General features: G+C 52.3%; 1 protein-coding gene across 1 annotated transcript; it reads right to left on the reverse strand.

Annotated features, from left to right (window-relative positions):
• Nucleotides 1-83: 83 nt before the first annotated feature.
• Nucleotides 84-75,299, reverse strand: LOC100905348 (protein turtle-like; the record flags this gene model as incomplete). The annotated part of the gene is made up of 13 exons (XM_029112363.1): nucleotides 75,134-75,299; nucleotides 73,872-74,210; nucleotides 73,440-73,556; nucleotides 73,038-73,238; nucleotides 70,945-71,220; nucleotides 70,539-70,670; nucleotides 69,819-69,977; nucleotides 67,746-68,033; nucleotides 67,193-67,498; nucleotides 66,276-66,401; nucleotides 65,898-66,014; nucleotides 65,487-65,740; nucleotides 84-777 (listed from the first exon to the last, which is right to left on the reverse strand). Coding segments are annotated over exons 1-13 (3,175 nt in total), but the record flags the coding sequence as incomplete, so codon positions are not given.
• Nucleotides 75,300-144,179: the final 68,880 nt, after the last annotated feature.

Below are 144,179 nucleotides of genomic sequence, written 5' to 3' on the forward strand. Positions count from 1 at the left end.
CTTGGGATTGTTCCAGAAGATAACCGTTTCGTCAGAAGTCTTGCTGAGTCGGAGAGAGGTCACAGAAACGATAAATAGATTACCGTCCGAAAGAGAATCACACAAGGACGCCTGTTTGTACTCCGAGTGTCCAGACGATCCATCGCAACCCCATTTTGACAAGAAAGTCAAGTGCTCCTCCAACAGGTTGAATTCTGGCTCCGGTAGCGAGCTTAGTAATCGCTTCACAGAGTGCTCAAGGAGATCCTTCAGCGGGACGGAAGCGTGCTTCTCTGTTGCCTCGATGTTGGTCGGATAGCATTGTTTCTTCTCAGTCAACACCTTGTTGTATGCAGGGAAAGCATCAAAACCAAGCTCTCTCCTCAATTCAAGTCTCAGATCTATGTATAGTTCCTTCGCTATGTTCAGATCGAGCAAGAGTTGTAGAGCCTTCAGGGGATTGACGCTGGGTATAAGTTTTGCTCGTCGCAGTAGCTCGGGGTCGATATCCTCTCTTGTTTCTAGGATCTTCCTGCGTTGGCCCCGATCGCTAGATTCACTGAAACTCTTCCGAGGACGACCGCGAACAGATTCTGGGGTAGATGGTTGCGAGAGGTTATATCCGGCATCAGATGAGCCTTCGCCACGATTTCCCGCCTCACGAGTCACTTTGAAGGTATTTGCTAACCACTCCTGATTACTCCCTGCGTCGAAAAAACGTTTCGCGTGCCTGTTTGCGGCCGCCCATTTTCCAGCGAGCTTCCTCAAGAAGAACTGGTCCATGTAATCCCAGAGGGCCTGCGATTGGTCTCCATTCAGGGTTGGGAATCGCGCTCCGAGAGCTTGCCGTATCCTCGCCCTATCTCTGCTGTGTTCTAATGCGAACTCGGCGAGCTCACGGTTTGAGATTTCTCGAACATCCATCACTCCTTGGGGACGAATCCTCCTCGTATCACCAAACCTGCGACCACGGTGGTCAGGGACACAGTCCGTGATTCCAGAGCATGAGAGTCTCGCCCGGAAGGGAAACCGATCCTGGGCGGAGACTCGTACCGCTCAAGAATGGTGGAAGACTTGGAGGCTGGAACCCCTGATCACAGTTTCTGGGGATAATCGGCTCGAAACTAGCTCGAAGGCTTTGATCACGTAGCAAAAAGCAGAGTAGTAGTAGGGAGTTCCGCACACAGAGCTCGTAGCGCATCCATGTCCAAGCGTTGGTTGCTGAAATACGGCTCCGGTGGAGAGACAGAGAGCGTTCTTCAGAGAGGATGCTCGATTGAGTCGGTGATTTGACTTACAACCCCGAAATGCAAGTACCCAAATGGAGCCACATGTCGCATCAAACTCTTCAAACAGATGTAGAAGTTTTCTTTGGACTTGACGGATCATGTGGTGCCGAAATGACGGGGTGCAGACATCAAAGGCTAATCGCCTTTGTTGTTCGGGTGAGTTCAAAGCTTCAGCGCTTCAATATAGATCTCTTTCAGAGTCGCGAAATCGGAAATGATTTCTCTAGTGGAGACTCAGCCCGAGATGGCCGATCTAATCTCTAGCGTCCAAAGAGGACCGATCAGGGCTCCCCAGGACGCCTAGCTCGGGAAATCCATTTTTTTTCTTCTTTTCTTTCCTTTTTCTTTCTTCTTTTCTTTCTTTTTTCTTTGTTTTTTCTTCCTTTTTCTTTCCTTTTCACTTCGGGGAGTGATTCTCCTTTCATTCGGACAACCATATTCTGGGATGAATTCCCGTCAGAGAACATCGCCATTAGAATGCTCCGCGCACAAAACGCGCAGCCTCCGAGACCCAAAATGGAGTCCGGGCATCGAGACCTATGCTGAGAAATCGTTTTGGAAGCATTCGGTGGCGAACTTTTTTTTTGCCGATTCTGGACCACTGTGAGGCGTTAGTGAATTTTGCGAATTTCAGATTTTTCAATTTTTTTCCGAGTTTTCGTATTTTCGTGGGTGGAGCACTCAAATAATTTTTTTAAGGTAGAAGGACTCATTGCATCGAAGAACTGACCCCCCTATAACCACCGGGGGATCGCCCAGAACACGCTCCTAAATTTTCACGACGATCGGTTCAGCCGTTTTCGAGTCTATAGGTGACACCAGACAAACAGACATACGTTTTTATATATATAGATCTGTAGTAACTTTCGATGGGAAGGATCCTCCACTCAGGTGACAGCAGCTCTAATCCTCTGGGAGCCTCAGTTGAGTAGAAACAGAGGCTACACCTTCCTGTTTAAGCGTTGAGGAATCAACCCGTGCCTGCATACACAGTGATCGGCTTCAAGTGACAAGAGCCTTACCGGCTTCTCCGCTCCTCCTCCGACTCCATTTTGAGCGCCTCCGTTTCCCTAGAAATACACCGGGATTATTCTCCAAGACTAAATTTTAAGCCTCCGAATTAAGTATCCAGCATCAGAGGTCTCAAGGGGAGACATTGTCTAGCTCTCCACTCCCACTCGACTCGAGTAAAATTCCGCAAACGTCCGGAAGCTCCGAACCACTGAGGACTTCTGAGTTCGCCGCTCCAAAATTTGCGGAAGTCTGAAATAACAATACGACATACTTCCGGCGAGAGTCTCGCTGGAATCTTGAGCCATCGTCGCAGAGGTCCGGGTATCTCTCGATGCGCCGGACTCTGGGAACGGGGACGCGAAGCCGAATATCCGACTCGGATTTACGTCGGATGCCACACACCTGGAGGTATGTGTCGAGGTAGGCGCATCCGTCCAGATAAATCTCGGCCTCGGACAGGTTGTAATCAAAATGGATTCGCAAAACATATTCCGGGTATGAATTACTCATTTCGGTGTCGTAAGTTATTACATTACGCAATCCCGCTCGAAACCGTTCCTCTGGAATGAGATTCATTCGCTCAGAGTCTATCCGCAGACCGAGAAGCGATTTCGCCGAGAGAATCATTCTTTTGCAACTCGGAGCTCTCGCTCTACTTAGCACTATCCTCGGAAGCTTCCTCTCATTTCACTTTGAGAGCGAGCGCCTCTCACTCCGAACGAGTTTCACCACCTTCTCTATGGACTTAGTTGTCAATTCGTCGGCGAGTCTCGTTTTCAGCTGTAGCCTCCGAAAGTCTCTCGTAGTCGAGCGGATTCGGGGAGTGCTTAGCCAGCGAAAACTCCTTCGTCGGTGGATTCCCCGCTCGGTTGGCGTGTGCTTGGCTCGCTTCGCCTCCTCGCACTCGAACAAATTACGCTGCTGATACGTCGTTGCCGCAGGACTACGTTCCCAGGTCGGAACTCGCAACGAGCAGAATCGGTTGAAACGCGTAGGGATAAGAGAAGCACACGTAAGGAGAGCGGATGAGGGGACGCAGCCCCCAGCGAAACAGACCTGCCGCGGTGGATTCCGCCTCTTTCCCCATTTGATATCGTGGCTCTGACGCAGCAGCGTGTCCAACGCTCAAGCGCTCTAGGAGAATTCTCATCTCTGGCTCATTCCGTCTTTAATTCACGGAGGGAGGCGGAGGGAAGCGAGGGGGCACTCCCTCCTCCTGAAAATGCATGGGCGGGAATTCCTATTCAGGATTCGCAGAAACTCATAGGAGGTACCCAGAAACAGGTCGTTCAGCATATTGTCAGCAATTTTAGCCCTGATTCTGTCCTGATCTTTGAATAAGGAGAATTCTAATGATTTGCAACCTCTTCGCTAGCAGTCCGCATATAATCAGGGAAAGTTTACAGGGACGATCAACTAGATGCAAGTCAAACAAAAGTTTACAGCGCCCTCAAAGCTGCGTTTAGGGAGAGAACCCAACGAAATGATTGTCACACAGTGTATTCATTCACTTTGCGAAGAATCTAATGGATAGTCTTGCCAGTCTGACAGTCGAGCGACCGGGCGGCACTCGCTCGCGCTGATTGTTCCAGCATCGTCGCTGCGCCGTAATGAAGCACGATAGCCGAGTGATGCTACCAGTCGACGTAAAAATTCGTTCGCCCGCTTTCCATCTAAAGTTTAATTCGCGAATTCCGGGAGGACCTTGGGAACGTAAACTCGAGCTCTCTGCCGGGGATACGCGAATGTATGAGCTCGTCCCCTGAGCATTCTGGCAGCCTGATCGTCGTAGAGGCCTTACCGGACTGCTAGAACGGACGATTCCGAAGGTAGGGACTGAGATACTCGCTACGGGTCTTCATCGGCTTGATATCGTTCCTCAACAATGATGATTGGATCCGGAGATCCCTCACGAACTCCTCCCCGGTGAGCCTCAGAGACCAACGCCTTTGGACGTTTAGATTTCTTCTTGCGATAACTGGTTCGGGAGCATCTTGATTCTCGAGTCTACTAATGATCACGATTGTCACTAGTATGCCATCCAAACCGAGCACGACCCTAGATTTTCGGTTCCACGGCAGTAGTCTCCGCGTTTATCGGCTTCAATTTTAGGGAGCGCAATGCTCGTGATCGGATGATGTCCCCGGGTGAAGTTGTAAACTCCCTTCGAACGACGGTCAAGGGTCGTGAATTTTCGCCTCCGAGCTGACGTCGCTCTTGGATTGCCTCAGGCTCTCGAGCGATTCCCCTTACACTGGCCGCAACTGGACCGGCACTGGAAGCTCAAGAGAAGTGTTGGAATGGGTGTCCTGAGGGTGATGGGAAAGTTCTGCCGCAGGGCACGTGCGAATCAGCTGTCAATTCGTATCAGGAAGCTCACTCATGGCATACAACATGGGCGGATTTGAATTCCCCGGCTCGTTCCAGCAGAGTGCTCGCTCATGGACGGCCCGGCGGAATCGTCTTTCTTCTCAGCTCATCAGTATCGGGATTTTTCCCTTCAGCGGTGGTTTTCTGAATTCGCGTATGATTATCTCATCATCCGGATAGATTTGTCTACAATGATAGATACCTACTTAGTCGTCGGCGGACATCGGCTCGCGATAATGAGCTCCGCTAAGAGAGTGAGACTGATTACCCCGATCAAAGCCGCGAAGAGGATCAGGTTGGGGCAGACAATCACCCGGAGTGACTCGACGGAGCATCGAGAGGTTCTCTGCACACTCTATTCGAGGGGGGTCGAAAAAGTTTGTTTGGAGTGAACTCCAAACACGTTGTTTCTAGAAATTGCCCGTTTCGGCGTGGCGAGCCATAAAAAGTTTCATGGCTGTCTTGCAAGAAGACCTCGGAAAAATGATAAGAATGCCGCCCGAACGTTTTGCACTGCGGCTCGCTGTTTTTCCCTGTCCCTGTCATTTTCCTAATGCAGGAGTTTGGGAGCGTAATGGTCGCTATCGTTCAAGCGGTACCGGATGTGTTTGCGGGTGTGGACCGCAGATGAAAACATCCGTCGTCGTTATAATGTCATAAAATCGAAAAGGTATCAGGAGAAGGTTCTCCGAAACATTGAATGAAAAACCTGGATGACTCGTGAGCTTGTGCGACCCCGAGAGAGCCATGGGTAGCGAATCCGCCACGTTTCGGATGCTCCCCCAATATTTTACGTGGGCTTCGTTCCTGAGCATGAGAGGGCACGAGAATCGAATGCGATGATTGAATGTCTCCGATTCATCCGAGGAACGTTCCTGATAAGACAGGGTATTAGAGGGATATACACGAGAGGACGAGGTCAGCAAAGATATCCTTCTCTCGATTATGCGAAGCCCGCTCTGGTATACACTCGCTGAAAAGTCGTCGAGAGAATCGCGTCCAAGTTGATACGCGTCAGAACAACTTCTGAACGGACTCGGACCCTCCGTGATCGGAATGGGAATCCATCGTCTCCTGAGGAAAACTCGACTTGGGAGTCGCATCCTCTACAGATGATTCCACCTTAAGGAAAGATCTAGAGCGCAAGAAAACGTCACCGTCATTAATCATACGTAGTTTCTCTGCGGATATCCGCGGCCGACTCCTTAATCGATCGATAATGAGTGATAACCGGCGCCCGATGAATTCGGACTCGAGCGTCTCGAGGCTACAGCGACGAGCCGCTCCGATGGCCCCCATTTCCGAGCTCCATGGTGGCTAGCGCGGAGCTGCGGTTCCAGAAGACGAGAGCATCAACGAGATTTGAGCATGCATTCGCGAGGTTCTTACGGATGATGTTGCCGTCGGTGAGAGGCAACGTGGTGGACAGATGACGCGTGCGCGAGGGGAAGAACGCGACGGATAACCCAATCGATTTCCGTTCATTGGCTTTACGCGCGCTTCATGCGTCGAATCCCGACCATTCCACTTATTCCTCCTAAATCGCTGCGAGCCCGAGTATCGGGATGACGCGCTCTCAACTCGGGGGAAATTATTCCCTCCCGAGCACTTTCCAGCAGCGACTATCGCCTCGGTGCTCGCTTCGGCCGATGATTCCGATCTCCAGATTCTCCGATCTCAATCACGTACATCTGAGGCGATTTCCAATTCCAGAAGCCTTCCGTCTGAGCCCATAACTCATGAAGACAAAGAAAATTTCTCGAGCTCGACTCCTCCCACAGAGGCGGTTGCTCCCCTCGCTGCCCTCACTGGAACTTCTGAATCGCACAATTAGTTTTCCGGCCAGGGGATCTCGAGCACTTTGCTCTCGAAGGGAGCAGAGTTCTTTGTCCTCTCCCCTGAAGAGCAAGCTCGGGGTTGTTCGAAGCTCTGCATCGGGAACTCCTCGAGGATGTTGTATCCATTTCGTATCCTCGATTAGATGCAGCAGAACGTCGATCCGCAAGCTCTCCAAATGTACATGAGCAGGTCGCAGGTGAGCTCTGCTGAATGATGAGTATCATACTCGAAGCGCGCCTCTTCCGAACCAAGGGACGTCGGTCAGAACGTCGCGCCGTCTCTAAACGGGAGGATGTGCGCTCACACCCACGAAACCATCACATGTGCGAGAGTGCAAGAGATGTGTTTTATTCGGATAAGTCATAAATCTTCGCTCATCTCCCATCACTCGTTAGGGAGCACCGACGTACGATTGCAATTGTTGTTTTCGCTCGGCATAAGGGAACGGCTCCGGCCGAGTATGGGGTAGTCGGCCGAACACCAGCCGAAGTAATACCGTCCGTGAGCGGAGCCTTAATCAGTTCCGGGAAGGCAACACTGATGGATGACGTCTGGCTCAAGGTGAGCTTACCCGAATCGCGTACCAGCATCACGCGCCCCTTCCCTGCTCGCCCTCCCCCCTTACACCGCGTCAGGAGCCGGAGTCTTGCTCGCTTGACTCGCCAGGTGACTGACTCTCTGTCTCACTAGTCAGCTATTCGGCTCACGACCGTCCAAGGCCGAATCGCCTAATCGACATCGGAAGCTTCTTCTCGGTGGAAATTTATCATGAGAAACAATAAGAGACATCAATAATATCGAGAAGCTCAAGGAGCCTGAGAACCCATGCAGCGGTCGATCACGCATGAGAATCTCCTGGCCAGCGAGCACACCCGATCGGGGTACGGCGAGCTCGATTGCAGCGTCGGCGTCGTCGACATGCGACAGTATCAGAAGTATTCACACGGTTTGAAAAAGCTCTTCTCCGAGGACATACATACATATGTATGGTACGGAATTCCAGAGAGCGCTATTTCAGACCGGATCCCAGCAAAAGCGAACGGATGCTCTCGTCTGGCTCCCCTTCAGCGTTTGCGTCGGCTGAAAGCCGACGGAAACTCCGCCCACGTTAGGCTCAGGTCGTAATTGCTCGAGCTGGGACGCATTTTGAGCACGTCGCATTTTATCGGACGGGAAATAAGAAGCAAAGGGCGAACTTAACATTGATTTTCGTCCCAGGGGACTTCACGCGCTAAACGCCTCAAGTTGTCGTTTGCTGAGCTTGCGAAAAATTCCGATGACTGCGCTCTGGTCGTCTGAGTGCCGGTGCTCTGTTACGGAAAAAGACGGATCCCTCTGAGGCCTCTCCCGAGTCCTTCTCTTTCGGTGGGAGCTCTGCGTTCATCCCAGCGTCGTCGTCGTGTCGCTGAAACACTTAAATCCCAACAAAGTTGCTTTCTGCTTTTCCCATATGGATCGTTCGGGTCGTTTTCCTCGCTCTCCACAATCACTCGATGACATCAAGCACTCTTGGACCCACTCTGATCGGAGGAGAGGAAAACAGACAGCGGAAGAATCAGGCGCAGAGGGACCAAGAGACGAATCGAGTTTAATTGAAACGCTGCTTCAAATTTTGATGAGGAGCTCCTCCCGAACACGGGATCGTGTCAAGTGGAAAATGTACGACCTTGTATCGAGCGGGCAACTTCTTCCCAGGACAGCCGGGGTTACTCAAGACCGTCGGACGGAATTCGTCTATCTCCTCTCGACAAGTATCGGTATCCGGAATTTCGCGGATGATCGAATTCTCATTGCGGGGAGTCGAGCCAGTCCTCGAAGTTCCTCGAATTCTTCCCAAAACTAGATATACTTCGGAAGTTCCGCTCTCTCGATAGAACCGACGAGCGAATCCAGAGCCTGTCGTCCACCTTCATTCCATCCTCTCTCTGTCTCTGATTCCACTCTGTTCCAGCGCCTCCTTCTTCAGAAGCGACGTCACACAGCAAACTTTCCCAAAACAAAAAGGTCGACTCGACGTCGTCCTTGTGTGTTCCCGCGACAGCCGACGACGCAGGGTCACCTCTGTTGTGATGCATTATTATAATGAGCTCTGCGACCGGTACCCTCATCGTCCTCGGGGCTCTTCTGTTTCCCCGCAGGTTTTGCAGTAAGTTCCGCAGAAGTTCTCGCAGTCTCTCACAAGTTCATTGGCTGTCGCACAGAAGTCGTCCTCGCCGAGGAATTTCCGAGGAAAAACAGGTCGGAGAGGTAGCCTCAGGACTATGCTCTCGCTAACGGCGATGACCCGGTACCGCTCGACGCGCTTTGTTCTGGGCAGAGCTCACGCTCCTCCGGTTGGGGCGCGTCTTCCGCTTCCCTGTACCCGGAAAACGAATGAAGAAACTTTGTCGCTAAAAACGAGTGGGAGTCGGCTTGCATACTTGATTCGCCAGTGAACTGATTGAGCACCCAATCGACGAACTTCCGCGGAGCTGTTGCTCGACTCTTGTCTTGTCATCCGGCGTAGAACGCCATCCGGAGGAATCTCCACTGCCGGAGAGGGAAGACGACCGCCCATCGGGGAGGCAAAGGGAACTCGGGCAAGATCAACCCTCATTTCGATAAATCGGAGCTCTCTAAATCCAATAATTTTTCGTAAATGCTCTCGATAAGTCGGAACAAGGAAGAGGGGGCTTGAAGGCGGCGGACGTCTCGTATGTCAGAGTGCTTTCTCACACGAACAACCTATCTAATTGTATACTGTACACATGTAGCAACACGCCGAAATTCGCTCTTCATACACGCAGCCACGAACACGCTCACAACACACAAGCGTGACAGCGGGTTCTTGCATAGGCAACCGCGAACGAAAGAACGAACGAATGAACGAGTGAACGAGCCGGTGAGCGGGCGCGTCGACGTACACGAACATGCTTGAACTGTAAGTGGTGAACCTTTGGTGTCCGTGATAAATATTGAGGTGCGGTCGGTCGCCGGATTTTAAAGAGCGTCGCGTTGATCATAGGCCAAGCGTGAACTTCCACCGAAACTACGGAGATGTGGACACGACAGAAAGCGCATGTTCGCTCGAAGCCGAGGAGCGCCCTGTGACATGATTAATATGACGTTTAGTATTGCGTGCAGTAGACGATGCAGCTATTATGAAATGAATTATTCACTCAGTATGTATGCTCTTGGTCGACTTGGCTACCGCAGACGTGAAAGCCATGCGATACGACCGACCTGCTTATCAATCGACAGGCGAGGGGAGGCATTGGTCGTGGTCGATGACTCTGACTGAGTCTACATACAAACAAAGTCAGAGTCGGGACATGATTTCTGTCTCGGAGCCGGATTTCGAGAAAGGGCTCACCAATTGAGGTCAACGTCGACGGGGGACAGTCGGCCGACTTCCGACCAGAGCCACGCTTGAAATCGCAGGCATAGCCCTCTCCGAATGAGCTCTGCTGCAGTGGCTACCTAGAATCTGGGTCACCATGTTGCGATGTCTTGAATGAGTCCCATGAAATCGGAAGGGCGGAATCGAAAGAGAAAAAGAGTTGAAAACCGACGGAATTCCTCTCGGAGGCTTGGAGTCTGACGAGGTCTAGTCGGATTGTCGGAAAGCGAACCTCTTTTGCAGCAAAACAAGAATTGACCATACAATGCGGATCGCACCCTAAAACACGACGATCTGGCGAGCCTCTCTCACTTTTTCTCTCCGAAGTAGCTTCTCATGCAGAACAATTTTCGTCTCCGCTGGTCTCTCCGACAATACGCGACACAATCCTGCCCGCGGAGACTCCCGATCCCAGCGGTGACGATGGTGTCGAATGATGATGACCTTGAACTATATTCTTCTAACCTTCCTATTTCGAAACGGAATTCGAACTTCAGATCTCCGTCGTCAATCTTCGCTCAACAAAAACCGCGTGCCGACTCGGCTCGTTCCTGGTCCAATGGAGGATTTCCCGCTTATTCTCCTTCCATTTCCGTTCTCCTATGGATTCCCCGCAGGCTCCGCGTCGGAATATCTCCCCGAAGTTTTTCCTTGGTTCATTCAAGCATTGTAGTATGAGCAACAGTCGTAAATAATGGTTGCGGGGGGAATAGCATCAATGACCTTGACGCGGACCATCATGCGACAGCAGGGCTTGGTGGAACCTGAGAATCTGCATGTTTCGATTCAGCAAGAACGTCCGCTGTAGTCCCGATTTCGTCACCGTGCCGGGCGAGAATGATTTTCTGTCAAGAAGTAAGCTCTCCTCTGGCTCGCGCGCAGGGCATCCGAGGAGAAGGTCTGGGTAGTCGGAGCTGAGGTAGGTGAATGCGCGATAACGGGGAGGGGAGAGAACTCAATTGTCCAGGGCCATGTTGCCTCAAAATCAGACGATCACGCAACCCTAATGGCGTTTGCGTCGGCACAACATATTCGATCATAGTATGCGAGGCTCGGCATCGCTCCGCAGGCTCGCGAGCCCTTATTGGCCAGAGTCGGCGGAAATGGATGCGACTACATGATACCCACTCAAGTCGAGAGACACGGGTGACCTTCGTTGACTCAGAGCACATTCGAAATTCAAACCCCTTGTATCCCAACTCTAGAGTGATCTCATGTGATGGCAACTCGTGATTACTATCGACGCTTTCCAAAGGTCATCATTATTATCAAGACATTATAATTCAGACAAATATATTCCCCAAGCCAGAGCGAGACGGTTCTCCCTAGCGGGATTCCGACGATTTCCCGGGACATGGATTGCAACGAGAAGGTGTCATACAATATATTGTTCGCTGCACTCCGAATGAGTTGTCGGGTCGTTTCCTGCTGCGTCGTGGTCGTCGTGGTCGTCGTCAAGCCAGGTGTCGCGATGAAAGAGCGAGTATTCGTATGTGGAATGTTCGTCCATGTGAATTATGTGTAGATACGTGCGAATGGCTGTGATTATGGCCATGATGAGCCCGGACGATACTGGAAAGCCGGCTGCCGCTAAGCAAGTATTCATTGACGCTCATTCGTTGCATCTGTTTAATGGGCTGTGATAACGCATCATCCCCTTCACTGGTCCTTCACGCCAGGGTCACGTCTAAGTCACGTCTGACCTCCGACCCTAGATCTCGACGACCCAGTTTCAGCTTTCGTCTGTGGCGGCGTTCGACTGAGATCCGAGTCAGACTCTACTCGACGTGTTTTTCATGCGCTTCACACCACAATAGACTCTTATCGTTCGGCCACGAGAAGAAGCGATTTTAAGTCGTGCGAGGAAGCTGTTCGAGTCGAGGACTTCGCCGAAGGCAAGCCAGCGCATCAGAACCCGAAATTTTCCGCGCGAAACGCATGCGACTCCCGTATTCATTCTGCAGATAGGCAAACTTGAGGCGTGAAGGAGAAACAGACTGCATTGCTATCGTCGCCAAGGACCTCAGACGACATCGCTACGTGGTGCTGCATGATACGCTTCGCTCGCCTTTAAATTTCATTCTTTCCCTATCTAGAATAAATTTTGCTGCCGAGAGGCTGCGGGAGGTCGAAGCCCTTTCCCTCCCTATCGATTTCGTCGAGGTTTTGGTTGGCAGCGAGTTTGGCGTTCCGCTGGATTTTGCTTGAGACGAGGAGGAGAACGAGGCTACTGCATACAGAAAAACCGTCAAAAAGTTGAGCCCGAGGGGACTTCGATATGATGGGAGGCGAGTAGAGGACCACCGGGAGAATCTCCCAAAACCTCATGCAAGCCCGAGAACATGTGGGATAAGCACTAAATCACCGGCCTGACTGGGAATACGGCAGGGTCCATCTCTGATCAGTGTCTGAAGAAGTCTGCATGGCAGAGCATTGTCGTCGACCTCTGCTCGTACGCTTGTACAATGAGCGGAGAAACTTTCCAAAGGTTTGACGCTTCGCGTCAGCGGTCTCCGGTGCTATGATTGTCCCTAATGACCGCGCGAGCTCCCGCTCTGACCCTTATTCTCAGCGTTGCCAGCTAACCTTGCAGCTGTGACGTTCGCTCGTTCACCTTCCAGTAGCTCGGTCCTCGTGAGTCCCCGTTTTTCCCTGCCAGAACACCATTCGACAAATTTCGGAGCTTAGCAATTACGGAGGTCGCCACGGCGCCTCGAGGAGCCTAAACCTTAATCACTTTCATGCAAGACCACCAGAGTCATTCAGAAAGCTCGGACGGAATTCATAGTGGATTTTCGCCGAAAATTTCGGAATAGGAAAAGACCGTCCCACCGTTTCCCTCAACTCTTGTTCCGCCTCATTGCTTTTCGCGCTTCCACCATGGGCAGAGATACAAAATAGCGAACCGAAGCTGCTCGTCGTGTCCCTCAGAACTTTCGATCTCTTTGCTAGATTTTATTCCGATCGTTTTTGATACGGGCATGAGCTCCGATCTGAACACTCCGAAACGATCGCCGTGGAAGTATCTGGAAACCGCGCAGCCGTCAGAGCACAAGGTTCAGACACAGACAGGCAGCGGATTCGACGGAGGAACCTCCGTAGTTTTCGTTCAGGGCGCCGATCCTCCCGTGGGAAACATGCTCGCTCCTTCCGATTACATTTCCGCGGAACAGCGACGACGCTGATTTTTCTGAGAAAACCCAAGCTAGAAAAACACACAGTAACCGGTATGAGTTCTTCCCCCCGATGAATCGTTATCAATATCAGCTTGATTCATCAGTCGCCAATGTCAGAGTCAGACCGCGCAATCGACCACCTGTCGATACGACGTTTTATAGCGGCGGGTAGGAACACGACCGGAGAACAGCGGGAAAAAATGGAGCCAATCAGACTTTGATGATGACAACCTTGACCGCCCGCTCTTATTGACAAGGCAGGGAACGAGACGACTCTCTCTTCAGCTCTCCGCGGGGAACTCCTCGCTGTTGAGCTCGGTCGGGGGGACCTTGCGGATCTCTGACTCCTCCGAAGATCAGAGTAGCCAAGACCTGTGAAAGGGAGATCTCTCAAAGTTTCTCGAATATGACAGAAGATAGAAAAATCGGAGATTGGAGGGATGAAACGGGTGCAGCGATGTAGCCCTTTGAAGTCTCCGGAACCTTGACGGAATCCGGGAGAACCTCGTCCAGATCTGGGTTGCTCCGCGCAAAGATCAAAGCCCTTGGCTACCTCGCGCCAAGTGTACCATCGTCGTATAATCTAGCTATTCAAAATCCAGCTACTAGGTACGACATACGGTCCGCTCGTCTCGGACCTCCGACTTAATCAATACTTGCGTCCGGGACACCTTCGACCCTCAGTCAGCCGATTTGCCCTCAGAGACGTGGGTGAATGATCGGTTTCTATGAGCAACGGGTTTTCTTGATTGGCAGCGCTCCCTTTTTGTCGTGATCCGAAATAAGAGAGAAAATGTAATATGCCTTGGAATATCCATCCTAATTGGACAGATATTGTAGCACTTTTCGTTTTGCTTTCTCGAGTTTTCTTTGAGCGACACCATCGTCCGCCCAGTCAGGCGAAGAGCAACCTCAGGGGAAGTCTGTACTGCTCCCTTCCGTGAGGTCGCAGGTCATTCGTTCACGGATAGCGATCGAGACCGGTCCTGGTGGCTCTTCCTCTCGAACTCCCTGGCATCCGTGACGGAGGACCGAAATATTGGATCGGATTTCCAGGGAAATGATTGAGTGAATGGACACGAGGAAAAATGCGCCACGAAACGATCATGAGGAATGAGGATCGAGATGAAATCGAGGAAATCGATTCAGAAGATCTGTTCTCCAGACGGAATTGACAAGACGTCGAGCTCTGTCTCTGAATGAAGGATCACGATGAGAGAAAAATGGACCCGCTCCGCGTCACAAGACCATGGAGGCGAGTGTACTAGCTTGGTTACGATCTCGTTCGGATCGGCAATCGTTCCCGCTCCGGATCGTCTGGAGACGATTTGGTTCAAGTGTTTTTATCGAAAGTCTCCCAACCGACTCTCGTGCCTGTCTCCCTTTCTGTCTGATCCGAGGAGTCCTCTTTGATCCCATTTGAGAGCACGAAACAACCTGTTGGCGAGTCTTGGCCGCGGAGAATTCTGCTCTGGAGACACCGCTCTTTATCGAAGCGAGCACCAGGAGGCGCCACTGACGCCGCGAATCTCCCGCTTATTCCATCATCGACTCAAGGTCCTTGAATGAACGCGCGCAGCAATCGAATGAATTCGAGATTTTTCTGTTCCTAATCCCTCGGAATTTCCTCATTGGCGCAGATGCGCACAAGAGGGCCGAGCGTCGTTGAATGACCAATGCTGGACGATCCCTCAAGCAGCGACCACTTTCTGCGACGAGTTTACATTTCTCGTCGGTCGGCATAGTGTCGATCTAGTGCAGATTGCTCGTGAGATTTAGAGCCGATATCGGTCCGGACTAAATTCGTGTGTTACGGGTGGGTTGCAAATAAGAGGCGATGGATCCTCGAAGCTGGTGGGGCGGAATGAGGCAAAGATCTCGGCTCCCGCCCTCGCCTACCGTAGCTGGGCATTTGAGCAAAATCGCAGAGTGTCCTCCACACGATGGTTTCCAGGGGCGTAATGCCAGAATTTCATTGCTCGAGCCTTTATTCGAAGCAGTCTCTTGAGCATGGGTCAGCGATCTCTTCTCGTCCGCGGCCTGATTTCGGGCCCTCGAGACTCCCGCATTCCCATAGATTGGACCGCGGCTGTGCGATGAGACCCCTTCTGGTAGACCGGCAATCCAGTCACTGGAAGGAAGGTCTGCGGCCCCTCTGGGGCCCAGACCGGGAGGTTACCAGCTTTCGCTGTTGGGAACTATAGATTGGGGGAAGGCTGCAAGGACACGGACCGAGGCAATTCAAGGGCGAAGACGAGGAGCGTTCGATCTCCTGGCTCCTAATATCGGAACCCACTCGATCAAGTCGACGCGTGACTCCTTGGAATTCTTTCCAAGGCAACTCTATAGTGTCCGGATGATAATTGCCACGCGGAGATTAAGTTCTTGCTCACCTGAAGACCGGATCCTTGGAAGTAATTTGACTTTCTTGGATCGAGTCGAATGGAACCCGAGTGAGAGAAGAAGTCTACTCCATCGAAGTGCTCCCAGGATACGCTGAATTCCCTTACCTCCCGAGTACTTCAGCCCTCAGATACCTCTCTTAGTCGATCGCAAGGAATTCAAGTAGTGAAATATAGGACGCCAAGCCGAGACCTAGCAGGCTACTCCACCAGGAGTGCACTTGGCAAGGCGACGAGTATCTATCAGCTCATCAGAGTCTCCCCGGAGCTTCCGACATAGGAATACCTTCCGCGTAGGCATCTGCTAGATTGCATTCCGTCGTTCAGCTCCGAAGATCTCGGGGATCCCGAACCCAATCGAACCGGAAGCAGGTGCGTACACTTCGCTCTCCGAAACACCATAACTTCTCGCGGGAGAGGGAACGAGCGGATACGGCTTCAGTCCCGTCCCGTTATATTCGTCTTGAAATAAGCCCCGAATAGTTTCTCATGCTTCTGACTGATTCCCGCATCCTCGCTTCCCCAAACTCGAGGTTCAGGTATATTCGACTTCCCGGTGAGGATAGGATGGCGGGGCCAAGGAGGCGGCGCCGGCGCTGGATCCCCGGAGGATCGAGGACAGTGGTTAGCACCTAATGCCCTGATGTCGATAATTGGTGCCCGGTAGAATAGGCGCCCAGCTCAACGAGTATAGGAGGCCATCGAAGCAGTCGGGCCTGTGCTAGGGCTTGACTACAAATGAACGTCGAGTCATCGTTGGAGGTCGACCGCGGCGCAAATACCCGTCATTTTTTTCAGGGACGACGGCGCAACGCTGGCGCTGATCGGTTTCCTCCCCGGTGGGAACGTTCGGGATGTTCCGCGTCATCATCTTTCCCCTATCAAAATTTATTCTATTCGGATACCAACCCAGATGCGCACCGGAAAAACGGGAGTAGGTATGAAGATCATGTCGTGCTCAATGGAACTCAGCTCCGTCTTCGTAAACCAATCCCTGAGCAATTAGCGGGAGGAACAAGGGGTCACCTCGCAAGAAAGTTCGGATCCTCGAGCCTGGATAGTCATGGATCAGCAAGGCAATCCATCAGGCTCCGAGGTCCCAGGAGGGGGCAAATCTGCGCCCTCGTCGCCTGAAAAGAGGATATTCCGGAGCAGATTAAATAATTTGAATAATTAATCGATGGAATAGCACAGCCACTGGCCCGTCCGCACAAAAATGCTCTAATGCGTCGAACCTCAATAGCTTTTCCGTCTGGAGAAATCTAAGTCTGACATCCGATAGACGGAGCGCTCGATTAAACGACGTTTCGAGGATTTTCGCCGTGGACCACGAGACATCCCGGCGAGCATACGGGTTCAACAGTCATTCTTTCGGACGGCATAGAGTACCTATATCCGAACTCTATCGGAGTCTCGATGGAGATTCGCGTTCAATCACTCCACATGCGGAGAGACGGAGCGACATTTGCTCCTACGACGAAGAAAATCGACTATTTCGCAGGTTCCGCAGGCTCGAGTGGGTGTTGCGATAATTTGATCGAGAGGAGGCCGGTCTCGGTCGCTTCATACGGCATTTTCGCCTCCACGAGAATCTGGTGAAGGAGCAGACAGGATTTTTCGCGTGTCTCTTACAACTCTGCGCACACGGGCCACAAGGGCCTAGCTGCGAGGACTCGATACCGAAATTCGACCGCCCGCGAGACATGGAACCTTCAACTGTATTAGCTCGAGGGCGAAGGAAGCCATGCCGACAAGCCCCGGCGTACTACTTAGTACGCGACCAGCTGCCGGATTCGGAGCAGCGATTTTCGGCGCGGGGTAGTCTCTGTGTTGCCCATGCAAATCTGCGAGCGACGTTCAGATTGGCTATCCGTCTCCGAATTACGCAGAATCTCTACTTTGTGCTAACATTTCCACACAACCGCTCCTCGCTCGCTCCGTATAAAATACGGAGGATGGTGGCGTAGGACGTTTCACCTCGATTGCTCCGAGAGCATCGGAGGGAGAGCCGCGGAGGTGGCTTCGGTCTGCAGCGGTGACTTTCGTGCGCTAATTCATCTGTGATGACCATCTCCTTCCCTTCTGATGAAGATGACCGTCTGCTACATAATGTATGCTAATGTCACTTAGATAACTCTAATAGGATTGACTCCTGTATCTGCCCTTCTTTGTTCCTCGGGGCGCTGGACGCCCAAGTTCGTAGTTCGTCCGGTAGAAACCGGTGGTTCACGAGAGCTCCGGAGCAGTAGTTCGATGAACAAATGATGCCCGCTGCATCGACCATCAATCGAGGCCGTGGGACATCGATTCCCGGGCCGTGGGGGAGAACTTCTCAAGTTTTTGCGGAAACGGAAATTCCGTGCTCATATGTGATCTGAACTCTGGACTTGGAGAATTCGGATCGTGAGCTCCATGTAGCCTCTTGCGCAGTCGGAAGTCGCAGAGAGTTCAACGGATTCTCTGCAAGGGGGAGGATCCCAAGAGGAATCCGACGGAACTTGTTGACGCCAGAAGGGAGGACCAGATTGGCGGAAAGCGTGACTTAATACCGACTCGTTTTGTCGGACGGCTCCGAATGTGTCCGAGCCCGGAGGCGAAGCCGATATTGAATGGAGCTATTGTGTCGAGTATTCGCCGGGGAACACTGAGACACAGTCAATAAAGGAGTTTCTTCGGCTTTCGTAAGACTCGTATTCCGGAGAGCCCGGAGTCATGGTCGATAGGCATTGGAAGCGACTCCGGCGGATCAGAGAATATCGGATTCAAGCGGAGGAATCCGCGATGCAGATTCCATGGTTGTCGACTCATTCATTCCAGGCGGAAAAAAAACGAGATCGGAGAGCTATGAGCAATCGGAGCAAATGTTTGGCACACTGATATTCTGACGCGGCCGGGCGAGGTGTTTTCGATCCCTCAGCTCGGCGGATCGAGATGCGAAGACGACTCCAGTTCAGCCGGGCATGTCTCGCGAGAACCGTAATTCGTTGATTGCTTTTGCTCCGGATCCATTTCCGAGAGAGGAACAAGAAGCAAAAACATCCACCTACACATCTCTGCAGCGAGATAGAAAACGACCTTCCTAGCCGGAGGTCGATTGATGTGCCTTAGTGGAGCTCCACCTGAACGAGATACTGCTGATCATTGGAGCAAGTAGTTCCCGGATCACCAAGCGATGGAAACGTCCCAGGTCAGAACGCGCAGAGAGGTTCTGCAACATAGCTTCCCAATGGCAGCAAGCCGTCGCGGAGCACGTGCGAGCTATTAAATTAACTGTTTCAGCATCAGAAACCCTCTGCTGTATTTCCGTCCATATAGGCCCCGAGCAGGATTCGGGCATTTCAGCCCTGACGCGGATCGTCCCGGTGAGCTCCGTCGGGGTTTCGGGTAGTCGGTGGATTTATCACCGGGCCATACAGTATTTCTCGCCTGAGCTCCCGAGTGATCATTGGCGTGTTGGCGGCCTGTTCCGATTCCTACTCCCCGGTCATTGAATGGAACACACCTAGGTATAAACGATTTCTCCGCCGTTCTTGACTTTCGGCACGACGGCCCCCTCCCCCTCTCCCTATTCGTGGTGATGTCGCTTGTGTTCGCCTCGCCGTATGTTTGGCAACAACCCGTGGAGCGCTTCATGAAGTCGAAACTGTTCCCGACACGTCGTATCCGCGATGTAGTTAATGAAGCAAAAAACTTGACTCTTGACAGCTCTCAACAACTGGATACGCACCAGCAAAAACTCGCCTCGACCGGCCAGTCGACCGTTCATTCGTCCTTCCGTTAGTTCGCTCTCTCACTCTGTCCCGAGCGTGGCCGCAGCGGGGTTCGAACACCGCTGCAATGTTGTTACATTGCGCCGCGTAAAATGTCCGCCATGATGTTCCGGGGGTCATCGTGGAAGACTTGAGGTACCTAGGCGGACGAAGATTTCTCGCACTCGTCCCCTCAAAATGGCTCCCAAAGCCGATTTCCCGCCCATCCCAGATGAACTGTTCCCAATCGTTTTGGAAGAATCGACGCACTAGCTCTTGATGGAGTTTGTACCGGAGAAGCTTCTCTCCTAGTAGGGCCGATGTTTCCCAAGAAGATCTACACCGTCTCCAGAGAAATGGGAGAAACATTTCAGCAGACAGCCCTCAGAACCATCATACAGAAGAGAGCACGTTCAACGTTAGTGGGAGCTCATTCGGAAAGTAGTCGTCGATCATTCTGGCTGGAGTGGCTTGCTTCGAAGTAGCTGAGACAGCGGCTCTGTGGGGACGATGTCCGAGTTCCTACATCTGTCCTCGGCACCTGCCAAAAACCCATGGAGCCGCAGCCTAGTTCCAGCTCGATAATCGCCGAAACTCTATTGTCGACCGAGTCATCACGTATTAGAAGCTTAGAGGGCTGGGTCTTTGCCGAGCCCTCTCTCGATCGTGGAGTACGTGAGTATAATTGTCTCGGCACTATGGTCAGCGTCTGGGGAAAACAAGTGAGTTGAGGCTTCTTGAAGAAAAATAGATTACGTATGTGCGTCCGACTGGAGTGCGATTGCCCACTGCTCGGGAGACGTCTTGCCCCAGTCCCAAGGAGTCTGGGGATTTTCAGCACCGAATCACCTTGTCTTAACCCAACAGACAGAATACATCACCGGATACGGAAATCAATCGGAATCGCACGATAACCGGAGCACTGTTGATGGGGGCAAGAGCTGAGAACAGGGGAAGGGCCTGAGCTTGGAATCTGTGCCCTTAACACGGCTGGTTTCCATTCCATCTTAATTGAATTTTTTGTCGGATAAAGTTTGGAAAAGATTTTTTTCCCGTTTCCGACCGAGGCTGTGGAGTCAAAAAGCCGAGTTTGACAAGAAACACTCTTAAAGGGACGTTGGCGGAAAACTTTGCTCGCCCGCATGAGCGAATGCCTCGTTGAATATTCCATTATGTTCCAACTCGCCATTCCGAAAGCGCAGAATCAACTCGGGGGAGAGCGGAAAGAGCCGGCTAGAACCGAGAAAAATCAAAAGAAGGAGAACGCCAACACGGCGTCGACTCGTCGATGTAATCAAGCAGAAAGCTAGCTCGGCCTGTTCCTTCAGATCCTGTTTGCCGCCCCGGGGTTCCCCTCTTCCCCCCGCCACGTCACTCCTCCTCCTGCTTGTTCTCCCCTGCTGATTCCCGAAAGTTTTTGCTCTCCCGAATATCCTCACTGGATCCTCGTTCCGGTTCCGCAAACGTTCTCTTTCTATACTCATCTTGTTCGTAGTTTCCGGTAGTCTCCAGTCAATTCCAGTCACTCCTATCTGTCTTCCCTTTTGATCCTTCTGGAGTTCCCGTTTGCTTAGTGGATCCTCTCGCTAGTTCTGTTCGACGCGACGTCTGGAAAATCTTATGCGTAGCTCCGAATCGCTTATCAGGTGCTGCTCTCCGAGCGTCCTCAACGAACCCGCTCGCTCCGATTGCGTACACTCTCCCTCCTCCCGACTCGGGACATCCAAGCGGCGTGCTTGCTCTCGGGGTTCTCTATACGTGGAACATGCTTTCTTCCCGACTGTCCGACTCCTTCCATCCTCTTGGGAAGATTCCCCGTCTGACGTCGCACCGGAAAATATTGCTCCGTGTTCCTCAGGCCACAGCTCGTACCTTAATCGTTCTCATGAAGTTCTGGCCCGGCTCCATTAGAGCTCTAGAGGGGAATTCATTTATAGACGCTCCGCGATCTGGAGAGTCTACGGCGCCGGCGGGAACTTACTCTGCTCCATATCCGTCCGCATCTATTTATGATAATTCTTCCGGGCTCCGAACAGGTCGGTATCACTTCTCCGTCCGAGAAACAAGTCGCGCTTCTATCATCGTTGTCGATGTCTCCGCGGAACAGCGAGTCGCTGCGTAAGTCGCTCAGAACGAGGCGACATAGGAGTTCGGTACGAAAGGCGCCGTCAACGGAAAATCGTTGTCTACGGGATGACATGCGCATTGACAAGCGCTCTGAATCGAGGAGAGCTTTTTCTCGAGTTTATTTTTTTCTTCTTTATTTTCTGCTTGTCGTATCCGTCGTCGCGAATTCAGCCAAGCAGACAGGGACTCCCACACAGTTAATCCGCCTCTCGCCCAGACACACGTGTGGTCTTCAACACGGTGTGATGATGTATTCGATCGAAAGAGAAAAGAAAAAAACGAGACTGGGAGAGCCGACCTCACGATTGAGTTCTACTGAACACGGCCATAAATCGTCATCAAACATGACGAGTCAATTTATGAGTTTTAAAAAATTCCGCTGGCGTCCCTACTCCATGCTCTTCTCTCTCGCCTACCGCTTCAGGCGCGTCGCGAACTTCACTTTTTCTCCGCTTCATCGCGAATTCTCGATGTATAATATTTCCCATGGAGTCAGACAAAGAGCCTCCTCAAGACTCAAAATGGATCGAGTCCGATATCGACGCGAGATTCCATGATTCTGCAAGCGAAGGACTGAGGAGCCGATACCCGGAAACTCGTCGCAGCCCCGGGTCCAAAACCTGGAGCACCGGAACTCCGATTTTCCAGATCTCTCCAGTAGGAGCTGCCGCTCGGAGGTCAGGAGGACGAGCATCCTTATGCGGTCACGGTTTATCGAACAGAGCATCGGATTGTGGGTTGAGGTACCCAGCGGGAGAACAAGTGTTTGAGAACGAGCGCGCGTAGAAGTTCTTCCAAGCGAGCCGGGCAGGCGCCGGGCGGGGAGCCGTACCGACTGCGGTAAGAGAAAAAAGTTTACGATTCGGGAGTCTGCGGCTCGGACGCTAGAGAGTAATCGGTCACGCAGCGGCTTGTGGTAGTGACCAGTATCAAGTGGGAGGCAACACAATCCTGAATATACCGCAGCTCACAGTTACTTACCCAGCTCGCCGCGAACTGAACGCCCGCTGCCGCGCCGCGAGCCTAATTGTGAGTGATCCGTTTTCTTGTGAGAGCTCAGCTGCAACCGTCGACGGTGTTTTGCGTAGCCCTCCTGCCTGCTTATAGCCGAAACGAATTCTCTGCGATCCGGCCAGTTAGCAGGCCTACCTGACTCCTTTTAATGTAGCCGGCTGCAGGCTCTCCATAATCTTCTCCCTTCTCGTACTTTCTTGAGTTGAGGCAATCGCTCATGCTCGCTCGAACCGGGACGGGAAGCATAAAGACGAGAATCATTATTATTATTATGTTCATACCAGGCCAAGTTTTATGCTTCCTCGTGCATTCCCAGTCTCCGGTATTCGTGATGAGTTGGGCCCCTCCGGAAGATCATACGGCCGATTTGGCGGAAAAAATCATCATTTTTTTCTTGGGCCGGCTCCACGAGGACGTTCGGTCCGAAATACGCAGTCTGGAATCCGGTTCCGCCGGGGAACCGACCTGATTGTCGTCCTGGTGCTCTCATCTTTCCCTACGGGAACAACTCATGCTATCGTCGTTGTATATCTGTGCATCCCGATATTCATCTCCCGCCATTCCCGAATAAGGAGCCTAGATCCTTCTCGTGAGTCCGCCGACAAAGGATTCTTCCCCCATGTACTTCCCTCACTCAGAGCGGAGATGGGCATGAATCCATGGGTAAATATAAAATCTGAAAATATCCAATCGTTTCGACGATTCAGCAGATTTGCAGCGCCTCCATGCCAATTGAATAGCGCGGGTTCTCCTTGTCGATCCATCGCGTTTGCAGCGTTTGAATAGATCAGGATTAGGGGACTCCAATAGCGATCGGGAAGGTTTAGAGTCGACGCAATCGCTCACGGGCCCCATCAGATGGGCTCATTGAACGCTCTCAGACTTTGAGGGATATCGTCAGAAACCGGCCGAATGTCCGACAGAACGAATTCAAAGCGTGCAATAGTCTCTGAAGCGGACTTGAATGTGCCTTGGGAGAGCATTGGAGGTTCTGCTCGCAGAGGCGTTCTCGGACGAGACGCGTACCGCAGCTTGTTGCTTCGCCGTCGGAATCCTTCTGAGGAGCTCGCATCTCTCGCCCAAATCAACCCGGCGCATCCTTTTCATTGTTTCCTCTTCCTTCTCCAACGTTCATGCGCCCCCTCGCCGGGAGAAGCGTTCTGGCTCAGCCGGAGCACGGGTCTTCGCTCCCGAATGGGACGGAAGGCTGCTGACGTCGGTCACTCAGTCGGCCGACTGACCATCTGTTCCGTGCCAGTCAGGGAACGAGAAGCAGAGGCTCAATGAAAGGCGGGCGGCAAGGAGGAGAACGGAACGGTGCAGAGTCGGAGTGCCTCCGCCGGGGGGAAATGAAAGAGACCCGACACCGGGACTGGAAAATGAAGCATGGGACATGAGGAATGGATTGAGTGGTCTGAATCTCCCAAGCGGCCGGTTGGGAAGAGCAGCGGGCTCGTAGAATAAGTGTGCGAGAACCGGGAAACCGAAACGCGATTCCCACCGTGGACGAAAACCGAGTGATGAGCTTTGACGAGGTCGGGATTGAGCGGGATAGGGTTCGATCATCGCCTCGTCAGAAGAGGGAAATGTTTGCTCAGAGCATGGGAGGATCAAGGTCAAGCAAAGGAGAAAAGGAATGATTGCCTGGACGGAGGATAGCGTGAGGTTGAAGGAAAGATGAACGAGACTGGATGATGATCGACCGGGGACAAGAGAAGAAAGGATGGATATATAGACTCGATATGAGAAGATAAGAGGAAGGAGGGGCTCCTCTCCGAAGGTGGACGTTAGCACAGAGTTCACCGGGAGAGGAAGGAACTAGCGGGAGGACATGGATCAATTAGAAGCGGCAGACAGGGGGATCGGTCTTGACTTGACCGGGCTGGTAGAGAGCGCTCAGCCTCGCTAATAAGTTACGGGTCATATATCCGGAGGAGAGACATCTCTTGGAAGCATCGAGAGATCCCGATACCCTTCCCCGCTTTTTTCCAGAGTCTCCGCATCCACCTATGTTCGTATCCGTCACTTGTCCTTTGGGGCGTCGTCGTAGTTCTCCGTCTTCCCTAAATCGAAAGTGAACGTGACAACCTTGCTGATAGCTCTGCTTGCTTTGCTACTCCTACCACGGTTTCTCTGTTTGCCTGACTGCTCACGGCGAACTCTGGAGCAAGCGCTCACCGCGATCGCATCTGGAAGGAAGTGAGGCCGGCAGAGAGGAGAAAAAAAGATACGGAGCCTAGGAAGGAAGCGGAGACTGCTGAAGATGCTGCCTGTCCGCTCGCTTGCCGTTCCGGAGAGGAGAGCGCATCAATTGCCCCTATCAGCGTCTCTAATGGTATGCAGCGAGCTAGTCGTGCGATCGGTCAGACCGAGCAGGTCTTGTTTGGAGGCGGCAAAAAGTTTGGCACTGTTGTTGCCTCGCATTTTAGATCGAGAGCTGCGAGTACCGGTTGCATTCGAGTCGGCCGCATTCGCATCGGTCGGGAATACACCCGGGAACATCCCAAGCCAGAGAACTTCAGCTGAAGTGACTCACGATCGGCAGGAAATTACGGGAGCCACTCGCACTGCAATGGATTCGACGGCATCACCGCCGATGCCAGGTACCGGATCGGAGATTTTTTTCTTCTAGGGACTCCGTCGCGAAATTTAGAGACTTCACAGTACCTAGTCCAAGTCGGCGAAATTCTCGAGTGATCAGTCAAAGTCTCACCTCGTGACTGAATGCTCCCTGAATTCTTTCCCCGCTTCGCGTCGACCTTGGCTCGATCGATTTCCACGACTCTCACGACGCATTCATTATGACAGCCTCAGATCGACAAAGGAGAAGGCCCTGAACGATTGTGAAAGGTCCTTGGAACACTACGATAAGACGCCACGAGGCACTTTCTCAAAAGTCGACGATGCGGGGCCGCTTATTCCTAGCCTCGATTCAAGAAGCAGTCGGGTCATTAATTCGTTCGACCAGCTGATGAATTCGACCAGCTGATGTCCCCAAGTCCCGACTGTCTCATGTTCCGAATGCAGCAGCGTATTCTCCAAGAATCCCCGCCGCGCAGCGCGAGACATTGCGTCTTCCGGATATTTCTTGGAGGAAATCCCCGCAAGCCAGGAATAAGCACCGAGTTGCGAAAGCACGTTCTTCTTCCAGGGAAACATTCCTCGACATTCCGATGGGTTGTGACAGTTTCATAACACGAGCGCGCAATACAAAATCGGAGAAGTCAAACGCCTCCGGCGATCGCTCCCCGGAATCGCTTGCAGAATTTCAAGACGATGCGGCGCGCGGGATCGGTGAATCGAAGCGCTATTAGAGAGCAGCACCGTGAACAAATTGCAAGGCAAGAACTTGTCTCAGCAAAAGTCAAGGCCGTAGATCCGCTTCAATGGAATAAAGCCTGATCGTAGTCCGATCTCGTAGCTAGGACAAGCGTCAGAACGAATTGCGAATTGAGTTCATGGTTGTGTCGTCGCTGAGGCTGCCCTTGCGTCCTTCACCGCAAAGATTTTTGCTCTCATTGCCGTCACTTCCGCATGGGCATTTACCGAATCACATCGTTCTGCAACTGTCTTGCCTGTACATAGCAGGTGGTGACAGCGCCGCAACGCCCATCGCCGCTTCCACAAACACCTGCACGGCCTTTCTTCGTCGCAGCCGCTCATTCAGTCATTCATTCAGTTCGCGACGATGTAAACAACAACCGAACAAGCAACGCCTTTTGGTGGAGGCTCCGGTGTTTGTGCGAGTAACTGTCGCGTTCATCAGAGCGAGGTGGTTGTACAACATAGCAACGTCATCAACCACAACCCTTTCATGCGCTGGCATTCTGTCATTCGACGTGACCCCGCTCCCCGAAGCTAGGACGACCGGGTAGATTTGATTCTATTGATTCAGAGCTACCCCGCTCAGCCCTTCCCCTCCGAATGCCCTGCCCCCCTCACAGCGTTGCAGCAGCTCTCCGCACTTTGCTCGACTGTGGTATGTGTCTAAGTGATGGCTACTAACCCGGCTCACTGCTTCGCTCGTACCTGACAACTCGATGAAGGTTGCCATTCACGGTGAGCCGACCCTTCTTGTCCTCCATCGACCCCCCCCCCCTCCCCAACCCTCCCCAATGCGCTCCGCACCCCATCCTCCTCTGCACTCTCTCCACCACTCGTACTGCTCTCCACCCCATCACGATAGTTCTGAGAACGCTCCCACATCTCGCCCCTTTGCCCGTCCTCTCGTCGCCGTCTCACCCCTTTCCCTGCGTCTCCCCGATGTTTCGTCGATTCTCGCGTTCTCCCGCTTGCTCGTTTGTGGCTGGCTGTGTTCGCATGGTGAGAGTCGCGATACAAAAGAAACCGAGCATTCAAGGGAGAACCCTATTCACACATCCGCGGCACCACTCCTAATTCTTCTTCGTTCTACGCCATCTGTGTTGGGCGATTTCCTTCGTTTGAAACTCCTCAGACAAGCCACCCCCGACTCCTGGTTTTCTCGCTTGCTGCCCCGTTCGACACTCCAGCCGATCCATGCAGCCATGGTACTTCGTGTTTAGGTAGGAGGAGGAGCGCGTTAGCTGTGACGAAGAAATGATGAAATCAGAGGGGTGGCAGGGGGAGGAGGCAGAGGGGCTAGGGTGCTCGAGGAAGGGCAGGAAGCTGACAATTACCGAAGCGTCCACCTCTCGACTCCAATTAATGCTCTGGCTTCGTAAATACTGACGAGATGACTCCTCTCCTCTGCCTGCTCTCGAATTTTCATTCGTGGAGCAGCAGCTTGCTGCGAAGACTCATTTAGTTTTTTCTCTGTCTGAATACTTCAAACGTCTGGATGCTGGTTTGACTCCGGATTTCCCCGAAATCCAGATCCCGGGAAGTCGAGCCTATTTTATACCGCCTGATGGAATAATTATGGCCCGGGAGATTATTCTTGGCAGATGCTTCAGTGTTTCCGATGAGCGACAGGATACAATCACTTTTCGGCCTATGAAAAGAGACGCGACGAGCGTCCTACACGGGAACACGGAGTACGCTGTTCTGACATTCTTGAGAAGGGCCTATATTGATCCTTTCATCGCTTCTATGTCAAGTTTCTTCCATCGAAGAAACATAGAATTAGCGAGAGATCGATCCCTAATCATAGAGTTGGTCGCGGAGAAAGCGGAGGATCTGACGTTGAGAATCGGTTTTGCGTCGCTGCGATTTCTCAGCTGTCACTGTTCGGATCCGGATTCTGATTCTTTACTTGGCGGGCTCATTTCAATGCATTTGCCTCGAGCTACCAGACGGCCGGCCGTCTTCTTCCGCCCGATGTCAATGATTGTGGCCTCCCACGACTGAAGCTAAAATTGTCCCAGCGAAGTGCTCGTCACCACCCACAAAGGTTCGTTAATGAACGAATAATTGCTGTCAACCGAGAGACAGACCGAGCATCCGTCCATTGGCGACTCGAGCTGCGAGTCTCGAGAGAAAAAACGTCTTTCCGAGTGAATTGTTCATCGTGGCTGACGAATTTGACTTGTCAGCTGAATATCCTCAGCTGACTCGATGGAAAAAACTCTCCTCGCAAAGCGAGGAACGGGTGTACCAAGATTCTAATTGTTCATCGGACCGATAACATCCATGCCAGGTGAGCAGCCGAGCAAACGGACAGCCGCGCTCCCCTCGCTGAAATGGTTGAGTCCAAAACATGCCTCGTCATCGCAGCGCGAGCCTTGACATTTCAGATTCCGACAAGCTCGACCCAGCACATCGTCTTCTCGAGCGTTGGTCCGTGTCCTCGCGTGGGAATTCACTGCGGATGTCTGAGCCGAAACCTTGCTTTGTTGATCTATCGGTATCAGGTATCAGCTAACACTCGGTGATTTACGGCACGTGTCCGATACCCGGCGATCGATATCCCTCAAAAATTCTATCGAATTTCAAAACTCGTCCGGAAGGTGTCCACCTCTTGGTTTTGCACCTCCGGGAACAATGCCGCCCGACATTTGGCTCTGAAATCAATATTGCGGATAACCCGAGCTGATAGGACGCAGCGCGGCGCCGTTGACGTACCGACCGGAGACGTCGCTACCGGTCTGGACCAGTCCGGTCCTAATGGATTCCAATTATTCGTGGGTCGCGATCTGACGGATCATTTCTGAGGTCGGCTCAAGATGCAAATCGCTGATTGCCAAGATGAATTTGCTCAGTGCGGCTGGCAGCCTCTCCTGAAACGCGGGAGAAAGGGATCGCCGCTCGCGACATGAGAACGATCCGATTGATTCGCGATACGGAATCGGCCTTGGAACAATATACCGCAAATCACACATGTCGAGGATTTCCAGGCGCGATCAAGACAAATTACGCGAGGTAGCGAAATTGCAGAACATGTGAGGGGGAAAATCCGATTCCCTCCCGTCATGAATTTTTTCCAGAGCCACTCGTCGTATCACAGATCTCACTCAGTAATTCCCCTCACTCTACGACCCGGATGGAAACTTGACGGGAGTGAGGTCCGCTTTCGACAAGCTCCGTGCTCTACATATACATACATAAGTCGGATCCTGCATGGATATACCGGCTAATAAGTTTTTCTCGCGCGACGCGAGCTCATTACTCTATCTCTATCAGGATCCGGTTTCTGCGACCCCATTCAACGTGTCAGTTAGGTTCTCCTCTGCTTTTTTCCATAATGAAAGATATTGCCTCCATCGCTGTCGCTGCTTTCATAACTTGGGATGAGATGTTGTACGGAACTCTTCGCGGGCGTGCATATCACCGACTAGCCACGCAGAGGTAAGAGGCTTGCTCGTAGACCGTCCGCCTGCCTGCCTGACTGCTTGCCTGCCTACCCAACCGGGCTATTATGATCTTATCGAAGTATTGCGCCTTCGGCGAACAACCGACAACAACAACTCGGCAGCGGGCACTGAGGTGAACAGCGAGGCTGGCGGGAGGACGAGGTGCTTAAGATACGGATTAGGGGAAAACATCGCATTCAGGAGCGATTTGGCTGTAGGCGGAAGATTCCCTCTGGAGTGGAGCTCGTCCCGAAAACATTGTGTGCTTTCGTCGCCGTCGTCGTCTTTTACCCGGGAGCTTCTCTTTCAGTATGCCCGGTCTCCGTGCATTCGCCATCACTACCGGAAAGTGCAGATCTACTCTTGCGACCGCATCAAATGACATACTGAGTACCGAGCGCGAGAGTGACTCGACAGGCAATGGAAGGAGCCGCCGCGATAGAAGATGCCCTATCTCACGGTCATGATCGGATTCCTCCCCCGGAAGAGCCTCGTCTCAGATCTGGAATCGCAGTCCACCCAAGAGTGATAAGGGAACGCTGCGAGAATCTCGCAGCGGTATTCTCACCTCGAGCAGATCTGCGGCATTTATGGAATTTCCGCATGCTGGACGAGCTACATTGATGTTTCCTGGAGAACGCGCTCAAAAATGAATGGAATCAACCGACGGGAGGCGACGCATCGGAACGCTTACACTGACGGTGATCGGGTCGTCGTCGAATCCGAAAGATGAGACTCCGCTGTTCGACGATGATCAGATCAGTGACGCGACGTCCCCGCGGAAGTGAGCTACACCAACCGGCTCTAGAACGTGGGATATGATGCAGCTCTGGGTGAATCGCGGACCAGCGACGAAGATGCGCACAATGAACATACCAAAAACTTCTGACTTCAGAGAATGCGGCGCTATATCTGGGATGCCTCCCCTTGGATTGTGATTCTTGGAATTGTTGGATGTTGACATCGGCTTGTTGACGACTGAACAATGAAATTCGTACGTCTCTTGACATCGAAAAACGCTATACGAATCGGATGTCATTGTAAAGTACATTGACCGAATGCCATGAAGTCACGGGAGTTGTCTCTGCGTATCGATGTACCGAGCTAACTAAGTAGGCGCCGCCGCTCCGTTCAGGTCGACGCTTACAGGCGTAAGCGTGGCTGCGCTGTGGCCGCAACAGCCACAGCAACGACACTCATCAAACGTCGACTTCACGAGGCGGTTCCTTTGGAGGCACTTATTTATTTCCTTGTAAACAATCGGGGGTGTACCACAAAGTCCAACGAAATAGGGTCATGCGCTCCAATAAGTTCCTGTGCCACCGAAATTGACAGGAAAAAATAGATCCGGCCACCTGAGCAGCTGAATGAGTGAGTCTCGGGGAAAATCGCTTGAATCGCCTCCTCGTTCACATGAAATTTATCGACAACAGCTTGTTGAGGGGCGGAATCGGGAGGGCAATCCGGACGCGAGGGGGCAGCACACCGAGATGGGCTGTCGTTGGTGGGAAGAGAGCAAGATGAAGCGCACGAGACAAGGAATCCTAGGGGGGAAACGATCCCTGCCGGAATTACGTGCGGCAATGGTCCCGCGCGCGGACATTTTTGAGTTCATCGATGACAAGGAGATTTCTTGCCCGAAAATACTCACAAGCACAGCGGTAGATCACGGAGTCTTTGTCTTGCGGAGAGCCATCATCGGATCCTGGCGCCAGTGCTTGAGCCCGGTCGAGCAGCCGAACATGTGCCGTCGTCGACCGATCGTTCAATCTAAGTCGACGTCCTCGGGAGCGGAATTTTGACCCGGGTCGAAGAACCGCGCTTCCTTTGATCACTTTTCATATCGCTTTCCAAGGCCGAGTCCATCGGTGTTGCCGACTGCAACATACTCGACCGCGACCAAGTCACATTAGACGGAGGCCGAGATTGAATGCGCGGACGGTCGCGATCGATTATTGGATTTGATCAGAGATTTGGAACTACTCTCCCGCATGCCAGAGCGTCGATATGACGGTGCTCGGGAGTTCTATCGGGGAAGCTCTCCTGGATCCTCGCCATCCGATGCATGGGAAATCAAATCCGAGCGTCCAAGCATTGGGGCGCTCAGTTTCAGAGCAGATGGCAGATGAGGCTCCTGCGACCTCATTCTACTGATCGCGAATGGTGGTTTTCGGTCCGTGGTCGCATGCGGCTTAAGTCCTCACGAGCGGGCATCGATCGGTGATTGTCATCAAAGAGGAAAAATCCAGGAGAATGGATGGCAGAGATTTTCCTCCAGCTCGCCCCGTCGTCCGGTATCGTCGTTGAGGAATGTATATTCCTCTGCGCAATATGTTCCCTGATTCTCTCAAGGCACAGTTCTGGGGTCTCGGAGGATGTCGGGAAAAGTTCGCGAAACCGACTGTGAGATCGACTTGGTCTCCCACGAAGAAATCCGAAGCTAGAGTATTTTCGTACTTATCCATCTGAGCTGCTGTTTTCTTAAGAAGTCCGGATGTATCGAGTAATCCTGTCCTCGACATAGCTATGCGATTGACCCCAGCACTTTCTGTATCCTCCCACGAGCTCCGAAGATAGCCTGCCTCGCGATTGCCTCGACGTATCTGGCGGCCGATCTCAGGGGCGACACGGGACAGTTCCAGTTTCCTGTTGACCAGAGTCGACGAGTTCAACTGCGAGGCTTTTGCTCCCTGACCGCCCACGCAGCATCGACGATGAATGACACAGACTATGGCTCAGCAATTCTTCGAATAGCTCGGCCACTAAGCCGCGCGGACGATGCCATTGATTTCTCATTTTCTATCATTATCACGGCTCGGGGTCCAGCCATTCGCCTTATTGACCTGACGCGAGAGCCGGCGATGACAGAAAAAGGCAAATGACGCTCGGGAATACGTAACATCCATAGAGCTCCGCCGTGGATCCCGTAGAACAGGAATGCGGAACAATCCGGCAGCCTATCTGACTGAGAGCCCTCGGAAAAATCTTGACTGCATAGCGCTTCTACATCGTGGCTGGGAAATCCGGCTTTTCCCCGGATGCGTGACGTTGTCTCCGGGAGTCGGGATTGATTTTGCATTGTTCCCCAGGAAGGGAGACGACAGAGGGGTGCGAGGGACGAACAGCAGGCACCCAGACAATGTGTGGTGGCATGGCAAATGCGGCGAACAACCGTTCGCCGAGAGCCTTCATCTGCGAGAGAATTCCTCGCTGCGGGTTTCGCATTTGCGAGTGCGCCATCATGGATTTTGCATTGAGGATAATGTCGATGTCGCTAATACCGCCGGCGGGCAACGGTCGTAGTTTTGATAGTTGTGCAGGATACCGAATGCGTCGCTCGAAGACAGAAAGACGATGGTTTTACTTCACGGATCACAGAGCAAATGGCCAATCGCAGGGCTTTATTTCCAGAGATGGAGCCCCCACCGCCGACGACACCGCGGCCGCACCGCGAGTATGAGGCCACGGGATTTAACGTATTGCAATTCTGATCACGTCACAAGCTCAACTAAATTAGATTGCTAGAGACGGAGAGGGGGAGGCTAGGAAACGAGAGATGACACGAGCTCTCATCGCGGATGCCGTATTTCGGAGAATCATCGCCTCGGCACCTGTTCCCTGCTCGTTGAAGCCGAATGAGCACTCAACTTCCATGTATGTAGGAGCAGTCTTCAGAATAAATCCCAGAGCTTGCTCGGCACAGCGCGGAATCCCCGACACGACGTGAATGTAACTCCGAGAATGTTGTCATACGGTCGACGGTAAACGTGCGCGAGTCTTCTCATAATATGGATGGGATCGAGTTCCTTCTGGTCCGAGTTTTTGCGGTTGACAAGCATCTGCAGCGTCCAAACAAAAGTTTTTGCTGGGAATGAGGCTCTCGCTATCATGCGACTGCGGAAAGAGGAAAAAAACAGCGAATGTAATTCATGTGGACGACAAGACGGCGCGGCGTAGTACTCTTTCCGACTGTAGTCCGTGGAATCGTATCGCTGCTGTTTCTGCGACCAGCAATATAATCTAGCTCTTGGCTAGCGCTTCTAATTACGATAATGGAAACTGCTCTGCATTTCTCTTTCTCTCTCCACCTCTCACTCAATCAGCTGATTTCTCCTCCCGCGGTCTTCCTCGATCTCGCGATCCTCTCGGCGAAGCTTCCATGGCCTTTCGAAGATTCCACTCCTCCGTCTTACGCTCCAATTATCATCTCCTCCGTGCTCTCCCTCCTCTTATCTTTCTGCTAGCCTCAGGAAAATATTACTATCCTGGCTCCCTTTTCCAGATATTCCTCAATCTATCCGATTACTCCGTGACCACTTCTCACAGCCCATCGATCCAATTCCTCGAGGTTCGCGTTTCATCGATAATATCGGGGAATCTGTCGAGTCCAGGAGAACTCATGACTTCGGCCCGCATTAATTATGTGGGGAGCCTGGAAAAAGTTCATCCAGAGTTCCTTAAAATGAATTAAAATGACCAATTACCAGTATGATGAGGCTCGCTTCATTTCTAACGGGATGGTTCTTTCCTTCTTGTGGTCGGCTCCGCGCTTGGGTCAGAGGGTCCCGCGCCGTTCATAGCTCCACGATGCACTTCGAGGACTGAAAGAAGAGCAAAGGGACGTCTGCTTAGAGCCCGAAGCCCGGGGGTAGGTAATGTCTTTCCATTCAGGTACATTTCGTTGCCTCGCTTTCCCATTTATACTTCTCGTCCTCCGTATATTACGAACATATATCTACGGAGAGACAAGCGGAAAGGCACTATAGACAGTTTCGACCTCGTTAGTGATGTCCTTCAATAAGTGTTGTTTCGGCTAAGCGGGTCGGCTGGCTGAGCGCCTACCGATCAGGTGGCTTCTACTGACTGACTGAGTAAGCGAGTTGGCAGCAGTCAGCGCCGCATATGTGTATGGGTGTCATCTGATCTGATGCTCGGGGTGGAGCGTCCGAACGTCGCACCCTTTCTCTGAATGACGTCGTTAATTATCGTAGCGGGTGTTGCGTTACAGCCTACCGAAGGCCGAAGCAGGCAAGTGGACCGACGAGCAAGGCTGCCTCATTCTTTTTCGCTCCTTTCTATCCGAGTCCGGTCGGCTTTTGTTCTTCTCGCTTTTGTCTTATCAGTCCACAGTTTGGACCCGTACTCGCTGCAGCATCCCCTCGGTCTCGCCGCTGCGATCAGATCAATCACTCCGCTAGTAACTCACGGATACTGCCGAGGAATCAACTCTCCGTGCGGAACCGAGGAGCAGCGCATCATAAAGCCGACAACGGTACCTGATCCGCGATCCTCGGTGCCTCACGGTCGCCCGAGAGTCTGAGGGACGAAGTACGTTGGGTCACGAGATTCCTGAACGGAATGAGAGATGGGGTTTCCTGGGAGAATCGATTCAGATATAGATCTCGGGAAAAGGGCTGGGATATAGATGGGCGCGGGGCAGGAGACAATGGACCGGCGACCGACTGAGGGGAAAGCAGCGGGCCGTGAACCGGGCTCGCGAGGGGAAAAGGGAACTCGGTGGAAATGGAAAAGCTTGCGGCGACCTGTTAGAGAAAGCAGAAGAGAGAGGGATTTCAAGCGATTTCTCTGAACGGATTGGCTCCGATAGCTATCGCACATTAGCGGAACGACCTTAAGCTGACTTCACATGTCGGTTTTTGCTGACTCCTGTGTGTCTTTCGTTCCTGTGCACTCGGCAAAGGCTTCCAAGCGACCTCGCTCCTCGCTATGTACCGATCCCCTACTCCGCTCGGTCTGCTGCTTAGAATTATTCCTCTCCTCCCGTGCGACATCCTTCCCTCTCCCTATTTTGTGCCCTATGTTCCGATCTTCCTGGTTATCCGATCTCCGTTCCGTACTCCTGTACCTGGATCGGTGTTCCTCTACGGTTTCCCCTCGCATCCCTCACGGCTTTTAGACGTGAGCATCCTCCTAGTCCCTCTACTCCCTCTTATTCCGGCCAAGCCTCTCCGTTCGATGCGAGGACATGGGTCGGAAGCTTCCTAAGGCGCGTCGTCAACCCTTTGACGCCCCCGTGAAGCTGGCATCCTTCAGTGCCTCAACACAAGGACGGTGCCACGTCAGCAGACTTATCGCCGTTGCCTGACTGAGTTAGTCCGCGGCCAGAGGATGAGTTCGAGGGAAATCTTAACGCGGTTAGCGTCGACGAATCCTCTAGCCGCTTTTTCGACGTGCTTCTCACAGCTCGCAGTATCTCTAATGCACTCGCGAGTCCCGCCTGCCTGCCGTCTGGTGGGGGGAACGATGCCGCCGCCGTTCACCTCGCTGATCTGCGCGTTCTGCGCTATCCGCGGAAGGTGGTTCCGACATCAGCTTCGGTATCGAGACTTGCGTGTTGACCCCGCTCCGTCGATCTTTCTGGTCCGCGAACCTCTAGACGTCTAGGTCCTTATCTTGTTCTCGCAGCGCAAAACACGAGTGCTCGGCTTACGGGATGACTACGAGGGCGTTGCGTGCTTGGGAACGTTTTGTCCACCGCAGCGGCAAAGGTGAGCCCAAAGCAAACTCATCCCGTATGGCAGCGGGAATCGTCCGTCGCTCCCACGTGAACAATTCAGTGTAAATAGGGAAATAACAACCGTCTGCGAGTAGGAAGGACCAAACGAGTAGATGCCGGACCCGACCATCAGGAAAACCTACCACTCGCATGGCGGATACTTGCGCACGAACACAGCAACACGTGCATTCTCATGCGAGCTCGCGGCCTGGAGTCGTGTGTAGTCTTCGGAAGACTCGGAACAAAGCTCGACGGCGTAATCCTGCTCCATCTGGGCCCAGCTCGGCGTAGTTTCGGGGTTCAGAGGTGTCGCTCGACGTGGGTTCGACACGAACTCCTTGGGGACTTTCGCCCTGGCTCGGAACGGAAATCGCAGTCCCATCCGATTTTCTGAGAGAATTTCTGTTTCTGAAAACCCTCTGTCGGAATGTTTACATCGGGTGGCCCGGGACGGCGTCTCCTCGAGGATAGCTGCTTCTCCTCCCACAGAAGGGCTGCTCGAGGTATCTGTCGTCCGCGGACAGCTCCCTCGACGGCTCCACTTCAGCTTCGATCGTCGCACGCCCAGAAAATGCTTCAATTGAACAATTAAATTGCACTTTGAGAAAAGTTCTCAGAATCCGACTCTTTCCAAAGTCTTCGGTGATATGAGACATCCTTCTCGATTTTCATCCGGACCTCCGTCAGATCGGCGACTCAGGCTTTCCGCCATAGATACCCCGCTTCGGTATCTTTACCGAACCACGATTCAGCTTCGCAAGAGCTAGCTCCCGAGCCTCCGTGAAGGACGTCGGCTCCACCGACGATTCGATGGTGGTCTGACCTTGGTAGGAGAACGCTTGAGAGAATCCAGAAGGCTAACTAAGAAAAGACTCCAGATAAATATGAGACTATCCGATCGCTTTTCTTGTATCGATAGATATGCCGAGCTTGCCTCGATTCGTCCCACGAATCTGCATTTTCTCCCTCGAAGACCTTCGTGAGCTCCGCCTGAGGGCGATCTCAGATGACCTCGAGCGGGTTTGTCGGCCCAAGTCAACCCATAAATATGAAACAAAGCCTCAAGCCCGAATACAAAATTACGGAGCTCTCCTGGGTGGGTGTGTCGCTTATGGGATTGAATCTCTCGGAAGGACGTATTTATGAAAAGAGTGAATTAGCGGCACATTATCACTAGGTCCTCGGTTGAGTCTACGGATACTCTCCTTCCGCGGAGGATTGGGGAAGAAGCGAACCCTCAAGCGGTATAGACGCCGGATTCGAGGTCGCTGAGAACTAACTTGAGCTTCTCGAGCCGGTCGGTAGGAGACCGGCTGACAAGGTTCCCGTGAGCGCGCCTGATCGGACGGCTTCATTTTCGCTCACGGGAAAGATTCCCTGTCGCATCTTCCGAATAGTTCACCGTGGGCGTCGTCGCGTCGTTTCGACCGGTGTGGGGCAAATTTTCGCCGTGATTATGATTATGATTTTTCCGTAATCATACGCATGCGTATGATTGTGACCGTGATCATACGCCTGAGTATGATTATGACCGTAATCATAATCAAACGTGTGATTTTGATTATAATCATAGTCACAATCACAGAAATCACCGTAATCTTACGCATTCGTACGATTACAATCATAATCACACCTGTGATTATGATTATAATCATAGTCATAATCACAGGAATCACCGTAATCACACGCATTCGTATGATTATAATCATAATCATACGTGTGATTATTATGATTATCATCACAGACATGCGTATGATTATGGCCGTAATCACACGAGTGCGTATGATTATAATCATAATCACACGTATGATTATGATTATGATTATAATCATACGAAAGCGTGTGATTACGGTGATTTCTGTGATTATGACTATGATTATAATAAAAAAAATCACACGCGTGATTATGATTACGGTCATAATCATACTCAAGCGTATGATTAAGGTCATAATCATACGCATGCGTATGCTTACGGTAAAATCATAATCACGGCGAAAATTTGCCCCACACTGGTTTCGACTGCCAATCGGTCCCTGCCCGAAGATGCCTCAGCTTCGTAGTCGGAAATACGGAGTCTGAGTCGGCCATGACGATCAAGCTCTCGAAAGATCGCGCTTGGTGCGGTGCCGCAGACATGGATTCCTGAGCACAAACTCGGGTCTGACGCCTCCGAATAAGAGTCGAAACGACGTTCCGGCACACGGAGAGCGAATGCACCTGACGGGGATCCTAGCGAGGTGAGACTTCCGCAGATCAGAATTGCATAAGATAGGAGCTCGACTAAATGTGGAGTCTGTCACTCTCGAAATTCAGGGTACAATAGAATCGATGCTCGATAAGGAGTCTCACAATCAGCAGGGAGGGCCTCCGATTCATAAATGGCGCTACGAGCGGTCGTCCCGAAGCCTTGACACAGCCGAAGTTCAAGTCTTCATTTTCAGCATATCCCAAGTTATCCGTGAGGAAGGCTCACACCGAAGATTCCGGATGGAGAAGCTCAGTCTTTGTCCCCAGATTTAGCGGAGCTGAATCACTCCTGAGGAATCAGTGTTGTTGGTGACCTTCGAGAATCGGCCAACTACCGCATGACCACGATTTCCTATCGACACCACGGCGGTGACCAGCAGTGTCAGTCACCGTGAACGACGCGCCCGTCGTAATGTCTGTTTACTCACTCCTCCGGTTTCTCTATAGAGTAGGATTCTTCGTCAAAACGCTATCATCATCAATATCATCATCTGAAGAACTGTGACAACAACGAAAGAAACGCCAACCACAACAAGGGAGTGAGGGGCCAAGATATCGTCTGTTTCGTTTTTTTTTCTGAATTGTGCCACTTGCCGCTCGGATCGGCAGCAAAACAACACACCCCGAAGCATCCACCACCCATCATCAATGAAGTACGTTGAGAGGGGCCCGCAAGCGGCTACTATTATTTTCCTCCGGGACGGATGTCACCGATCCGGAGCGCCGTTGAACTTCTTTTCACGAGTGTCATTCTCATTCTCATCCAGATAAACGTCATCCTTGTCATTGAGATTAGGAGCGGATCAAATGTTTCGATTGACAGCTCGGTGGCGTCAAGCTCGCGATAGCTGCTTCGAATGAGGAAGACTTTTAATTGACGGCACGCTGAGCTCTACGCCGAAGTATGCGATCGACCACTATTTGAGCTCCGAAATTTCAGATATTTCATATTTATCGTATTCGCAAAAGCGAAGCCCGACCACCACATCTGCGAACGAATCGCCTCTAATGAATTTCTCCCGCGCTCGTACGGCGCGCCATGGCGTAGCGCAGGCTGAAATTAGAGTACTGCTATCCCATCCGTCCTCATTTGAACCTCGGGAAACAAAAATTTCGAAGTTTCCGCATTCTGAACTATTACGTCACCCGATGATCCAAGTATTCATCAACGACTAGAAATTCCAATTGCTCGCAGAATACCACCCACAGATTCTTCCATTGATGGTCGTCGGCCTGGACATCGAGCTCATCTAATCTTGGGACTTGTCCGGCAGACATATACATACGTACATAGATAGGTAGGAGGGCAAACAAAGGCATTAAGACGTATTATGTACGGAGGGCAACGCTCGACACCTTGGGGGTCTCGACCCGATCTCCTTCGTCCGTCATCACGGACGTCCACGGTCTGCAGTGGATCGGGAACCGGGAATCATTCGGAGCTGAATTTCGATTCTCCTCCTCCTGTCGTATGATTTTACTCCTCTCGCAATCATAGCCGGGCAGAGCCTCAGAAAGAGAGCCTGATATTCGAAAACTCGATGAATATTCTCATTGAGCCGGATTTTTTTTCTATCAGTCGTATCCACAAGTCTTCGAGTGAGGCGTTTCGTCGGAGCCTCGCTCGTGGGAGACCTCGGGGTCGAAGAGTTCATCATTACGATCGGGTGACGTTTTATTGGCACCGAGTGTAGCCGCCGGAATTCGAATCGGCGACCATCATTTCCCCGGATGATTTCGAATCCTTCGCCTGCTTCACCGCGCTGGTCGGCGATGCTCGAGATTTTTGCTGCTGGTCTTGATTCTCGACCAGTACTCTATCAAAACTTCGGCTGACAATCAAATTAGCTGATCGTCCCAACAACTAGGCAAAAAGTTAAAAAATGACTGCCATTCGTGATATCAGGGGACGAATCGAAGTTGCTATGCTTTTAGGGCGTCTTCCCACAAAGTAAGTTCTTTCCACACAAATCATGCTTCCCGTCCCTCTCTGGACGCGGGAGTCGCACTGATTCGGCGATCATCCTCAGCCTAAAACCTTTTCTGTCTCGAAGCTCGGACGAACGAAGCCAACAGAAAAATATCCGGATCAGGCGACGTCCGCGGAGAGGGCGACGAGACGAGAAATCCAAAACTAAATTCTTGCCTTGAGCCCCATCCCATTGTTCTATTCTAAGCGGAGGTCGGCACGTTCAGGTTTGAGGTCTAAATCATTAGAATCCGGTTCTTTTCACACTCTTTTTTGAATTTCTCATGTTCTTGAAGATTCTGACCGACACGGGTCTCGTTCTTGGGTGTGATCCTGTGAAGTGCCTGATGGCGTCGGAAGCCAACACCAAAGCAGAGGGTGTCCACCGAAAGAGACAGAGGAAAGCAGCGGTGTTGCTCACCAATATGTTTTCTCACTTTTCTTTGTTGTCGGTTTGGCTTTTTGAAGAGAACCCATCCCCACTCCAAACGAAGTGAAGCCCCCGAAGGGAACGATGCCGCGCGTCGTAATGATCCACCGTTCATACAGAAGAGTAGGCGAACATCTCCCTCAGTGAGCGACAGCGACCGCCAACATTCGCCATTCAATAGTCAATGACGGGGAAAATGTGAGAGAAATATAGATGATCGTCCCGATCGGCGGGGTATTGATGTCGAACTCCACATTGACATATGCCTTCTCTCCGAGGACCTGCCTAATTCTATTTGTGCTCTATTCCCGTTCTCACCACCGAAGATGTGGCGGAAATCTATTCTCGAGAACTCGTAGTAGTAATAGCAAGAAATCAGCATCGATAGGGTCACACCCACGACAAGTAACATGACGATGATAATGAAAATAATGAGGACGTTAGGGCGTATTGCGAGTACACTCCCGCTCCGCTTTCCGCTGTCGTTGTTCACTTCTTCTCGTTCTCCGCTCCCGTTTCCACCAGTCTCCTACTTCCGAAGAATCATCATCCGACTGGGCCGAGAGCAAATGACTGTTTCCCGTGTCGGTCCGGACGGCAGGCCCTGTGTTCACTTATTCGCTAACTTCGTTCACACTTGCGGGCTATGGATATTCGGCAACATCAAAGTTCCATCAGGTTGAATGACTGGCATCTCTACGTGAGACTCCGCCCCGCATGCCAAGTTGTAACCTGATGAAGTGTTGCGTTCTGTCTCTCTGAAGGACGTCCGAGATGAGAATGCCTCGAGGGTTTTTCGCTCGGAACTCCTCAGTGAAATTAAGCCGAGTAGCTTATTGGACTGTCAATGAAACGGACAATCGTGTGTCTGTCGTTCGGACATCTCCGATCTCGGTGATGATAAATTCATGCTCGCGCTCACGTCGCGGATCGAGAGCAGCTGTTGATTTTTTCTGTCGTTCCATTTTTCTCCGTGCTGGTCGAGGCGGCGGATGCGTGAGGTTTCGCATACGCAGAATTGCAGGGTATCAGGGTTCTGAGCGACTCTCCTGGAATCGGTGTTGCTCAACTCTTTGCCCCGAGAGCCCATCGAAAGCCTGTCTTCCCCTACGAATTGCGCTTCCGAAATTCGCGCATCGATTCTTGTCGCGAATGGGCGAAGGGCCACTCGGAGCGAGACTCGGGAGTGCCGCTCGTCCCGGAAAGTTCCTCGAAAATTTTCCATTTCTGGAAGCAGTCCACGAAAATGGCACGCTTTGCAACTGATTGCCTCAGGAAGTTTCCGTCCTTTCAAATTCGATGGCTGAAAATGGCGTCCTCTCGGAAGAGGCGCCCGGGGCGTATCGCCTGTCGTAAGCCCAGCACTCCATCAGTGTTGAAAGGAACGAGCTTGGGGCTGTGCTGAGAAAAAATTACCCATCTGCATAGCCTGATTCTATTATGTATCTCCGATTTCCTGAGTAATGAATCTGGAACTCGCGCTGCGTCGATACATAATGGCCATTATCTCACGAGGTTTCCCGATTTCGGCAATGCCTTTCGCGAGGTCTCTCACACCCTCTCAGGCTTTCAGAGACGGGTCGATAGCGGAACAAGTCGTTGTACCACTAAAGCAGCTCTCAGTGACCCGAAATCGAGACAGCTGATTCTGCGAATCTCGAATCAGGATCTAGATGTCTCTCCTTGATGCATTTGATAAGTGAACGCCACCTTTCGCTTCAAACCCTCATATTCCACCAATTATTTCCCACCAGGGCCTTTTCGCTCCCAATACTCCCAGGGATCCAGCATCGGAACTCATAGGTTAGATCCTGGGAATGAGCAAATGGGACCGCTCATGAAACAGCGGAAAAATGTAACAAACAGCTCAGCTCGATTGAAACCTCCTTCGAGTCATCCTCGAAGTTACTGTCCGATCTATATCTCGTTTAACAAGCACAAACTGAAGCATTAAGGACTTAAGTTTCCGGCCGAGGAACACCAGGCGACGCGAGTTTGGCGCCGCGACGGATGGTCGAGTAGCCAGCTTGATTGGCTCCTCTCGTGCGATCGTGCACGTAATGAAACTTACTCCGTGAAAGAGCGGACTGACCCTGTGGAGTTTCGCGGCCGGCGCCGCTTCCACGGGAGCTAGCGTGGCCTCGATATTTGCCGCTGACTGAGTTCCCTGTCAGACTTACCTTGCGCAAGCGCAAGCAAGTCCCCAGACTCCATCGACGCGGAAAGATTCCCGCAAAGGATCCGTCCTCGGAATCGATACCTTCCGATACCTCCTTGAAGCTCGGACACGTCGTCCAGCCCGGAACTCATTCCATGCGGGGGGTCCACGGAAGGACATCTTAGATCCAGCGAGCCATGCTTCACGAAGAGGAAACGTCGATGGCTCCAACGAAATCGCATGATATGAAGTCGGTTCATCAGCAGAAAAAATTTCATCGAGCACACAGTGAATCTAGTTTGCGACGGCGCGGCTGTCAGACTTTCGCATCGAATGAAGACAGCCCCGCACTCGCGATCGGCGAGTGAGTCTATACATATTTACTTGCATCTCTCGGTTTCCACTGTTGTGTGCCAGGCTTACTTTGTAAGCGAATATCGCTCCTACCTCAGACAGTTATGCGAGAAGAGCCCCCGGATAAAGACTGGGATCCCTTTGATCTCTCAGTGGCTGATGAATGCGCAATGCTAACCAAAAGGAGCCCCGGTAAACGCGAGAACCCCTTCCGCCCCTCTCTGCATTCCCAAAAAGGACCCTGTCCTGTTTGATGAATAAGTTTTCCGCGGCGCGGCGCGCTCATAGGACTATCTTTTTCTCCAATCTCGGTTCGGTCCCCTGGATCTTGTATTGATGCTGCTTACGAGTTATGGTCTCCTCGTCTCTCACGAACGGAGACACCACGTAGCTCCGCAACCTAGTGCTCCTATCTGAATGTGAGTATAATTATGAACCTTCTCGAAAATCCAATCTATTGGAGCTCATTATCATCACACTGAGGTAGAACTCGTGTCTGATGACCGCGTTCGGAGTTTTCGACTCCAGCCCTTGAGAGCAGCCTCTCGATATTTCAGCCGCGGAATGCGCCCCTGAATGAAGTGGATAGCTCGATAAAAATAGAAGCTCATTAGCTCACCGCTGACCTCTCTGCGTCGAAGAGCGCTGGGAATGAGCTCATTCTCAAGCACTCTTGCACAACTCTTAACTGTCAGCGGATTTTGGTCAGCATTCTACAACGCGCCCAGCCCACCTTTCCGAGGAAGATAATCTACCAAGTTTTACGGCTTCGCTCGATTGAATTCCTCGGAACTCTGAAAATTATTATGAGCGGAGATTAACGGTTCATCCGTTCTTCCCGGCAGAAGCGAGCCAGACGAAGTGTTCCTCTCGCGGAAAGCTACAGCGGCGATGAGTCTCTAGAATCGCTTCGCGAGCACCGGAGGGACCAGGAATTCGGTAGGCGCGATTCTCGAGCCGCTGTTGAGATTGAACTTCTCAGCTACGCCCGAGTTGTTTTAAAATATGCGAGTTCTTGATTTATCGAGTGTTGCTTCTGTTGACGTTATAATACTGCGGGATGCAATCAGCAGCTCAAGCGAACTCAGCGCCACCTCAACCGTCGCCATTATCCAGCGCGTCAGTCATCGAGGGTGGAACTGAGGGTGCGATCTACCCAATGGATCCAGCGCCCCAGGTTCCCTCATTCTGTCGAGGCAAGACTCGCCACCTGCTCCGAGCACGTTCCCTCGGCCCATGGCCGGGATCGATTCCATGAGACAACCGAGAAGGCACCGTATAGCCGGACTCGATGGCGGCCTCTGCCGACACTTCTGTTTCCAGTCTGATTTCTTCGTTTCAGTCCTCACGACGACGGAAATGGAGCCTGGACCGCCTGAAATGGAGCCTGGACCGCCTGAAACTGAGCCGCCGCCCGAGACGGCATGAAATCGCACAGCAGTGCGTACTTCCTACTACGGGGAACACCTACTTGATGGCGTTATTAATGGCGCCCAAGTGTGTACGAGCGCCTTTCGAGTGAGGCCCTAGATCCCGTCGGGACGAACATACATAGAAGCGACGCAGCGGTGACGGCGGCGGTACCGGTACCGGCATCGCCAGTCTTTGATAAAAAGCCTCAAAACAAGCGAACGAGAAACGAAGGGAGAGAAAGACAAAAATCATCAGCTTAGATGGATACGCTTTGTGTAAAAACCCCCACCAACGAGCCGTCTATGAACGTCAGACGTGCGGGAAGGCAGCAAGGCAATCGACGAAGAGTTTGGTTAGCGATAACCGCGATGAGTCTCCCGAATGTGAAGCCCCACGTGATCGCAGCTCACCGGGGGCTGACACCGTGGCTTTTGAGTCTCTCTACGCCATTTCGGCTTCCATTGTAAAATTCCTGCTCCCATGCGTTCGATATCGATTCGTGAACGAGTCACCTCCGATAGGAGTACCGATTGAAGGTCAAATTATCGACAGCTTCATAGCTGAAGAAAGCCAACATTTTTTCTTAGGCGATCAGAATATTCACGGAGCATGTTCACTCACGGCGCGATCGATTACTAATGAAGTTGCAAGAGAACTCGCTCAAATCCTGATGACCGCAATGTATTCAGAGTTGACCTCGAGGCCTCCCCCGGATTTGAAGCGGGGGCGCGTTGCGGATAGACGGGAGACCGAACTTATTCACCAAGACAGAACGGAACCTCATCTGATCAAACACAGACAATGTCGCACAGAGAGCCGAAAGCAATGGACTGACAATACGTCACAAAGGTGCTTCGAATCCAATTTCGATGGCAATGCCTCAAGGCCAGCATGAAGTTTATTGAAGATCATGATGCCGGCTCCGTAATCTCGACGGATTGTAATCAGGCTCGCAATGTCTGAGACGGACTTTCTGAAGAAAACTCCGAAATGGATTTCGGATCTCCTCTGGAATTCTTCCAAAGAATACCCGATAACCCGACGTCTGCACCTGAAATGAGCCCCATCTTCGCGACCGTGGGGGAGCAGATCGACGACCTTCAAAGCGGAATACTTTGGTAGTCACGAATCTGGAAATCCCAGTGACATCATATTTGTGCTCTTGCAAGGACCCGACGGGTATTCACGGCGACATCACACACGGTCGAGGTTGTTAGCGGATTTTTCTGCCCCGAGTCCCCGTCATGAGAACTTCGGGATGTCAAACCTTTAGGAAAAATCGCGCGCCTCAATGAACAAAGGAGAACTCCGCTCTGAGCCCGTATGCGAAACTTGGAAGAAAGCTCGCCATGAAGGTCGAGCTTTGATATTTGAGTTTCGTCAAAGGACGGATCACAAGCCTCGCTTAGCATTTGTGAGGATCGGAGCCGACGTTTCGATCCTACAGCCTTCCTTTTGTTTGCGAGCACGATCGCACATGAGCTTTCGAACTGCTCGGGCCTAGAATCGAAATCGGGATGGAGCACCATCACGTCAAGCTCGCACATTCGCGGTGTTGGAACATCACTAGCGCCGTGGAGAGAATCCTCTCCTTGGCTGAGGGAAAACTCGAAGAATTCGATGTTCAGACAGCCAGGGAACTCGCCGGTCGGAGCGCTGTCCCACGAAACGCAGAAAACAGGTGGTCTCCCAGCGCTGTTTCGCAGGAGAATCCGAAGGGAAGCTACTGAGCTTCCTGGTGGGAGAGAGGTCGTGGGTGTTCCACTGTACACTCCATATGGATCGATTGGTGGTTCTGGGGGAGAACTCGACCATGATTCAACGGACGCAATCATGGAATCCCCTGGTAATCGTACCAGATTCGACTTGGATTCAGCATGATCAAGGACGGCTGCGCTCTACAGCGATAATGAAAGGGAAGCGCGCGTTCGCTGATTTCGAAAGTAGATTTGACAGCGACGATGCACTTCCTCTCCATAACAAAACTAATGATAATTACGATCGGCTACTTAATTTAATTTCGGCGCACACGCGCGCGCTCGCAGAAATGCTTCGAGCCCGTGAGCGCCACGGAAGCGAGCATCTACACACGGACCGTCCGTCATGAGAACGGGGGGCGAGTCGAGCTAGGCAACATCTCGACTACGCACGCCCCGCTATTCGACCGTCGTCGTCTCGCGTACCCAGGAGCGGTTTTTCTATAATTGAAGTCAATTGGTGCTTGTTCCGTTGGTCGCTAGCTAGCCGGCTCGTCCGAACGGTAAGCGGCCAACCGTCCGTGTCGAAGGGACCCCCCAAGCGCAGTGTCTCAGTGAAGTCCCCCGAAACATTCTCGAGTCGCGTTTTCAGGTCTTACCGGCGCTCAAAGTCAACTGATTGAATCCGTGAATTGCCCTCCTTTCCCCGATTTCCGAGCATGGTCAAAGAGGAGAATTGTGTCCAATCGCTGAAGACGACAGCTTACTTCTGGATGTGAGCGTCGACGAGCGAGCTTTTCGTGAGATATGCAAGAGCTCATTGAATGTGCAGGCTCCCTCCATCCTGTGGAAACGCTTGCATTCCTCGAGAACTATCGCAAATTATTCACGCCCGGATCGGCGTCGCGACGTTGGACCTCTGGAGGTTTCGGACCGAATTCATCTAGCGAATGACGGAAGGAACTCAGCGGAGCTCCATGGAAAGCCGTTCCCAGCTGAAACTCACCGTATCCGATGTTGCTCCGACTTCACGATACGGAGACGCACGATTGAGGAGTGTTGGGGTAAAGAACCGGATGATCAAGAACGGGGCCTCCGGAATCATTCTAACGAGATCGGAGACAAGAGGTGCAGTTCTGGTTTTGGAGATGGAAGAGGAGGAGACGGAAATAGAAGGTAAAGGAAGTTTCATTAGGCGGTAGAATAGAGAGAGGGGAAAAACGGATGTGACACGGGGCATAAAAAGGGGAAGAGGAGGGCTGATGCGGAAGATGGAGTAGGAAGTAGAGTACACAACAGGATGAATGCCGTGACCACAAGGAAACGAGGCCTCCAGCAGCGAAGCAGTGCGTGACCTTAGATTCCACCGCTGCAAACAACATTAGCCTTATTTTCCCCCCGTCTCATTCTGGTAACGGCTCTTGTCTTTTCACTCCGATGTGCAAGAATTGCTCCCCGCTATAATGCTGCCGCCGCGCCGCCTGCGCTGCTTATTCAGCCACGTCTACCCGACCGGTGGGCTCAGCGGCGGTGCTTTTTCTCCTTTATATTCTACGTTACTCTTTATATTCGGTTAGGCTCTATATTAGGCTGTGTGGTGTAGGAGATGACTAGGGGCTAGCGCCGCATTTTCCATCTGCATGCATCGCTGTTCTGATTCTTCCAAAATCACTGATATCCTCCCTGGAGAAATCGTCTCGCCATGTGCTTCGGGATTTTGCATCCACTCTACCACCCTGTGTGCGCTGGCATACGCTCGAGACGCTTGCGAGGCTGTCCGTGATCGAAATCGCGAACGGATGGACTTCCACGCCATCATTGCTCGGCCCCTAATGCGTACCTACGAGAGAAGCTTCTCGAATAGATGAATAATGATGAAACGACCACCCATAAGCATATGAATCGAGAAATTCTTCGAGCTCCGGAAGCTCACGGCTCACATCCGGAGCTTGCGTCCGTTCCTGGAAATCCAGCAGCTGCTTCAAAAGTTCCTAACAGAATAAAGTTAATGCGAGGTACGGGTCTCCGATCCGAGAGTCCGCGCATAGGGCCCGTTGGTCGGCCACATGAGCGATCTCGTGCGGGGAGGTTTCTCCTCGAGTCTTCTTTTGAAGTTTGAAGGGAGCCGATAAGTTGGGAGACCCTCACAGAGTTGAGACTCCTAGCGCTACGGAAACTCGGTCAAGCTCCGACCAGGATTGCCCTCTTGGAGCGAAATCGCCAATCTGATTCTCACTCTCTCATTTTAATCATGTTCAATACCCTGGAGATCACGTCAGCTCCATACAGTTCGGATACCTCCATCAAGAGCGCTACTCTTCCACAAGTTTCACTCGCTTGCAGTGAGTTCGGAGTCTTCCGACTTCAATTTGCTTGATTCGAACTTCCGAAAGCGAAAAAGTTATAGGCCACACCGATACAAGCTCTTTCACTGTCCCAAAAGCAGGTGCGGCTGTGATCTGGCGAACTTTTGTCAAACCGATCCCCTCGTGACCGTACGATCGGGCCTGCTGTCAACGTATACACGCAGTAACGACAAAAAATCGTCGAGTACCACATTCAACAAGTTTCGCTCGGTCCGGTCATACAGTACATGGGCCCAGCCTTCATCACCGTCGTAACAATGCACGAACGACCGAAATATTAGACCTGCGTAATTCCGGCCACGATAGCTTCGAGCGTTCGGCGGTGGAATAGAGCTCTCGCCGCGACCTCATTTTCACGGGATGTCCGTTTTATATTTATATCCGAGGCCTGATGTTATATAACATGTAACGACCATCAAATGACAATAAAACCCGTCCTGGAGTAACCTAACAAGATCCGGAGAGCTGTGGGACAGCTCTGCGGCTTGCCAGGATTCCCTCTTTGAAGAGGAGCCTCATGCGACGCGATAACTTGTCTCGCAGGATCCCTTCGGATTTCTGCTGGAGTTTATCCTCTCGACGGGCCGTCGCGTTTCCTCCCCCAGTCTGCGGATCATCACCAAGAACAAGTGCATCGAATTTGGAAAAATCACTCCTCGTGAGAATCTTCTCGAAGAGAAAGTATCGAAGAATCAATAAAACAGCAGTCGGCAATACTCATCTCCTCTCCTCCTATCTATGTTTTTCATTTTTCTTCTTCTTCCTTTTCCTTCATTCTAATGACACGAGGGAGGTCGTGACCACCCCATCATCAAGTTCTCGGTTCCTTAAGCTCCGAAGGCGACGATGATCGTTGGCTTTCTTCATCGGGCTCGAGAAAATCAGGGGAGAGCAAGCGTGAAAGTAGAAAAATGTGAAAGTGCGCTTACGACACAGCATAAAAAAATCTTTGTGGATCTACGAGCGGGCGAGTGCGTCTTCGAATCGTGAAGATATCATTGAGGTCAATTTCATTTTTTGCGGTCTTCAAGCTTCCTTCAAAACTTCGCTCAGCTGATATCGTGTTTCTAATGACAGGTTTGTTTCAGGGTGGTGTCTGTTCGAGAGGAGCAGCCGAAGCCACACGAATTTTTCATCGAGCTTCACAGTGTAAGGTGAAGCGGGCAGTGCACGATGATGGCAGTCGCGTTCCGCGATCGACCAAACTCTGGCCGAATCGATTCGAAAACAAAAACTCGTGATTGCATGCGAGCCGAACATAAACCTCCGCGAGCGGACCTAACCAACAACGAGACAGGCAATACTTAACAGCTCTTTGAGAGATTCTCACGGAAGCGTCTCGAATGGCCACGAAGATTCAAAATATTGGTCCGAGTCATGATCGGCTTGTCGAGCTCCATCGCATCTCCGTTTTGAGCGTTCGAGCCCTCTGTCTCTCTTCCGATTCGAGACCCTCATTGTGCATCTCGGCTCACTATGTTCACTTCTCACGCATTCGACACGGTGTATTTCCACGAGCGTCAGACTCGTAAATTACACCGCAGATGACTTCCGTCTGCGCCTGGAATACTTCAGAACTCGGCTGCTGTGACGGCTGTTTGTCCGAAGCCTGTCTGTCCGACCCAGAAGCGGAGGAAGTTGCCAACAGTATAGGACTCCGGAAACCTCGGAGAATGAATCCCTCTGTGAGCTCCCCTGAAAAACGAGTTCGAGTAGCTGAACGTAGTACCCCAAAGGACACCCTCCTCGAGATGCTTAAGGAGAAGCCGATGCTCCGTATGATAATTCTTACTATTGCGATTCGCCGGGAGTTCGGGAGATGATCCGATCGAAAATCACAATGATTACTACGCCTAATGGGACTCTGGGCTCGATTCCCGCCATGGATGTGTAAACGATCAAATATATGTACACACCCCTACAAATAGAGCTTATCGCGTAGAGTCAAATCGTTATTAGTGATGTGCTGGCAGGCGAAGCAGCGGAGAGCTCCGCGAGGTCGAATCGAGAGGTCGGGCCAATAGACGAACGTAGGTACGAGCAGAATCGCGGGAGTCAACATCGTCATCTGTCGTCGCTCGACGCCTGAATGCATATCCCCGCTCCTACTGCAGCACAAGGACGCAATGCGGTCTAACTAGCCACGCTCCTGCGATCTTGTGACGTCGTTGTGTTCTGTCCGATCATTGTCCGACTCGCGGACATGTCCACTGAGGAAAACATACCGACGGCGGCCCGCGATCCAACACGTAGCTACACAGGCATGAGGTTATAATCTACGGGTGGCGGATACGACGATCCCTATCTATACATCTGACCGTGTCTCTCGGCCCCGATCATCAAGCCCAATGCGATATTATCACTCCTGGCAATCAAGCGAAAAAATATGGGATACTTCCAACCCGCTGTGGCAAGCCTGAGCCTTTTTTGTCGAATATTTCGCCGAAAATCGGATCCTCAGGATCGGTTCCCGGTTCCGCCATGGGTTCTAGCTTCCAACTTCTAGCTCGTGCTACTGCTTCCGCGAATTCCGGTCGAGTCCATATCCATATATTCATTCTCATATGTAATGAATACTCGCGAGAGATAAGAATCGAGAAGGGTACCGATTATTCAAGATCATTCGAGAATAATATATCTACATTTTTCGTTTAGCACTTTCCTGATCCCAAATCGTCTCTGATCGTCCCCCAACCGAATCTTGGAGAGCTTTATGGAAGGACTGGATCGATCTTGACATCATTCGATCAACATTCCATTACCTTGTTTCCATTACTTGCAATGGTCTCCAAATACTGTTCGAAGATCTCTGACATTCGCATGAATTTACAGTTTCCCTGTCATGACTTGATATGCAGAACGTTTCGACCGGTACATCAGCCCGTTCGATCGGCCAAGATTTCGCATAATATTCGTTGCATGAAGTCATGTGCATTATGAGGGGAACCAACCGTACTATGTAGCATGAATTTCGCCGACATCGTATCGCGTGTTCGGATCGTCGCGGTCAGTCGGAAAAAGGATCATGAGATGAGCGCTTCCGAGCGCGAATCCACCGAGCACTGTTCGATCTCCCGCTTCGGTGGAAGACTTAGAATGGGAGCGAGAACACGAAGGAGGGACACCGAGTGAGGGAGCTCGGAATCACATCCTTACCCCACCACTTAAATACAACATCGCATGCTACGCTTCGAGACTTGAACACTTCCCGCGACGATTTCGTTCAGGGTACAGAGCCGCAAAGATTCGTGCGGCTGGAGAAGCGATGAAAGAGTCCTCTGCCGCCGCCACCGCGGGCATCGAATTGAATGGCCTCGTTAAGTCCGTCCTTGCCGACTCGATGTTTTGCTCATGCCGCAAGTTAGCCACGACGACATCAGTCCAGCCGGGCTGTTATCAGCTGTCAATCATTCGTCCGCTATAACACGGCGACGAGGAGAATCGATGGAGAAAAATTACCACCGTTGCTCATACAAAGCTGCAAAAACGCCTCCCTTCTATTTTCCCGGTCTTCCAGTCTTTTCTTCTCCTGGTGGTCTTTTGAAGTGATATCATTCCTATCTTTCTGCTCCTTTCTTTCCATGGCTGTGAGTCTTTTCACCTGAGGTCGTTCCGGACGCCGACCATCGTCGTCAGGCAAAGGCTAGCTGTACCACCATCATTCAGTGAGCCTGGGGCAGAGAGCGCGGTCGAGGGAAAAAACGTTGAGAGTCGACCGATCTAACCTTAATCCTAATGACATGACCGCGGAGCGACGTCGGCGCCGCCGTCTCCGCGCGCCGGCAAGGAAACAGTAATTGATGCTTTCTCGGCTGCGCGCTCGAGCGCGGAATCACAGCAGGGCAGCCCCACAGGGGCGTGCTTATCTGCGTGCCCTGTGGTTAGTTACCATCTCGAGTCGTTGTTGCTCAGAAATTTGTTGTTGTAACTCTTTTCGGGGTCTTGACCGGGCGTTTCACTATCTGTCGAGACGAAGGCACCGCTTATGGGCGAAGTGCTTCCTTCTCTTTTTCGATTCCCCGCAGAGTATTGTTCGATAGAGCAAGCCCGTGACTCATATTCGTGCCCCTCAACGAGGCTCGGCCAGGCAAGATACCGATCGACGAGACCGGACTCGGGCCTTCCCATGTCTTTCACAATATTTACGGCATCGAGCACCATGTGATGAAGCCAATGAAAATAATAATCAAACCCGAATCGTATTATTCTTAATGGTAATGATGATGATGATGATTATTATACGGGAGCTCCGTTACCGGCCTCCTTTGTGGGTCGCTCGCTCGCTCACTCTCATAAATGAATCATGAGACGCAAAAACGCCGTCGGGTAGCGGTGCAGCGTGCCGGCGCTCCCGGCGTACCGCGGCTCGGGTCCGGGCTCGGGCTCTCCCATCGCACCCCGGGACGGCCCACCACCGGAGGCATATCACGCACGTAGCCAAATGAAATCTGGATACGACGACCAGGGCAATAGAGATGCTTCAGTTACAATATTATTATCATTGCCGTCTCCGCTCGTCGTAGGTGCCCCGCTCCGGTATTACAGAGATGCTCTTCGCTCCTGCTGCTGCCGTTGTTGTTGTTGTTGTTGTTGCCGTCTCACAATATCTCTCAGCTCGCGTTCGTGAGGTAAGAGTCACTGCTAAGAGATGTGCTCGGTCGGATGACTTCGCCGCGAGGGAACTCGAGGGTACGGGACATGCATTCTAATGCTCTCGCTGGCAAACGACACAAACAGCGGCAGGAATCCGATGCGTGATTTGCTTGGCCCATCCTCCACGTCACTCACTCGTTCACTCAGTGAGCTGGCCTACCCGCCAGTCAGCCCAACCGTCCATGGCTTACAAGGGGTTTGCATCGTAGACCACAACGACAGTAGCAGCCATGGTCCTTAGAGAGATCACCGCGCGATCAGTTGGGCTGCAGCTGCGGTTTAGCTCGCCTGCGTTTCTACAATACCTATTATTGTGTAATCCCGAATTGCACTTGTTTCCGCCGTGGGCCGAGTGCACTTCCTGAGCCTTCTCTGGTGCTCGCCCGAAAGGTATTCACAGCCGGATACGTTCCCGCACTGGGAACGTTTCCAACGAGAGTAGCAGTCTTCGAGCGATGCCATTAGACCCACGCAGGACTTCCGTGAGGCTATTTCGACTTTTACTAATGAAACTTCCGGTTCTTAAAAGATTGCAGGTGATGACCCGTTCGTTGCATCCACTCTGATATGAACTCGTTTCCCTTTCTCGGTCCTCTCCCGCCGATCTTTGGCCGTGGACTCCGCTACTCGAGGATCACGCGAGGATTTTTTTCCAATTTTCTTCCCGATATTCCGTCGATGACGTTGCTCTCGATGACGGAGCCCGCACGAGTTGATGAGCTGGCATGAGTCGATCGAGCCGATGTTCCGAGCGGGTTCCGTTGAACGATGAGTTTTTGAAAGACTTAGCAAGAACGTGTTGTGCCGCCGGTCGGCCGTCGAGCTTCTCGCTCTTTGAATCCTCCTCAAAACGCAATCAAATACTGAGCGGAGAATATGGAACGATACGGCGGCTCAGAATGGCGTATGCTGAATACGACGACGGCGACGACGGCGGCGATGATGATAGACTCGACGATGAAAAGCTTCGCGCACAATAGACTGAAGCAGCAAGCCAGCCAGTGATCCACTCAATGAGTCGACCAGCGCCCAGACCGACAGCGAGCCAGTCGGTCCGACGGCGCTCGAGGCGGGTGGAGTCGGGACGTGGAGCGTGCGAGTGGAACACGCTGAATTCTGACCGAGTAAATTGTATTAAGCCTCGAGTGTTCGGGCCACTCATCCCTTCCGTGATCTCCCTTGTCCCTGGATTTTCCAGGTTTTTTTTCGCTTCTCCGCTCATTTCCGTCTCGCCGAAAGCTCGCTGCTCCGGCGCTACCGTTCACGCGATCGTTTCGATAGTAGGAAACCGACGGAGCGTTCACGATTCAGGATCGCTCCCCATGACCATTCAGGTAGTGCGCCTGGAAGAGGATGTCTGATTCCAGGACATAAATTCTACTCCTTTGAGCTCATGAATATCCACGAACACGAGCGTCCGAGGGGAATAAAAATCTCGATCGTGGTGAGGAGTCCGCTCCCGAGGAGCTACCTCGTCGATCGTCGCAATCGATGATGAGTTTCCCCATGGGACAACTTTGTTTGCCATGTCGTCGCAGAAGTGACTTTTTCTCACTAGAATACCCTCGCAGCCGCACAGTACTGGTTGGGCGATACACCGATGAAGGGAGGCGACAACGACGAATCCTTCCAGCGAGAGCTAGGTATTGATTCTACCGCGCGATCGCCTGGGCCGGAAGCGTGAAGCTAAACTTAGTTGTATCGGGAGGACGCCGAGAGTCGGAGAGTTCGAGTCCGAAGACGGTGCCGAAAACCTCGTAGTCTGACATCTTACGGTTTTCCTCTGCTAAACTCGACGAAATCGTACATACTTCTCAATGACTTCTCAAGCCTCATTCGTTGCAGTAGTCTGCCGATCTCGAACATGCGCGGGGGGACAATTCTCTCATTCATTCGAGAGTGACGGAGGTATAGAGAGAGGCACGTTGCAGATTGATTCAAACGAACAGCTCGAGGAGCGGAGTGACTATTTCTTCTTTCTCCCGGTGAACGACACCGGCCAACACTCCGGTGGAATTGGTCGAACGTCGTGGTGAGGTCAATTCAGTAGGCTCGCGGAATACAGCGAGTCTTGGGCTTTGCGATATGCGGAAAGCGAAACGGTGAGCTGAACGTAAACAGGAGGGGGGAACTGGAGCGATAGGAGACGTCCCTGTGAGCAATGGGACGCCGTGAGACACAACAGATGGCAGACGCCACGTCCCCGAATTTTAGGAGTTTCGAGGTCCTCCATTCCACTTCATCATTGTTGTTGTTGCTGTTGTTAATGAATCTTTTGTAAGTATCGTCCTCCCTACTATGTCTCGACTCGCCTCAACCCGCGCGGGAATCCATCACTCCCCGCAGAGTTCCCTATCGACACTCAGTCAGCGTCTTCCCTTTAGCCTCTCCGAGCTCGAACGTTCCTCTCACTTTGCTCTGCGCGCACGGCAAACGGTATCGTGGACACTTCATAACCTGCTGCCCAAACATCCTCGACATCCAGCTGCATCTCAGCGTGCATGATGCACATTTCTCATTTTGTAACGCGTAGGCGAATGGAACTCATGGCTCATGGCAATGAGCGGAAAGTTCTGCAATTCAGCCGTTCCATATATCAGTGCAAATGTTTGGGTGCTCGTCTATCGTACTCCTATCGGTCCATGTGTGTAGACTCAAAGCACGATGATGCTGAATGGATTGGAGGGCGTCACGTTACCGAATAGCGAGTTGGACGAGAAACGAGAATGATCGATTCGGAAGTCACACAACACATCCACAAGCAGAATCGGGCTGATCGCACGCAGCTGCCGCCTACGAAGAGGGAATTTCGTCACGATTTCCTCAAAAAAAATGAAGGACGCAACGATGTGAACTCAGTTAGAGGGAACAAGTACGAGAGGGATAAGTTCCACGTGGCGTCACTGTTCGAAAGAACCCTCAACATCTGAGAAGTTGCAGGCACAAGTACTCGCTCAAGGAACAGACCCATCGAACGTGTGGTTCCGTATCCCCGCTCCGTGGATTTCTGCCTGATGGATTTTTTCCAGTTTCTGCACCCATTCGTCTTCCTCACACCGTCGATTCCCCATTCTCCAGGGAGAGCCGGGACACAGTCGTTGTGTATGGAGAGTCTTTATTTCCGCAGCCTCTGTGTGTGCTCCAACCGGGCTTCTAGCGTAGAGCTTATTGTACGTCCGTACATGTGTACATATCATACAACAAGACGCTTTATCCCGTCCATACCCTCTGTCGAGCACTCTCTTCCTCTCTCTCTCTCTCTCTCTCTCTCCAGCATCCCGTGGCAGCTCACGATATAGCAGATTTATTGATATGGGATACAGACACGACATGGAACTTCCCCCAGACATACAGCTCCGACACTTCGGTGCCGATGCGAGCTCGCCTTTGACGGACGTAGTTCTGCTCGACTGCTTGGATTTCCAGAACTCTCTGTTTGCTTCGGAATTCGTGGGGGTTCCTCGAGCTCTTCTTGGCTCTTCCGCGCGGCCGATCGCAACCTTCCAACGGCTGCTGTCGCTTCCATCCATCAATTCGGACGCCCGTCTGTCCGTCAGTGCGTCCATCCATCCATTCATTCTTTCCCAAGCGCCAATCCTCGCCTGGAACAGTTTTGCTACACCGCGCCGAGGAGCGAGGAACGAACAAGAGACACTCGAGCCTCACGCGCGGATATCGTCTCGGATAACGTCTTGTGTTATGCGTGCGTCAGAGACAGAGGCTGCTTCTGCAGCGTCGCCGGCTCGCCGCAGACCTTAAGCTCGACGCTGGCTGGTGTGTCAGAAATAAATGGTCTCCTTGAGATAATCACCCTCAACACTCCTTTTCAAGCAGGAGCACAAAGGAACTGTCGGAAAGAGCGATGAAGACCGGGGAGGCACAAAGAAAGCAGAGGGAGCGACGTCGAGGAGAGAAGATACGCAGAGGAGGAATAAGCAGGAGCCGGAGAGGGCTCGAATCGTCGGGAGGAACACGGAAGAGAATTATGAGACGAGCGCTTGGGGCAGGAGAAGCGGAGGAACGAGGAGGCAGTGGAAATCAGGGACAGAGGAAAGAATGTGGATGTAAGCTTTGACTTGGAAAAATCGTCTGTAGAAGAATCGGACAGAAGATGGAGTGCGGGTGGAATGGAGCGAGGAGCGTCAGAGAGAGGAACGGGGAGGATGAAGCGAGGGGGAAATTCCGAAGTTTGCTTGGAAACTCTGGAGCATCGCTCGCGGGCAGAAAAATTCGATTCGCTGCAGAAGGTACAAGATTGAGATCATGCGGAGAGAATGTGCGGTGAAAGCTTGAGACGCCAAGTTGGACAGGTACGTTCAGGCTTCCTTGCCGGGCGTTCAGAGACTTATGGAAGGAAACGGTGGGTCCACATAGGTGAGACGTATCGAGAGGTTTAGAGTCAGACATAGAGGACGGGAATTCTGGGGCTTATTTCCGCAGCGGCGGGGATGAACATTCACGATAGAAATCATGGCTTGCTCCTCCGCAAACGTCCCGAGCTAAATCGATGCCGGTGCTCTCCGAGTTCGGAGCTGTCTCCATCTACGATGGAATCTAAAAGAAGAAATCCTGCTGTCGAACCGGGTGTGCGACTTGAGACTAATCCCGACGAACAGGAATGAATTGCGTCATTTCTCTGATCCGACCAAGCGGAGGATAATGGCGCAGAAGACGATTTCCTATTTCCCTGCCCTCGAATGAGATTCGGCAATGACTCCCATTTCCCAAGGTCGAGCAATTTTCGCTGCGCGTTGACGAATAGGGCCGTATTTCTCAAAAACGATCCCATGCACGCAGAGGGGACCAACGAAAAAAGGACAGCGATGAAGGCGAAGGGAATCTCGGTTGGGTCAAACAGGATTGCCGGGTAATGTTGCGTGCTCTGAATAGCGGCCATGAGATCTGAACGTTCACAGTGATCTATCTACTGCTCCGCGCGGAAACGGCAACAGAGCGTAAATGACGCTGTACTGCATATATTCGAGAACGGCGCGATGGCGTGGCAACGGCACCGGATCAATTGCATATCTTCGGAGAAAGAGCCGATGGAATCGTCCACGACGCCGTTCTCGGGCTGCCGCAGCTCTCACTGATCTCGTCGGCAGCAGGCATGAGATACCGACGATTTTTTTCTGTCATGGAGCGAGGCGTTGTTGAACGACTGCCAGAGAAGAAGCACTTGCTTTCTTTCGGGAAAACTAATCGTAGGGGTAAGCCTTAATGAGGTTCGATGTTCCCTCACGGCAAGATACGACTGTCTTTTCCCCGAACGGGCGAACTTTGTTTCTGGATTCGTTCGCGGAAGCGAGGCGGCTCGGGGATACTCGGGTTGTTGAGGTTTGGCGGTGCGCTTCCAGCTGGGGAGGAAAAATCGCGAACAAACATACTCGTCAAGCAAGAACATACTTGCTTGAGACTGCTCATCCGGGCAACACAGGAAACTCTAAGTCGACTTATACCTAGGAAACGATCGGTAAGGGTATGCCAAAACGCTCCGTCAGTGATAGGTATATTCTCCCATGCAGTCTAAGGATGTTCTCAAGAGGAAACCCATCACAACGAAACGGATTTTATCGTCGGAGACGAACGGTTATTATGCCGAGTGGATTGTCTACAGAAATGGAAGCTTTTTGAGGGCGGCATCTCAATCGCGAACAGAACTATATCGGTCATTTTCGGCTAAATTCCTCAGGCGGGTTCGTTAATCTATCGTGGCGAATTGCCGAGCATAAGGGCAATAAAATCTAGCACCCAAACGCAAGGGGCTTCGAGATCTAGCGAGAGAAAGACTATCCATGAGCCAGGGCAGCTATGTATATCGGTATTCACTCCCCGACTGTGAGAAAGTATCGCCTTCGAGCTCCCGAAGAAGAAGAAAATCTTCGGTCAGATGTTCTACCTATTTGACTTTGGGTGGGCGACCGTCTTATGAGAGCCGAGGACTCTATGGATCATCTAACATCGACGTCCTCACTGATGTGGTCACCGCTCATCGCATCGTATCCTGCGGGCTTCCCGACGGATTTGTGGTCCATTGTGCCAGAGCTAATCGCTTGCTGACGCATATTCGACGAGACTGGTAGCTCACTGCATATACCTGTTTCCCTAGAGGAGCGTGGAGATGCAAAACAGTCCCGAGTTGAACTACCGAGAATTCGGCGCGTATCTGACGGAGTACAGCTACCGACGGTTCCCAAGAATTGCATAGCAGCGAGACTCTAGTCTCCCTCGTGCGACGAAGTTCCGCGAATGCCAGAAGCCGTATGTCGACCTTTCGAGGATAGATCCCGCTCAATATAGCTCCAGGGATCTCGAGAGGGAAGGCTAAAACAGAACGAAATATGCTGAGCCGTAATCAGTTCGCGAAGAGCCAGTGACCTCTGTTCAGTCGAGTTGCAATCTTCGACGGAGCCTCTCCCGGAGCTAAATTAAGTCGAGCAACTCTCCCAGATTAGACATGAATTATTATCACCGCTGTGACGAGCTCGTTCGCTCGCTCGCACGAGCCTCGTTCAACGGTGGTGCAGAGCAGTGAGCACGTCTGCCCCAACAGTCTTAGCGAGTTTGTTCGACTGATCGAATGAAGCTTGGATGAGGCTTCTGCCTGGATTGAGGACGACGATGGATCGGACGGAGATATAATTCCGAATCGATTTTAAAAAAACTACGCGAGGAGGGAGAAATATGGGGAAATTAATCCCGCTAGAGATTCGAGAGTACAAAGTCCTGGAATAGCAGGACGTTTGTTTCCGTTGAGGTGAATCGATCCCCGGATCAATCCGATTGCTTAATGCGGTTATTGTGGAGCAATGGAAGGTGACGGCCGTATGGTAAACTCATAATCGATACAAATACTCGACCGACCGATTGTCTGGCAGTGATCCCATGCATCTGGGTCGGTCGGTGGATCGATCGATCGTTGTACCAGCCAGTCGGGCATCGATCTCGAATCCACTCTCACCTCGAGATAAAATCATTGAATAAAGAGATCTCGAATTTGAATTAGAAGGAGAAGAATTTGTCGGCAGCCTCATTCAACGGTAAATCCAAACGTCCGATCGAGGGGCTCCCAAAAAGCGAAGCGCATATTTCACGTGAGGTCTCGTGTTTCGCAACACGTCGAGTGGATTTTGCGCAACACGCTCGTTAAATCCTTCGTTGGATTCCGGAGGTATGACGCATAATTGCGCCGCCAAGCCGCGCCGGCGTCGGTCAAATACGCTCTTAGAGTCCCGAGTTGGGGTGAGCATTTCCGAACAAACTGCGGACGGCCCCAGGAACGAACTTTTTCTGCCTTTCTTCTCGCGTGTTAGGAGCAACATAGAATCGACCAACAGAGCGACACTCCATGCATTCTCCAGGTCGGTGAGACCACCGGCAAGGCCTTCAACACGTGGACAGAGGCTTATGATGACAAACCCCTGCAGAGCGTGCCGCACGGACGCTGAGCACATTGCGCATGATGAGGAGCCACCGGGCCGTCCAAGAGGACGTTCAGTCAGTCACAGACGAACCGACTTTGTGAGCGGCTGAGTGGATCACGGAAAGAGACATCTGATTTCATTATGGCGACTCGCTCGCGCGGCTGTTGTGCTGCTTCGTCGGCAGGCGAGTCGGTCGGCCGGACGCCCGACTGTTCATTACTGCGGTGCTCAACGGGTCCAATTTATTCACTTGTGTAGTCCGAGGGACATGGAACTCTCAGAAATGAGTTTCGTTCGCGTTCTAGATGCTGCGTCAGCTACACGAGAATTATGACATCGCTCCTGCATGCGCGTGGGAAGACACGGGTTCAATTATTCAGCCGATTGATCGTCTTGAATGAGGACCGTAGAAGGATACTGCGATCGGGGAACGCTGAACTTATTCTTCTCGATCATCAAATATTCATCCAGAATATCCGGGACTCTGTCTGGGCATGATCCGCCGGGTTTCGTTCTCAGACTGTCTTTGCATATATCCGGAAATAACGGCAGTGGAGCTCCGGGAAGCTCCCAGGTAGGTGGTCACGCAGAGCGGAGTCGCTGGAAACGTTCCGAGCGCCTCTCGAGTTCGATCACTAGAACGTACAATCTCCCGAGATTACATGATGATTGCGCCTTCATAAATAATTCACCTTGCCGTGGTTATTCAGAATGTAAGTCGCCTACGTAAGCTGCTTATTCCGCAGTAAATCTCTCGGGTACGTCCCTGAGCTATTATAGGATACGTCGACGCTCTCGTGTTGCGGAGCTACTCCCCATGCTGGACGGCCTAGATTGGAGACTTTTTTCTATCGTTCCGACACTATCGTGGCTTTCCCAGAGCTCCGAGAGGCTTGTTCCGCGGGCTAACAATCTCGGAAACATCGATATGAATGTCGAGCAGGGGAAGCCTGTTTTCCCAGGGACCTCACTTATTGCACTTACGAGAGTGACCTTCCGGAGCATGGATGACGAGCTCCTCCTGAGTCTGAGATGCTTAATCGAGGACCCATCCTTCGTCTATAAATTAGTTTATTTAGGATCACGTATATTCATTTCCATTGTTCCATTTCTCTTACTCATCCACATTGCATTCATGGTCAAAACCGAATGGAGACCAGTGTTCCCAGACTTCTTATCAAAGGCAAATTACGTTCTGAATCATAGTGATAATGATAATATGAATTATAATTCCAATATTGGTATTTACAAGACGCTTTCCTTATCTTACATATTTATACGGGGATGGCAACTATTGGGAACGAGGGCGTTGTATTTCTCCCCCCCCTCAAACACCGCGGCTCGCTCTGAGTTTCTGTTCGTTCGGTTTTGATTGGACTCATCAAACATCCCTATCGTTTAACACCCTATTTTCTTGTTGTTCCTCGATTACACTGATCCTCTGACTGAGAGAATCCCCTCATCCGACGTCTGAAAGATCTTGCTATCCACCTTCATCGATTCCCTGGATTGGTCTGACAGAGCTCATAATCACGCAAATTACCATTTCGTCTTGAGTAACATCATGAGCCAACAATTTGTGCTCGACCGGGGATCCCGAGATGATTCAGCCGAGCTGCTCGAGAATCTTTCGCTGGACGTTCCGGACGTTCGTTCTAGGCTTCCCCGTCCAGGTCCAGTGGTGAGAGTCGCGCCGAACAGGGAATCGACTCGATGTTCTGAACTGATTGTGAGCAAATTCGACATTGTCATTGGAGTTGCGCTTAGAACAGAGGGTTGAATGCAAGGCTGCGCAATAACATGACTCCGTCACCCGCTTAAAGCTTACAATACGTCATTACAAAAATAAAACAGCTTCCTCTCAGAACAACCCATCGCGTAACAATCAAGAGTCGTTTGAGTGAAACTCTTCCCAAAGCTCCGCAGTCAGACTACATACACACCTTTACATCGAGAGTCACCCTGGGGGAGACCATTGAGACATCCTTTCGCGAATGCACTTATATACCGCGGGAATGCTTAAGAGTTTTGTTTGCGGACGAGGCCCCGAAACTCGATGCGCCGGGCAGGAATCGGGTGAATGACGAACAAAAACTAGAAGCTCTCGTGATATTGTAACTCTGTGGTTTCGACCCACCGGCGGTGAAGCCAGGCTAGCGTGAGGTTCGTTGAGGCTTTTTGAATCGAATCCGGAAGAGATCCGAACTTGATCCTGAAGTGGATCTCAATGATTAGTTCGGAAAATGACCCGAACAAACAGTAGCGTCGAGCGCAGAGCTGGTTCGAGACAAGCACGACATGAGTTGGGTTACGCCGAATTTGTTCAAGGTCGAATCGACTTATCATACCTTGCTGAGTTCCGGCCAGCGTTATAAGAGATTCACAGGAAAATGCCCCAAAAATGTACAGCTTATATACATCCGACCATAAATATATGATACAAGCAATCGACAGCTCTCCTCGTATGTAGGATCCGAGAACATCTCCGCACCTAATCAAGTTTTCTTGCTTGAAGGAATCACACAATCCGTTGTCGAATCCATTTTTCCCTCGAAATTCTCTCCGGAAGTCGGATATAGAGCAGAACTCGCGATCGCAAACTTTTTGAACTCAAATCATCGCGATTATTCCTGTTTGGTACTCCGGGGGTTCTAACACGAGACCCCGGTAAGGAGAACGGAGATTCGTGCGGGATGGGGCACGGAAGATTTTCCGCGGGATTTGATCAAGTCCAGAACTGTTCATACGATTCGTGGTCTGAATCTCATTGATTCTTATCTTGATCCGGCTGAGTGACTGGCTGGCTCGCTCAGTTATGAATGGGATGAAATGATTTACAATACAGGCGCAGCAGCGAAAAGTTGTTCACACAGTCCTTATCGGCTCTCTTTATACGAAATTGTCTCCTATATACATCAATTGCACCTCTACTGAAGGTTCGTCTCCGTATACGGTTTGAAACTCTGCAAAGAGGAAGAAAGTGTATATAAGCACATTATGTAGCTTTTTCCATGCCAAATTTCCCGCTACTTTTTCCGTCGTCCTTGCTGAACATTCCTCCTACCTTCCCGACCACAGCTAAATCGATTGCTCTCGCCCTCGGTTACTTCCCTGATCCCAGGTTGAGGCTTTGAATATATGTGGAATGTCTCGCCGCAGGAGCAGCATCGCCTCGTAGTCGTAGTCGCGGACTGCACGACGGAGCACAAAAAAGATAGAACCACAGGCTCACAGACCCATCGAGATCATCACAATGGGTAAAAAACGTTGTGAGGTGGAGAGTCGGAAAAGAGCCTCCAGGAGAAGCGGCTGAAGATCTCCGCAGAACGTTCGTAGATCGCCCGGATCGTTAGGAGACGTACACGCAGAGAGGGAGCTTTTAGCGAGATGAGAGCCCGGGGAGGGCGCCGTGCGAGCGACCAAGGAACCGACGAGACATTCGTCTCGACTCGGAGTTTGTTTTGCAATTAGCAGCCATAATCCTGGACGATTCCCCTGGCTCCGCGCCACCGAAACTCGAGACCCTGGTCTAAATTCATCGAGGATACCGCCAGAGCGGGACGACGAATTCTCTAGTGAGCACTTTTTCGCGCCGAAGATTTTCGGCGCGCGGGAGTCCTACTCCACGGTGAGAGAGAAGCATGGGAGATAGATCCCGTGGGCAGAGTATCGTAGGCAATGAGCTTCTTGTCTGAAGCTCTCCTTCCCGCACGATTTTCGGAGCGCTTTTATTATTTGTTTCGAGATGAAGAAGAATTGGAAAGCTCCCGGATACTCTCCCGGATAAGAACGAGATACTCGAGAGCGAAGGAGATATGTCGACGGGGAAAGGGGTTGGCGAACTCCGTCAGGAGCGAACGGTATAAAAAGAGTTTTCTGATGCAGGATCCGTTGGAGCAGCTCGAGCTGCTTTCGTTCGTAGGTAGCCGACAGCCATCTGTTCCGAGGAGTTCCGTGAGCAGCGATACAAACACTTGATAATCTCGAAATAATGAAGGCTCTCATTGTTCGCGGGAGCTGTGTTCTTCCCTGCTCCGACTACTCGGGGAGATCTTTTTTCCTAGCAGCCGTATAAAACCCATATAGGAGGCTTATTCTCTTTCTCATGGGAGGCTAGCTCACCTTCAACGTTCCGGAGTCATACGACGATTGATAACGAGTGTCCACGGCGACGTGGTGGGGCGGCGGCGGCTTCGTCGTCGGCGATAGGCTCAGATGATCAGATTCCCGCCATTCCTGGATGAGAATAGGGGAATTCCGCTATGAATACCTTGCCGAATGCGAGAACATTGCTGCTCGCTTACACCTAGCGTCTCCAGAGATAAGCTTTCCGGATTCGAGTTGTATACGCGCGGGAGCTGCGCTCATGAATTGAATTTTCGAGAACGCCGCTCTTTGTAAAGCCCCGGCTCGACAGTCCCGCTCATTCGGTCGCGCTCCCCCGTCACGCTTGTCGTCGGTCGGTAACACGTAAATGAATCATGCCATTGCATGCGAGCGCAGATACATATGTTCAAAGCTAGGTTAATAGATCACACCCAGCACGCTTTTCCATAATAGACAGACCGACGCTATGAACGAGTGAAATTCCAGCTCGCAAAACTGCCGCGTGACCTAACAGTTCCATAAGGAACTTCCATTGCCTCGCGCTGGATTCTTGGAGACCGATTGAGCGGGCCGCAAACGGTACCCTCCCTCTAGACCTTTCCGCGAGGGTTTCGAGGCCGAGGACTAGTTGCCGGCCCAGATTGCTTCACATTGCAATGATTCTCATCAATATGTACCGTATATCTCCAAATAAAAGGCGCCCTTCAAATACAAGACACTGTCGGAAGTACTATAATAGAAGACACCCCCCAATAGTAGGCATCCCCTTAATACAGGACCCTGTCAAAAATACTATTATAGAAGACACCCCTAAATAGAAGACACTGACTGTCCTGCATTTTCGGGGTGTCTTCTATTGTGGAGGGTGTCTTCTGTTTGGGGGTGTCTTCTATTAAGGGGTGTCTTTTATTAGGGGGGTGTCTCCTATTCGCGGGTGTCTTCTTTTGGGGGCTGTCTTCTATTATAGTAATCCTTGCGAGTCACTTATATTTGGGGGATGCCTTTTATTTTGAGATATACGGTATACTAAGCTATCGACTGACCGGTACGGAACTGTGTAGCGTCAGATGCAGACTGTCATGCCGCGGTAACGTGGCCATGTGCTGATAGACCGACGATGACGCCGTACCCACGTGCATGACGCGGCCTTGACTCGTCCCAACGTCCCATGCCCCCTTCTTGAGCGTTCCTGTGCACAAGGGTCCTCCAGGTTGACCCGGCTGGACCATTCCCCCCATGAAAGATGGGGTCCCGAGCAGACGTTCCTCGGCTGTCCGACAGTTCGTCAAGGACTCCGCTGCGAGAAATAAGCGGGAAGCATTAATATCCTGGGTCTGCGAGAAGTGGTTTCCTCCTAATTAGGACACGAGCGATGATGTGTTTGGTATTCTGTTCCTTCTAAAAATAGGAGCCCTCCGCGAATTCACGCCCCCCATATCTTTGCCGCCACTTACAGGGTATGATGTCCGGACATTTTTCTTCGTCGTGGTAAGGCGAATGCGTGAGATCCGTCATGTTTCTCTCTTCCATCTGGAGCTGAGATTTGTCCTCAGCTGCAGCTCTCTTGTGCGCTGAAATAGGAATCATGAGCCAGTCAGCTGCAGCAGCTACCAAAAAAAAGCTCGGACGCCGATTTTGGATCTCAAAAAGACTCTCGGTCTCGATTTTGATCTGGGATTTCCGGACTGAGTTACGGAGTCCCGACGAGGATTTCCCTCTTTCGTTCGATCGGAAGACCGGACGAGCATGTGGCGAGCTGTCGAAAAAATGCACATGATTTCCGGGGCAGTAGCCCATGCCGATAATGATGAAAATAATGAAACTCTACTCACAATTTTTGATGACCTGTCTGGTTCGGATTTTCATGACGAGGATGATGATGAATGCCACGAGCACAATGCCGCTAGCGACAGAGATCAGGAGCAACAGCAGCGGACTCAACGTTAGATGCCACATCCCTGTGAAGAGGAGTTTTGGTCAGCGCGGAAAAAACGGGGAGCTTCTTACCGCAAGCTCTGATCACGATGACATTCCGGTGCTCGAACGAACTCCACACCGAACTATGAGAAAATCAAGCAGCGATAAGTAGCGGAACGAGATTAGCATCGAACAAGATTGAGTCGGAACAGGCAGAATGAGGCCCATAGCAGAGTCGGTCGATTTTGTCTCTGCCGTCGATGGCGGACAGCGAGTGATCTTCGAGCGCAAGAGGAATACGACCAGAAAAGCGCGTCGTTTTCGCCTCTCGAATCCGATAGCCGCTACCATTCATCCGATGCTTAGGCTGAAGCTCCCGCCACCGCCGAATTCAATCTGGTGGCTAGCTGAAGCCTGCGAGCAGTCAAACGTTTTTTTCTGTTTGTTGTCGGCGCCGCCGCCGGTATCGTTGTCGCTACTTAAGCAAAGTGTCCCCTTCAATCAACCCCCGTCCTGCCAACGGGTCTCCCCGGACGAGCATCCTCCAATTGGGTAAAGTGAAAACCGTTCTTTCTTTCGTTTGTTTCGAGCGCTCGAGCGTAAGTGTCGAGAACTTTAGACCTGGGTCTGGCATACTCTCTGGCCATGACCTTTCTACACCTACTCAACTCGTAGACGAAGGAATTCAAGGTAAGCCTCTCGGTGGATTCGGGGACGGTTGCGGACCGCGGAGGTATACCTGGCCCCTATGGGCTCCTATGCTAGTTTCAGCTGGAAACAATTTCGAATGGAACGTGATTGTTCCTTTCGTGCATCCATATACGGTACATACCTCGACGTGTGAGAGAGATGGGCGACGGGATCGTGTGAGCCACAATGACCGTGGGCTGACTCTGACCGCGTGAATTTGACGAGTAGATCGCCACCACGTACGCCGTAGCCGGCATCAGGTTGACGGCCTGCATCGTTGCGTGCGTTGACGACGTGTAATTGCCCCGTAGGGTTCGCTGCTCCGCCTCGTGCAGTTCCATGTGGAACGTCTGCTCGATTCCGCCGTCGTAGCCTTCCATGCAGGCGACGGTCAGAGACTCTTCGGTCTGGTTGATCACGGTGCAGTTTTGCACGGGTTCAGGAGGACCTTGCGGAGGACGTTATGCATTTAAAATCAGAAAACGCGCCGTGTGACTGGCAATATACCGCGGCCTTATGTCGCGGAATTTTTAAAGTGCTCCGTATCTAAGGCATGCAAAGCACCGCGACCCGCGGCTGGGTGAAATCCCCGACCGCGAAAGTGAGGCGATCGCACTACTAGCAATCTGCACGTACAAGATGGCTGTTGGCGAATCTAGTCGACCTCGCGCTATATCGTCTGCCAGGATTCATACCTGCTGGGATGAGGTTGAATACACAAGGCTCCCGCTGTAGTCCAATGTTGTTCTTCCCCCAGCAGATGATAGGGCCGTAGTCCTCCTCGCTCTGCGGTACCACGGTGAGCCAAGACTTGTTTTCCTCCGAATGGACATTGCTCGAAGAAATGAGCTCTTTGCTGTTGTTGAATTTCCATTTGAAGAGAATCTCGGACGGATCACCCTCTAGCTCGCATAAGATCCGCACAACTTCGTTCCGGGCCGCGCCGTAAGTGGTTTTCTGGTCTTTTTTGCAGACGGGTGCGTCTGGAAGAGGGGAAGAACGGAGATTGACGACAGGCGAATACAGCAACGCAGCTCCGGAGATATATGTATGTTCCCTCAATCAAGGATATCCTCATGAGTTAGAGCCGCGGGAATTTTCAGGCTCTGCCTCGATTAAGAATGGAACAGAGGAGATGAAGGAGGAAACAAACGGGAGATTGGATGGGGGACGGTGAAGGATTTGAGAAGAGGTCACAGATGTCGGATGGACTACTTGATAGCTGAACATGAACGAGAGGAAGCTTCTGAATTCATGAGAGGAATCTCCGTTGGGTATTTCCGTCGAAACTGAGCAGGTTGTTCCGCTTAACTTTGGAAAATCTCGGGTATCGAGGGATCAAGGAAGATATCAAGGGGATTGTTCCACAGAAAACGAGAGGTGAGAACGCGGGGATGACACTACTCGCCCCGAGGAAAACGAAGGATCAATCCCGGTGGGTTATCAGTAAACTGTCCCTCCCGTAATACAATTACATGTCCACAAGGGAATAGTTGGACCGGTCTGATAAGCCTAATTGAATCTATGTCGAGATAACTGGGATTAGTGTCATATATGAAGCGCACTCGCATACACATACGCGCTGTCAGCTCCGAAGTTCGCACGAGCTGGCCGCCGACGCGACCTGGACCCGACGGAACGACGCAGATTTTTGAGCCCCAGCCTGTACGGGCTCTGTAGGCAGGGCCTACCGGAGCGGCCAGATGGAGCGGTAGATATGATTCGAGCCCTTGAATCCAGTTGCGACAGCTTGTTCGGATGCGGTAGGTCAGACTTGGACCCGACAAGTTTTATATGGAACCGAAACCCCGTCCCAGAGTTTGTTGACGGTACGAAGATTGTGGACATCGGCTACGCGGACACAGAATCTGAGCATCTCTATAGTATGCCGCCTATGATACGAGCCACAGATGTAGGATACGCCCACGAGCGTATAAAACAGGATGCCGAGGGTCGGGAACCTGATTCGATATCAATAGAGTGAAAAGAAGGGCTCGAGGCCTTTCGCCGGACAGACGTAGAGCCAGGAATCGAAGGACCAAGGACGAAAGAGGAGCAAGGACTGTTCCTCGTTGTGGGGGCCGAGATTTAGACGTGTCTGCAGCAAAGTCCACACAGTTCCTCCGCCGAGCTGGACCTAGAATGACAGGCTTGCTCATCGCGGCATCCCAACAATGAGAGCCGATAGGAACACGAGTGAGTCGTTCCAGCCTCGGTGGAGTACGGAGAGACGTTTCTGCGAACGAGTAGGCGGCACTCCGATGAAAGCAAAAAATAGACGCAGCCTATATCTTACCACTGCGACAGCGAGGTCCGCTGGGAGAAACGTTCCTGAATTTGCATCTACCATCGCCATATACTCTGTACAACACCCTCAATACAGCGAAATGCCATTCCTGTGCCCTTTTCGTCCAGTCGTTTTTTTCCCCTTCCTTCTTCCGCTTCCTTCGATAGCGATACGAGCGACTCGTTGGCGGGCCGAGGGACAGCCAGACGGAAAAGGGACGTTACATTCGGATGAAAACTACTCTCGATCCGTCCGTTCAGAACGCTGCGCAGTTTGATCACCGTTTTCTCCTTGGGAGACGAAAGCGTTCCCTTTACTTTCCTTTATTGCTCATGGCTGGAATTCGACTCCTACGTTCCCTTTCCGGTAGAGAAAGCACAACGACAGGTTTACGTTTTTTTTTTCTCTCAATCGCGATGCCGTCTCGGTCTCCTGCGTCCGCCGACGTGTACCTACGTATGTAATGGCGTGTCATACTCACATCTGACTTTCAGCATGACGGCGTTGCTCTCCCCGATACCTTGCGCGTTTGTTGCTGTACAGGTATACTTTCCACGATTACGGAGATCTACGCGCTGCAGAACGAGACTTTGACTGCTCACAATGATTCCGGCGGAGACGTTCGTTTGTACCTCTCGACCTGCGGAGCAAACGACACTCCAGTAAATCTCTAAGCTACTATCCAGACCGAATCGTCCGTGATATGCTCCGAGGAACTCGTGTACATCGTATCGGTGCTCTCGGAAAGCTCCGTCACAATTTTTCTGCGACGAGCGCGGAATTCCGGCCTTCTCCCCCATCGTGTAGAGAGGAATAATTAATGACTCCGCGATTGCGAGCGAGGAGCGGATCCACATCGGGACTCCTTGTCCGTAGGAACGGAAATCCGAAGACCTGGACTTTTCCCGGCACCGAGGAAAAGGAGCGCGGAAGGGTCTCGCAGGGAGCCCTCGATCGCGGATGTGAGAAGGAACTAGTGGAGGGACACGTTCGGGAACGGAGGGAATCAGATGGGTTGCCGCGATGGCGTGATAATGGAATCAAGTATCAGAGAAAAATCCGAGTGCAAGAAACATAGATTGTGGAATGAGCCGCCGCAGGGAACGACAGCGAACAGACTCAATTACGCAAGCTGGTAGCGTCGCGCGTCGTCCTCGCCATCATCGTCGACGTTCATTAGGGAATGATTTTAATGAAATACCTTCGAAGCGCCAGCCGATGTCGTTGACCCATGGGTTTGCGCGGATGTCGCAGTCGAAAAACACGTCGTTGCCTTCTTGGATATGTTGATGGCGAAGCTTGCTGCCGAGGCGCAAGTTGAGAATGGGTACATCTGCAATGCGACACGCTTGACATACGGAACTCTAACGCCCGACCGGATGAACGTCACGCCTCGGTCCCGCGAAGATTCGACAAGCCAGTGGGAAAGGAGTGGACTAGCTCAAAAGCACCCGTGGACCGGTGGGAACTCGTGCGGGCCGACGACGTGCAGTGGTAGGCTAATTTTCTTCAAGGTCGTCCCATGGACGGCAACGGGTTCCGAGATCCGAGCCGGGACTCATGGAGGGCAGCAGATGTTTTCGAGACACCAAAGAGACGATACTTACAGTGAACTTCGAGCTTCCAGCCGTCCTCGATCCGGCTGTTGATGATCTGCGAATTTTCGGCGCGACACGACAGATGTTTGCCGGAGTCGTCGGAGGCCGGCACGAACGTCAGCGTGCTGGTGCCGTTGTGAGACGTGGAATTCATACGCGTGCCTCCTTTCCACCACTCGATTACGGCCGGGGGCCGCGAGCCCGAAGTCCGACATTCTAACGTGACGGGTTTCCCGGCCGACAACGGCCTCTGCTCACCCTCGATCCACACGGACAGCGGTCGAACTGGAAAGGAATGAATTCGAGAATTAGCTCATTGCCGACACAATTCGAGGGCGACGTCTCGCGAGCGCTTCTGAGTCGCCCCGTTTGATGATCAATTGCGCGAATCGTCTAATAGAACCGTCTGGAACGAATCCAACAGCTGATCGACGAGTCGATCAGGTTGACGCAGATGATGGCGGTCTCGAATGTTTCTCGTGGAACGACGAGAATGAGGAGGAGAGCGAGTGAATCCAAGGAAGCAGAACGATCAGCGCGGCACCGTCCTTCAAAAGAACAATGGCGTCCCTTCCGATGACGCTCTATGTGCTCTCGAGAGAATGAGCGGGGAATAATGCATGTTTGAGAGGCCTTTAACGGCATGGCTCTCCCAACGGCGGGCCGACGTCAGCAGGGCTGTTCGTCGAGGTCTCACCAGCGACGGACGCGCCGGACGCCTCGTTCGATCCTTGAATGGGACCGAATGATAAAAAATACTAATAATGAAGGAATCCTTCGGTGACGACAGGACACTGAGAAATCCCCCGACTGCGGCTCTAGATCGTTACGATTCCAACTCGCGACGATTCTTTGAGCTAGAACGCGAAACTATGCCATTTCCGATCGCCTCCTCCGAAAGATCGTCAAGATTGGGCGCTAGACGAGAGCCGAGACGTTTATTGGGAGCGGTTTCGAACGCCACGATGGACGTTATGAGCCACCGTGGTTCTGTAGAGAGAAGGAGATATATTGCTGGCTAGATTTGCCGACGATTTTCGCGAGGAAAATTATCACCGGAGGAATCACAATCCGAAGAGAAAAATGACCGTCATCATCACCCCTCATCACCATGAATGACTTTCGGATATCGAACCCTCGAAGGTCGAAACGGTCATCACCTACAGCCAGGGCCGGGAAAGCGCTCCGCCAGGAGAGGAATCGGTGAAGACGATCCCGACTCGGGGAGAGCGCTTATCCGAAAGCGAACACGCAGGATCCGCGTGAGAGCGGAGACTGTTCCGGACGAGACCTGAGTCTGCGCAAATTCCGGAGGAATGCTTCGGAGAAGGAATCGGTCTACGAGGCAATGTGGGCAGCGGAACATGAGATAAGGAAATGGGAGGGGAACCGCGGGGATCCCGAGGGAGGGAATCGTATGCAGACGAACTAGGGAATAAAGGAATGGACGAATAGGAATCCGTCCACAGATCGAGGGAGTCGTCGAACTGAAAATCTCCGTCCTCAAGTTATGCGGGACCGCGAAGAGAATCTTGGATGTCTCCCCGAGTTCATCTGGCGTGCCACTAGATGCTCTCGTAAGTACTCTCGTCTGGTGTACTCCCAGCGCATCTCACCACTCGTAATTAAATCACTCCGCGTACACTCGTAAATTGACCCCGGCTCGTCGGCCGTGCGCAGGCCCTCGGAGAGAAAGGTAAGCATTATGAACGACGTTTTTCCAGTTATGTACTCCCCGCCGAATACAAGTACGACGAGACGCTCTTTACTCGTTCAGCTGGACACGAAACTTTGAGGAGCACGGCCCCTCGACTCGAGAACTTTTACGAGCGCCGCCACCGTCGACTCTTTGAGGCTCCGTTCCCGTCGCTCCTCTCAACTCGCTCCCCCCCCCCACCCGCCGCAACGACGCTCTGAGCCGCTTTTCCCACCACGAGCCACCAGATCGCGGACAACTAAAAACTAGATTCTGAGATCTTGACGGGAGCCCGGACGCTACGCAGAGGAGGACGGTGCTCGACGTCTCGAGCTGCACGTCCGCTCGAATGGAATTAGAACCCGAGCCCCCCTGATCTGGATATCCAGGAGGGACGAACACTCACAGTTTAGGTCGACGATAACGCTGGCCGAGACGGGAAACGAGATATTGTTGTTCGCCGCCATACACGTGAATGTGGCCATGAGGTCGTTGCGGGTCAAAGCTGGAATTTCCAATATGTTTTTCGAAATGCCATTCGAAACGTTGTACGTTTCGTCCAGGAGGAAGGACTCCCTCCACCACTTGACGTGAGGAGCAGGATTGCCTGTTCAGAATGAAGCGGAAAATCGTTTAGGTCGTTGCGCTGTCGACACCGTCCGCCGTCGTCGCCATCGTCGTTTCTATGGCCCTCGACCGTGCGCCACAAAGCGATTGCATCCGATTCGCACGGAGCAGCAGTCGGGCATACAAATCGGCGTATTAAATTGTGTCGCGATTCTATTGCTCGCCCCTCCCCATCGCTTACCTCCTTCGACTTGACATATCAAGATGAGTTTGTCTCCCTCGTTGTAAGGTCCGATGACGCTTTTCGTGGCGAGGATTTCTCCGTTCTGGTCGGTGATGATAGGCTCGTTTGGGGGAACTGTGGAGGAGACAAAAATATGTAGGACACATCAACATCAGCCGCCGCCGCGACGCTTGTCGGAAACATCTCGAAAATCGCCGCGACGCTTGTCGGAAAACTCTCGAAAATCGCCGCGACGGCCCCTAAGAGCAATTCGAGCAGCTGCCGTACGTCGACGCAGCCGGTGAAGAGCTCCAAGTCGACATGATCTCCGCGAGCGCTACTCAACGCGATCGCTCCCGGGGGCAAGCCGCAAAGTCCGAGCGGCAGCTAAGATTAAGCCCCCCATGTCTCGTATTCCTTAAACGTGACTTAACTCTAAAGTGTACTTACGAATGACCTTCAGCTGAACTTGGTAGTTTCGGGTGCGGGCTTTCTTGAAGTCTACGCGGCAGCGGTAGAGACCTTCATCGCCTTCCTGCACAGGAGAAACCTGCAGCACGGAGGGTGTTGCCTCGGTTTTGAGGTAGGCTCGGTGCGCGAGCCATTCGGCGGGCGCGTGGTGAGCCTTCCGCAAACTCGTCTTCCGAGCATCCGCTGAGTAAATAGGGGTCGTCGAGTCGTCCTTGTACCACAAGACCAACGACACCTCGTCGTCGGTAGTGTTCGGATGTATATCGCAGGGCAAATTTACTCTTTCGCCGAGCACTCCGACAACGGCAATCGTGGGTTCTGCAACGAGAAAAAAAAAGAAGATTACCACTTAGAAAATTATCGCCATCTTTCGAGTTGGCAGCGGAACTCATGTGTCGATTCTGAATCTGTTCGATTTCCGAAGCTCTCCTCCGACCCAGAGCGTTGGAATTATTGTTGGAAGAACGGCTTCGGGCAGAGTAGTAAGCGCGAAATCGGCCGGAGACGATGCAGCAGGGGGAGGGGGTGGCGCAGAACAAGGCGCAGATGAAGTCGATGTAAAGAATTGCTGTTGAAGTGGAGACGAAAGAAAACATAGTGATCGCCATATAAACAAGCGCAACAAGGAAAACTCGACGTGGTAGCACTAACGAACGACCAGGGATGATAGAGGGAGCGTCGAGGAGAGCTGAGTAGGACGAAACAAAAAAATAGCAGGGCCGAAAAGAGGAGCGTAGGAAGTGCTAAGCCATGCGGCAATAAAATAACATTGAAATAAAAACAATAGTGGCTGGAGTACGTACAACTATAATAACAACAAACGAACTCAAGACGGAGGGAGAAGCCCCAACCGCACGACGACGTGATGCCGCGCCCCACTACCGTGCAGCCCGACCGGGACGAATTGGAAGAGCAGACGGGGCTGGGGGAAATAAATAACCGGGGAGAACACGGAGCACGGAACGGCTCGGGTAGAAGCAGCAACTCGATGACGGACGGGCTCAGAGGCTGAAGACTCGAGAGGGTCGAGGGGACACATAGGAGGCCAAAGAACCGATGAGGTCCTGCGGGGCGAACCGAGGAGGGACCTTCTGATGAGTAGGAGACGCACTCGTTTTTTGTAGCGTCCCTCGGGGTTCCGTGAGCTTCGATCGGGAGACCGGGGCCACAGAAAAGCCCGAGGAAAGGCCCCCGGGCTGTTGATTTCTAGTCCCGTCGTCGTAATGGTACGCCGCTGGTGCGAAGCTCCAATGATTGCCCTACTTGGTTTTGCCATCTCACGAGCGAGACACCCACCAGTGAGCAATACAAAGTCAAAGGAAACGAACGAGCGTCGGCTGAGGAGATGCTTTGTTCGTCGCTGCCCTCCCCCACGGGTAGCCAGCCCCCTTTGCCCCGTATATTCATCCGCCGTATATCTTCGTCCTTGTCCCGTTATGCCGTTAAGCCCCTCTGCTCGTGCTCGAGATCCCGGCTCCGTACTTTCGGCAGGAAACAGGTGGCGTGAGTTTTTAAGCAGCCCCAGTAGCTGCAAAGCTACTTCGGGAGACGCCATCAATTATACAGCTGCTACAAACCATATTGCATGGAACACCATCCGAAGCTAGTCGGATACTGGCTCGGGCGCTCAGTTGGCCGCCGCTGCGAGCTCCGAAGAGGGTCGGAAGCGACCGAACCGCCGAGTCGCTCGGACGTGGAGGTGGTAACTGCACTCTAAGGAGGGGGAGTTGGAGATGTATTGCAAGCCACTTATCGGGTTACCGCCCTCCGTTGATCGGCGCATTGCCTCCTTGCGCTCGCTTCCCCCAACAAGGGCCGCCGCGCCGGCTCGACGGTTCCCTTCTGATATTTAGGTCCCGCTCCGTTCGGCTCTCGCCCCCCGTCGTACAGCTTTGCCCAAACCAAAAAGCTTCCGAGTCTTTTTGCAATTCGCTTCTTGACTGCTCCTCGCTCGGTGGATGGCACTAAGTCGAATTACATCAATGTTGTCACACGCTCCTCCGTTTTCCGCGTTCGCCCACTTCAAGGAGATCAGGGAGGTCTTTAAGTAGCGTGAAATTCTTTTATCCATTCGTCATCGTCGTCAGAAGTCGACGCGTATGTACAGCGGTCGTTGTTGAGTCGCTCAGGCAGGCCGGCGGTCGGTCGGTCCATCCATCCGTCCATCGGTCGACTGTCAATTGCGTTCGTCACGATCAAGACGCTATTTCATCGTAAAATTCGCCGTTACTCGTCAGCCGCCGCTGCGGAATTTGAAAGCTCGTAAACGCTTTGGCGCTGGGGTAACACGACTCGACGACAAGCGACTCTCAACAAAACTGAGCTGTGACTTCTCGACCGTTTCTCTGCAAGTGTTAAGAACTGCCTGAGCCTTTCTTTGCCGCTTGCTTGTGTTTCGCTGCTGTTTTATTCCATTTGACGGCAGTATTCTGCCCGACAAAAGAATGGAGACCGACAACGGCTCTGAAATTATTGTCGTGTTGGAACGCGACAAGTTCAACGAATTTCATTTCTCGACCGACTGCGCAGTCGGTCGGTATTTGTTATTGTCGAATCAGCTGGTCTTCGGTCATCTGATTTTGGATCACGACCGGCGGCACGGATAACTCCGCCTCGGAGCTCACAAGGCAAACTATTCTCGGACTTCACGACACGACTCGTTCACCCTCTCCCGTTTTCATCACTTCTCGTTTCCGTCGAGGTGGTCACATCTCGCTCTTGGTTGAGCGCAGAGAAAGAGCTATCAAAGCAATCAGGAACTTTCTCGGTTTTTCTTCTCTGCTCGGTCGATTTTCCCGTCAGATGATTTCTGACGCGTCAACGCTCTCAACCCTGCGATCTCCGCACTGTTCCGATTCCGCACTTCGTCCGAAAGCTGAAGTCTGATGCGACGACTTGTTAAGCAAACATCACACCGACGGCGGTCGAGCGCGGATTGGACGGACGGGCGCGGATCGAACGGAACTGAATAGACGAACAGCGATTCACAATAGACTGATGGGACAAAGAATATACGGGAATTGAAAGCGACCATCATTGAGCAAGGGCAAGCTTTTGACAATTGGTCCGTGAGAAAGAAAACAGCGGAGAACCCTGGCACGGCAACTCGAGTCGACAGTCATTGTGATGTTGTCCAACTTTGCTCGGATGTTCAAGGGAGAGCCTAAGATCTTGCCGCCCATTTTCTCGACGTGTAGTTGAGAACATCTTGTCAGAAGTGTGAAATGAGGAGAAGGACGAGGCGAGAGCGGCAGACGAGCCGATAGCCGAAGCAGGCAAACGATCGATCGCTCGACGACCTGTACTTTCTCGCAGTCAGATCAACTTGACGCATGCACCTCCCAAGTACGCCAGATCGGATCCCGCTAAGGCGGCTTATCCATTTACTGCTCTTTAAAACCTCACACCGAGAGTTTTATAGGTCCACAGTCTTTGCGGAGCGGGCAGCGGCGAATGTTGCTTTCGCATTTTCGGTCGAGTCGAAAATGTTCTCGAGCTCATCTACTCAGGAGCGTGCGAGGAGCACGAACGTTATTAGAGTTGGGAGAGTAGGTGACCTCATCGACCAACTCGAAAATTCGGCGGTACTGAGCTCGGCGCTCGGAATGATGAGGGAATGATTATTGATAATTATCAATCATCATTATTATTTATTATCGTGAACGACTTGAGATTAAGCTCCTCCATTGATACGGATTCGATTCAGGAAGGTCCTTCTCCACTTCTGAAAAACTGTGAGATGAAGTAATCGCGAGATACGGAAATGCTATCCCGAGTCGAATCACGAATCTGGATTCGCTTGCTTTGATTTCGGAACGGCCCGTTGTGCGGCGGAGTTCGTGACTTTTCATTTTCGTGCTCGCTCCCCTGCTGTCCACTCCTGATGAGATCTGGAATCATTCAATCCCGATTCGCGATTCATCGTAGAGTCGAGCAAAAGACGGAGGCCTAGCGTTTTATCTATTCGGCAATCAGTGCTCGATTTTTCGCTCCGAATGCGGTCCGATAACGGCGCTCCCGATCCTTGGATGTGGACACTGAATGTGGATTGCTCCTTCCTCCATTGGACTTATGAAACCTGCTATTTGAATATGATTCGGAAGATCTAGAGCCGACCCGTACTGGTGTCCCTCGTTACCCTCGCGTCTGGTGTGGTGGGTTCGATGACTTATTTTTTGCCCCTCGTTTCCTGGACTCGGTGTTATTTTTCTGCTCCTCGGGTTCAGCGCCCCAAATCACATACTGCTTGTCTGCTCTCTCTCCCTACCCGCGGGACTCCGCTCCCAAATCAGCAGTGATTCTGCTGGCCCTCGGATCAAAACCCGAATGTGATACGAGCGTGGACTAAGAGAGAAATCATTGAAATCAATGCCACGTGACCTGATTTAGGCGTCCGGACATCATGGAGATAGAGAGATTGCCATCTCGTCGTGCATTTGCGTCCATTCACCCTATGTGTATCCACTCGCCGCTGCCCACAGCCAGCTGACTGACTGGCTTGCTTGCTCCCTCGTTCCCTGACTTCTCCGACCCTCATCCTCTCGAGCGTGGATCTTCGGATTCCCGAGTCTCGGAGAAAATGGATTTTTTATTCCCGTCAGTCGATGCTGATTCCCTTCACGAATTGTTGTTTGGTCCTCGGGGGGCCGCACGTGCCTTATTACGATTTAAGTCAATCGTGAGCTTCGCGGAAATCCAAATCGCGGCGAGAACCAGCTCGACCACAAACAGATTGATTCCAGCGCAGCTCGGCATCTCTCGGAGTCACCGCGTCAAGCGATGACATCATGATTCCTCGATGAGGAAAGTCTCCCTGACAACGTCGACGACGGCGTTGTCATTCGAGAGTCTCGCGTCCGGGATTTTATCGCCAACCTGTTTCGTGCCTCCGTGACAATGCGACGTCTGCTCGCCTTGTCAAACACTTCTCCGAGGGAGACAGCATCGCACGATGAGCGCCTATTTCCACCCACTGTATACGGCTTCAGTCGGCATCGACTCGATCGTACGGCTCGCCGAGCGGTCCTGCCAAACAGCGAAAATCCGTGCTCTGGGTTGCGACCATTGTCTTCTTGTTTCGGATCGCAGAACAGACACGTCCTCTGTCGGCTTTGGCTGTCTGTAACGAACTCTTTCCAGCGTCACGGATCGCTCCAAGCTGATTATTTGTGTCTCGGGGAGATCGCTTCCTCCCGGAAATCTGGCTTTCCCCCAAGAAAATTATCGCTTTTCCCGCGAGCTATCGAAAATAGGACAGCTATTTTTTCCAGAAGAGAAAACAGTCATTTCCCTGGGGAAATCGTTCGTAATGGAGGTTATGAGACCCTTCCGAGGCCGTGGGCCCATTTCAACAAAATCGATCCCGCGAAGCAGCTTTTAGAACTTTGGAGAACTTGACAATATTTTCTGGGAAGTACCGAACAAAGGTTTCTCGCCGGCCACTGCACAGTGAATTTTTTCCTCGGTCCGCGGAGCCAAGAGGGCCGTAGCGGCTGAAATTTCATTTCGAAAGAATGTTCGTTTGTTCCTCGCGGACCGAAAGCGAAAAGAGGAGACAGAGGACAAGAAATGGACAAGAGAGGGAATTCCTCTTTTCCACTCTTCGGGTTGCGTCTTGTGCTTTTTGCAATAGCCGGTGGGAACCGTGGTCGAGGCCGCACAGCAGCTGGTTCTGCACCATCCTGCAGCTGTTGTTTGGGAGGCGGTCGTGGTGAGGAGCAGAATTCCGTCTTTGTAGAGCGTTCAATGGCCGAGTTTCACAGTTTTTCTGGCCGTCTAGGTGTCTTTGCTGTATTGTTTATGTTTCGTCCGAAGGTCTAGACGAGAATTCCAAGACCGTGCTCAACATGACGGTCACAAGGATCTCGCCCATGGTGAATTCGCTGCGGGCCACGGAAAGCTCGAAAAGTATTCTCCCAAGCAAATAACAGCTCCGAAGTTACCTCCCCCCTTTTATTTTTTGTCTCGCGTGGACCGGCCGACGGAAATGTCGCCTGCTTCGAGAGTGCGCCGAGCAGCCCTCCGACACGAGCTCGTTCCCCCGCTCAAAGTCAGCCAGCGGCGGCCAAACACGCACCCCGACTAGTTGGATGGTTTGCGCACCCCGTTCGCTCTTCCGTCCGTTTCTTCGTTCGTTCCTCCCTTCATTCACTTTCGGTCGTCCCGCCGCGGGTGGCAGTGGTGAAGGAGGCAGCAGTGCTGCAAATTGTTCCAATTTTTTAATCAGCACTGAATTCGAATTTTGCCGACAGTGGGCTCCCCAACACTTCCGTTCGCCAGTCGACCAGACCGAGGCTCCGCCTTCGCTGCATGGGGAAATACTTTTTTGCTCTGCCTTCTCTTCCCGTCCCCCTTCCCGTTCTCTCCCGACTATTACGACTACGAAGACGACGACAACGGGTGCCGCTCCTAATGCTTTTCTCATTACGCCCCACACTCGAAGTTGAAGAAGAGGAAACTGTCATCCGGCAGAAATTTCGTTGAACGGACCGAGTGGTTATTGCCTCTCAGCACATTCCGTCACCGAGTCGTTGAGAACCTCGGATGTATCTCCCGACTCATATTCGTCCCATCTTGTCCCACGTTCGGTCTTCCCCTCGTTGAAATCACACGTTCCCGACACTGCCTGAATTCGTTCAGAATCGAGACCCCCCCCCTAAAATATGTCTGAATATCCTTGCGCACATCATCCTTCGCTCAATGCGGTATTGGAGGCTGCGTAATTGCGGGCAATACGATGTCACCAATTCCCTTAGGCTCGCGGTGGATCAGAAAAATGCTGGGGGAAGGGGGGGAGGGGGTTGCAATCCGTCTGTCCCGGCTCGAACTCCGAACAGGATCCGCACCAAAAATTTCGAAACCTTTTTCCGAGTCGGGAATCGAGACCCGAAGAATTCCCAGCGGAGCAACAGGGGTGCTCGGGCACGTTCCAGGGTTTTTGTTGGAGTGCCGTGACCATTCGGCTATTTGGCTGATTGAAACCTCATTCCACGCTCGTACTCATAATAATTCTGCTCGAGGTTGTCATTTTACTGGATGCGACCTCACACTCGATACTTGCTGTGTTCTGACAAATTCTTATCCCTTTCTGGGTCTCTCGTGGGAGCGACGGGGAGTCTCCCTCTACCTCCTCCAACCGCGGAAGGCAGAGAACATCTTCGGGTGACTGGAGTTTTTCTAAGCGAAAACCAGGGAGCTATCTCGTTCGAAGTGATCGAATATATTCCCCGACCGATCTCGGATTTCAAGGTTCCCTCGGAGGCAAGACGAGACGACAAGATATATTCCGTCTTTATCTCGTCGAGTCTCTTTATTTATCTCCGTCGTTCGTACGTTCCCCCGTCTGCTTTGCCGGTCGGTCGTCTGTCTGCCTGCAGTTTTTTGCCTTCACGGTGGCTTCTTCGCTCGTTCCTTCGCTGAGGGAGAATCGGCAATCTGAAGATGTTAATAAGCTCATTTTGGATCTATCCACACAATTTCATACTTGAACGATTCCTCCCATCGAGCCGGATCCGGGTGACAAGATCGAGAACTCGAATACGATTCCGCCAAAGAGGAGAGGAGACGGGAAACGAAAAAAACGCCGGATGAACGACTGAGAAAAAAATCTTGAAAGCTTAACGGTATTCATTTGTCATGGGACCGAGCTCCTCGTAGAGCTCCGAACGACCCAATGACGTCTTCAAAAACTTCCCCGAGGGACGAGGAATCACGTCCCGCTACACCTGAAACGTCTCGTATTCCTCGAGTAGTGATTCGGTCTCCTACGACTCGAGCCAGCGTATTTAGGCATTGATGAGGCGTACGAGATAAGTTTTCGACCATGGACGGGCGCCCGAAAAAGCGAGACAAATCGAAAAGAAACGAAATTTCTTCGTCGTGAAGCCCACTTGCCGGTAACATGATGAACAAGACGGATGGGCGCAGCGGCTCGCTCAAAGAGATGCGCCGCTAACCTAATCGGCATCCGCCGCACGGATTCAAACGAATTCAGAAGTGTCTCATTCGTCGGCACTTTGTTATGTGAAGCAAATGGCAGCTCGGAAATTTCGAATGGAAAAGTACACCGACCGGAAAGAGCGTGGCCTCCGTGATTTCTTGTTCGATCGAGCGCCCGCGGAACTCCGAAGATCCGAGCTTGGGAGGTGTGGCCGAGCAGCTGAGGCAATGTCGCCTCCATGAAACCGAATTCGAAATCCGAATCCTACGGATCGGAGGCAGGAAAGAGACGGGAAGAGGAATCCGAGCGTCAGGCCCATCGCCGCGGAACCAGCGGCAGGAGAACAGAATGGTCTCCACCGGAACCTCGGTCGGAACTTCCGCCGGAAATAACGCCGGTCGTTGCGTAGCGATCAACTTCAAGAAATCATGATAACCGTCTCTGCCAGCAGCAACTGCTGCAGCTGTTGCTGCACTTTACTACTGTTGCCAGCGCGACGACGCGACGTCTAGGTAGACCAGTGATTCACGGGCGATGCTGAAGTATGTACGTGTGCGAAAAGATGTCTACGGGCAGACGCTATTTATGAGAAAGCGTCGGTGACACCTCAGTCAAAAACCTCTTCCCAACCTCAAGTTCCTCCCCGTCGCCTCAATTATTTCTAGGAACAATGGATGATTTTCGGAAATCGAATGAGAAGGATGGAGCCTCTTGAATGGAGGCTGAGCAATCGGAGCAGCCGTAGCTCCCGATCCTCGCGGATCCGCACAAAAAGAATGAGGAGCTCCACGCTCCATTCTCGGACGGTGGATTGCATTTTAGCGGTCGGGGCTCAGCCAGCCCTGTGGTCATCATGGAATGCAGTCCCGTGGTGAACGTATTCGGAAACGCACTTGTTCAAGGGTTTTGACGTCGGCGTCGTAGACGTCTGTTTGCTTCAGCGCCAAGACTGTAGAGGATCGGCAAACACGATCGTTTCGAAACCCAATATTTTCTCTTCTTTGTTTTTTTCCTCGAAGGGTATCCCTGTGAGAGTTTTGCCTGTTCGCGCTGCTGTCAGCGACAACGTGAGAAGCACGCATCGCTCTGGGTGGAAAAGCGAAGACATAGAAGAAGGAGTGCCATGAGTGATACGGCCCAGTCCATATTCGCCATCCATCGTTGCCGGCGATGAATTATGAACGATATTCCGACCTCACACCGCCATGGATTCTCTATGGATTGCCCGCCGTCGAAGGCGTCGTCGCTGGCGGAGGGAAGTAGAGCGGAGGCAAAAGAAAAACTCGCTCATTTGTCAATGACTTGTGCTCTCCGAACACGACGATGGCGGGAAGAAATACGACTACGCAGAGCGTTGTTTGCGGACTCTTGTCTGAAAGTGTATGTTGGAAAGAGAGGGAAGAGACGAAGCAGCAAATCCCGCGGGAGGCCGTGAAGGCTTCGGCCCTGATCACTCTTCCTCTCGAGAAGGCGGACAAACAAGTAGGCCAATATGTATAAAATCCCGTTGGATACCTCGTAACAGGCTCGAAGGCCAGCCTGCACGGAGGGTGAGCTTTACGTGGGGTTCTAGCTCTGGCTCTCGTTCGCTGCTTGTTTGACAACGTTTATTTGCCGCAATGCTGTTTCCTCCCGCAGTTATTCCTCCGCCGGTCCGCCGTTGGCTATTCACCTTCGTTTTCGCCGGTCCGGGCTTTAAACCTGCGCAGATCTGCGCAGTGGCTTCGGTGCTTGGGTTCGGACCAGTGGCGAGAATCGAGAGTCCAAAGCGAAAAGGGAACTCCCCACGCTCGTAGGTTCAGTTCAGTTCGGACAGCGGAGCCGCTATCTCAGAGTGTATGATTGTCATAAAAGCGCCGAGCGCTTTATACAGCGGACGGTTGGACTCTTTATCCTCCTGTCTTGTGGGGGAGCGGACGGCGGGAGGAGAAAAAGGCGTAGAAAATGGCGATGGAGCAAGGCGCGGCTGAACGGCTGACTCCTTTGACTCTTTTTTCCCGACTCTTCACGCTTGGGAGGAAGCACTTGTTTGATGCAGAGTCATACGCGACGCGTTCCTCTCCGACTAGTTTTCTTAGTCGAATTGAAAAAAAGGAGAACCAATCTCGGCTGCTGTCTCAATATTCCATCGGTCGTCGAGGCGGAAGAAATCGCGTCGCGACTTCCGTCGCACTGGGAGCCGCGAAGTCGACAGAGACACTAACAACGCGGAGAGCTGTTGAGAAGATTCTGCGATCCCATCCGAGACAGCAGAAAGCGGGGTTCGCCCAAGCGAAAAGGGCTGATCAGGGGAATAGTGGGAAAGGAGACGGGAACGAGCAGGACAGTTGGGAAGAATGGACGCCGAATCAACCGCCACGCTACTGCATGAGCGATACTCTAAAACTCGGAAACAAACTACAGAGGGAACAAGATGGGTATAAGACGAAAAGGAGGGGAGAGTTTGATCACTGGGGTCGTCGGGGACAGTGGAGTCGAGCAAACGGGGGCGCCGAATGGGGCGAGACGAAGGAGGGGGAGGGGGCTGGGGGACGCTCGAGAGAGGGCGGGCTGCTGCGAGGGGGTCACGGAGAAGATGGCTGCCTCGATCGAGCTTAATTGAAATCTTTCACTTCGCAGCTCTCACTTGTTTTTCTTTCTGGAGTCCGCGCGTAAGGGGCAGAATAGAAGGCGACGGGCGTACGGAAACGCAAACGTGACCCCTGCGCCAGCTTGAGATCTCGCAAGCTCGTTCGCAATCCCCAATCTCCTCTCGACTCGCTAACTTTCTCAAAAGCCCATATCTCCTCCCGGGTCCTGCCGTTCTCTTCCATCCTCGCCTCATTTTTCGCTTTGCTATTTCTACTTCTTCTCGCTCCTCCCGACCCCCACCCCCCACGAAACCCCTCTTCCGTGCCGGGGTTTTCCCCGCTTTATCCACTCGCATCGCTGTCTCCTGTCTGCACCGTCTGCATTCTCTCGTTTTTTCAGAACCCTCCATCCAGAGAAATTGTTGGAATCGCATTTCCGCTCCTCTCAGACTTCCTCAGTCTCTCCTCGTCCGAGAAGTGCATTTACTCGCGAATTCCCTCGTCGCGTCGCTTCATCGATTCGACACCCATCCTGGGATACGATTGCTGCGTCTCGAGTCCGGCTCGTTCTTCTTAAATACATGGCCCGCTCGAACGGCTGCGACAAAAGCAGCTTCTGGTGCCTAGTTTCGACATTAGCTATCCGGCTCAGGTGAGGACCTCATTCGATATGAAATCAGATTCTCGCGATTGCAATCCGAGTGATCTGACTCCGCCTCGCCGAATGTCGGAAGTCAGATTTGCTCTCATTTATCGATCCTGTTGTCCTGAGAGCTCATCGTGCATCCTGGAACGCCGCTAGGAATGCTGCGTGAAGCAATTTCACTCAAAATTTACACAACGAACGAATGAGAGCCCTCATCCAGCGGCTGACCGCCGAGGATGTGGGACCTAAGCGTCTTAATTCGGTTTCGCTGGTAACCTTCATCTAGATCCTGTTGTCACGATAAGGTCTGGGTCTTCGTTTTTGGTTCCTGCGACGTCTGTTCCGATACAGTTCTGGTGACGTCTTTGTCGACTCGTTTCTTTCTCTTCCCATCGTCGTTGTCGCTCGGGCCCAGCGATAGCAACACAGAAAGCCGCGAACGGCCACCACCGGCGATCGATCCATCGATCGACATCGAAAGGACGGAAAAGAGGGAAAAAACCTCTCGCTGTCTCCGGCGTGCTGAACTTTGACCCGGACCGAAGTTTGAAAACGAAGGTGAAGGGGGCGCCTAGTGATCTCTCAATTCGAAGACCATAAATACCAACTCTCCGAAACAGAAGAAGAAAATCGACTACGACCAAGCAGGTGACCACAGGCTGAGAGAGCTCGGCTCGTTGCCGAGCACGACGCGCAGCGGTGGGAGCATTTCACGACGAAATCTTCAGGACGGCCGGAGAAACGAGCTGTTAAAGAGGCAATTTGAAGAATCTTTCTCTCCCTCCGGTTCTCTAAAGATACACGCTCACGCTTACGTAAGGAAAGTGAGTGCGGATATCGATGCCGTGACCACACGAAGGCGCTGCACGAATGAAGAAGCGCGAATCGATTTCCCCCGCGATATGCGGAAAAGAGAGGACAAGTGAGGCAGCTTTAGCGAAGACGGCGCTCCGTCCCGTCCTCATAGGGGGACTATGATTCGGATCCGATCCGAAAAGAATCGAATGCGCTCTGCGTAAACGCAGTCGAATGCGGCCTTAGAACAATCTCTCTCGGTCAGTGTTGACGCGCGAAACTGGTGGGAGTTCCCGGACCGGTAAGTAGGCCCGCGGTCATCCTGATAACGAAGGCATGTATGCCGAGGAACTCAGTAGTCCACGAGTCGATTGCCGCGGCCGTCTCCTCCTCCAATCCGATGCTCATGTCATCGATTTGGATATCCAATACGTACACGTCCACGCGAGCATCGGTCTGGCTGTCAACTTCAATGTCTACTGGCTGAAGGACAGATAGGTAGTTAGGCATCCAGTTAACTCAGTGCGAGGGTGACTGGCGAGATGGCAAGCAACCAGTAAGTCTGCTGGCGGACATGCGGTCGTGAGCCAATTCCATACGACACGCCTGTCATTCATCTGTCACTCGTTCAGAGGCTCCGAGACTCGGAAGTCGATCGTGTCGTCTGCGGAAACTTGCTCTTTTGTTCATCTGTGGCTGCACAGGTCGCGGCTGATATCGCCGTAACGTTTGGTACAATAACAATTGATCGACCGAGACTACGCCTAAATTCGATCACAATCGACTCGTGTCGAGCCACGAGCTGGAGATTTGAGCAATCGTCCGACGAATATTTTCAGTAACCTTCGCTCCGATCGACTTTCGATTTAGTCGGTCGATTCGAAATTAAAGCAATATATGACGACAATGGAACAGGATGCGATCAGGCCGCTTACGTCGTACGCAGCTCGAGAACTTCTCCATGAGGTCATCTCTTACGAATATGAATGACGGAATGATGCTCTGTAAATGAAGCGAGCACCGGGTCGGTGGGATCCAGTGCGGGTAATGCATTCAACATTGAGCGGGAAAGGGCTTCCTTAGGCTCCTTCCATCGTAATGTTCTCCGGCTCGGCTCCCAGGATTGGATGACGCCCCAGGACACGAACTCGCCAAAGCCCCCCGGGTTTCATTTATACTTTGAGCGGTCGCTCTGGTCACTTCTCGTCCCCTTTGATTCGTTCACCCTATGCTTGCGGTTGCGCAGTCCGCGGCACATATCCAAATACTTTGTAAGGGATAAGGTTGGCATTCAAGGGAACGACGACGCGGCAGGCCAGTCGGTCGGTCTGGTCGGCGGCTGTCGTGGTATCTTGTCGGGTTACCACCCTCTCCGTCTACAGGAAGTTCTCCTCATCAGATGACTCAGCGACAACAATAATATATCTAGCAGGCAGCTAACCACCGGCATCCCCTCTGTCTCTCGGCGATTCTCCTCCGCTGTATGACCGTTCCGATCAATCTAGGCCGCTGCCTCGAACACCCTTTTCCCCGATCGGGACCCACGCAGCTTCCCGACACGGGTCCGGGGATTTCCCTCGATCCTCAACGGTTTCGCCCCTGTCCAAGTTCCCTCGGATTAGCACCGAAAGAATCGTTTCAGAGTCCCTTGGTCTCCGGTTTCAAGGTGTCGATGAATTCGACAAGACTTCCGTAAATGCATGTTTTCAGTCGTTGGCGTCGCTCCTTCCAGTTCCCATCCTTAGCGGAGGAGCTCATGTCACTTCGAGATTTCGCTCCAGTTGGAGGCTTGCTCATTTCTTGCTGATGGAGAGTCCGTCCGATGAAGTCCCCGACCAGAAGCGGCTCCGGTTGGATACTAATTCATCGATTCTTCGTTTCCTAGAGGTCAGGCCTCCGTTGGAGGTTGCGCGTATGGAGTTTTAGAGATATAGCTCGAGATTGTTTTCCTTCGACTTTCTCGTTGATCGGTCAGCCCATCGGCTGAAACTTAGTTCTACTTTAACCCGATATTTACCTCTCTCGCCACGGGTCTTCCCTATCTCAGATTCTCTCTCTTTCGTTCGTGCCCTCTCCTCCGCTTATCGCCCTCGCTCCGTCTCCAACACCCGTTCACTCACTTATCCGGGCTAAGCTCTGTAAGGACCCAACAATTTTCCTTTCCGTAGCTCGGCACGCATTATTCGCACGCATATATTTTTCTACTTTTCGAGACGGATTCTTTATCTTTCCGTTCTGCAAGCTCCTCGAGCGTTTCACCTTTCGCCGACAAGGCCTGCTTCGAGGCCGAACGTGTTGTTACGTTCCTCGCGGAGTCGCTCACGGCACGGGCAGACACGGTTGGAGTCAGACAAGCGGAATGACTTCACCTCACGCGTCGAGAGCCTCTGGAAAAACTTCCAGAACGCTCCGAGAGGCCACTCCCGGCCGCGCCTCGGCCCGAATTTCGAAATTTCGCTCGTCCGAGGTTTTGCCGAGAGTAATAATAATTCTGGATAATGAATTGAGTAGGAATTCCGAGGCGGCACCGCGTGGTCTCGAATTATAATTGGAAGATATCACGAGCCTGGTCAAGTTTTGAACTGTTCGGTGGCACGTTCGTCAGGTCTGGGATCACGCCGTGTGGTTGACGGCTAGCTGTTGCGGTTACGACGTCTTCTTCGGACCGAGTTGAAGACTATCAGTGTGGCTATTCTTCGCTCGGTCGCTCGACTACTTGGCCGTATGCCGCCAATCTACCTGACAGTGTATCCGGCGGCGACTCGCCGACCCGCCAGCTCATAATGAGGACTAAACAAGAAGACCAGAGAACAACAAGGAGACAAGCGAGAAACGAGAGTGAATGAGCCAGAGAATGAGATCTTAGAGGGGAGAGAGGGTCGAGCGACCACCGCGACGAAGAGGAACCCCCACAGTGTTCACTTGCTGGCTCGAACAAGCGACCGACCGACTGACTGACTGACTGACTTCGATTGCACGGGCATCAGTGGGCGGAGAAAACGGAGTCGATGATGACTTCAACGGAACTCTGTTGTCTCTCTCTCTCTTTCTCTGGTTCACAGGGTTCACTCTGTCGTTGATGATTATGGATCAAATGAAGATCTCTACCGTGGTAGCGTCTCACGCGTCCCTTTCTTTCTTCTCTTCGGTTTTTCACTCGGCCGCTCTGAGCGCTCCGCGAACAATTGGCCTCTCGGATATGCCGGGTCAATTTTCTGATCGCCACTGACGGAGGCGCATCAGCGATTACAATTCAGGAGAGCGCGCTGAAGATCCACCTGAATCCGCTGGATTGCCCTGGAGCCCGAGTTCGCTCAGTCTTCCAGCAAGAGACCGAACAGAGCGCCTCGATTCCAGATTCAGGAATTCCCACGGAATTTCCGATGAGGTTTTCGGTCGTCCGGAGCTTCTTGTGCCGCTTATCGAAACTCACCTGGAACGATGTGAGAAACTTTTAAGAGAGACGAACCGAACGTGACGACCGGGGAAGATGCGTATTCACTCTCTCAGGAAGAAAAATAAGCTTGTTCCTGCTCCTCCCGCCGACTTATTCATGCATTGACCTTGGAATATCTGGTCGAGAGAACTCGTCTCGACGGAGAAGATAATTCGGGGTGTCGCTTCCGCCGAGAAACGAAGCGGGGGCAGCCAGGGGAAAACAAGAGGCGTAGGAGGCCGCGGTGGAGAAGAACAGACATTGGAGGCTAGACGTAATCCGTGCCGTAATTTTCATGTTACACGTCCAGATAGAAGCCGTCAGTTGTTATTTTTTTCGGGTCTTCCTCCCGGCTGTTCACCCACCTCTCCTACCCCTCGAGAATTTCATGCATCACCGAACCTAGTCACCCACTCAGGCCACCGAGCGAGCGCGTAAAGGAGCGAGGCCGCGGGACAGGCCTACGCGAGTCGAGCTAGTCGAGCAAGAAAGTAGAAGTACGTACGCAAATGCTGACAGCGTATATGGCGGAAAACATCTGGGATATTAATTTGGCAAGGCGGGAAAAGTGCGACGAAGACGTCGCATTGCCGTCAATGTTGCTGACGACGGAGGAGGAGACGACGTCGGACAGGAACAAGTTTCGAGCATTATCTTCGCGCTCGTTCGCTGACGTGTAAACTTCTCGGGAGTGGGTTTCTAGATTCCATTACACGACATATCGCTACGTCGCGCATCCACGGTCATCGAATCATCGTTACATTCTGTACTCATACCGAAAAAAAATCTGTCACGCGTCTAACCAGCTAAGCCGAGCGTGCATGTGATTCGGCTTTTTGCTTTTCGGAGTCTGACACTTCCAGGCCTGACGAGCCGTCATGGATGTCCTCGTGGAGTCGACTGTTCGAACTGCAAGCAGTCGCTTGGGCTCCCACGGACGGTTGCCTGGTCTTTCCCGATATCAACGCAGGAAAAATACGCTCCGGAGTCGTCTGATAGGGATCGATCCTCCGGTTATTCTATGGTGGAGAGGATGCGAATTAACGAGAATTCGGACAAAATAATGCGTGAGAGAGCTCAGGTGTGATTGTTTTTTATCATTATTCTCAGGCGGGAGAGAAAGTTTATTTGAGAGGCTCCACATTTTCTCTCGTGTTTCTCTGTCTTGTTCTCCCAAGGAGAAACACGCGGGGCTGTTCGATGGATTCCGTGCAGTGCAGTCTCCTAGCGAAGGAAACTCGCGGGCCGAGATCGACGCCGAAGTCCGCGGTCCTCAACCGGGGTCGCGGGCTGTCACAGTTCGTTTTGAAAGAAAGCGGAGCGACTCAAGCCACCGAGAGAAATATGCGGAGATTCTCTCATGAATCCATCACCGTCGCCGGAATCAGTGCGCAGCCGATGTGTAAATCGCGGTCGGCGTCGCGAGGGACACCCTGCGAAGGCGTGTCGTCGTTCCGTTCATCTATCGCTGAGTCAGTGAGGTCGCTTCTAGGTTTTTCCGCTCCGGTGGTCCGAGCTTCATGTGCGTTCTGCCGTCCGCTCCCTCTCCGAAGCAATTGAAGGCCACCCCACGCGAGAAGTCTGCGTGCCAACCTGCCTGCCTGCCTAGCCGACTTGATCGTCGCTTGGCCGTGATCGCCCCAATCGATACAGGAGGAATTTCTACGTTGTTCCCTCTCCCTCTCGTGTTCTCTAATTCTCAGTGTCAATTTATTCGTCAGTCAAGCGGCTAACTGCTCCGTCTATCCCATCTGTCCGAAACTTTCGAGTGCGTCCTCTCTTTCGGATAGAGGGATCCTCGAACCCATCGGATTTTCAAGTTCGAATCCTTCATGAGGTTGGGGCTGTCGTGCTTGATCGACGCACGGTGGGAAAACACCCATCAGGAGCTTCTGTTGCCCAATTATTTAATTCCGAATAATTATTCATTGCAGGAGTCGAGATTGTTACGTCACCTTCGGAGAGCTGTCCTTGGGACGAAGAGGAAATGAAATGACCCGAAAAGCCGAATCGAACGTCTTTCCTACCGATGTGGGCATTCTCTGCTCGACTTCCCTGTTGTTGATTCCGATTCCGTCCGCTCCCCCCCCCCTCGAACCGCGAGCCGCCACACGGAAACGGCAACGACAGAGGTTCGCACCGGGGTTCAGGGTTTGTGAGCTCGCGTCTGTTGCATGTTCCGCAAACCGTTGAGGTCCTCTCCACTCGTTAAGGAACTTCACCGGCTCGTCCGAGCATTGTCGTCTTCGACTGCGCGGCGTCGGCAGCCTCAAGAGATTTCTTTTGGCATCTTTCCCATCCACCTGCTTCTCAACTCATATCTCTCCGCTTAGCGAAGAACAAACACGACGGATGACTCCAGCTACCGGGAAGGGATCTGAGCTCGCTTCCAGAGAGGCCAACCAACGCACGGAACCGTGTCGAGCGTTTGCTCCGGCTCGGAAGTCATGTTTACGGGGTAAACTTCCAAGACCGAAGTACCGCATTCAGATTGGAAATAAAAACGAGGAGCTGGATAAGGAACCGAGTTTAATTTTTAGTTTCCGCGTGCCCTCTACGGAGCGAACTCTCTGGTCGTCCCCGTTTCTCGGAAAGAACCTTCAAGACTGAAGGTTGAGACAGCTTCAAGACGGAAACCGCGGAGGACCGAGGCTCGGAAACGACGATCACGCCACCGTATCGACAAAAAAGCGGATTGGCCGAACGGGGTTTTCTCGGCGAAACGTTCTTCTGGCCGGTCGGCTGGCCCTCCGCTGGGACGGTCAGCCGTCGACGCTCGACCTCTGTATTGGCCTGCGGCATCGAAAGCCCCCTCTGAAACCTTTGAGATCGGCCGGACAGGATTCCAGCTCCTCTGTTTGCTCTCCCGTAGCCGTCCAGACGGGTTTCTTGTTTCGAGCCGAAGATGTTTGTTGCGTCTGTACATTATTTATGGAGTAGGCCATGCAGGCTCCACGGCCTCGCCCGCTCGTGGATGCTGCCTACCTACAGCGGTTGCCCGGAGGATTGTTTCTCGCTCTATCCATCCTAGGAGAGCAGGAGCACGCCACATTCTCATCTTGATGATTATGCACTTGCTCCGTTTCTCAGTCCCTCGATCGAGCGACCGACCGGTGGACGGACAGACCACCGAGCGGACAATCTTTTGCAAAGCCTCTCGCTGACTGTTCCCCCGGCTTCTTGTTTCCGGGTTCGTTCAGCCAGCTGATTCACTTGCGGTCAATCGTCAGCTGCCAAGCCGATTCGACCTTCTTAATCATTTCGCCTGCGATACGTGCGACTGAAGTTCGGTGATTGTTGAACTTTCTCGGCGGGCGGAGTCATTTCCATCTGATCGGACGGAGGACAATGCTTCGACGCTGATCGGGTGAGGCAATATCCGTGCTCGGCCGGATTCGGAAGTCAACGGAACGCGCTCGCCGGTAAACCACCGCTGGTCTTGCTGTTCCCACACGTAATGATGCGGCAAAACCTGATGAACTGTGACGGCGCGCAAGGTTGCGTTGCAGTAATACGATACGGTCGCTCCAAAACTCGAAGCGGAAACAGAAATATTTGAGGAGAGGACAGAGAAAATACACCGCAAGATCCGGAACCTTGGGGAAACGTTCCGCTGGCCATTCCTCAAATAAGCTCTCAACGTTGCGAAAACCTTGAGATCGGCCAAGGTCGATCGGAGACTCTCGGGGAAGAGTTCGGAAAAACCTCAGGGGACGGGAAAATCGTATCCTCTATAGCAGGGGAACCTGCTCTCCGTGTATCTTTGGAATCTCTCTGCCGAAATCTGTTACGAGTGGAATTCGCTCGTCGACTAGGTACATCGAATCGATGTCGTCATCTTAGGGGGGAGGAATCGATCCTCTCGGGAGCTCTCTGCGCCATTTTTTTTTCAGTCTGAGATCCCCTGTCCTCCCGAGGATCCTCTCGGGTCTACCCCTCCCCCATTCCGTGATCCTTCTCCCAGTTTTCATTCTCCACAAGTGGAACAATGTCATGTTGGCTGTCTCGTTGACATCGAGCATGATACACATTATTTGTTTTCGCCAAATAAAAACCTTCACAGGAGCTCGAACCCTCGAGCCACGATGGCCGATCACAATCTCATGTCGGACCTCGTAGGTCGATCCCTCCGACCCTGTACCCGCAGGAGACTCCACGGTCGGAGAGGAGGTCTCCTGTAATATTGGCCCCGTTCCTACCCCTCGGGAACACCGTTATCTGTCGTGGTTTGGACTTGATGAAGCCGTGCAACGAAACACTTTCGGAGGGATGCGAGGGGACGAACAGGACCCGGGTGCCATTAATTGCTGATCAACGAAGGCTGTCACTAGAGGTTTCTAATTGGAACAAGCTGCCTTTTGAACGGGAGTGAACTCCGAACGATTCATCCTCATTCGCACTCGCACCGCTCGTACACTATTGACTCCGCGCGGCTTCATTCACGCGATCTCTCGATCCGATGTTTTTTCCAAAGACTCATTAGTAGTGAACCGAAAACACGATGGTGACTTCGTTGCCAAAAGACCATCATCAGCAGCAATAATAAATTCGTTCTCGGACAGGATTCCCGCAGTGTTGGTCTCGTTTTTTCATGGAAGCACTATGTGCGATCTGAAAAGACCACCATGCCGTCGCTTACGGTCGAAATCAGTTTTCGAGGTCGAGATTCTCGCGAGATCACGTCACATTGGAGCAGAAACCTCTGCTTCCCTTCGAAAATCTCGATCCAGATCGGTCCACCCGAAAGATCCCAGACGAGGGAAGCTTTCGAGATTTCTTCTGATAGTCCTCGAGAACTTGTCGTCGCGGACGACGAGCTCGGGAAATCGACGCGAGTTTTCGCGACACGAGACTCAATGGCTCTCGCGAACGGCGTTCCTCCGTCCTTCCGATATCTAGATTCCGAGGGTCTTCTCCGAAAGGGAGCGCGTACGATTACCCTCATGCGACAGAGCGTCCCCATCGAGGCTTGATTCCTTCACTGACTCAGAGCGTCATCATGATTTCTTCATCGACGTACCCGTCCGCCCCTTTCGGATACTCTTCCATCGAAGTTCTCGCCGGAGAGCAATGTCGGGCCGCCGGAACCCCCTCAAAATCCTCTGTCATTCCGGATTTGCATCAGAGATCCGGAATTCTGTGAGTTTCGGAGTCCAACGATGCTCACGGGCTCTCGATCCGCTTTCAGACGCGTCGAGGAGATCAGGAGAGACAGGAAACGACGGACTTTCGGAGCAGATCACCCACCCGAACGGTCGGTCTCCTCTCCGTTTCCTCGGTCGCTTGTCCGACCGACGAGGGACGATTCGAATGCAGTTATCTCGATCCGACCACAATCGGTGAATCTTATCAGCGAGACAGATCAGAGACCTCCGTGAATTATTCTGGTCGTGCGACAGCTCGCAAACGTCTCAATTATTCTTCTCGTATGCTGCTGCGGTGCCACGAACAGACGGCTGTCGCGAGAGCCGCACTTCAAATAATCGGCTCCTGACACACGGTGAGCCGAGGGGAGAGTCGAGCCACATTGAAAAATATAAATAGAGCAAAGAAGAAACATTTCAGGGGCTTCTCGGCCGCGAACGAAGTAAACTTAGCAGATTCAGAGCCGATAGCACGCCTCAAACAGTCACTCAGTCAGTCAGCCGCGCACCATCACCGTTACTGTAGTAGCTCCCCGAGAGAGAAAAATTGAAGAAACAACCCCCGAGAAAAAAGGAATTTGATGAAGACGTTACGTGAGGGGCCCTGACACCTCATTCCCCAGAACGCCGGCTCGACCGCCCGTCCGTCCGCTGCGCCACTAGTCGTCCGGAGACTTCGCGAGAGAGTGGGAGAGACGACGTGGAGAGAGCCAGTAGGCGATCTTGGCCACCGCGGTAAGTACATAGATGTAGCTGAAGTAACGTTTGAAATATGGCCCCCTGTATGTGTTTATATGTGTGCGCGAACAGCGGACGAGCGCGGGAGAACGAGATTGTGTGTACTTATGTTAATCTTCAAATGGTTTCGGAGGACTTCCACGGCCGCAAAGCTCGAGGAATGTTTCGCTTGTTTCAAGTCAAATTTCTTCTCGAGAATTACTTCACACTCACTCAATTTCATTCAATTCAGCGCCTCCGTCCGAACGTTGGACGGGCAAACAAATATTTACATTAACACCTCGCCGAGCGTTCTTTGTAGAACCATTGAGAAAGTGACGGGACCGTTTCTGCTCATGGCTTCTGTTCCCAGCTTTTGTTTTCTTAAGTTTCAAAGGCTCTTTCCTTTGATCTGGATCTGCTTATAAATTCGTGAAGTGGAGGAGTTTCCGTCGAGGGAAGCGATTCCACGGCTCTAGTGAACGAAAACAGATACCGAGGATGACGTCCTATAGAATGAGAAACCCAATTATCAACGGGCTCCAGGCGCAGACAGAATCACGACGTCGCCGTACGGAGATTCAGCGCTCTTCTGAGGTCATCTGCGGGTAATCTCGCGGAATCTGCTTCTGTGTATCCTCCCACGGGAGCAATGAGAGCACGGCTCTCGCCAAGATCCGGGGGCGGCGCGCCGCGGCTTGTGATCTCGGAGAGAAGTTTCTTAAATGAAAAATCCGTAAGATTCCCCCAATCTCTGCCGAGCCGAAACAATGCCCGCGAAGGTTTTACGATGCGCCCAGCTAGCGACGTACCAACAAGCCAATCGACTCGTAGATAGACAGACGGGTTGGCAAGCAAGCAGGCCGACCGAAACCAAGAATGGAGAGGTCGCTTCGTTAAAAGCGTGCCTGCATCGCGTGTGATACAAATACTCTTTTACAACACCAGGAAACGCCCTTCGGAGAGAACAGCAGCGCTTGCTCTCATCATGAACCAGACGTTGCTCTCAAGCGAGCAAAGAGCTCTTTCTCATGTCCCGCGGCGGCATGTGCCTTGTTCGCTGATTCTCACGGGGCCGGCTCAAATCTTTACGAGGATTCCACGATGATCGCCCGTCAATTGACCATTCCTGTCATCGTTGTGACTCAAACTCGAGCGAGAGTACTCAATACAACACTGCGGTACGACCGATCTCTCGATAATGAAGGACCTTGACGCTGAAGTGTCAGATGCCTTCTCTCAGGCGATCATTTGGACCCACCAAGGAGCAGTTCCTCAGGAAATTACGAAGAATTAGAAATCATTCACTCTCGACTCCAACTGATTTCAGATTACCTAGAAGCTCATCCGTATGAAGCATGGCGTATGTTCCCCTCCGATGGACCTCATTTCATGAGGGGGGAAATTGACGGGAAAAACGGCCCTCGTTTCGAGATGGACGAGCTCCTGAAGTGTGGATTGGACCCCGAGTGAACTTCAAGCTCTCGCAAAGAACGGTGTACGTGGTGTGCGTTTTAGGGAATAGCCATGATTCATGGATCTGGAGCAGATGCTGCAAATGGTCAAAATGACAAACTCAAAAAGGCAGGGCGCTTCCCTTCGGTTGGATGAGTATTGGAAAATGAACAGCCTCGTCTTTGAACAAGAATTTAGGGTCCTCCTGTATCGGAGTTTGAGAGGAGCTACAACGTCGAATAAGAGGAAAATGGTTCTTGATCGACGAACAGATATTCAATGATAGCATGAATTTCTCGACTCAGGCAAAAGACCCACAGGAAGAGCGAGGGGAATAGAGCTTGGACGATGCACTAGGTGGCATCTGTTCTTTCTTGAAAGCCGTTTCTCTTATTTCCTGCGAACCAGACAGCATAACCAGTTACTGGCGCGGTTTTCAATGAACGGAGTATGATTTGTGATCGCTCGCTGGCTCTTCACCGCCCTATCCTCTCCCAGACGGAGCACTCTAGGTGTCTCGAGCAGCACATCCCGGCCGACTCCACGTACAACTAGCAGCAGGCCTGTCGCGTTCACTAATCCGAGCAGCTGTAACCCGAGAACGTGTCGAGCGTACGTAAAAAAGACTTAGGCTCAAAAACGAGGCATAGCTGCTGGTGCTGCCGTAGTAGTCGTCAGGAGCTCCGTGGCTGTCGTCAGAGTCATTCATATATCACGGAACTAGAATCGTACTTCATGAGATTTTCGTGGATTGATCACGAGGCTCGCGCTTCCGTTGGATGACAGATGTGCGATGCCATGTCAGCCACCGATTCCATATGAGAGTTCTAGATCGCGTTTTCTCGTTGAAGCACATCCGTAAATCTTCAGAGGGAGTTCAACCGTCGAACAATATCATTCGCCGGTTTAATGCAGCACGGATTAATGGAACCTGCTACCACGAGGGTAGTGGCTCAATATCGGACCGAAAAAGCTTATGCGGCCTCCAGTGGGAGAATGATCAATTTATTTTCACTCCTATTCGTCGCCAATGATCATCAGCTCCGCACAGCCGGCTTCATCAACACAATCGTGAGATCATCATCTGACTAGAAGCGCCGAAACCTTAACCAGCTCCGCCTGAGAAAGAGCCGCGCGGCCAGAGGGAGGGAGGGAGTCGTGGAAGATGTCGTTTGTGTTTATTGTGATTCGTTCACGATCACGTCAGTCAGTCAGCCAGCCAGTCCGGATTTGCCGCTATCAACTCCCTCCATGCTCGTTTCCCGATAGGCTCCTTTCGGTGTTTCTCAAGCCCTTTTACTCCTCTGTGCGGTTGTCATCCCTCGAGAAGCATCCATCGTGAGATGAGAAGTTGATATTTAAGAGTCAAGCACCCGACCGAGCGAGAGTTCGGCCGAGCAGTCTCCGGATGGCCTCTCCACAGAGGAGAAGAAGACGATTAATCCACAACCTCAGTGAGCATTTTTTTCGTCTCGCCGACTTTCGGCACTTGACAGCGAGCCCCGAGGAGGGTGTCGGCTTATGTCTTAATAATCCGCGTCGTTCAGTATCGGACTTCTCAATACGCTTCATATTCTGCCACAAAACTTCGAAGCTGTAAGGGTTCGTGCGGAACAAGCGTGCGGTAGTCAGATGGTTCGAGGATGATTGACCAATATCGATATTCACCAATTATTTCCCGAACCGAGAGTCCACAGAAATATCATGGTTTCAATCAAACTCATCCCGCTTGAGATTTCCACAACCGATTGCCCAATCCAACGGATAGATTCGCAAGCACGGTGGGAATCTCTGAATCCCTCGAAAGTTCACCATCCGACGGGTCGGCGAAACGCGGAGACCGTCCGTCTGCCCGAACAAAGGGAAGATATAACAAGAAAATTAACGAAGCGACATCGGGAGAGTATTATAAAGACAAATAACGACTACTTTCGAGAACGAAACACCGAAAACATCTGCTTGCTCGCACTAGCGACGGGGAGCGACTTGAGGGTACTTATTGCGGATGAAACTTTACTCTCTCTACCTCTTTCGAACGTTTCTCCCCCTTTCGCTCTGTATCTCACTCAATTTATCGTTTTCTCCCTCGTGTTTGGATCCGTCCGATGCTTTTCCCCGTCCCATCCTCTCAGCATCTCCCTGACTCTCGACAATCCATGTTGTCTTTCGTCTTACTCGCTTTTTGTTGACTCGCTTCACGCTGACATTTGAAGCACGCCCTGAAGACGGGTGGTCAGCTGTATGGACCGACATACCGACAGATAGGCAGGCAGTCAGTTACGATGGCGTAGGCCGGATCAGAGGAGAAGAGGAAACTCGAGAGACATATTGCGAGAACAAGCAAATTGAAACAGAGAACGCGTGCCGCCTCATCCGTGTATCGCTCCGCTGGATACCGAACAAACCAAGTTGAATCCTCGGAGCAGCCGAGAGACTTCTCCGCGTGAACTCAACATCGATCCCGCTCGAAACAAACTTTCTGAGTCCAGCTGCCGACCCGAACTGCGCTGCTCGCAGCGGTTCTGCACAACGATAGAGACTCCGACGCGAAACCGCACGATATCTACGGAGAGAATGTCTCGTTCGATGTAGTATCGAGCGAGCGCCGCGTGACGGAAAATTCGTGATGTCCTCGTTCGATCGTGGTATTTCACAGTTTCGCGTCTTTTCACTCCTCGAGCCCTCAGCGCCTCAGATCCGTACGCGATCGCGGAGGGAAGTGTGTAATTGTCCTTGACTCGTTCGAGAGGATCGCGTGGCGCATGTTGCTTTCACTGACTATTTTTTCCCCTGAAGTTGATGCATTGGATAATGATTGAGCATGATCGACAATTCGTTAGAGCCCCCGAACAGGCAGACCGACGGACCCTTTGGCTGGTCGCCTGTCGTGCACCGTTCAGGGCGCCGTACACCCGGCACTATCCTCCAGATCTACAGCAGCCCTGTTCGTCCGAGAGTTATTGGACAAGTGTCAGCCGGGCAAATTATAGCCGGGACGGTATACTCCGAAACCGAAGAACGACTAGTACAACTTCCAGAGGACAAGCGGCACGAACAAGCAGGACAATCGACACGAGCCGGGGATCGACAGGACGCAAGAGTGTCGTCCGGCTACCGACTTGTCAAGGCCGAACGGAGGGTGAACGTGACGGCTCGGACGTCGACGATGCCATTATGACGGAGCGCTCGTGACCAGGAGCCGACATCTGTACTTTTTTTTTTCGATGTTACCGAACAACATCTGGCTGGTTCGCCATTGGGAGAGGTTCTCTCGGGCAGTTAGTCAGTTTGTCGCTCGTCGATCAAGTGCAACATGGGAGGGAACAGTATCACAAATTTGATCGCGACCGACTTGTGAGCGCCGACAGGAACGACGCCTGAAGCGATCTCTGGCAAATCAGGATCCCCAGAACGACTCGCTGACGCCGCCGTGCTCCTAGGATGGAAGCCGATCATGCAGCAGCAGCAGCCGCAGCAGTCGATTCCGGGAGGAATATTGGAATAGGGTGAGATGGGGACGGGATGGCATCGAGCGAGGAAGCGAACATTATTAGTGCAAATATTTATCGAAACCTCTTTACAAATGGTTCGGTGCACGCAAACCGTCGATGCAGCCGCGCCATCCATACGTCTTCATTACGGTAGGCGCCCCCCGACTTCTTCACTTTTCTCCCGACGATCAATGGAGACAGAAAAGGAAAAATAAGCGAAAAAAATCAATAGGACTCTCGCTTTCAGCGAAGTCAGCGCTCTTCGGGAAGGAGGAGGGGAGCAAAGTCGACTCAACAGCGGGGCTTCAATTAGCATTGGATTTATTCCGACTTAGGGAACGCTCTCAGTCAGATCGTCCTGCCTCTTTCCGGCACACTTCGGTAGAGAGTGGAGTTCCCATATGCGTTTCGGAGGCGTTGAAAATACTAATTAGAGATGGTCGCAGTTGGAATGTGTTGGGCAAATCACGTCGGATGATGACGTGCGACATTTCAGCCACCGTAGGTGGGTACTCCATAAGCGCGGCATACGATCACCGGCGTCGACTATCACTCCACCCGCATCGAAGCTACAACAACAAAACGCTATTTTCCGAGCAGAGCGAACCCAAACGTCCGGCGGTGATGATGTCGCCGGCGGAGGATCTCTGCCGGACCGGGATTAGGGGGACCATCCACCGCCGCGACCTTCCCCCGCTAGGTCCAATGCCTGATCTCCTGTCTGAACCCCCCATTGCTTCTTTTCCCCTCATACCCAATTATTCTCCTCTAGAAGCCTATATTTGGGCTTCTATGCTACAGGATTTCCTCTCTCTCTGTGTCTTCCATTCCGATTTTGGCTTTCTACTCCTCGCTCACATTCGCCCGTCTCTCACTCTTCCCCTGAGCTTGCCTCGCTCGCTCGCACGTAAGAACATGCACACGAGGCTGCCTCTTCAGGCTGAAAACGGAATTGCAGAAATAACCGCGGGATTGCTTCCTTGCCTTTTCGCATGCTTCGTTGAATTTGGTTCGCCGGTCGCTCTGGAACAGCCGCAATTGCATTCCCAGATCGGAACACGGACCTTAGAAGATCACAATACAAAGCATCGCCGCCCAGCTCCGTGCGTGCAGCAACTGTTGTTTGTCTACCGCGATTCTGGAGCCAGACTCGCGGCTGTTGCTCATCTTCGGTCATCGATGATTGATACTTTGCATGGGTCCGACCGCGACCCGCGTTGACGACCTCGGGAGACAAAAGCGTTGTCGAGCCTGTGGTCGTCGTCTTCATCATCAGGGTCGTTGTCATTTCTTTTGTCATCCAGTGATCAGAGGATAGGGAAATCATCGAGAGAACGCCCTGCGGTCGAACTGTAGCCGGAGTCGTCACGTTCCAAACCGATGCGCATCCGACTCCCACGGGAATCGAGTTGGTTGGAATTTATATCCGCCGCTCCCGCATCCCCGCACGGCGTCACTCTGATCTCATCGGTTGACTCCAAGCATACTTCGTAAGTGTGTAAGAAGTGTTCTTTCGCTTGGGATGGAGGTCTCCTGTGAATCCTCTTTTCACGAATACTCGTTCGATTCGTTCGGTCCATCGTGGCGTGAAACGAGTCTCGAGCCCACCTCCGCCAGCAACATCACTATCGTCCAACAATATACGATACATTCATACATATACGGAGACATTTTCGCCATTGGCACGCCGACTGCTCGTGACAGCTCCGCGTGTCCGTCACTCCCCCGAGCAGAGCTTCGGTTGCATCAGCGTTGCGACAGTGATTCAACACCGGTGGCTGCGGCAAGAAATTATGCTGAGATAACTTGTTATGAAAACGGTGATGGACGGACGTCAGATGAATGGATAGATGATGCACATCCCACATACAGCGTTGCCTGGATCGATGGATTAATAAGCAACAGATGAGAGGGGGCGGCGCATTCGTCACGGGGATATCATCTTCTCATCGTAGCTTGTCACTTGTCGTCTACTCGTACCTCTCGATGATGTCGACTCACGCGTCGTCAGTCGTCACCAGAAGAAGAAAAAAAGAAGGAACAGCCGCGATACATCTTATTGCTCCGTCAATATCATTGTAATAATTTGCGGTTTCCCTTATTTGGAATCAAATAGGTTTTCTCCGATTCTCGCCACACACGACCGCACAGAAATGAGGGAACAGAAGAGTCGTCACAAGCAGGTTCCCCCTCCCCGTTCTCCCCCCTTCGTCTTAATCTCCTCTCACCATCCGGGCAGTATCAAGTATCGATTTCGGCTTGCGAATCATTTTCAATCTCGTCTCAGCGGCACAGGCACGATGATTATATCGGTACACGTATCGATCCTCGAATTATACCACCCTGCTCGGCCGGTGGTCGTCACTGCGTTTCATGCCGACCCCAAAACAAGAAGAAGGACGACGACGACGCGACGGCAACATCGTCCGCGACTTCTACAACATCATCGGCCGCAGCAGTAGCCGCAACAACAGGGTTTGCCGCCGCCGCCGCTACTGCTGCTGACTGAGTCGGACAGCCCCAGCAGCGGTTGAAGGCAAGGATGACGTTGTTGTCGACGACGGGCGGCGTGCCATGCCGGTGGTCCGCGGACCGGATTTGCTACTGCGCTTCGGCAGCTGGGCCCAGGCGCATAACAAGCACGTGTTTCGACGCAGGTAGCGAGATGGTCAGCTATTCGGACTGTCAGACAGCAGCAGGTAGGCAGGTGAGACGAGATGGCTGACGGAGTGGATTAATACCGTCCCGTACGGGTTGCCTTCGAGGCGGCGCCCTGGGTTTTCAGGATCTAGGGGTACCTTGAAATATCTCCATCGGAGCCACAATCAGTGGTTTCCGTTTCGATTTAAGCCGCCGGTCGTCGGCGATTTATGAATTTGGCCCACCGGACCCTCCGCGCAATGAGTCGATGAGCCGTGAGCGCGCCGACTGTTGAGGTCGGCTGTAGCTCACACAAATGTCGAATCACGTTCGGAAATCACGTGTTGTTGTTGTTGATCCGTGTAAACTCTGTCACGGTGGGCGTGTGCGTCGGGCACCGCGCGATAACGTACGATGGTAGCTGCTGCCGTCGTGTGTCGAGCCGTTAGATTCACTCATCTTGCGGGGTTTCCATCACGTTGGCGAGCCGTTCGAGCATCGTGTTTTGCTTGTGAAGCGTTTTATTATCGTTCACATCATCTCACACGGAAGACACGTCATCAATTAATTAGGGCTCGAGAGCTTCCGGCGAGAGCCCCCATCTGCCTCCACCCTTTCCTCCCGATCTCTACGTATGAACACAAATCGACTCGAGCGAATATTTCGTGCGGAATTCTTCGGGAATACATCATTCTGGAAATTCCGAGACGCTTTCCCTGGTTGCGATAATGATTTCTCCAAATGTACATAAGCCACGTCGTGCAGTCGATGTACTTTCCCCTGAACGTTTCCCTTGTCCGAGCCCTGCTCGAGTTCCTTGCTCCTCCGTCTGCTTCCGGGCAGCCAGGAACTCATCGGGGGGACGTCAGGAGGGAATTAGCGAAGCTGAACACAAGGTTGCGCTCTCCCATTAGGGTTTTTATGCCGGTCTGGAGCAGACGCTGTTGCGTCGTCTCGTTCGATGTTTCGGCTCGTTCTCCCTGAGGGTCCCTCGTCTTACCTTCAACCTCTATCTAGCTAGAGGGTCCTTGAGAAAATAATCAAATCCAAACAGCAGGACCCCCCTATCGACCTGTACCGTGTGGAAATCTCAAACTCTGAAGTCTGCTCGGTCGGTATCGAGCGCTATTATGTGCTGGACGAGGGACGAAGACAAGGGGAAAATGGCGTCAGGGACATAGTCTGGTGAACGAAGAACATGGCTTTGCAATCAAGAAGCACTCGATCAATGTCCACGATGGAGCATTCGCTTCTATGGGGAGAGCTCCGCCGCTCTCACTCAGAGTCCCTAATTCGCCGCATTTTCGATGATGACCGCACTCTATCTACTTGTCTGCTCGTCCGTCTGCCTCCTCATAGGCCCGTGCGCGCATGTCTGGCTGGTCAATCCGCTCAAGAGAGAATTCGCGGGTGTATCAGGCCTACAAACATTCGGTTTCCGCTTCTGTCCTCGCGGGGCGCCCCTCCGCGCTGTCGCCGAACGCGGACGATGAAAAAATTAATAAATCATTACATCAGCGACCGAAGGTATGAAGTTTCAGGAATATATGATATTCCGTCTGATATCTTTCTCCCGTATATGAACCTCCAGTGAGTCCCGATGAGGAACGTCGTCGAGATGATCGATCACTCCTTGGGTATGGGTCGTCGACGTGCTCTGATAGATAGAGCGCCGATTCAATGAATGGACGCATGGAACCGATGACGAGTGACATAGCGAAGGGCTGATAGCGGTCAGAAATCTCAAACCCAGTCCTCCGATAGCGTTCAACTCTATTATCTTTGAGTTGGGGCGCTGGATTCCCCGCGGGGTAGTGTCTTCCGAAGCATGAAAATCGGTAATTTGGGCCCCCGAGTGTAGGAGCTCATCGATTCAACTCCCTCCAGAACGGTGCCCGAATTCGTCTCATCCGGAGCTCCGGAGGCGAGAGCCAAGAGAATAATTCTAGTTCACCCTCCCTCGTCCAAGATCGGAGAAGCTCCTTTCGTCGGGAAATTCCTCGACGAGGTCCCTCGACGAGCTCTGGATTCGTGAATTATCTTTGTCATTTAACAGGAAACGGACCTCAAGTTCAGGAATCGAAATAGATGTGATCCGGCCGCCCGCGTCCCGTAGCCGCTCACCCCACGAACACCCCGCATGTAGGAGCTAGCGACACTGATAACGAATGGATGCGTTTCCCTTTTCGTAGATTTCATAACAGTGACATCAATTTCTGTTTGTCGGGCCGCTCTCGTCCCGAGTTCCCCCGTCCGGTCGCGGAGCCGAGGGTGAGCTTCAGAGAACTCGTGAAATGCACCTTGCCCTCGCGAGTCACATTTTCCTTCTAGATTTGTGAGAGCCGGAATATCCGCTCTCACTTCCTCCCCCTCGTCCTGGGTTCTTCCTCAACGCGGGTGAAGGCGCCCTTCGGCACCGGAGTCCCGCCTCTCCGGAGCCCAGTGCCGTTTTTTCTCGGGGTGAGAATAGCCTGAGGCAAAAGCGAGAAAGTCAAGACATTTTTCTCGAAAAAACGCTCGCCCCTCTGACTTCACTCGAAAATCTATGGGTTGGGATCGGTCAAGTGGAATAGATCGTCGTCATGACGCTCATGCCATGCCGGATCGATCCCCGTCCGCATCTCCGAGTGCGATCCTTGGGCTTTCGCGGTGAGCATGTCCAGCGGACACCGCGGGCGTCTTATCGTGCCCGACCACCGGAATCTACTCCGAATTGAATTTTCGCGATCGCGGGAAATTTCCCGGGAGCGCGTGTCCCGGGATGCCCCTGCTCCGACAGCGCCGCCCGAGAAGAATTCGTACGTCATTCACGTCAACGCACGCGAGCATCGTGCGTCCAGGTCATTTGCTCGGGAGAGCAGGACTAATGAATAACTATCAAGACCAATACACCAATATCTCTTCCGAGATCCATGGGCATTCGATATTTAACGCGCGGAGCTCAAAATTGTATTTTCCCCCGTTTCCCTCAGGATTCATTCTTTAGGTTCTCACCTGTTAGCTCGTCGTCTTCGAAAGCTCCGATTTCCGGAACAAACGAAGCAAAAATCAGAAGCAGTCCAAGCACGGTGTTTAACTCCATCCTCTGTTTATTCATGATCCAGCTTGCCCTAATCGATTGATCGAGCCACGGGCGTAACGATCAATCTATTGATCGTTGAGTGAGTCCATGCAGAGTTGGTCCACCACCAACGGATGGATGATGGGGAGATGGTGATTGGTGGTGGTGGTGGATGGATGGACGGACGGACGGACAATCTCCTGGTATACACGGATTCACCCCGCGCTATGCACTGACTGACCGACCCACCGACCACCATTCACCGAATGACGGGAACTGACTATATCCTCAACGTGAATAACGGTAGCACATCACATCACACATCGGCAGGCGTTTTTCCTGAGCGTTTTACAAGAGTTCACACTACACATACACGTTCCACGGTGGAGAGGACGACACAGTGCACATACGACGACGCATCCGATATCAGATCCAGCGAACCACTGGCACCGACGATCCTCGTGCCGGCTCTGAGCGGAGAGGACCGGCCGGGAGTCCCTTTCCATCTTGAGCGGGCTGCCCTCACTCGTCAGACCCAAATGAACCCCAGCTCTACTTCGCAGTGGACTCTCCGCAGTGCGCCGTCGGCTTTCACCTCAAATGGGGCTCCCGGACGAAACTTCGGCGCGAACGCGACCAACGTAAAATTCCGAGCGCAAGAGGGTTCGGTCTGTGAGCGCCGATAATCGAAATACACGGAGCAAAATCAGATCGCGGTCCATTGTTTCCGTACCGGCACTCGACCGTTCCGCCTGGAGGGCGGATCGGCATACCGACAAGCAGTCGTTTAGCTATAGCTTAGCGTACGTTGCTGAGGGGCATCGCTTCTCTACATTTGCGGAAGACCTTTACGTCGCCGACGTTGCTCAAGCGGGGGCTGTGTCACCGAAAGGGCTCGCGTCAGGGTCCTCGGGAGTCTCGTCTCGGTCTCTAGTCTTGTCGTCGACGTATTCTGCGAGTCCCGGCCTCTATCCACCCGCGTGAACTCGCTCCCTAGGAGCTTCCTTGTGGCGGATATTCCGGCGAGGAATCTTGGCTCTGAGGGAAGTTAGCGGAGTCCGATAATAAACTCGACCTTTCTTTCCTCCGGATTCCACGATGCGGGTCCTCGGCTCTCATTCGCAAAGCCCCCAGGTACCTCAACAATAAATGTTGCTCCGACGAAATCTCTCTCTGCCTCAGTACAGCTCGGATCACCTGAAGGAGCTTTCCGAATTTCGCTGATCTCTCGAGCTGCTCGTCATTGGATCCCAGTCGAGCATGCGAATCCTCACGGAAAGTGACATCGACGCCAACCTGCGCGTGTCCGTCTGTTTGTAAACGCCCGGTAGATCGAAGATCGCCGACGGCCTGATGTCGTCGCGTGTTACCTTCACTGCGGCGCGGAGACGACGATCCGATGAGAATGGAACAGGATCATAGGATGGCATGTAATCACAATTAGGGCTCAGGAGGGACCTTTACGCGGGTCGATGAACACCTCAGTTTTCTATCCATCAGTCAGAACTCGGAAGGGCTCGAACTCATGGTAGGGAATGGACGAGGCAGTGAGACTCTCCTCCCTGGGAATTCGGAGGCCCAAGCCTGGCTTGCGAGGTTTCTCGTATCAGGGCCTTCAAGGTTTTACGGACTCGACGATCGCTTCGCGTCTTATTCCGCACAACGGGTCAAACACTGTTAGCGATTTCAAAACCGATCGGAGAAAGCCAAGAGACCCCAGATCCCTATCCTTGGAGATGAGATTTCTCCACGGAGGGCCCACCTGGGTCCTAGGTCTCGCCGACAATCGCTCCCTGAATTCCCCTTTGAGCCCCCTCTGCGAAATCTACGCCGTCGGCCCGCCCGCACTGGAGACAATATCTCCGAAATCAAGACAAAAGGCTCAAATTAGATGTGAATCCTGTCGCTCGTGGGACCAGCAATTAGGCGTCATTTACTGTCGGTATGCGTTGATGGCGCAAGTAGGATACGTATTTGATGGTGAGAGCCCCACCCTGTAATTGGTAGTCGATCACTTCGCAGACATCCAACTCGCTCGACCGCCTGAAGTAGGCACGTGCGACAAAATCCACGTGAGTCCTCCGTCGACTGTCGGGTCAGATTTGCTCCGGAAACACTTGAAATTCTCGATTCGAAACACGTCGACAGCAATTCCGGGATCGAATGCGATCCGTGGTCTCCTGATCGGGAAGACCCGAGGAAACATCTGGTCTCTATTCAAAGCTCAGTCCCGTGGAGTCGTACCACGTCATTGCGCTGACTGAGTGAAGCGCATAGTCCCGTAGCGTTGCGACTCAGGCGGCGTTGAGTGAGAGCAATGAATATCTTATTCGGCATTCCCGAGCCTCTTAGGAGCCATATAACTATTAATAGCCTCGCGTCGGTCGATGCTCCGGTCTCTAAAAAGAGGCGGGACCGTGAGACTTAGTATTAGGTACATAGAATTTCCAGGAAAGCCTGGCGGAGTGAAGCAAGAGTTTGAATCACAAATGAGGGTGTTCTTGGGGGCCCCGGAGCGGATGCTTCACCAGCGAGCAATGCCCCAGCGACGCCGCGAGCCGACTCCGGGCTTGGTCTCGAGGCACGTTTGACGCTTGCAAGCAAAAAGACGTGGGATGGCGGAGAGCTCCTCTAGACTATCAATGTCCCTCAACAGACCAGGACCGACTGAGACGAAACTCGCAGGACACACCAGGTACGAATACGCGAGAAACGCGGTATCCACGCATGAGCGACGGATTACCGGAGGAGACAAGGGCTCCGTCGCTCCCTAGATTCCCTGCGTCGGAATGAGTTCATGTTATCGGACGCAAAAGCCTTGGAACGGAGCATGACCACGTCGTCGTCTTTGCGGTTTGGGGACGGAGTTTTCTGTCTGCGCGGTCATCGTCGATAGAAACAATGATCAGAAGCCCCGATAATGATGAGTCGATGAAGCTGTTTATCAACGCGCACGAAAACACGAATCAGCGAACATTCCTGGAATGACATTCTGGCGAGTGAGCGAGACGAGGAATGAATTGTTGACATTCTGATGGCAAGCGGACGTCGTCGTTCGGGAGACAGGTGGCTCAAAGACGAACCAACACAACACGGATAAGGAAGGACCGATTTGCGGCAAGCGGTCTCATGGAGGATCCCGTGTCGGGTTCTCTCGATTCTCGACAGTCGAGCGACCTGTAGTCGGGCAAGGACGGACATCCGCTGAACGCTCATATCAAGCTCATTCGGTGTGTGTACTTTCGATCTGTTGTTTTCCAAATGCGGTCGGGTCGGCGCAGACGGCCTGGGCGCCCGTGGTCTGTCGAGTTTCAAAGCGAAAGTGTAAGAGCGGCGGGATCGATCATAGCCCTGGAACCCACTTGGAGAAAGATCAATGTATCGACCCGATTACACCACAAGTGGTTTCACAGCTTTCGAAATCTTCCTCCGGACCCAGCTGATCCTTCTCCATCCTATCGCCGGATCTCAGATCATATTTCAGTGAACTTTTGAGTTCTTTGTCGATATTCCTCATTGCCGGTTTCAAGGGAACTGTTCTCCGGAATCAGAACCAGAACCGGAGCGAGAGCCAGACTCCATCGACTCGATTGAGCGACCGACGTGGATACTCTGGCTTCCGAGTGCAGCCAGCCGCCGCGCGGCACAGGCATGGTTACCCGATGCCGCAAGAGACGAGACGTGGCATATTTGCGTGACACTTTTCCGATTCGAGAAACAGGCGATACATTATCAGCTACCCATGCACAGAGTCAACCGCATCCCTTTCGGCTTGTTCTGCACGACATATTGAAATCGGAAATTGATACACTGGAAACTGGAGTCCAAGCCGCAAACAATCTCTGAGGTCTCGAATCAGTTTTTCGTTGACGCTCCGACTGGGTTTCTCGATGTCTCGGGGCGGACAAATCGTACATCACCGATAACATTTCGACGTCGCCAGCCAAATACGGGCAACAGCTGCTCGGCATCCCCAGAGCATCCTCCAATCGTTTGCTTTACTTTTGTGTTTTCGTGTTACCGAATCCCCAATTCGTTGGAGATGGGTTGTGATGCAACGGTGGAGTGTGAAGGCCTTCAGAGGTACGAGACGGGAGTGCAGTTTGAAAAGTCTCTTTTGTTCCCATGTTCCCTCTGAATTGTGCGTTTCCTCGTCACTGTGCTCCTCACTTCTTCGGGAAAAATCACATCCCATCACGGCGAGTCTTCAATTTCGGGCGCTGCAACCTCGGCGATCCCAAGGATCTGAAGTTATTCCTTCGTCGTCCCCCCTGACCCACGATCCCTCTCGCGAACGTGCGAAGTTGCCCGTAGGAACAGCCCAGAGTCTCCATTGGCCATATCGTTAATTTCCTCTTGCAACCAATCGCGCTGGGCAAGAAGTAATAAATCCACTGTAGGAAATAGGTGGTCTGTCGGGACATTGAGGGTAAATCGGGAATCCTTCCTTGGGTCGCTGTTTTACGTCTCTAAAACTGTCTATTCGCGCGTCTCTATTTCCCCTCGCCAATCGATTCATGGCATTTCAAGAAGTTCGTTCCGGAGCGCTATTCATACGCTGTTGATCGATCGACGACTGATTTTGCGCCAATCGATTGAAAAACACGGCAGAGGTGCCTAATCTGTTATGTCTGAACCGGAAATCTATTCTCAAAGCTATTGCTACCTGCAAGTTGCGATTGGCCTTCTCCAAAGAGCTCACGTATGCTGCGCTGAAGCGCGGTCTTCATTGGACTGAATATGATATCAAGCACTTCGACCCGAGCTCAGCCTACTTGCTAGCTCGGATAAGGCTGCACCGTGAATCGTTGGCTTCGAAAATAGTCACCGGTCGATTAGGTGGAGAGAATGATTAATAAATTGACCCTCAGATATTCGGAAATGACGACGATATTTGCTCCGCGCACACTCACAGCATCTGCCGACTCACTTCCGGAAGGGAAGCGCTCTCCGATGGGAGAGGTTTGCCCTACCCTGGAGTCAACCCTGGCTCATTCAGAGGGGGTAAAGGGGTGCTGAGGGCAGACCAATAGACAGAGAGTGGGGATCCGCCGGCGTTCAGAATTTAATGACTCCGGCAGGACTCACTTCCTCGCACTTCCCCTCTCCCACTCTCTCATGGCTTCTCGCCCAGTCATTCATTGCTGTCGCTGGCTCGCAAGAGGCTCTAATGAGTTGCTCACCGCACAATGAGCCGTGCATTTGCATACAGCTTTTGTGCGTCGACCAAAACCAAAATGTATGTACATACACATTCGCTTTCGCGTAGTTCTCCTCCTCCCCCTCCCTCTCTCGGACTCTCCGCTAGATTCCCATGACTTATTCTTTTTTTCCTCTCGTCATTCTCTTGCGTTACTCGCAGCTTCGCTATGCTAGTGGACTTTGCGCACCGCGTGAGCCAGCACTCTCTCCCTCTCGTTCTGCACATATAGCTCTCTGCAAAATCCCTTTTTGTGTCTCTATCGCCTGCACGCGAGCGGGCGAGCGAGCGCGCGCGTTCGCAACTCTTTCGGTATCCTTTGGCGGTGTCTTTTTTTCCGCGAGCTTTTGTTATCCGGACCCAGCGTCCTCCGATCTGCCTTCCCATTCATCGCTGGTCCCTACATCCATACAGTCGTCAGTCGGAGTCACCCTCTTTCATTTGATTCGATCCTTTCTCATTCGTCGGAAGCATCAGGAAATTTCTTCGGATGGGCGAATTATTTTTTTTTCTGCGAGATAACTCTGTAGGAGTGATTCCCCGCGATCATGGAGGCGACGGGTTCAAAGCGAACTCGTCCGTGGAACTCCCCGTACCGTCCATCCCGCTCACAAGTCATACATTGGTTTAGCTCCGGCAGGAGTGCCGCGAGCGCAATGGGCTGCGAGAGCTTAGAAAAGTGAGACTTGTTCGGCTCCGCGCCGATGTATCTCGCAACTTGAGACCGAGAGAGTCTCGAGAGGCCCGGTCAAAACTCTCAGATCCACTATTTCTTTCACTACTTATCCGCGACACCCTCGAGTACAGGCTAGCCGTCTCCTCGGAGCGACCTCCCGCTACTCCCCCTTAGAATTCTGTCGGACTCTCCTCAAATGAAGTACGGAGCACCGAGGGTCGAGAAGCTCGACACTTGAGAAGCTGCCAAGTCGCCGAATTTCGTGTTGTAAAAAACTTCTCGAGACGGCCGATCGCGGAGATATACACTTACACTCCTCCAGCGTCACTTACGGAACCATCCACAAAATGTCCCCCACGAATCGCAGTGACTTAATATTTCGAGATTCGGCTTGCCTTATTCGATCGATCCTGAGATTTCGCACCATTTTCCCATCAGAAATCCCTAACCGGAGTGGTGAACGCCCAGAAGAGCGAGCTCGGGTCCGAATCAAGGGATCAAGGAAGGAGTCCCATTAATCGACGCGATAATTACCGGTAGCCGAGGACCACGGACTTCCGTCGTGAGAGAGTCACGCAAATGTGGATGTATCACGCGAAGCTCTCGAGAAACTTCATGGGAGCGCCCCGAGGAACCTCGCGTCCCGGTTCCTCCCCCCTTCCCCTCGCGGGAAAAGGCTCCGGACAGGGCACATTTCGAGCCTGCTTGAGATTTCCCATCAACATTTTACCATCCACAAAAAAGGGGAAATTCGAAAGTTCCGCGAGAAGTGGTCCGGACTTGCATGCGGGGCTGGCCGTGAACGGCTGATTCTGGTTTACATCGATGTTGGAGACATAGCGAAAAAGAGCTACGGAGATAAGCTGGGGAGCCTCCCGGTGACAGTCAGACGTAGAACTTCTTGTGAGGAATCGAGTCCCATCATTCCTTCCTCTCCATACCCGCAGTTTTCGCTCGTGTGACATGAGCTCCCGGAGCAGAGTCGACAGCAGACGGACACAGCGTACGAGCGAAAAAATTTACATTTTCCAGGCAGGGCTTTCTTTCGATTCAAAACCTAGAATCGAAAGCTGCATTGGAGTAGCTCGGAGCTGCAGACTGCGGAGCGAGTCAGGGAGCGAAAACCAAACTTGCCACGGAGATAAGAAAGAGACGGCTCGTCGCAAGACCGTATTTTCTCCGATGTTTGGAAGTATGCCGAGGAGTTGCTCTGAAGATTTGACGGGTCGATACCCGAGAAGCGAGACTCTATGCATTTCGGGAATCAGTGCGTCAGGGGATACGCTCCTGGGCGTATGACTACCCTCATGGACAAGAAACGTTATCCCGTAATTTTTTTTTCTGTCGATGCATCCGTCCTTCGCTGCCATATGATGTCTCCTCGCCTGTTACCGTATCTTCCCTTCTGCCTCTCGCGGGCCTGTCCTCTAGCCGACGTTTTCATCCTACCGGTGCGGAATTCAGTGCCGAGGGTTCTCGTCTCCGAGCGTACCCTCCTCATATTCGTTTTCGTCATTATTCTTTCCTCTTTTTCGTTCTTCTTTGCCTTATTGCCCACCCTATCTACCTACGAGCCGTTTTCATCCCTATCTGTGTTCTCGTCCGAGCTCCAAATTTCTCCAGCGCAGTTCCCCTCTGATGCTCGTTCTCCTCAGGTTTCTCGACCGTAGTCTTTCCCACCGTGCCGAGCTCCTCTGAAGTTGTGGATCATCGCTGTTCGGTCGGTCGCAAACACGCGGGAGCAAATCTTGAAGAGAACCTCGGAGACTTTCTCTGTTCCTCCACGAGCTAACTGGCGCGAAATCGCATCGATCCTGATTCTTTGTCATTGAATGGGACGAGGACAAAAACGATTGAATCGGATCCCAATCGTTGAATGGACGAATGCCTCGGTCCCGTGAACGGCAAGCACGGAAACGTAGGGAGCACAATGTTTGCTAAGCAGATTGTTTCGCGCGGGGGTAGCTCCCCGATGACGTGCAGGACAGCGAGACGCCCGCGACGACAACGACGAGTGCTGCAGGAAGTGAGTCAGGATCAGTTTCCTCAACAAGACAGGAGTCTTCGATTAGCCTCAGAAGATTCTCCTCTTGCATTTCCGGGCTGCCAGTCAGCGGGGAACGACGAGGAGAGAAGACTGTGGCACTTTCAGAGAGGCTCTATGGGTCCGAGGGGAAGACATGTACTTTCTTGACTCGATAGGAAGCAATCTGTAAGCTGTAAAAGCTTTCGATGGCTTTGTAGTGCGCACGTCGATCGCAAATCGTAACCATGCTTCGAAAAGGTTCCCCGGGTGGATCGAAGGGGAAATGCAAAACAAGGGAGGAAGGATACGTCACCAGGAAATAGGAAGAGGGTCATACCGACGCGACGCAGACATTCCTCTAACCCCAGAGGTTGTCAGGAGAATAAAGTACCATGGAAGCGCTTCCTGGCGAATGCGATTCAGTCAAGTTCAGGTGTCGAGGTCTCAAGCGTTCACTTTCTGAAGTCTACCGGCTGTAAAGGAAATCAATGGAATATGGATGCTCTCTTTGGGAGTTCTGACTACGGGACCGTTGGTTCACGGAGTCGCTCGACCCACATCGGACTGGAATTCAAGGTCACAATCGACTCCACTAAAGGAAACCGGAATCAATGAGGTCCCGGTGAATCTCTCATCACAGGGCCGCTTTGAGATATCGCTCGCTGGGAAGAGGAAATTCGGAGAGAGCCGCGGAACGATAAATTATTTAAAATGCGGACATTATTCCGTGCATGAAGAAGAGGGCGTCGTCCGGACCACTGAAATAGGATGGTCACGATGCCTCGCTCAGAAAGAGACTCCCGAAAAACATAAATGTATCGGAAATCCTCGGCTATCTATGTGAACTATTGACTATGTGAACGCGCATTCAATTACCCGTGGTGAGAGACGTTGAGGCTTGGTTAGAAATCACGCTCCTGCCGATCCCGGGAAGCCGAAGTGGAAAGGACTCCACAGCCGCGAGAATGGATGAAGCTCGCGAATTGAGCGAGGAAGATAAGCTCTATAAGCCTGCGCTGGCTGACGTCCACAAGTGGCAGGCTGAGGTCGAAACGAAGCGGTTGGAAACTCTCCGCGAACAAGATTGAGTTTTAATCGGCGTCGACCGCGAACGAAAGCGATTGAGATCGAGAAGGGACGCGGGAGATTCTGTTTACGGAAGGTTTTACGAACTTGTGGAACGATCTGCTTTGTTATTGCTTTGGTTATTGAAATCCTATCGGCGGTTCGGACCTCTCAATCACTTGAGGCTAGTTAATAATGTCAACATACGACCTAGGGACCGCTCAGCTCCGTCGCTGGAACATCGGCATCGGTCAAGCGGAAAGCGAAATTCCCTGACGGCGACTCGCGGGAGGATGTCTCGGGGGATTTTTCCATCGGATGAACATTTAGGCACTCTCAAGTCATATGCTCGGACTCGCTTACCGATGGAGCTGCCCGCGACATTTGCTACTCGATGTCGCTACCTCTCCTGCATTTCCTGATAATTTTCTCTTCAATACCATGGGAATGGGGGAGGGGTGTAGCTAATGAACGCGAGCGACACTCGAAGCGAAAGTGACGCGATCCAGGTGTCTTGCCAAGTACTGGTCGTCTGCTATTGGAAAGCCTGTTTGACTCCGAACAACAATGTCACAGACATCTGCTCTTTTTGACTGTGAATAGCTTGGAATGCCGAACGTTCGTAGAGTTTAGCATATGACTCGAAACGCTTGTGTTATAACATCTGGAATGCAGCGCTCGCGTGAGTGATCTCTTCGCCGAGGAATTCCAAATGAGCATGTACAGGAACTAATTTCGGCAACGGTGATGCGGCCGGAACGCGCCAGAGAGCTGCTCTATGCCTCCATACAGTCAGCAAGGATCTCTGTGTACCAGAATCAGTTCCAGTTCCAGGAGTCAGCGAAATTCGCGACCATTTTTGCACCTATGAGCTCCAGCGAGTTGATCCGAGTGGTTCGCAATGGACTTCAACTCAATGTCCACGGCGCAGGGGAGCATTGCTGGTTTCAGGATCTCCTCTCGTGATAATGAGCCAACTATAAACCGAATTCGACAGCTCAAACCCGAACTTTATATTATCCGGGGAAATCCGATCGATTCTGAGATGAATTTTCAGGACGAGGATATTCTCTCCCTCGGGGCTCATCCCTTGCGATGCATTTTATGGCCAAAGACGAACTTCGGAACAAAAGGAGTCCTTCCGCGCGAGCAACGCTTTTACCCGTGGACAACTAGTCGATCGATGTAACGGCTCGCTTGACCGCTCCCCAGCCAGTTAACTGATTAGTGGAGAATCCATCTCCATAGATTACTCTTCGTAGCTCGACTACCGAGCGAATCGTAGACCATATGTTTCCCTTCCGTCGCGCGCCGCCGCTCGCCAAGCCGCAGCTATCGCGGCAACACCATGAACTAGTGAATGGGATGGTTGGGAACACCTTGATGGATGGCTTTTCGAGGAGCAGTCCCTGCGAGTCCCACGTGGGCGTGGTTGATTCGACTGAAGCGTTAATTGGGTCACGTTCTTCGTTTTACCATTGGAGCTAGTCGTACCGGCGGACCGCGTGGGCTCAGCCACTCACTCAGCCTAACCATTCGGTCAAGCGCGTCAGGTGACTTCACAGAGTTGACTTTGGGGGAAATTGAGTCATCTGGCTCAAATAATAACTGTCGTGCTTCATTGGTGCACCTGCAGGCGCACGAATTCGAAGCTGCGGTTACGGTGTCGGGGGGCGGCGAGAGACAGCTCGCCGACTGCTTCCTAGACCGGAAATCTTCAGGAGTCCGAGGGACGCTGTAGGAAATGCCGGGGACGCTTCCAACGGTGAAACTTCATTCCTTAATGGAGGGTGGTCGAGGTTGCAAGGAACGCCCCAGGAGCGAGACCCGAGCTTGCCTCGAGAGCAGAAGACAGGCAAGCAGGGTCTGCGAGCTCCAATTAAGGTCTTACTTCACTTACTCAGTCGGACTTCTCTCCGCGCTCGCTCGGGAGCGTGGTCGGGTCCTTACGTTAGCGACTCACCTACCGGGCTTCTACAACGCACCTTGTTTGCTCGCGGCCGTCGGGCAACGCGCTGGGTAACTTACCAAACATTAGGTAAGCCTATGTTGACCAAGTCAAACCCAACCTACTCGGTCAGCAACATGAGAGGTCCCCATCGTGAGCTTACCCCGATTCCGGAGGCGTACACGCGCTCTTTCGCGGGGCATCACTGCTATTAATCACGATCGATCGTCTTAGCCATGACTTGAGTCACTCAAGTTGAGTGAGCTGAGAGTAACGCGGACCCAGTTCGCCCCATCGAATATTTTCCCCGTCTTCGTCTATCATTGAATGAGAGCGAACTCCGCTAATTGCGCTTATCGAACGAGTTCCTCGAGCTCGGCCTTTGAGCCCGTCTAAAATGAGTTCATTTCCTTTTGAATTGGCTCCTAGAATCGAAAACTCGCCAACGAGTTACCATGGGGCGGACGATCAATCATTACTCATGACCTCATTCAACTTACGAGTTCCACCAGAAACGCCATTATCTCTTGACCTCACCGAATCGATGTCTACGGCGACTTGGTGATCTCCAAACATTACATTCGAAAATTCGAAATTAATATTCAAATGTCAATCCGCCGTCGATTAATCACTCGGCGGCTCACGCAATTAATGGTCGTCGGTAATTACCATAGCCGAGCTCGGAGCAAGCTCTCGAGCATCATGGAACAGAGGGTTACACACGATGGTTATTCACATCATCGGGGTACAACGGAATTCCTGCACGACAGTGAGTCGCGAAAAACGACTCAAGATCCTAAATCTAATGAGTTAGGCATCTGTAACGTGATTTCCGAGGAGCGGGAACAGATGACGAGACCGAGGAGCCTGTGGATCCTTGCGATTCTGCCAAATCTCAATCAAATGTGGTTCCATTACGAGCGGTAAGAATTCCGAACGACGAGTGAGCAGAGGAAGCGAACAGATCCGACGCCGGAAAACATCGATCGGAGCGCAGCGGAAGGCTCTGGTGTTCGTTGCATGACGTCATTACGCTCTGCAAACCATTCCTTACCGGAGGATTCATCCTTCATCCTAGAGAACACTCGCAGGATTCCGGAGGAAGCACAAACCGAATACATTTGGAGGTGGAAGAATTCGATACGAGAGGCTTAGTCCGCTTGCTCGACTACCCTCGAATGCATCGACGAAGATTGAGGACAATCGTGGAAAGAATCACGAGGGAACATACAGAAGAGCGGGTGGGAGGTAGGATGACATTACACAAAAGTTCCGCGGGCGATTCACATATCCACACCGTGGTCGCCGAACATCGTTCCCCGAGGTCCTGTGAAAAAAAGGAATACATCGATCTTTTTCCATCGCTCCCCCGACGACCGCCCCGGACTCTCGGTTCTCGCTGATTTCTTTTGTCTGAAGCTTTTCGGTTGGAAAACAAAAGGGAGAATCGATGTTTCTGGCCCCGATCCTTCGTTTTATTCCCACCACCTCTCTCCAACCGAACAGGCTTCGAGGTGTGTCCACTGTGCGGCCGAAAGAAGGATGTCGAGTCGTTCCGATGAGGAACATGTCAAGCTGAAAGACCGCGGTGGTGAGCTGCGAGAGAGAGATGTTGCGGGAAAAAGGAGCGGGGATAGCAGCAGAAAGTCTTCATAGCCTACGACTCTGGTCGGCACATGTCTCGATAAGAGAATCTATGTGTGTAGCTCCGACCCATTGTCTTATCTTGAAAGCGATCAATTCATCCTTTCATCCATCAATTCTCCCGTCGTAATGTGCGTTCACTCATGTCAGACATTCGGTGACTTGTCTCCACCGAGGAAATCGAGTGGATAGAAACTACAAATTCTTTCCGCTAATTGAGACCAGGATGGCCTTCCAGTGCTGTGACTTCGGCTTGGCCGCGCCCCATGGGGATATTCGAAGGCAGTTGCCTCGTTCCACGGGCTCTTGTGGTTTCGATGGCGCTGGGAATCCACGCGAGTCTCTCCCACGACTATATGCCTTCCATGAGCGAGGGAGTACCTCTACCTCGATAAAATCGGAGGGAGGTCCTCGATCGATGCGGATCCATTCACCGAAACCACCATTTCCACTCTCAGGTTGCATGAACGTCGTCGGCCTGGAGAGACCACAAATAATTGAGTAGAAATGCGGCGCCATGCGCTTCCTCCGAGCTCCGGGATCTCTTTGACGCTGGACTTTCTTGGTCAACATTGTCGAGGGAGAAGAGATTTTGAATAAGGATTAAGCTTTCACGTATTATACTTTTTCCTAGAAGCCGATACCAGCGCGGGTTCACAAATCGATAGAGTCCCGACCCTCAGTCGACTGAGGGAGAACTCACAAGAGAGGAAACTGCGATCGATCACGCACTGTAAATAATCAACACGGTGAGCTAATCAATGCCGCCAGTGTTTCTTGCTGTCTGCGGGTAGGGACCTTGATGGAACGCAGCGGTAGCTGGGGCATCGGTGCGGGAGAGATCCGCTGTTAGGGACCCATAGCAGCGAAGGAAGATTGTGTGATTTGAGCTTCTGGCCTTCATCCACATTCCCGTATCGAGACGAGGCCGACAGCAAAAGCGTTGAGAGTTGAGAGGGAGTCGGGGTTCGATTAAGGAACTAGAGGTCAATGCTCGACCATCGGCGAGCTCCTGCCTTATTCCATCCACCATCTCGCTAAGTCCGCGACGGCTCGATTCCCTCTCAGGGCGACCGGCTCACGCGGACCGAGATGAGCGGAAATCACAGACTAGCTCATTCCAACTCCGGGAACAAGCAGAGGGAATCTCCGAGTCCTAGCGGATAGCTTGACGGAAGACGGACTTGATCCTGGACCTCAATGATCAAGGTCCCAGTCCGGCAAAGGAACGGAACTCAAAGGAATTCAACTTCGTACATCCGCGTTCGAAAGTACGACCAAGCGCCGCACCGAAGGAGCGAGACGGGGAAACCCGGATACGAAGATCAATGTGTTCCTGAATCCCCCTTCGAATAATCGGTTCGGACCCCCGCTTTCCCGTGTTCCTCCATCGATACGGGACGTAACCTCCATCCAGGTTACCCTCCTTAGAGATCATTCATTACATTTGGCATGAAAGCTAGAAATGGAATTTTGCGTCATTCCTATGACGGAGTCGGTGCGTCGAGATTCCCGGCGAATCGATATCGTCCATAGATATTTAGACAGGCACTGAGTGGATTCAAGGAACGGAGCCCGACCGGGAGAGCTTCGTTGATAACCTAAACGGGAAATCGCGGGCGGGATGAATCCGAGACGGGATGTGTCAATCGCCCCGAGGCAACCAGCGAGAAGAAAAACTCACAATCAGAGCACTAGGAGCCGATTTCCAGACCTCGCTAGCAGCTGAAGGAAGAAAAAAACAGTTCCACGACTATCGCGAAGAAAGACGTCGTCAAGCAGGGAGTCAACGAGGACCTCCTCGAGAGTAAAACGAGAACGAGAAGAGAGAGATAGGAGAGCACAACGAAAAACCAAGATTGAGCCTCCCTGGTCAGGGGCGGAAGAGACAGGCTGCACTTAAAAGTTGTATGGCTTTTTGTCAGCTTGTCTTTTCAGAGTTTCCACTGGTGATTTCTGAAGAGTCATCAGTCTGTCCTCATTTCTCTCCTTCCCGAATCTCTCTCTCTCTCTTTTCCTGACGGTCACCAAGTTGTTTTATTTCTTTTTCGTTGTCGTCGTCGCACTTTGTTCTTCGACTTCCCTCGATGGAACCACGCCTCGTATCAAAACTCTCCCGGGATACGCGTCCGTTGGCAGCTTGTGCGACGTTCGACCTTTGGCTCGAGATCGAGCCCGGAGGTCTCTCCGGGGAGTAGGACATTCCCGCAGGATATCCGCGCTGAGTCATGATGGCGGGTTCTCGGTCCTGTTCCGATGAATTCTACCTGAGAAATTCGTGGAGTCGGACTCGGCGAGGAACTTTTTCTGCGAAATATCATTATCGGAATAAATAAAATTCCACAGCCCCGCTCCAGGGAGAATATTGCAGAGCTGCGGTCGTCGCCGCCGCTCGATGAGTGTGAACGAGATCCGCAGTCGGGTCAATAATGAGAATTGCTCCTCTACTGCCACTCTATCGCCCCGCATCCGGGCACATGTTCCCTGGGATCTCACCCCGAGCGCACACCCTCCCGCATGGAGCTGCTCTCGCCGTGAAGTAATTTGCCCTCCTAGGCAGGAGGCAACTGTATTGTCGTCGCCGTCGCCGTCCGGGAGCTTGAACACGAACTGACATAAATGATAATTAGAAGAGGAACGAACCGCACCGCCTAAATTACTCTCGCACAACATATAACACACGTTGTGCCTTTCGACCGCACAGCGGTTCATGCGGGAAATCGCAGGAGAAGTCACGAGGGGCATAGCTGAATGTTCATCCAGCTCCGAATCTCGCGTTGATGTAGGCGAGGTCACAAACGATTTCATGCGACGTTTCATTAATATATATTAGTGGACGGGGATTCTGATTGAGATACAAGATACATTAAACGACTCGGCCGCGGAGAGCTGGCTATCGTCCCGGAAACCCTTTCGGATGGAGATTTCGACGAGTTTCCCAGCTCGATGACATGGCCGAACATCGTGCCGGCTGGCAATTACTTGAGCAAGTGGAGCACGCCGAAGGTGGGAACAGCATGAGATAGCGGGTCGGACGCGGAGAGGTGAGGTTTCATTCGGACTGTTCTAGAAGAACTCCGGGACTCCGAGAGCACAAACGCTTCTTGTCTAACGACAGAGAACTGTACCCGAACATCCGCAGGACTCAACGTGCAACGAACCCACTATGACAAGATGTGTACATAATTGAACGAATGTCTTATCGCTGTCGTAAAACAACAATAAAGCTCCTCTGTGGTTCTTGTGCGAGAGAAAGGTGAGGTGAGAGCCTCGAGACGGTGGAAACGGCACACGAAATGAAAGCGACACGATCGCTGAAAGGGAGCTTGAGCCCTGGACCTAGAGCCCTGCTCGAAAAACTCATTCTGCCGGACCTGCGGAGGGAATTTCCACAGAGGACCTGATCAAGAGAATCAACACTCGACGCGGCGGGCGTCGTCATGATGACCGAATGATTCCAGCATCATTTTTCCAACCTGGGGATTTCGAGTTGAAGTTAATTTCAGGCTGGTTGTGAATCTCGGCGAATTGTTTTGTCGGGGGGTCGTTCTATCCGTCGGCTGACTAGCAGGGACTCGAGTCTGCAGAGGACATTTTAAGAAGACGGGTCATCTCTCAGCACGGACGGTATGGTTTCTTCGCCGCCCCTTTGTGGAATTGACAGTTCCCCTTTGACTGGCCGGAGATTCTCCCCGTGCCTATAGAAACCCACCCCACGTCCGAGCTCGGGGCTATCCGACCTCGACTCAAAGCGCACCCCCTCCCCTTATTTTGCGAGCAACGATGCTCTCGGTGATTTATAAATCATGCTGATCATCGTCGTCCGCGGCTCCATTGATCAAATGCTCAGCAGACTCCATCATTGGAAACGCCTCTTTCAATGCTTGAGCCACTAAACCTAAATGTCTTGTCCAACATCGATTTCTGCATATTGCTGGGCTGCCCATTCGTCTTTGTCACGGGACCGCCTCGCTCACGACTCAAAATCTCGGTGCGCTTGACAAGCGGACAGAATTTCAGAGAATCTTCAGAGAAAGTTCGATTTCGGCGTCTGCCTAAGCGAGTCAGTGCTTGCTCCCGAAATCACGCCTCCTGTCTTCCGTCCACGGAATTCGCTCCACATGACGAATCGAGAACCGGATTCGCGAAAAAAGCGAAGGTATTGGAATTTCGCCGCAGCTGTGAAATCACATTCGAATCGTCCCCCTCCGAGGCCCATTATTCCTGGCGAGGCCTTTCCCGGAAAATCGTCGTGAAAAAGAGAGACCTGCCTCGACCACCGTCATTTGAGACACCGTAGAGCTTTTCCTGACTGTTCCAGGAGCACGTCGACTGATCTGATGTAGCAAGATCACTCCGGGAACCAGGAAAAAACCGAGGGGCTTCGTCAGCGCTATTCGCTAAACAAAATTTCTGATTCCTCGCCGAAACCATATATCATTTGCCTAAGTCCGCGGGGAAAGTCTAAGTGACGCTACACCCGTATCTGAGGAACACTTGCGCGGCAAGAATCACGAAGCGAGACACAAAACCTCTGTGGAAAACGGTCAAAGAAAAGAAAAAAGAGACTCTGTGAGCCTCGTTAATCATGAAGTCTTTCCATCAGCGGTCTTGTCGTGTTGGCTGACAGCTGCCCGCTGATACCCCCATGACGGTTGCCAGGACCAGCTTTTATCCACAGCGAACACCGCGCCCGCTCGACCGCTGGTCCGTCCCATTCCAGCCGTCGCAGCCGCGGCGAGCACACCTCTGAAGACAAAGTTGTGCTCCGGAATGACCTCCGGAGCAACAAACTTCAACGTGCGCTGCCTTATTCGGACAGTTGATGGAGCACGTCTCACCCGAGCTCGGAGCGTTCTCTCTGAAAATGGCGTTCCGTTAGCGCGACGCGACGCTCTAATTCGCAACTTGCGATCATGCTTGAATTGGCCCCCGACACCCTCGACGCACGGCGAGGGAACGCCGTACGATTCGTGAGACGCTTCGTGTGAGCGATTTTATCAAACAGGTCTGAATACGCACCCACGTTCCCTCCGGCGGGACGGACGGCTCATCGTCCGTGCTGGACACCATTACTGACCATCCGTCAGCAGAGCTTTGCCCACGCGGCTCCCCACCAGCGTGCTCGCGAGGCCCCGTGTGGACCGCCGTCCGGCCGAACGGGGAAAATATTGATTCGCTCGGACAAATGAAACATCTCAGTGCTGCTGGCGTTGATTCCGTCGTGTTCCCGTCCGCTGGTGGGTGAGAGACACACGCCACAGATTATTCAGAGTGAGACAGGAAGCGGTGGATGCGAGGGAGTGGAGGGTGGGGCGAATCATCTCCATGATATGGTTATTATTACTATGTATGATCGCAGTCATCGTTATTGTCGGCGGCGGCGTTCTCCCTAGATGTCATCAGTCGCCGGACGCGTGTGTGAGTGTATTTATGTGATCGCGCGGACCAAGCCGAAGAGGAGAATAGCGCTACGAAGAACAACGAGTTCCGGAGGGGGGCGTACGTGGGACGGGGGGGGAGGGGCGAACCTCGTGTTTGAGATGTCGGGTACACACCCTAGACTGAGGAGAAGGTGAACATTACGGCAGATCATCACATTGTTGTGCGTCGGTTTCTCCCGTTCCCTCCCCGTAACGTGTCGGTAATTGATCGATTGATCGATGGACGTTTCGATGGACAATATAGAGCGCTGGAGGATCAGTCGAGAGATGCATAGATCACGAGGAGAATGTATCTCCTCGACGATGAGAAACTCAAAACGAGAAAATTCAGTCTCCTCTGGGGAACAACATCGAACACGGGGTGCTGAGCTCCTGTTTTCGGTGTCGACGCACTGAATGAAGGACGAGCGCTTCCTAAATCCTCCTAGTCTTGCCGATGATCCTCGCCGCGACGAGTTCCATGGACATTGGGAACGTATGTTACCAAAGCAAAGCCTCCGGACTCATTGTGCGACCTCCGACACTTTATTGTGCAAGCAAATCTATTTGTGGACAGGAACAAATCCACTTCCGCCTGTTTGGGCAAAACATTCGCCTACTTTTGATCCGCTCGGCAAACGCCTTCGCCGAACTCCCCCCGCCCAGTGCGGCACTCGTCTGCCTACCGCTCTCTATTGTGGCTGTCGTGGCAGGAGCCGCAGCGGTGTCCTTAATGGGAAACCAATACCTATAAGAGGCTGACTGGCACCCCACCTACTCTAGAGGAGCCAGGTACCAGTGGCAGACCAGAGTTGGAGCCTCCGATGCCACAGCAGTCGAACACACCCACAATCTCACACACGGGCTGGCTCCCTTATTGCCACTGTCAGCAGTCGCGAGGATCGAAACAAGACCAAGACACTCTGGAGAAATGTTGCTTGTGACGGTCATACCAGGAGCTGTTCCTTTCGATAAACCCATGGAGCCTCCACTCTCCTGCCAGATACTCCTTGCTACACTCACGCTCACCCGCACACTCGCACCCTCTTGGGAAGCAATACAAAATGAATGAAACACCTCCGGTCGATCGACACTAACGCATCGATTCATATCGTTCGTTCGAGCAACCGGGACCGCCATATATAACGCCACTAGTTGACACTTTGGCACGCTTCCCGATGCTACGCACTCAAGACTTTCCCCATGAAATACTGCGATACGGAAGCGGTCGATCGTCATTGATATTTCTGATCCTCGATTTCCTCTATTTTTCGGAACGGGATATCGGAATACAAGGCTAGACTGATATCATTGGCGATTTCTGAGACATCGGTTTCGCGAAGGCTCGAGAGAATTCACTCCTGTTACAGATTCTAGTCGACGCTCGTTTCGCAACAATAGCGCGGAATCGGGAGATCGCTCAAATTCACGAAATCCCCGTCGATGCGTGTACTGAGAGACAACGTCGTTTCCCGCCTACGCATAGAAAATTATTCACGGTATGAGAATGACTCGGGCCCAAGAAAATCGATTGACGGAGGGAATAACCCAGACCGGATGGGCCAAACGTTATGAACGAGCCGGGAGCTATTCACGGATGTGATCTCAGCTTGGAGAACCGACGGCTCCCACGACGCGGCGCGACGTCGGTACTGGACGGTCAGGAATAGAATACATAGAATACATATGTACGGAATGGATTCCAGACTAGGTAAACGACGAATTCGCTCTCGTCTCGGAGAGCAGCAGTGTTCCCTTCCAATTGCTGTCTAGGAAATGAGCTCGAACCGATTCGCCATGGTTGCTCGGGGCCGAAGATTCGGATCTCTCTTCGGTAAGCCCGGCCGAAGAATGTACAAGACTCGCCTACAATAACACAATGCCCGCTAAGAGTCGATGCAAACAGGAGTCAATTAAATTTACAATTAGGTAGTCTAAATCTGCTCGTGGTCGGCAGAAGGCCTAAATCAGGAAATCATTGGGGACGACACCGCTCCTCATCAAGATATCGAGTCGACGCACTCGTGATCGATAGAGCTATCTGTGTTCAACGCAGGCTAATTCTGTATCGAGTCTCGATGCCGACCAACGAGGTGATCGTCTGACATTTTCTGACAGTGAGAACATCCGTACTGGACCTGGAAAACTCCCTCTGTCTGTCCAGCGACAGATGCTTGTCCAATCTACCGTTATCCAGCGGGATAGAGAGATAATTCCCGAGTAGGAGAAAAGAAAAGAAAGCCGACATGTACGAGACGGACCAAGGAGGAGCATTCGGAGCAATAGTGGTGAGAAGGCTCATTTTCGCTGTGACTCCTGACTCAGGAGTTCGAGGCGAGTCCGCGAAAACAACGCCGAGTGACACCCGATCCTTGATTCTGGGGCCCAGCGGGTGACCGCGGCCCCAACAGTGAGTCAGCTAATCCCGTTGGAGACACAAATTCTCGCTCACTCGCGGATTCCGAGCTGCGGCCATTAAGAGGGTCAGTCAGGTAGAAGTGCTCAAGTGAAGAGATGGTCCTGCTATTCGTATTGCTTCGCTGTGTGTGCCTGCCGGCCTGCTCGGCTGAATGGTTTGCTGCAGGTGAATTTTGCACCGGTCGCTGCTCCTCTTTGATGGATAGATGGAGGAAGCGGGGAGGGGGAGAGGAGTGACTGACTGGCGTCCGCTCAGCAGAGGCGAGGGGACGGGGAGGGATTCCGAGATGGAGTAGATAGACGAGTCAATAATAGATCCCATTGGGTGATTAAGCCATTGATGAGATGGAACTCTAGAAGATGCTGGTCCTAGACGACGCCTTTCGAAAAGCATTACTCCTGAAAGCCGAGAGCGAAGCCTCCGACAACATTGATATGCTTAGACATTTTTGGAAGGAGGAAAGATTTCAACGAAGAGAAAGTACGGGTCGAATCCGAGAGGCATGAGAATTTTCCTCAGTTCGGAAATCATCACCTCATTCACCGATTACGTTTTCTCATCCCCATTCGAAGAAAGTCAGAATCTTCGCAACGTACACGGTTTGTGACCGCTTCCGTATCGGCTCCAGGTCCGTCGGAGTAGTTTGCCTAAGAACTCCTATTTCCACTCGCAGAACGAATAATCCATATCCATACTATGAAACCCACAAATCAGGTCAGTGAACTATGCAGCGCGAAAAAGAAACAGTCAGTGCTCTCGTCTCGCCATGGGTCGATTCAATTCCTGCTCTGATGTTGAAAGACCAGTTCTTCTCAATAGCCGAGGACCGAATGAACATGAAAGGGTCAAGTTCGACATCGGTCCAGTTGCGATCAGTCCAACTCGGGGAAAAAGGCACAGCAAGGACCTATCCTTTTCTTGAGGGACGATTCGAGGAATTCCTTCAAGGAACAGCCATATCAGTGTATTCTGAAATCCCCGCAGGATATTCCCACCGACACAGCTTCGCTACAGTGATGTGCCATCCGAAGTCTTCGCATCGCACCCTCTTGGCCAGCTTGTTTTCTCGCGACTCAGAAATTCCCAAATCCTGATGTTTTTTTTCGAGGAAACAGAGGTATGAAAGATGAGAGACGAGCGCGGCAAAGCTGAAGGAGTCCCCGACGAATTTAGAGCGAGGAGAAAAAGGCAAGGCCCCCCAAGAGCCCACGCAGCCACCGAACCCGCTTGGAATTTGTAGCTTCCATTTGTCAGCTGCGACTGCGCGGCGATCCGAAATTCCGCGAACGGGGTGAATAATAAAATCTACCGAAATCGTTTCTGCGAGCAAGCCGAGAGAGTCTTTCCGAAGGGGGGAGAGACTGACGAGCGAGCTCGAAGGTAAACACTCGCATCGTCTCACTTGCTGTACGATAAAGAAAGCACTCGGCCGCGCGACCTGTCGAGCAGCGGTTGTGGTCGATTGCACGACGTCTTGACGTTTCATGAGACCTCCGATAGAGAGAACATCGGGGCCTTCGCGGGGTCTGATCGGGACGCGTCGACGACCGAAGTCAACCCCATTGACATTTTGCCGTTGACAATGACCAGTTGCTGAGCCGCCAATGACAGCTCGGTCGGACAAAGTATGGTCGGATGGCGACCATGCGGCTGGCATGCGACCATAGAGCTGCAGTTGGCATCGGATTGGGTTACATAAATCTCATTACTTCAGCACCGGCAGCAGCTCCGGGGGTCGAGCGGAGAAAGTGAGCTCGCTGAAAGGAATATCTATGTGTAGAACAAGGGGTTAGATGTGATGCTGAAGGGAGCCGGCTCATGTCGCCAGCCCTTGCGGATGGAGACAATAATTCCGTGCGGTCACTTCTGACCCATTCATTTGTTTCTCCATCTCCAGGCTCGGTTCCTGGAACAAATCGGTGTTCCTCTTCCACGCTGACGATGTAATGCCTTCGAGGACCGAGAGTTCCCTTCATTGGGCATTCCGGATAGGAAAGATCTGCGTCCGACATGGGATTCTGCGACATCCGACGATGCGAAGTTGCTGTTGAACTTAGGAAAGACTAGAAATATCTGAAAGAGAGGGATCGGGTTCCGTCCGCGAGATCCGGGAGTCGGATTCCTTTGTCGGATGGAATCGGATCATTTTTAGATCCAGACGCTCCGCCGACTTTTGCTAAATCCGCCCTTGCTTGCAGTCAACCATCGCAACAAAGATTGATCCATATGACGGTTGCGGTCTCGATCTCTACGCTCGAACCCATCGCCGAGGCCACCTCAAGAGATTTCCGGAGCTCCTCCTTGCCGGACTCATTCTTTCCGCGGCGGCGGCGGCGGCGGCGGCGGTTGCGGCGGCGGCGAGCTCGGACAGCAGAGGCAGAAACGCAATGAGAAGTAATTCATTCGCGAAGATTCCGTCTCGAGCGAAAACGACATCTGAAACGAGGCCAAACAACCCTTGACGAGCTCAACAAGTGTTCGCTCGCTCCGCTAAATCTCCAAAAGTCTCGAAGAATGTGTCGCACAAAACATACCGTCGGAATATCTCACAACAGCAGCTGAAAAAGCGATGTCGAGAGCGCCGTCGAGCATCAGCGCGTCGGACTGTCAGAGCACACAAATGAAGGGAAGTAAGCCCGCGTAAGACCGAACAGCCCGAAGGACACACAAAGATTCGTCTGGGGGAGAGAGGGAGGAAGAGAACAAACAAATAGAAACTATTCGGTCGAGAGCCGACGAAAAAAATGGTGAATGAAAAAATTACAATCGCGTCTGGGACAACTGCGTTCGTTTCCTTGCGACAATGCCTAAACCTCGTAAACAGAAAACAGTTCATGCGTAGACTCGGAGTAAACCCTTAATGCTACGCAATTCTCGACAAGTGTGCTCCCACACATTTACATCGATTTCCGCTCGTTCTGTATGGAGCTTCGTTTCTTCTCGAATCCTGACGAAGTCATTGCTTCCGATTCCTCATTTCTCTCAAACTCCTTCTGTCTTGCTCGATCACGCGGAATGCCCCCCTTCCCTGTTGGTCCCATCGAATGTTTTGCGAAAGGCGGTGTAACGTTCATCCATCGGCGAATCAGATGAAAAGAGATTAGATGTAAGCATCCCTAGAGAAGTGAAAACTGAGAAGCATTTAAAGCTGGGACTAAGATGCCTGTGGCGAGAGGATTCCGAATGCTTAAGCCCGCTTCAGGACAGGTCTGGGAAACTCTAATCTCCGTCGAGATTTCGGCGGGTGAGAGGCGAGAGAAAAATATAGTGGAATGCCGAGCTCTCCGTTGACAGCAAGCATCCGCGGCGGGCGTTTTTGATGCCCGGAACCGCCTCAGACCTAGGAAGCAGGCGAGCGGAACAAGCGGATTCCGAGCGAGTGGGCTCAATCTGGCCCCGAATGAATTACTCCATGTAGCGGGATGTTTCCTGAGAGACTGTCCATGACGGTACATTTCATTCGTTCGACCTACTTGAGTGAGCATGCTGCAAGGGGGAGACAAAGCGCGAAGAAGGAGAACCCACAGAATGAATTGATAGAAGTATCACGTCGCGATAACGATTGCGGCTCCTCGGGAAAATAGAATCGGAAAAAGTTTTAGCGAAGTCCCCTCGTGGACGGAGAGCTCCGCACGGAACGGAATTATCGGTGTCTGAAGAATCCGGCATTCGTCTCACTTTGTCCGAGCCTTTGGCGTCTACTTCGGAGCTAACTTCGGGGTATGCACACGATTTCCAGCCTGATGCGATTCGAATTCTCCCGATTCAAGGTCGGTGCCCCGAACCGATCCAGAGAGACAGAAAGAGCTCTCGACTGGGCCGCCCACTGACCGGAACCTACAAGCTCGACAGAACGAAGAGGCATTTCATTTGTAAACGTTTCGCATCACTCGGAATCCCCCAAAATATGCCCAAATGAAGTATTGTCCTTGAGCCAATCCGAGGGTGCGCTTCATATAAACTCAGTGCATAGCAAGCGCAAGGCTCGAGCGGAACCTACTTTCGTCTATTCGGATTCAATGCATTTCGAATAGTATTCGTACGCTTGGATGATCGATAAAGCCGAAATGGTGATCTTAGGCCTCAGATTTTCAGGGTGTGGATTTTATGCACAGAAGCACCGGTGACCAACGACGAAACCGAACAGGGCTCGATGGAGCAGCAATTGGTTGATACTTCCCGACCTCCTTCATTCAAAGGCGGAAATTCCCCGCTGCGCTTGAACCTCTGACCTTCTGCAGGAAGGAGCTACAACTCTCTGAATGGGTTGTGCTGCAAGGCTGAGTATAGCTACTGTCTGAGGATCCCATCGGGAATCGCGCATCCATTTGATTGCACGTCGGGCTCTCGGTCACAATCGGAATTATTGTTCCCCTTCTTTGCACAAACGGACCTACGGGTCAGAAGGAGCGGTACGCTCCGGCTCGTACCCTTGCCTTAGATCAAGACCAATCCGTCGACTACATATTTGAGGAGCAAACGAAACTTGAGAGCAAGGAAAGACGTCCCACCGTAGAGGCATCTTTCACAGCAGAACCGATCGGCGAGCATGATAACGGAGAATTAATTTACGAGGATTCACGACACGGGGCTCTGTTGATATCACGGAGTGGTGCGCGAACGACTCCTTTTTTTGCCATGAGGCGTGAACTCCACCCGCATAGCCCGAATAGCTCCCAGTTCTGCGCTGACCCGAACAGCTGTTCCATCCTTGGATGTCCGAAGCTCTCGACTCGATAGTCAACTAACCAGGAATATGCGACGGACACAGCGCGCAGCTGAGCCATCGAGAGAGACATAAAGAGTCGTGCTACGCGAGAGGTATCCTTTGTTTACTGGTTCGGGAGCCGCAACGCCAGGGCACGTACATGACATAATCCCCTCGAAAAAGCTTCGCCGGAAGCCATGACCGTTCATTATGACCGTCGTTGCAATCAGAAACTCCGATCTCGCCCACGGAGTCTCGCATGGATTCGCGATTACATATCGTGATATTCCATAGTAGATGCAGATATACTTCTAGCGAGGCGCAAGGCTCCGAAGGATTCGGACTCGCAACCGGACGATACCGATCAGAAGGGAATCATGAGGAGCCCTCTCGAAATCGGAGAACGAACGTCTCAAGCATCGGATAAGCTGAGTGCCAGGAGCGATATATTTCAATTGGACTCCTCGGTCGTCGTCTGTTGTAGGCCACGGCCGATTGAGAGTTGAATTCGCTCCCGGCATCACCCCGGTCATCAGTTACATTAGCTCCTCCAATTGCAATGGCAATTTGCCGAGCACCCCGCTGGGGTCTGCGAAGATGAACATCGGGCCTCCCTCATGAACTTCACAGATCGAGTTTGAAGCAGATCCAGTCGCTCGTCTCGTCCCTTTTCCTCCCTCCGCGGAGGCGCTGCCTCCCGAAAAAAAAATTGAGTCCGAGGGATGAACTTCGGTGGGAGATAACCTCGCGGCCCGCTCACCGGTCTGATTGGGAATATCTTTTCTTTCATCAGGAAATCTCTCCGAGAAGACTACTCTCCTTCTTGGATCTAAAGAATTCCTTGCATAGAGCGATTCTTGATCCGATCCGTCGGTCATTGATTCCCAAACGTAGGTAGAGTCGCGGAAGGAAGGTCGACCTGTGAGCGGAAACGGATTCTCGCTGCGACGGAAAAGAAAACTCTACGGGGCTCCTTGACATTCGGTGCCTCCGACGTAAGAAGGATCTCACGTTCTCCAAACGTGCGCCTGCACAAACGGCTGCGAGATCAAGGTTTACTCCTAACTTATTCCAACTTACGACGACGTGCTGTTCAACTTATTCTCGTATCAGAGGCGGGACCTGCAGAGAATAAGCGCAAGCGAGGCAGATTCCTCCGACGCTACTCTAGTCCCGTCAAATTCCATTCGGTGTCCCTGAATGCCCCCTTGCTCCGCTCTCATCGCCTCGTGTGCTTAAAAGTGTTCCGTTTCCTTATTCTTCTCGTGTTGCCTCCGCTCGGAAGGTTGGGAACTGCAGCAGCTTCTCCCTCCCTTGCGCGTCCCACCCAGCCCGGAGTTTCGGGTTCGTATCTGCGGTTCGTAACACCGTGTTTCAACCCAGTTACGACTCAAGCAGGGAAACGAGAAGATAGCACAAACTTGCGTAAAAATACAAGGAGCGGGAAACTGAGCGTTTTCCTACCTCTGCCGCTCGTTCCCACCCCACTCTGCTGGTAGCGATTCGCAGCAAATCAAGGAAGCACGCGAGTCAGCACCATGGCGTCCATTTATCGCAGAACGCCGAGCTGTAATTCTTCGGCGTGACTTTCGGCGGCATGGAGGGCTCGCGTTCCCGTAGAAGAATAAATCGTTAAAATTCGTCTTGGATCCGGGAGCTCCTACACGAAGACACGTACGGCTGAAGGGAATACGATCCTCGGTATTCCCTTACGCAATGCGGTCTCATAAGAGATTGGATCTTCCGGCTCAGGAATCCCGGAGCGCATTCAGCAGACCCGTAACAGAGTTCGTCAGAGATCATCTATCGCGTGGTCGTGCTTCGTCCGTCGACTGGCCGAGGCGTTCGGTCAACGGAGCAGGGAAAGAGGAACAAGATGAGATATCAGAACTCCTCGGAAAATTATACGCTGTCATGATCGATCAACGTGGAACGCACACAGACCCACGTCATCGATTCCGAGAAACCGCCATCCGAAATCTGAGGAGAAATAGACAGAGAGTGAGGGATCCCGAGAGGAGAGAGAGTCATCGCATGAGACGCAGGGGATTATGGAAGAAGAAAAGGAACATCGAAGGGCAGACACGGAGTTCGGGAAACAATAGTTCGGGACAGTGAGGAGTGAGAGGATCGAAGGAGGAAGCCGCGTATGAACGTAGATGTAGAATTGAATCGATTCCCGCTCTCGACCCTCTCTCGCTGGCCCGCTGTCCCATTTCGTTCCCCTTCCGTCCCACATCGCTCCCATTCGTGCGGTTTCGGTTTTTTTATTGTTCCCCGCTCTCCAATCGGGAATTATCGTCTCAGATGAGATCGCCTCAGTCGAGCTGCCGTTCACGGTCCGCACAACCTGCGTTCCTGACGAACCTGCTGAACGTCGCATGACTAATGACACTGCATGGCTGATGTCGGAATGCAGCTTCGCAAATCGGCACCAGCGATGCTGAGTTGTCGAATGAGATCGATCCGCATGGCTCGAATCGCGCACAAGCCGTGACCTGCTCTGAACTGCTTCTGTAGTTCATCGCTCAACGGAGATATATTTATCCGATCTGAGCTACTGCCGAGCTTCTTTCGTATTCACTCGAAGTTGTCCGTCTTGGAGACCGAGTATTCCTCGCCGTTCTCGATCGTTTCCGTCTTGGATAATTCAGACCGTCGAAGATTTTTGAAACTTCCTCACCTACCCACCAGCTCCGCCTGGATGAGTTGCCTCTCCCCTAGTCGGCACGATGTTGCTCAATCAGCTTATGCAGAGATCTTTTCTGATAATCCAACACCTCAGCGCAAGTACGCTCGACCCCTCAGAATATCGTGCTATCACCTGGAATCGATCAGTCTTCGTTCAGAATCTCGACGGCTGTGTTTTCAATTCGTCGTACATCGTCCCGGACGTTCTTGATGTTTTTTTCGTGGGCCTGTTCCACGAGAGTTTCCGTGATCTTCACGTATTCCTGCTGAGATGTCTTCCGTGGGTGTCACACGTATGCGTCGTATCGAATCTGTTCAGAGCCGCACGTGCACAAAGGGCAGATGTTGAACTTCTGAGTGAGTGCTGCGATGCCTTCATAGAGAAGGGATCTGTTGGCATGAAGGCGCCATCGGCCACGATCATAAGCGAATCTCCCTGGTTCACGATGTACGCTATCGGGGAAATCGCGGACAGCATATGCGGGAAGTGCGGAATTGGCTTGAAAGGTCCGAAAGGTCTCAGTCTGCCAATCCGTACGCTCTACTGTGAGCCTTATTTGGTGAACTTGACGAGCGCCACGGGCCAGCCGGACGCAGAAGTCTTCTATCCGCCGTTTCACCCGCCTCAGTGTCTCAGAGACAACAAAGTGGTCGTGGGTTTCGACAATTTCATTCTGTACACGCTCTCAGAGCTGTACAACTTCAGCTTCTTTGCGCGAGAGCCAAACGAGACGATCGGTGAAGTTTTTGGAGTTTACGGAACCTCATTCGAGGTCAATGAAACGGGTCGTTTCCATGGGAGTCTGGACGATTTGATACAACGGAGAGCCGTGTTTGCCTTGGGCGACACAATTTTCCAACACCCGCGGCTTCCGTTCCTGTCTTTCATGTATCCTTTCAAAGTTCACTCGCTTGCGATAGCCACCGTGCCCAAAGCTCTGGAAGTTAGTGGGACAACGTTTGTCAAAGTGTTTCCGTTGCGGCTGTGGATGATGTATCTCAGCGCGGGCTTTGTGTGCACAACGATATTGGTTCTGGCGAACTCTCGGAGCTCGTACAGATTTGCCGAATCCTTCATCGTGATGATAATGCTCCCATTCTGTTCGGCGGCGCCTGTTTCTGGAGTGCGGAAGCTGATATCACTCTTGATCATGTGGCGGCTTCTCGTTTTCATCCTCTTCGCGACCTACACCGCCGTCCTGATCACGCTGATATCGACGCCAGGTCTAACCGGCAACTACGCGAATCTCATCGAGGTGGTCGCAGCTATCCGGAAAACGAAGGGAACGAGGAATCAGATGACGATCCGTACTTACAAGGACTTCACCAGACCTATCGTGTCGGAACTCGAGACGCAGGACGATCTCGACTCGACCGGTAGGGAGCTCATTTGGCTGTTCGTACACAGCGACGCCTTAGAGGAAATCGACGCGTACGAGGTTCTCTACGCGACGCTGAGGAACTCTTCGACGATTATTTTGCTCGCCGAGGAAACCGAAATGAAAAGCATTATGCGGAGCATCAACATGGACAAACAGGCTCACGTCGTACCTCAAATTATCAAGACAAACCAGGAAACCTTCATATTCCAAAAAGGTCAGACGAGGCTATTCCGTACGATTCTTCTTCACTCTGATGTAAGAATCGATGAAATTCGCCGACTGAACGAAATTACAATTCCAGGGTGCTCGTTCGCCAGGAAATTCGGAGCAGGGATTAGACGTATAGTGGAGTCAGGCCATATGGAGTTCTGGCAGGACCATTGCGGTAGCGGGGAGTTCGACAAGGCCAATTTCGAACCGGATTCCGTCATGATCGAGTTGGAACATCTCACAGCCATCATGCTGTCAGTACTCTTTGTTCTCGTCATGGGCGGGACAATTTCCATCTCGCTGGAAATCGCATTTGATAAGATTTCTCGCTTCATCAAACATCGCAAAAAGCTTCGCGATATTAGAGGCTCGATCACTGCGCGGAAACATGAGCTGCGTTTTGAGCCGTCGGCAATCGACGGTACTCATGCGTCCTACCAAATGATGCGGTTCCAAGCTTATACTGATCAAAATCGTCATATGCGGAGGCTTGCTCGAGATCGGACTAGGGATTGCCGAGTATTTGAAGTGGAAAACACTCACCGATCGTCGGAGGCTGTCGCACCGAACACGCACAATTCCACCAGTTCACATATGTCGCACGATAGGTACTGGCCCCTCCGGAGTCTGAATAAAATCTGATCTGGCTCTGCCGAGCCACGGCTCGGAGGCTCGACTTTTCGTACACTTGGAAGGTGAGGCTGATTCAAAGGGCGGGAATGTATCGCATCTCGGAAGACTGAGTGAGGAGAAGGAAAACGATACAACATGGTGGATTTTTCTCGGATCGGAAATATCTTGTGTCCTCTGTCCTGTAGATGGAACACCTGATGATGAACATGATCGGATGACTCCCAAAAGGCCTAGAGAACTTGAACATGATCGATGATTTTCCGCGGGGAGTTTCCGCCGAGTCTAAAGCCCTCCTCCAAGCTATTCAAATCTACGTCAATGTTCCTCGTAATAACTTTCTGCTTAATCAAAGGTGAATGCCTTCCCGTCCGGACCAAAGACCGAGACTTGCCAAGTCATCATCGATGGCCAGCTATTGATGATGATGAAGACGATAATAATGATAATACTGAGAAGACATGATATAATATGCAAATGCTGACTAGGCCACCGTTCGCGTTGCTGGCCGCGCATTGAGAGTCAGTCCCACAGCCAAGTCATGGCGGCTGTCGTCAGAGCTCTTTTCCCAGCATGGAGAAGGAATTACGAAAGCGCTTCTATCGTCCTCGCTCCAGGCTCCGCTTCTCTTCGACGCCGACTCTCTACCGACGCGGTTCCTTCCTCCTGAAAGCGGGCGAGTCTCTTCCGTCTAGGAGAAAGTCGCTTATGATTAAAAAACCTTTCCGTGCTCCCCGCATTTTCCTCTCGCGGCAAGGTTTGGAAAGGCTGAGTAGCAGATGCGAGCAGAAAGAGAAGCCAAAAGAATGCCTAGAGGAGGGCAGTCGAAGTGAAACGGTCCGGGGGAAGGTTTTCATTACCATTGGGAGCTTTTGTGAATGAATCCTCTGCCTTGACTATCGCTTTATTTCACTGCTGAGTATTGTGATGCAGACTGATTTCAATGATAATGTTTTCGCTCTCAGCGACCCCTTCCGAGCTTGTCTCGGAATCTGCTATCGGCTCTTTGAGTCACGCAATCAATGAATATCCGGTGCCTACTTTGAATCCGCTCTCTATCGTGACCTTGCCGATTCGAGTCGGTTTCGCTCACAGTCAGTTTTTTTCCGCGCCTTATTTCCATTTGGGAGGAGATCGCCCCCTGGAGCGTTCAGCCTACCAAAGATCCGCGACAAGGACTTCCGCGGAGCTCTACTTCATCTGGAGCGCCTCGATCAGGCTCGGTCAACAATTAACACTCGACGAGATCATCTCTTTGATTCAGGCGGACTTCGAACACTTCATTCCTTTTTGGTCTCCTCAACTGAAATCAGCTCTCTGAGCATCAACCGATGGCGCCTCGTCAACCTCCACGGTAGTACCCCTTGCAGGGCGTGTGGAGACCAGAACGACGGTAAGCATCGATACGGAAAACGCCCTTAGATGGAAGCAGCCTGCCTTCAAGCAGCGAGATCCGCCCGGAAATGACTATAGAGCTCTTCCGACCATTAGGAGTAGGCGAATCGATGATTCTCACAGCTCCGGAAGAACTTCGGGCTGGTCACGCAGACGGCCGGTGTTGATAAACGCTGGAAATGAGAGAAAATCATCGGCTTCGATAATCCTCCAGTTATCGCATCACAGCTCAGTTTTTGAGGATAGGTCGGCAGATTTGGGAATCATCGACGTTTCTTCGTGCCTCTGGAGCTGTCTGAGTCCTATTTCTGAAATGGATCCGGAGGACACCGCAGACTTTCTGTGCACTGATTTGGAATCCAGCCACCGAACAAGTGTTTGCCCTTCCCCGCAGAGTTTCTCCTCGCCGAAAATATGAGCAAGGCTTTGATCGCAGTCTCCGCAGAATATTTTGACCTTGACATTAAGTTTCTCCTACGCATGGAGAATTACCATAGCAGCCGACGAGATATTCAGACCATGTCCACAAAAGAAGCACCATTCAGACGAGGGTTGACTCGGAGCAAATGTCACGAATCGCGAAGGAGGAATGGAAATAACTTTGGACACAACGTTCAATCCGATGCAATGCATATTCAGTCGGCCGTCTCTGATCAAACAAATGAGTAAGTCGGGCTGCCCAGAAAAATTCCCTCCGGAATCCGCCCGAATGCTCCGGAGCTTGAATTCCGGGCTGAATTCCTGGCCAGCGAGTGAAACCTCGGATTTCAGACCTACGATAAGAGCATCGACGATCAACGATCGACGATCGTATGCCGAGACTAATCATTGAAAGCCTGAGAGCTCGAGATGTTCCACTAGCGCGAGCCTCACTTTCCAATACGCTGCGAAAGGAAAGGGTCAGCCTGACAGGGAGAATGACGACGTGGGATCGAGTCAAAATGGACCCGTCTCGCGGGATCGTCGAGGTTCCCTCCGGCGCGCTCCTGTCTCCTTTGCGAGGTAAAAAGTCTCCGGAATCGCCGGCGCCGGGGAAGCATTTTCATCCTCTGAGACTCGATTCATACCCTATTTTCTAGGTTCTGCCTTTCTTTAGAAATCCTCCCTTCATTAGCTTCCCTCTGTTCTTTCCTCTCTGAGTCTTTCGGTGTATTCCCGTCGAACGGCTCAAAAGAAGACCATTGTTCGACTTTCTGGCTCCTGCAACAACAGCCTTGCTGACCGCCGCGCGTCTCCCCCGGAATAGCGAAGTCAGCCTCCGTCGTATAGTTTTTCAGATTTCTACGCCCTGGAGCTTGTCCCGGAGCCTCATCACCTCTTCTAGCCGTCCTTCGAGCTCCCCGAAGCTGCTTTGAGCACTCTTCTCCCGCGACAGGGGCACATCTCTCTCGCGGGGAAAGCTGAGTCGAGGATCGCGTCTAGTTACCTGAAACCCTCTGTCTCCTCACGTCGCAGACGGATCCGAGACGGTTTCAAATCGATTCCTTCTCCTCTCGATTCGACGGTATCCTTCGCTTCGGGTTTCGCGCCTGCGATTCTCCAATCGGGATGAAGGTAGCTATGTCTCTCACAATTGTCTGATCCATTCGATCGCTGGAGCCGTGCTGCAAACAGAAAAGTGGGATTCTCATGGAGAGATGTCGTTCACATTATTGGGAGAAGCGGATTATGATATGGGAACTCCGAATTCATGAATCATAATCCTCCCTCGTTCGTTCATAGCTAAGAGCATTCACGAAGCGCCGGACGCGCATGTACTCTTCACCCACAGTCTCCGTCACTCGTCCCATGTTCATACCACATGTCCACTACTCCTCGAATGCCTTGATTCCGGGCCCGGTACTCGCCTTTGGAGCTCGGGGGGAGGGGGTAGGGTGGAGGAACTCGCAACTCCCGCAGCGATCATTAGCGGCTCCGGAAGCTTCGCGGAACAATTAGCCTGACATGTGACTTTCGATTGAAGAGGAAGAGAGGCTCAAACGTTTTCCGAGAATCTCGCTCGCCGCAAGCTCCAAGAAGGGATCCGGATCTCTCAACGGAAATCTTTGTCGATGTTCCCGTGGAAATTCCGTTTAACAATCTCGCTGCGGCTCCCGATCCATCCAGAGTTCCGCCACAAAGCGACGCATGCAGAAGTCAGCTAGAGAAGCATCGTCTCAAGGTCGATTGCAGAGGAAGGTTCCTCTGGACTTCTTCGTCAGAATGGCGTGAGCACTCCCCGAAGTGCTGCAAAGTACACATTTGCCTAAACGACATGCTACGCGGACGGACTTGAAATCCTGAGCTGCAGTCGTCTGCGAGGTAGCTGTTGCTAACGATCTGGCTTCTCTGGACCGCTTAGTCCATTCCGCCCATGCATATGAAGTGAGCGAAGTCTACTTGATGGCGAGAATACACGCAGTAGTTTCCGTTGGATGAGTGTCTCCATTCGACTGCGGTCCGGAAGGCTACGACGAGCGATCCCCAGATTGGTTTCAATCATTGATTCCCAGGCGTCCTCGAATCGAAGACGGCTCCGTCGTAACCCCACCGCGACGGGATACTTATCGGCCTCCCTGATCTATGTCACTATCCACCATTCCTAGTCCTTGACTGACAGATTCGCAACGGAAATCGAGAGGACGACGCCGACGTCGAGCTCGTCTAGTAGGTATTATATATTCACTCCTCATCAGACCCACTCGGCGTGTTCCTCGTGGAGGGAAGTCAGGCAACGAGCGGCTAGTGGGAGGAGCGGAGCGAGGGGGATACAGGGCAAACCGGGAAGCTCGAGGACCCGGAGACCGAATAGAACGTATGCAGTGAGCCGTAGGTCTATTTGTGACTTTTCCCGGAAGACCCGGATCGACTGATCATCGAGATCGAGTCGGATCCGCTCGTGCTGCTCGAACAGCACGTTAGCCAGACAATCGCTCGGTGCATCGACTATCCTTACAAGCAACCGAAAAGGAGAAGGGAAAGGCAGCGAGGGGCATTTAGCCGATATTGGTTTCCATTAGCAACGCATGGCGAGCTGCGGGCGATCATTAGCCGGCTGGTTCACTGCTTTTCCCATTCTTCTGCAACCGACTCAGTAGCCCGACTTTCCGCATCCCAACCCCTGCTTTTTGATTTTCCTCTTCCCAGCCGACCCCTTCTCCCTCCTGCATCCATCTACTCCTCCTCCCTCCCGCCAGTCCACAATGCTGCTACCAGTCCGCCAGCCGAGCTCTGTCTACGCCCCTCGAGCTTCTCCTTTCCCCTCAGCTTCCTTGTCAGCGTCGAATTCTTCCCCCTGGAGTTTCCGGATCCGTTTTCGACTCCTCCAATCTTTTCTCCACCTGAACTCGTCCCAACCACTTCCAAATTCGTCCCAGAGAAAGTGTCGAGCACAAGTCTCTCCCTGATGTATTACTCCTTTCGTCCTTCGGCCGAGTTCCCCCATGTCCCTCGATTCTCAAAGATTCTCAGAACCGTGAGTCTGGGTATCCGCTCCGTGCTAGAAGCTCCATGTTCTCCCGACTGTGTTCCCCCGGAGCTAAAACAGAAATCATGGCTGTGAACTTTTGACGCGACTCATTGGCTGTAACCACGAGAGAGCCGATGTCGGCTCGATCGAGAACATCGGCGAGCCAAGGGCCCTCTGTGACCACCCCACCGCCGCCGGCGGCGGCTTGGGGTCATTGGGCAGCGCGTTAAATGGGACTTCCGATCAGTGATTCCGGCCCAATCGTGCAAGCCGTGCTCATGGTGAACACATTAAGGCTCCTTCAGCGCCTTTTCCGCGCAGCTTACGACTGCACCCTGGAGTCCAATGAGGCATTGCCACTTGGATACCGCGCAGTGAGCCCCGCGGTGGCCGGGGTTTCTGACCCTACCCTCTGGTCGGTCGGACTTTCTTTTTGACTTTCAATCGCGGGACCTCTTCTTTGCTGCCGCTTATTCTTATCATCAAGCGTTTTTTTTCCTCTTGTCTGTCCAGGTCGCTCAGCATTGCTTGCCATTTACCTCCGAATGTTTTTTATGTAAGCTCCGTCCAACAAGGTTCTCCGCTCTCAGTCAGATGACTCAGTCCTTCGAGAAGCGAAATCCTCTCCTAATGACGGTCGTTGCCAAAGAGGGATCTCCACGGAAAACAGGGGCTGTTCGGAGCCATAAAGGGGAAGCGCGAAGAAATCAATTCTCAGAATCTGAGAGGTACAATGAGACGGGAACGTGTTCCAGAACAAAAAATAAATCGTGTTCGCGCTGTCTCCCGGACCATCGGCTCCATCGGTCAGGAGCAAAGGGCTCTTCGATAGTTTCTGCTCGATGAATGAATTTTTTTTCACAGTAGAGTTTTCCTCCCTCGATAGCAGGACCGGCTCAGTGATTCGATCTGACGCATCTCTTTCGTATATCGTCGGGGGAGGATATGAGGTCGATTCAATGTTTCCTCCCCACCTATAACGCAACGTCTGACATCCAGCGATAAAGAGCGTCTATAAATTCCACGGAAGCGAACAACAACACTTGCAACAGCCCAGCGACAGACGATTTCGATATGACGAGGCTGTAAGGGCCCGCAAACGGGCGTCCTCCCCCATGGATTTGTTCGCGCTCCTCCCGCTTCGAGCCAAAACGGAAAATCGAAAAAAATACATCCCCAAGAGGACGAGGCGATTCCTTCGTGGGGCTCTCTAAGGGAGGTTCGCCGCACGGCTTTCGATGAGTAGATGATAATAGGTACTCAAGTTAGCCTTCGACTCTCATGAGGCTCAATCGGACCAAGATCGATTTTGAAGAGAATGGTGAAAGATTATGATGACAGAATCAAACCACGCGGAGAAGCGGCGAGGCTCGGATTTCCTCGCGCAGCTGCTTCATGGAAACACTTCACAGCGTTGTCATCTGAATCTCTCATCGCTATAGATGAATTCCGTTGATCGCGGTACCGGCCGGCGTCACTGATGCCCTCGACTGAAACCTCGCTTCGAGAGACGTTGGATGCCCGATCGCCGGAACGTCGGTGAGACAGCTCCACCAAGGGGAACTCCAATGCGCCCCTTGGCTCTTACGGCAGCCGTAAGGGCCAAGGGGCTTTCCTTCGGACGGCTGACCCATGGGAGAACCGGAGGCAGAAGCAAGCCGGGCGAGATACTCGGGGACATCCGCAGTTAACGACAGATTGGTCGCCGTAGGCTGTCCAACCATTGTATCTGGCCAGACAGCGAGCGGGCGGGCGCCGGCACCGGATTTTCCGTGCAATCTACCATTAGCCCGTGCAAGCGGGAGAACCTCGGTGTCTGATGCGGCGCGAACTCTCTATGGCTGGGACAGATTGCTCGACACCCCGCGTCTGTCTGTCTCGCCGTATGGATCGCCCCGTCCACCAGACGACCCCAGGGATCCGCATTTCAGAGCATAAAGGTTGATTACACAGTTAACAGTCCGTTCGTCCACTCAGCTGATTGTTGAATTGGCGAACCCAGAAGCCCCCCGACCAGCCCCGGATCCGAAATCAGAACCCAGGGAGCGTCGGCCATCTTGCGCGGTGTTAGTTTATCATGCCCCACTTTCCGTGTCCCCGTGGGCATCGTCTGTATAACGAGTGGGGTGAGTTCATATATCGGATAAAGCCTGCTCGCATGCGGGCCTAATTGGATTTTATTCGAAAAAAACTGATGAGACTTTCAATCTCCGCGAAAAGGGCTCATGTGGCTGAGTGGCATTACGAGCGGTCTCGATTGCCATCTCACTTCGGAGGGAATTCACAACAACATGGCTCAGCTCTAGGGGAGCAGATACAGTCAAGCCAGTTTGGATATTCAGACGAGGCGGACCATGGTGTCCGTCGAAACACGTCATCAGGCAGCGAGTTTTTTCGAGATCGCTCGAATATCTGTGAATACGCCCCGTTGCGAGTCGGTTTCCCGACTGCGGGTCAGTCCGAAAATCCACGGAGACTTTTGGAGCTTCTTGTTCTTCGGTTTCGACGAGGGTAGAAAGCCTCAGTTGGAGCTTCCCAAGAACCGACACCTCAGCAGACGCGACTTCGGATGTCGCATCCAATTATGCGCTTGAGGATGGGCGAACGACTTCGCTTTGGTAAATGCGCGTTCATTTGTCTAGGGAACAGTCGGACTTCTATCTCATTGACAAAGGATCGCACCGAAGCAGCACCCTCTCGTGTCATCCGTGTTCATTATGACAGGACGGATTGCCGGGGTCAGTGGTATCGTCGCTTCCGCAGGGCTCGGTATCTGTCTTGCGCCTTCTCGCTCTCCCCGTAAGCGAGCTCGAGCTGCGGCAGCAGCCCGTGTCTTCAACGCACGCGGTAACCCACAGGACTTGTCTTGCAAAGTGAGACTAATTAGAGACGAGTTCCGAGTCGCGAGCTCTGTTTGCCACCGATGCATAGACTCGGTGGGGATTTACCACGGTGCTCATTGTGAGCTGACAGAGAATTCCTCGGATCGCTTCTGCCTGTCGCAACGGTCAGAAAATGAAATATTCGAAACGCTTATTTGAGCAAGAACTGCCAAGGGCCCCGAGCCCTGAGGAACTATTGTTCAGCTTTTCTGTAGGTAATGACTCCGAGATTTTCGAGTGAAGCAATTGAGGCTATTCTTTCGGATTTCCCCAAGCTCACGAAGTTAAAATCTTTCGAGGGTCAGCGGTGACTTCGCAAATCGAGCTTGGACGTCGTTCCGAATGAAAATCAAATCGAATTCTCTTTTCCCCCCATTAGAACTCCGTGCCCTCACTCATGGTTTGTTGAGAGCAGACAGCTGTCTTTGGCAGATTCGAAAGAGTCTCTTGACTCGTACGGCGGAATCCTGGTCGGCCCGTGTCCTCTCATCGCAATCCCCGCTGTTCCCTTCGCCTCAAATCTGCTGCATGTACTTTTTTTCGAGAATGAGTCAGGAATTCAGTGAAAGCGTCGGCTCGAAGTCCAGTTGTGTTACTGGCAAGCGCCAGGATAAATTTTTTACGCTGTCATCCTGTCTGCAGGATA

This window comes from Galendromus occidentalis, unplaced genomic scaffold (assembly GCF_000255335.2).
Source record: "Galendromus occidentalis unplaced genomic scaffold, Mocc_1.1 scf7180000077497, whole genome shotgun sequence".
NCBI lineage: Eukaryota > Metazoa > Arthropoda > Arachnida > Mesostigmata > Phytoseiidae > Galendromus > Galendromus occidentalis.